At 39.6% G+C, this 121,896-nt stretch overlaps 2 protein-coding genes across 3 annotated transcripts; one reads left to right on the top strand and one right to left on the bottom strand.

The window, feature by feature from the left end:
• The first annotated feature begins 59,541 nt into the window (after positions 1–59,541).
• pfn2 (profilin 2) lies at positions 59,542–76,625 on the top strand. Its single transcript, NM_001016098.2, has 3 exons — positions 59,542–59,788; positions 74,822–75,014; positions 76,492–76,625. The coding sequence occupies exons 1-3, from the start codon at positions 59,657–59,659 to the stop codon at positions 76,587–76,589; spliced, it is 423 nt and encodes a 140-aa protein (NP_001016098.1). The 5' UTR covers positions 59,542–59,656; the 3' UTR covers positions 76,590–76,625.
• A 6,533-nt stretch (positions 76,626–83,158) lies between these two features.
• rnf13 (ring finger protein 13) lies at positions 83,159–121,466 on the bottom strand. 2 transcript variants are annotated; one of them, XM_012962915.3, is made up of 11 exons: positions 121,090–121,466; positions 114,359–114,463; positions 102,966–103,100; positions 102,151–102,231; positions 99,683–99,811; positions 91,944–92,031; positions 90,867–90,957; positions 89,340–89,445; positions 87,117–87,210; positions 85,227–85,307; positions 83,159–84,422 (listed from the first exon to the last, which is right to left on the bottom strand). In XM_012962915.3, exons 3-11 carry the CDS (start codon positions 103,077–103,079, stop codon positions 84,055–84,057), a joined length of 1,152 nt encoding a protein of 383 aa, XP_012818369.1. In that variant the 5' UTR covers positions 103,080–103,100; positions 114,359–114,463; positions 121,090–121,466; the 3' UTR covers positions 83,159–84,054.
• Between the last annotated feature and the right edge of the window lie 430 nt (positions 121,467–121,896).

Consider the following 121,896-nt stretch of genomic DNA (forward strand, 5'->3'; position numbering starts at 1 on the left):
CGATGTTATCAAACATTTACTGGTTTAGTTCTAAAGATATCCCAATATAGTCTTTATAATGGCATCTACCTATAGACAATTGAAATTCAGACCTATGAATCATTCTCCAGTACAAACATTTCTGATTCTTTATGGTTAATTCTATATTTTGCCAGATGTGCAGAACATGATCTTGGTGCTATTTACTCTGCACATTTCCCTTAGTTTACAAAGATCTCTCCATGGCACGGTTTATTTTCTTTATACAATCTGTGCTCCATACAATTCCCAGCATGCATTCTTCAAGGACAGCAAATCTGTTGATGGAAGTGGTAGCCCTGGCTGCATGCTTGTGCATGCATTATCTCTTTTGTTCGCATCTAAGAAACCAAGATTACAAACGTCTTCTTTTCTGCATTTTCTCCCTGAGGAAATTTTACATTGTTTCCTGTTACGAAAGCCCACAAAATACTTTTTAAAGCAATTACAGAATTTATCCTAGAGGTTGCTTAAAATGTAGTTTATAGTGGTTATGGCAAGTATAAACCTAAAGGGATAGCAATAGATCACATAACATGGATTAGCAGAACAAGAGGGAAAGTGAACCAAGCAGCTAATACAGTCTCTGGGGATGAGATATCGAGGGTCACTCACCAGCGCTGAATCAAAATCTTCATCAATATTATTTTCTGAGACCGATCCACATCCTTGCCACCGCTTAGAACAGTGATCGCCAACCAGGGGCTCAGGAGCAACATGTTGCTCACCATCCCCTTTGATGTTCCCAGTTTCCTCAAAGTAGGTGCCATTTTTAAATTTTTGGCTTGGACGCAAGTTTGAGAAGCACAGAGGCACAGTTTTACTCCAAGCAGAGCCTCCTGCAGGCCAGAAGTCCACATGGGGCTACCAAATAGCCATTCACAGCCCTTATTTAACATCCCCAAAGAACTTTTCTCATGCTTGCGTGGCTCTCCAAAACTTTTTACATCTGAGTGTGGCTCACAAGTAAAAAAGGTTGCGGACCCTTGGCTTAGAAGCATGAATAACTATGAAAGGGGGCCCAAGCATAATTTGTAGTCTCTGGGTCCCCCAGCAAAAAATATATCAATCCCCTCCAGCCCACGCACAATGAATTGTGACCTGCAATCTCCCCTCCCATGCACAACTACAGCTCATGCTGCTGGCATAAGCAGGGGTAATTAAAGATATATAATAAACCTGGGTTCTGAGTCTTTTTTGGGCCCCTCTCCCCAGGCCCTCTATAGGTACAGTACTGGCAAGGGTGTCATGCAAAAAACATTTTTTTTACATACACTGTGCAGAGTTACGTTGTGGAATTCTGTTCTTCTTAAGAAGTTGTAGTGGCACGTGCATAAAGAAACTGGTGTATATCATTTTAGAAATAGCAAAGTTTTGTTATTCAAAATATTTGAAGTTGTTCCCCATAGCTATTTTAAGGCATTACTCTCATATTTTCCTACGGCAAGTCCAGCCCCCTATATCTGCCAGCCTCTCTTCAAAACCTAACTCACAAAAGAAGAACATGATGTAGAAAAATATGCAAACCTGTTGGATCAGTTCATTCCTAATCCCTAAATTACTACTGAAACCTAGCATTTTTGGTATGGATAATAGTGCAACTAACCCCTAGGTAACTTATAAAGGGTGTATTATTTTCCACAATAGATACTGGCTAGTAGTTCTGATGTAGCATATTGCTAACATGTCAGTGCATGCAATGAAATAGGATGTAGTGAGGTTACTGGATTTTAAAAATATAGTACAGGCAGAAATATTCCGCAAACATATCTGTAATGAACTGTAAGACTTAAATATTAAAATCAAAGAAAGCAGCAATAAAATGCCATGAGCTTTGTGCATATAAGCCAGAAAAGGTAATCAGCTTGAAAAAGGAACTAAAATGTTCTGAAAGCTTGCTATGATTATCTTAGTTAGCCAATAAAGGTATCACCTTTATACCACTTTTGTTATTTTTTATTTCAAAAGGGTTACCCTGTATGCATATAAGCCCAGAGAGAGCGGATATTACAGTGCAAGTTCTAAGAACCTTAAGGAATTTGTTCCCAGAATCCCTTTGACTTATTTGCATACGTATGAGGCAGTCTCCTCAACCCATGTAACTTGTTCGTGAATCCCCACTCCTGGCTCTACCTAAGCTGATCAGAAAACCCTGCATTACACTGATGAGCCCCAAGAAGGGCGAAACTGGTCTGTAGTTGGGAATCTGATCAGCTGTTATCTGGGCTGTTGCTTTAAAAACCCAGTGGGTGAGCTTAAGCCTATATGATAAACCCATGTAAATGGGAATTTTCTAAGAGTCTTAAGGAATTTGTTCCCAATATTACAGAGCAGTGAGCTTTGTACTCATTACCTAAAAATGCCAGTAATAGGGAGAACAGGCTAGCTGCAAATTGTCACAGAAGGGACAATGACAGAATGCAATGCTATGTGTACCCTAGACAAATATTACCATCACATAAGTAATACAGGGACACCCAGTGACCTACCTCTGCAGGTTAGAAACCTGAACATGGTAATGCATCAATATTTGTAGGATTGACTTATCATTGAGTAACAGCAAAATGGCTGACTTTGCCTTCTAACCTCTGCAACTCTACTAGTAGGTTGTACATTGCCTTCCTTGTGACATGGCTTTTATGCAGATCACTGAATGCCGCCTGGATTTGTCAGTACAGGTATAAGATTTATTTTTCAGACTGCATGGTTTCCCGGATAATGTATCTTTTCACAATTTGGATCTCCATACCTCAAGTCTGCAAAAATCATTTAAACACAAAATAATTTGTGCAACTTCTATAATTTGTACAATTTTTACATTCTTTTGTGCCTCTACTACATACAAGACTGCTTGCATTTAGGTATCCTATACAAAGCAAAGGCATAAACCTGCAGTCATGTGTAAAGGTGGCCATACACGGGCCGATTGTAGCTGCCAATATTGGTCCCTTGGACCCATTCGGCAGCTTATCTGCCCGTGTAGGGGCAGGAACGAGGGGCATGCCTGACCGATATTTGGCCTCAAATTGGCCAGATATCAATTGGCCAGGTTAAAAGATTTAGTTGGATCAGGGACCGCATCGGCTCATTGATGTGGTCCCCGAACTAATTGCCCCATTGCCGCCTTTATAATTCGATCATTTGGCCCTGGGGCCGAATTAGCCTACCTGGAGGTGGGTATACCGGGAGAAGATCCAGTGACCTCGCCAATCAAGTGGATCTTCACGTGTACAGGCACCTTAACTCGCGAGTGCATTTAATGCATTAAATCTTCCATATCCCTATTAATATCTAAATCAAGTGTTTTCCTGCTACTGGACACTCCTCTGCCTCCATTTGCCTGTACCCTTATTTATCAGTTGTAACAATAATCTCTTAAATTGTCGGGCAAACTATGAAGGCAATATAGAAAGTGATCTAACCTTTGTACAAGACTAAAGGCAATATTGACTGGTTAGAGCAGCTGACTTTTTCCTCACTGCATAGGTATTTTGGATAGAAAGCACATTTAAATCAATATATCACTATATCAAATTATTTTAATTATCAAAAATATTAATCCCTGGTGCTCCTGGCTTTAGCTAACATTAGTCTATCTTCTGCTGCAACTGGTTCCATTGTGATACATTTGAATCTTTGAAAAATAACTTAAAATGGGCTAAAAAGGTATGATACGCCAGATATGCTTCATGTCATTGTTGCAGATGATGCACTTGCATTACGTTAGACCTAAATGAGGTCTGGCACTCCCCCGGGCACTCAGACTATACAATTGTTTAATATTAGTAATAATAATTCGGCAGGCATGGATTTGCAGCGAATTTCCATGTTTCGCCATTGGCGAATTTTTCCACGAAGCAGCCAAAAAAATTTGCAGGGTGTCAAAAAATTGTCGCCCGTGTCAAAAAAAGTCGCCTGTGGCAAAAATAGTTGACGAGCACGTAAAAAAAATTATGTGAGTCAAAAACAATTTTTTGACACATGACTTTTTCGCCATTTAGCAATGCGAAATGGGACAGATTCGCTCATCACTATTTAATATTGCTTACACAGAAGTAATGAGGGTGCCTTTGGCATATAGTCTAACAATAAGGCTGTTTATGAGGAAACATTTGTGACACTGGCAAGGGTGGATGATGTGTTCAAGGCATATTATGTTTTGCACATTTTCAGCAGAGTCTATGATTACTTTGATATGGTAATGTACTTGTCTAAGAAAATGTCACATCATTTTTAAAAATGCTTCTTCATATTTGTAATTGTCTTTTTGTTATATATTTAGACCAGCACATGTGGTTCTAATAACTGTGATGCAGTTTTGAAAAATGTTAAAATGATACAATCTTACAATGCACATTTATTGACTTCATACCCTTTTAGGAGGAAGCCACATACCACATTAATACAGTTTTAATGCAAATATTACACACTTCTTCATTCAGTCATTAGAAAACATTAAACTATCACAAAAAAAAATCAGCAGTGTATAAAAACTATGTATGTGGCATTTAATAAATGTAATATCTCTAAGTTGCTAATGGCTTCATAAGCATGTTGAAGAATTATAAGCGACAGATTCCTGAATGAATTAGTGAATAGGTTACAACATTTGTATACTCCTGCATTTACTTATTCCTAAGTAGAACATCAGAGACTGGAAGTGGCTCTTTTCTTGCTGCAACCAAAGGGACTGAAAACAGGCACAGCTTTTTGTTATAGCTCACAGGTCAGAGACACATGTATGCCATGTGCTGGGAAAGGCACTAGGTCCCAGGCAGTGAGATAGTGAGGCTACTGGTATCAGATATAGCAGGGAATGGAATTGTTGTATTCCATGGGACTTTCTGTGGCACTGTATGGCATGTAGATCTTACTTTGTTAGAGGGACACAAGGCCTGTAGGATGTATGAGGTTGCATAAAGCAGAATAATATGGTCTATATAGGTGTTCTCCAAGCATTTCCATGCAAAAGCCTATTGGGACTCACTTAGGTGGGTGCAATGTTTTACAGATACCAGAGCATCATCAGGTGCTTTGCTATCTGTAGTTGATGTATTTAGTAGTAGTAGCAGTCAGTCTGGCACCTCCCATATTATCCTGCTAGTAGTACAGACCTCTCAGCACTGTGTCTGGGCTGTCTCACTCACTTATGCCTAGAATTGGGTTCATTTATAAGCTGACATTTTCTATAATCATCTCATTTAAAAAAACTACCTCTTTGTGATTATTTCTGATATTTTTAAAATTGAAAGAAGCATTTGTTTCATTTGGACAAACCCATTAGTAAATGTACATATACTTTACATGCAGAGCTATATACCTAGAATGACTTGACCTCAGAAGAAAATAAACACCTTTGAAGTCTGCATGCTGGATACTGGCCATAATTGCCCACAGACATAATGTAAACATACCATATGCCTCACCAGTGAGAGGGCAAAATGAACTGATTCAAAGATGTTGCAATAAACAGAGAAATGCTTTGTCATTTGTATATAACAAGGTCACTGACTCACAATGCATGGCTTTTAATATTATTAATAAAGCAACTCATCAGAAGAAGAGAACTATTTTGTCCTGACTTATATTTTGCAGCTTATGTGTATATTTATGTATCACTATATTTATCTAGCGCTACTAGGATACACAGCCCTTGTACAAGGTAGAAAAGTACACACGGGGAGGGCAAGTATGATAGAAGATACTGAATAAATAAAGTGTCAGTATACAAACACTTGGGGGCCATTTACTAACCACTGGATTTTTTTTTTCTGATTTCGAAAAAAGTCACAGAATAAAAAAGTCGCAACTTTTCCAAAATTTACTATACCGTCAAAATTGCTAAAAATCCAAATCCAACAATTCGCCAGCTAAAAACTTCTGAGATCATGTAGAAGTCATTGGCAGATGTCCTTTCATTGGAGGAGCCTTCTTTTACTTCAAAACTTTAGAGGTTTTGGATTTTTATGCTGTTTTTTTGTGCGACAATTTGAAAAGGTTGCAGTCAAAAAATTATTTTCCTCACTTCATTCATGGCAACGAGTTTACTCACATTTTAAGATGAAAAAAGTGAGAAGTGTTACATTTTTAGTAAATGTGAACCAACTGTAACACTGTAATGATGATGGAGTACCAATGCACTCAAATGTTTACTGTCAGTACAATAATTGGCTGGAAGAGCATTTAGTATCAATATATGAGACAGCTTAGCTGCTATCCCATTATTCTACTAGAAAAGAAGAATATTATAATAAAATGTGCACAATGATTTTCATGTTTTGTAGTTATGAAGCTTTTGACAGAATGGGCTGGAGACTATTAAATATATTTTATATATATTAACAATATATATATTGTTCACAATTACTTTCATTGTGTTTGTTTCCCTTTTGAAATCATGAGTATTTATTTCCCAAAAGCTTGGTTTACCCATTCCTAAATAAGATCTTGTCTAGTGTATTGTGAATGCAGCAGTTTCCCATGGGCTTATTCTTGTCTTGAATCTATGTAATTGCCACATCTGCTTCCTACAAACAGTTAAATACTTTTGCCATATCTTATTTCCTTAGACAACAGTAACTTACAACCAGTCTACTCTATTGTAAGCTCTACGGGGCAGGGACCTCCTTCCTACTGTGTCTCATACCACATGGCACTTATATATATATATATATATACATATATGTATTTATTGTATTTATTTATTATATCACTCATCCTCCCTGTGTGTAATTTTGTATTCTGTAAGATTGTACAGCGCTGCGTACCCTTGTGGCGCTTTATAAATAAAGTTATACATACATACTGTCTTACAAATCACTGGGGCTCATTTACTAACAGAGGGCAAATATGCAATCAGCTACAGGCAGAAAAAAAAATCATTGGCAACCACTTGATTGGTTGCCATAAGTTAATACCCAGGTGAACATTTGCACAGTGGGGGTCATTTATAAAGTTTGCGCAGCACCTATTTTTTGTGGTTGTTTGCGCATGTTTTTCCTTTAAAGTTTAAATTTTGCTGCTGTGCCCATCTTTCATTTTTTTGGCGAATTGCAGTGAAATTTGCACACCAAAATCCGCAAATAAGATTGTGATTTGCATGAGCATATCCTCTGTGCGCGTTTATTATGCGCGAATATAGTGCTGATTTTCTCTTTGCGAATGTAAATTCGCAATTTGCAAAATCAGTTTAGAGAATATTTTTTGTGGAGTAATATTCCATATTTAAAAAGCTCTGCAAATAAAAATTTTGCAATTATGTTATTAAGTCTTGTCCAGATTTATAAATATAAACACAGGCAGGGCAAATATGTTCACTCTGCGAATAATTCTGTGCTGTGCAAATTGTATAAAAGATCCCCCGTGTGTTTCTAAATGACCTGCATTGTGTTCCAAATGCAGCTCGACTCCTCTGCTCATCTCATGATTCCATATTGCTGCCCCCCAAAACAAATCTTTTCACTGAATCTGATCTGAATTCAAACACCTTTAATTCAGACTTTTAACCAACCCTTCCCTATAGGCTCAGTTTCAGGACCCCCGAGGGATGGAATCTGACCACAAATTCTTGCAATTTAAAAAAAAGTATATAATCACTAGTAAATGTCCCAAGACTGAAAACAGGCAAGGCTTGCAGTACAAAGGAGCTACCAACCGCACACTACTTGCCTAAGTAAACACAGATTAAAGCTCCCAAATGACATACAAATAACTGAAATTATGTAGTCAGTTTAGAATGCCAGCAATTGCGAGGAAACTACACATTCTGCGCTATTGCACTGCTATTTACATTGCCCTTTGCTGTCCTCCGAATTATCCTATATTTGTGGTCATAGGAATGTAAATGGGTGCCTTGGTCATTCACAGTTGTTATTGTTACTTGGAATGGTGCAGCAATTTGCATTCCAGTAGAGCTTTTCCACCCTCCACTGATGTTTGTGTACTTGATTTAACATGACCAACTGCACAGAAAATATAGAAAACAATAGGCAGAGCAATTATATAGTGCATTAGTGCAGTGAAATGTAGCAAATTAACAAAGTTGATATTTTGAGTAAACAATTTGCACCAGGTCTATTAAATCACAGCAATCTACTAGCAACAGGGTTACTAATTATAACGTGCCCATACACGTGAAGGTCCACTCGCTTGGCGAGATTGCCAAGCGAGCGGATCTTCACCCGATATCCCCACCTACAGGTGGTGATATTGGGGAACATGTAGGCTAATTCCCCAGGACCAAACAATCAAATTATAATGGTGGCAATGGGGCAGTCGGTTCGGGGACCGTATCAACGAGCCGATGCAGTCCCCGATCCGACTAAATCTTTTAACCTGCCCAATCGATATATGGCCAATTTGAGGCATGCCCCTCGTTCCTGCCCCTACACTATCTGATAAGCTGTCAAATCGGTCCAAGGGACCAATATCGGCAACTACAATCGGCCCGTGTATGGCCACCTTTAGTAGGGCAATCCACACTCACCAGCACACCCTGGCCTTTCCACTCTGTTCCACCTGGTGCACAGTACTTTTAGAGACGTCGGCACTCTCCACCACGATCCAAAATAGCACAAAATACCGGCACAACAGGATTTGTTTTAGCGGGATAAACCCTGCTGATTTTAATAGTAGCAAACCATGTAACGTTTCGGGGGCACGCCCCTTCGTCAGACATGATGTCTGACGATGTCTGACGAAGGGGCGTGCCCCCGAAACGTTACATTTTGTGCTATTTTGCACCTTTAGTAGGGCTCATTTACAAACAGTGGGCAAGTTCTGCACCAGTGCAGAAACCCATAGCAAATAATAAAATGTTATCCTTCATTATTTTTCCCACCACTGGCAAATAAACCTATTCAACAGCTGGTCGCAAAGGTTCATGGTGTATGTGCAGATATGCCCATTGTTAGTAAATAAACTCAACTGATTTTCTTCCACCACTTTGCAGCAAATTTTTATGGAACTCTAGGGTAATGTGTGTCTTTTAGTCCTCCTGGCCTTGATACATTCAGGAGGCAGAGTGCTGTGGGGCTGAAAAAGGCTTGGCTGTTGCTAATTCTATTGCATATTTTCCCCCAGTATTGTCTGTCTTGTCTATCAGCTGACTTTATAATGATTTGGAATCCCCCAAATAACACACGCAGCTTATTATTATTTGGATATCTACTACAGGCTAGAAATAGGTGAATTACTAACTATTATTCAGTAATCCTCATTATGATATTGTGATGCTTTCCATGCTAGCATTGCTCATTCAGAGCAAGTTAAGTTAAACAGTAAAAGAAGACCGATCATCCCATCTGCATTTCATGTCAGTGACTCTATGGAGTATATTTATGCTGAACATCAATCTCTGCATATATCAGAGGATTTATCAGGCAGATGTCTTGAGACAAACATATGGAAAGCATATTTGTTTTACTTGCTCTCGTGCTACATGGTTCTACACTGTTGAATGTCATCACACAATAAACTGTGCACATAAACAGGGCAGAAGGCTTTCTGTTATCCTGTAAGTGCCTCTAATATTACTATCTGTTTTTGGTGGGAATGGGAAGCTTCATTGGTAATTTTATATCTTATAATCTTATATTTCCCTCTCAGACATGAACACAATATTTGCCTTTGTCACAAAGCTGTTTTTGCAGTCTATTCAGGACGGTTGGCTTACGATGGCTATTAAATAAATCTTTAACCCAGTATTAAATCATATACTTCCCATCAATCTCTTTTCATTTTTATATGGCAAGGGCTGCTTCTCTGGCTTAATCTCATCTCTGCCATTAGTGTGGCCTCTTTTGAACAAATAGACAGCAAAGTGGCCCATGTAGCAGACTAAAACACCTTCCTTTCCTTATTGAGACATTAAGATATTGGAAATCAGGCTGAGAGAGGTTCAAATAAGCAGCAAAGTGGCCCATGTAGCAGACCAAAACACCTTCCTTTCCTTATTGAGACATTAAGATATTGGAAATCAGGCTGAGAGAGGTTCAAATAAGCAGCAAAGTGGCCCATGTAGCAGACCAAAACACCTTCCTTTCCTTATTGAGACATTAAGATATTGGAAATCCGGCTGAGAGAGGTTCAAATAAGCAGCAAAGTGGCCCATGTAGCGGACCAAAACACATTCCTTTCCTTATTGAATAATTAAAAAATTGGAAATCAGGCTGAGAGAGGTTCATGTTCAGGTCCACTATTCCAACCATCTGCATGCCTGCCTGGATTAAGAGGACCAGATCACTTGAAAATTCAAGGACGCATCTAATAAATACATGTTTCAGGGCAGCACTGATTGCATTTAAATTCATCTGCAATCAGTTCAGTCCTGGAGTTTCTAGATGTGTCCCTGAATTTTCAAGTAATCTGGTCTCCCTGGTATGGATAGAAGATACCACTAATGTACGCACAGGGATTTGCAATACAAACACAAAGCTAACATCAAAACAAAAAGCATCATAGACTTTTGAAAGTCGCAAGTGTGGGTCTTTTGTCATATCATTGTGTTACTCACTGCGCACTACGGATTCCGCTGGATTACAGATGTGCACAAACTTCAACAATTTTTCTGTATACCTGTGTACAAACCAGTAGGGATGCCTTGGTAATATTGTGTAGTTCCGCCTGTGTTCCTGAACAGCTTCAGTACCTCAGGGCATGAACTCAAAAGGGCAGATTTATCAAAGTGTGAAATCAGAGTTTACCACAGTAAAATTACCCCTTTCTCTATTCATTCCTATGGGATTTTTAGAGGCGTATATAGTTCACCAATTGATAAAAATGCCTCTAAAAATCTTATACATATAAAATCTAACATTCCATAGGGATTTTGGCACAGTGCCTCCTAGACATACAGTATGTTGAGCTGGATAGAGAAACTAGTTGCATCTCGCACCCCTTATGTTCAATTGGATTGGTGACTGGTAACTGGAGAGTCTTCTGGACAACCTTAGCTTTGTGGCATGGAGCATTATTCTATCTGTAAGCTTCTGTGAGCAGGGCCCAAATCCTATTTTTATTCTAAAACACGTGGTTGTTTAATTTATTTTAAATTATACATGTATTTTAAATTTGTGTAAACTGCTCCATATCTTGCTGTTTCTGAATAAATAAATGATGATGTTTATAAACATTGCTCTACCTCACCTTTTTCATTCTACAGGAGAGTCGCCTGACAGTACCCCTACCAGCAGGACAAACCTACAGTATAACATCTGGTAGGGCTGACTTTTGATATCCCACCAGATAACCCTACCATACATTAGCTTGTCCCCTACACACTTGGGGCACACTCATTTTTAGTTGGCAGAGAAACACGTAACAATCAGTTCCCAAAACTGATAGCATATACAAGAGGAGTACTCAGCATTGCAGGCAACTGGATTTAAGGATAAACATATTTTGACCATATTTGTATGAATAATGGCTTTGGCTGTTTTATGAGGTGAACAAAACACTTCATCACAAACTGACTCATGTCAGTGACAAATCTTTGCAGTGCAGGAGATGCATATGGATAAAGGCGATATACCAGTTCTACAGTGCCACTGGCTGATTTATGAAGAGGAAAATGTAGATCAACAATGACAGACGAGTTTCTCACATATTTGGTGACGCTGTAGGTTGACCTCAGCATTTAGCAATGAAACATTTTCTCAAAACATAAGTATACTTATATCTTATCTATATGTACTTTTCCATTTCTTTGTCTCCTTATACTTTGTTTTATTATAGTTCTCTCTGTCTTTTAATATCTTAAATATTTTCTCTTTTTATCACTGCCCACTTGTTCTTGTATGAAAGCTCGTATGTTCTCCACCATCTCCTCACCTTGAACTTGCTCTTTCCTGCCACTGTTATTTGCACTTCCCAAGCCCGAGCTCTGGTCTGACCCTACTTAAGTCATGAGTGGTATCAGAGCCAGACTAGCACCAAGATCTCATGGCCACCTGAAACACAAAATGGAATGTATTTTTCTTTTATACCTGTCACATATATATATGTTTACTATGCTTCAATAAAAGTCTAGGAATGTAGTACTGAGGGTGTAGGCTGGGGAAACAATATGACTTGGATTCCTCAGTCCAGCTGTGATTTTCTATGTGTATTAAATTCGTCTAAGAAGTGATAGAAGAAAGCCAATGGTTAGCTACTTACAACTTGCTAAAAAAACAATATATATCATGCCTTCTTTTCAAACTGATCTAATTACACATATACCTGTCAATGCTATGCACATAAAAGGAATTTAAATTTTATTGTTGTTGGCTATTAAAAAGAACAGTGTGATTCCCCAGCAAGAATTTGCCCTGAGGGTTTTCTTCCTCCCTCCTTCATGAAATAATGATCATGTAATTGCTCTTTTTTTTATACACACTTTCATATTAGAAATCCATGAACCTTTACATTATGTGTGTGTGTGGGGACATGTTGTGTGAATAAATCTATGTGTGTGTGTGTAAATCTCTTTCATATTCTTTGTGCGTGTGCGTGTAACAGCCAAGTTTCCATCTTTCTTTCACTTCTCTCCTTGCTGCCTTCCTCAATCCTCTAGTTTTCTACTTTATTAACCATTTTGGTATAATTTTTTAGAATATTTTTAACAGTCTTTGAAGCCGAAGGGCAAGGTTGCCAAGCTTTATAAGTGCACTGAGCATGTTATGTAGTGAATAAAGCAATATAAAATATAAGAATATATACGAATAAATATTGTAAAATAAAGGGATGTTATAAGTCACAGAGTAGTTCCATGACTTCTAATATCCTCATATTATTTATTATAATATACAAGTCTTAGTGAGTTATCACTTAGCTCCGATTATAACGGATAACATTACTAAGCACCATTGATAAGGATATAATTTCCATAGGGAAATTACCAAACTGTATATTATATTATTATACACATATGGGACCTACAATTCAGAATACTTGGGTTTCCAGATAAGGAGTCTTTCGATAATGTGGATCTCAATTATATCTTAGTTGGGATGAACAAAATACTGTTTTATTGTTACAGAAAAAAAATAAATAATTTTTAAACATTTTAATTATTTTATAGAAATAGGGTCTATTACAGATGGGCCTCAGAGCTTTCTGGATAATGGTTTTCCCGATAATGGATCCCATACCCGTACTAGATATTTTGAGGGTTGGATTATACTAAAACAAATAAGTACTGTATTTGGAGAAATTTAACAGATTGGAGGTCAACAAATACCTTGGAGGACCACATCAGTCCTGGGGGGCCAGCAGAGGGACAGCTTTAGTGTAGGTAATGTATGGGTGGAAAATGTAGAGGGTGTAAAGTAGCATCTCTAGAGCCAAACACTGTAATGTCGTACCCATTGTAATTATAGATTATTTTCTAACATCGGTGCTAAACTGTGCAACAGCAGTAGCCAAAAGCAACCAATAAGTAATTCGCTTTCAACAGTCAACTACAAGTTAGAAAATGAAAACAAAGTTTTGGCTGGTTGTTATGGGTAACTGCACTGGTGCAATTTAGCACCTATGTTCATAATCACCCTCCAACATAAAAATTATACTATTATCAGTAGACATCATAACAATGGCTGGGCAAGGTGCTAAGTGCAAAGATAGCCACATATTGCTGGTTTTGTGCGCTCTTGCAGATATGCCTTTTAAATGACTGCACTACAACAAATGCAGAGTTGGTAAGAATGACAGTCGCTATCCACAACCAATCTGTAGCACAGTGGTACAGTGGCCATACAAGCATCATTCATTTTCACCTGGTGTCTGAAACATTTTTTATGTTTAGTGTCTTGGTATTGATTTTGATGCTTACTGCCTTGGGCCATCCTGTCACCTTGCACTTCAGTGGCTTTTGGTGAATTTGTGATAATTTTACCACATGGTGTTAAGACCTGCATCCACTGCAACTCCAATTAAGGACAATGTTGCCAGTTGCCACAATAATTCCTCTACGTATATATGCCTGTGTATATATAGATAGATGGACAAAGATAGACAGATGGACAGGGGCCTCCCAATGCTGAACATTTTTGCAGTACAGTTATAAAGATGCAGCAGGCCTGAGAGCAGCACTTTGTTTCTGCTCAGATGAATGGCTGTAGCTGTGACAAATGTAACGCCTGTTTAATGTGTAATATGTCTGCATAACAGATTATACAAGTGTTACTGCTGTCACGTAGTGAGTGGTAATAAGTAAATACATTGTAAGTGGGGGCATTTGTCACAGTTTAAGCACCAGGAACATGTAAGACTAGGAAGTCCCTGCTCCCAATATACATACTATATTAATAGATTATTATATACAGTATATGCAATTGCCTACATATACAAACAGGTGAGACAGGGAGTATCTGATTAAATACTACATTGCAGCAGTGCTATAATGGATTTTGGTTCAAAATCCATAGGTGACAGAGAAGCATTAAATTAAGATAAATAAGAAATGATTGTTAAATACCAAAAATCGAAATATACTTTAAAAATCAATCATGAACAGCTATTCCCAAGCCCTTGGATATTTGACTTTCTAGGATAAAATGCACTGTAAAATTCCTATGAATGCCTAACACAACACAAAGTCAGTAAACAATGGGAAAACCTCCAAACACTGTTGGCAAAATTAAATTGTTTGTTTTGATACTTGTCCTCTCCTCCTGAAGTCATAAAAATAGAAACACTTGTGTTTATAACTAGCATATTTGTGTTTAAGACCCATATCTACATAGCTGAATTCCCACCAGAAAGGAGAACATGAAGAATCACCAGTATGAACCCAAAATGGTACCTGTTCTGCCTCATTCAGCCCCAGCAAATGCCTTTGATCAATGAATATTAAACTGTAGATGAACTTAGTGGTTTAACTACAAACATGCAGCACAGTGATATCTAGAAAGCTCTAAATTATGGTAAATTATGGGAAGGAAAGCTTCCACAAAGTCCATTTTAATGAAAATAATTAACATTTTTAAAAACAATTTATGTTTCCCCTGTAATAAAACAGTACCTTGTACTTGATGGTAACTAAGCTTCATAAATCCACATTGATGGTAAAATAATCCTATATCTTAAATGATTTTAAACAGTATTTAGTTATGGTTATCCAAATTACAGAAAGATCCCATATCTGTATAACCCCTGTGACAAGCATTTTGGATAATAGATCCTATTGGGTCAGTTTGTATGATTTGAATTATTTTTTAAAGGAATGACAGATTTCTAAACTGCTAGAAGAACAAGGTTTAATCTGTATCATCTAAGACTGAGTAAAAAGTGAATTTAGTGAAGTATAGTCATCTTGCCTGGTAAGCATAACACAAGTAATGTGCAGGGATGCAGTCAAATCATTGCCTTTCTTTAAGATCAGGATATAGTAAGTTTACTATAACTTATACATCATATAATCATGTGCATTATATGCAGCATATAAATGGAGCTCACCACCTTTTTTCCTCGATTCAAATCAGTGCAGCCAATATAGGAAACTACCACTCCACAGTGGCACCTTGCAGTCACATGCTTCTCTACCCTATGGTGCTCCTGCTCTTCAATATCACATGTAAGAGTAATAAATATGTTTATGTGCAATTAGATCTGCATCTTAAATACACAGCAAAAATGCACATGTATAAGAGCCCTAAGTCTCCACTGGCCAGAGAGGATATCAGTCCCTTAAAGGAACAGTAACACCAAAAAATGAAAGTGTTTTAAAGTAATTGAAATATAATGTACTGTGGCCCTGCACTGGTAGAACTCGGGTGTTTGCTTCAGGAACACTACTATAGTTTATATAAATAAGCTGCTGTGTAGCCATGGGGGCAGCCATTCAAGCTGGAAAAAAGGAGAAAAGGCACAGGTTACATAGCAGATAACAGATAAGACACCATTGTATTCTACAGGGTTTATCTGTTAGCTGCTATATAACCTGTGCCTTTTCTTCTTTTGAATGGCTGCCCCCATGGCTACACACCAGGGTTTATATAAACTCTAGTAATGTTTCTGAAGCAAACACAAAACTTTTACCAGTGCAGGGCAGCAGTACATTATAGTTTAATTTCTTTAAAATATATACATTTTTTGGTGTTACTGTTCCTTTAAACCCAGTCACTTACTGCTCAGCTGCCAAAATACCATATGCAGTGTGCCCTGTGCATCAGTGCTGATTACTAAACAGTCCAGCTTTGTGAGATAATGGGGCAGGTAGAGGCTTTCCTGTATAATCTAGCTCTCAAAACAGATTTATAAAGTTATCAGTTGTAACAAAACTATCTGATTATAAAGCTATATTCCATTCATCCATAAGGCAACAGTCACACCTGGCGTACCATTCACTTCTTTCTGCCTGCATTTTGTAGGTGGAAAAAAGTGGATCCTCGCACATCCGCAGCTCTATGTAGCTTTACTGACAGGCACAGTGGCCTGAGTGCAGCTGCACGGAGCAGACTCTGCAGCCAAGAGATCTTGGTACCAGTAAGAGTTCTGCCCCTTAAAGGTTGTCCCTGTAAATAGGGTTTATTCAGAGTTAAGGACAAACATTTGTCATAGTACAGTATGTTCTAGGAACAAAAGATAGTTAGGCAAAGCTAGAAAGAGCAACAAGGATTGATAGTTGTAGGTATCTCTCCCTTAGGCACTACTGGCCTAAAGTCAAGGGACTATTTTGCTTCACACCTTAAACCATTTTTGCTGTAGTGGATCCACACCACTATTGCTGGTAACCTAAAGGTGGACTTTATAATCTACCAAGCCATTCCCACAGTGGTGTCACAGAATTATGCTCTACCTATTGTATCTGACATCAACTACAGTATTACCTTGTTTGCTTTGTATTAACCCTGTAAAGTGTCTTTGACAATAAACTCTTTGGTGTTTTGTTTGCAAGAACCTCTGGTGCCCTATTTTTAGTTCTCCACAGCAGCAAAGGGGTGCAAATGCACAACGCCTTCTCCTTTCCTTTTCCACTTAGTGAGGGCCCATCTGGGTCCAGTATGACGCATGTTCTACCATCCCCAGCTGGACAAGGCCTTTTTAGCCTATAGGGTTATACATGTATTAATTGTATGTACTGTGTATTATATAACTAATGTTTGGCTTTATAAAATTTGTAAAAACCCCTGCAGTTGTTCAAAAAATATAAATATAATATAGGGTTTAGATACAGTAGCAAGAGTAAACTGTATGTACACAATTCAGGGACAACATACAATGTATAATTTCTAGTAATGTTCTAATGTTGATAAAAATTTACCATTGTAGCTTACAATTCTCACTGTTGAACATAGCTTGCCCACAGTTGCCGAGGAATAAGCATTTGCCGAACAATCGTTTATCAATTACCGTTTGTCACATTATTAATTCTCTAATATTTATTGTTTATCATGTCCGTTTGAGAAAATATTTCTCAAGTTGTGGAAAGGTTCCCATGGGCTCCTACTGAACTGATTTAATAACCCAGCTCAAGAAAAAAGAGGCAGGATATTAATAAATCACAGAAATGTTTTGATCTGTGGGAGATATGACATCTCTACCTTTGATACACCTGCCCCTAGGGTCAAAAAAAAAAAAAAGAAAATGTGAAACGGGTAGTAAAGTTACATTCTTTTAAAGTAACGCATAGATCATTTTATTTGTAATAATGTACCATTTATGTTGTTGAATTGTTTTGAAATTAATGTTTGTTCATGAACTGTATATGACATAATATAGGGGTGACGGGTCTGTTATCTAGAATGCTTGGAACTTGGGGTTCTGCATAAGGAATCCTGTACTGTTTTGTTATTACAGAGAAAAAGGAAATTATTTTTCAAACTTAGATGACCTTCCTGTAAGGGCTGAAACTAGGGGCAAAAGCAGTAAGTGCCTAGGGTGCAATGGTGGGGGGTCCCGGGCACAAACCACTTATGCCTGCTTTCCCCTAGTCCCACGCCATCTGAATCTGTGGGTCCTGGAGCATGAGTCCCTGCATGAGGGCGGGGTGCACGCTTTGTGGTGAGGGGAGGAATATTGGGGCGGATGCTTGCCTTGGGCACCTTAAGCCTTAGGCTTAAAGAAGAAACAGATTTTCTTCTTTAAAACCCATGTGCATGCATTAAAAATGTGTTTCCCAATTAACAAAATAAGTATTCTTAGTATTGCTAAAGGTGAGACAGGATATGAGTGTAAGCAACGGTTACTCATTAAAGTGATTACCACTCACCTTCCGGTGAGATACAGGTAAAATGATTCACATGGAGGGACAGGCCAATGGTAATACATACACGGGCTGCTTCAATCCAGCTTCCACTGTCAGCATTATTCAGATTTTCAACACTATGCGTGATGCTCCCTATACTTACTGTACTTATATAGCATTACTAATTAGACAAACCCCTTGGGGCACGGCATTGAACAAATGAATACCTTATACAAGTAGGAGCAGCTGCGGCTACCCAAAGACAGGTATGACAAGCCTTTGTTTCTGTGTGCTTTATGGAACCATTTATTTACACAGCCCTCGTAGTTAAACACCACTTTTTTATTCAGTTGTTTCTTTATCTAAATAAACATTTCAAATGCATTATAACTTCAATTATAATCATTGCACAGAGAAGAAATAAACTAATACCACTTCATGTGAAATATACATAAAACAGCTGAATGGCTATGCATGCATCTTTATTACAAATACAAAGCAGTGGGCTTATTTACAAAGCAGATGCAAGCCTAGGGGGCATATTTATAAATGTGAGTATTTTATACCAAAAAAGTGTGAAATTCAGTGTCAAATCAAGCGGCAGCTGTTACACAATGATGGCATGTGAAAAAAATGGTGCTGGGGGATTATTCAACCAAATTAACTATGTAACTACTTGTCTAGAATTGTGTGTGACTAAGAATGTAACTGGAATGGAGTAAGTTAAATTTAATACTAAATTCTCAGCTATGTTGATATTAAGAAGTATAAAATAATTGGTTTTACGCACAGTGACCTATGCCCTGAAGAAGGAAGATATTCTTATTGGCCCAGTTGTATTATGGGATTTTCCTGGTTCCGTAGTCTACAAAAGGGAATGAAATCCAAAGTTCTTCCTCTTTGGACTCCACCAGGGACAGCAGGTAAATGCGTGGGGGACCTGAGGTAAATGGAGGCTTTAGTATCAGATAAAGTTCAGAGCTGTAAAGTGATCTTTTACCTTTGTGAATCTAGGAAACATGGATTATTTGTAATAGGCAAGGTCCTGTCATAGCACACTCTTGTAAATGTGCAACAGACAGGACTAATCAGCAAGAGCAGTTCAATACTCCATCAAGGAGAGGTAGTGTGGAGTTAGAATTCTCCAGATCAGGGATCCCCAACCTTTTTTACTCGTGAGCCACAGTCAAATGTAAAAAGGAGCAACACAAGCATCATGTAAAGCATCAAGTTCATGGAGGAGCCAAATAAGGGCTAAGATTGGCTATTAGGCAGCCTCTATGCACCCTATCAGCTTACAGGAGGCTTTATTTGGTAGTAAATCTTGTTTTTGTTCAACCAAAACTTGCCCCCAAGTCAGGAATTCAAAAATAACTACCTGGTTTGGGGGCACTGGGAGTAACATCCAAGGGGTTGGGGAGCAGCATGTTGCCCCTGAGTCACTGGTTTGGGGATCACTGCTCCAGATCAAAGCAGCCTAGTGCGGGGAATGTATTGGAAAAGGCACCCAAGCTGGTACTCACCTCTCTGGAAGGCATCCATTGTGGATTTCTAGTATATTGATACCTGTGGGGAGACTAAACCATCACTCCAATCTTCTTCTTTCTACAAGTGTTTTACCTCAAAGGAAAAACTGTGTGTGAGCACATTGATTCTACAATGTAGTTGTTACTCTTTGAGTTTTTTATACAATAACATGTACCTTTTATTTGGATGTTCAGCAAATTTACTGTTCATGGTGATAAACCACTAATGCCTGATTGCTTCTGTATTGCCTGATTGCTTCTGTATTGCTTCTGTTTCCTCAACCATTTTCTCTGAGAATAAAAAGCCTTAAAGTAACAGTTTAGTGTAAATAGGAAACTAGGTAAATAGATATCCTGTGCAAAATACAAAATCTTTTTAATGTAGTTAGCCTTAAATGTAATCTATAAAGGGCGAATGTCAAACGTAATAGCAAGAACTTAACTTCCTTCTTTGCAGGGGGGCCATATGGGACGTAACTGTTTGCTTTGGAATGTGACCTGTGTGGTAAGGATCATAAGCAAACTAAGGAAACAGTTATATCCCATGTGCCCCCCTCCCCCCAAACTAATTAAGAGGTTAGAGAGCTGTAGTCATGTTTGTTGAAGAGCTGTGTTTGTTGAAGAGCTGAAGTAGTGTTCTGGCTATTAGACATCTATAAAGGCTGACCCTTATTGATTACATTGTTGACTAACTATATTAGAAACATTTTTGATTTTTCACAGCCTATTTACCAAGTTTTACTTTTACACTGAACTGTTTCTTTAAGTAATGCTTTAATTATACTGGGAATGGTCACCAGGCCTGTGACAGGTGACAAACAGGAACAATCGTTTCCACTGTAAAAATAACATTACAAAAGGTTTAGCATTTCCAAAGTACATTCATAAGAAATTGCCCCATTCATCAGCAGCAACTCGTTAATGTTGCAATCCTGTGAATGAACTGGCGAAGGAGGGAACGTGAAACTGACAATGACATGAATTTTGTATTGACTCATACGTTTACTCATCCACGAGCACTGAAGGAAATGGTACAGAGCTAGGGTACAATACGCTTTCTAAGTATTTCTGCCAGAGCATAAAATTGCTATTGGGGCTTTACTTCACAGTTACAGCGCCGTGAAGATGTGCCCTTCACATCACAGACTGTCATTGTAGGCGTGACGTCAAGCAGCAATTGACTCCTGATTGCTTGCCGAGCTTGTTACAAACAGGTTCTGAGGCTTCTCAATAAAGTAACTAAAAAGGTGAGAACACCTGCATAGAATCTGTATGTCTCCCAGGTGTGTTCTCGCCTTTTGAAACAATTACCTTTTGCAGCTTTGTAAGCTGCCGAAGTGAAATCTGAAAAATGTGAAAGTGCTATCTTTGCTTCTGTTTCCTTTATATGTGTGTCTTATACATTGAGAATAGCTATTGCAAATACATTTTGAATAGTATTAAAGGCAAAGTAAAGACTGTTTGCAAAGGTTAAACTCGATAGACATACTGAGGGGTGTATTTATTAAAAAAAAAAATGGTTCCACAAAAACTGAAATGGTGCCATATCAACGGCAATGTTGCCCATAGCACCTTTAGGTTCAAATCTAATTGCTAATTGGTTGATATGGGCAACATCACTGGTGATGTTTGTCTTTAATGTTAATAAATACACCCCTGAGTATTATTTATTTATAAGTAAGCTTGAGTGGTTTTTTAATTTAAATTTTTTTATTGATTTTACAAAATCACGTTACTTTTTGCCACATAAACATGGAAGGTTAATATTTTATGCCCCTTTCATTCTCTTTCAATCTTCCTTATCCTAATTTAGTGGATCCAGTGCATCCCTAGAGTTTATTGCTGATGGATTCCATCACTCTGATCCAGTTTACCTTTGTCAGTGTTTGCAATCCTGGAATACTTGGTTGTTTCCATTTTGCCGCTAATAGAGATCTTGCTGCGGTTAGAATGTGAGTGGCTAGTTTGCGAGATTGTTTGGAGTGTATGGCTTTTCATGCCTAATAGAAAGGTGTGTATAGCGCAGAGTGAGCAGAGAGAGCAGAGTCGCTACCATTTTCTATAACTCTTGTGTCATTGTACAGGTCAACCAGGTATGTAGGTAGGATCTTTATTCTCATCTGCCTCTAAAGCAGATGGAGTGATCTGGGTTGCCACTGAGTCTACTGATACATATAGGGGTGTAATTCCAGTGAAAAATAATTTTGTAAGCTCCTTCACATATGGATGTGCCATTTCCCAGGTATTTGACCAGGTCTTTTCAGTTATCGTGAGGCCTAGATCTTCTTCCCAGTTAGTCATATAAGGTTGGTGTATGTCAAGTATCAAGTGTGTTAGGTATGAGCATTTATGGCTTATGTCAAAATAGGTGAGGGGAAAGTTTGACTGGTTTCTAATCTTGGATTCCACATACTATATAATTTGCAAGTATCGAAAAAATTGTGTGGGAAAGATACCGTGAGTCTCCTTGTATTGTTGGAATGCTATGACATTTTGGATGTAAACGCATGGAGGGTGAGCATGTTTGCTACTATCCATGGTTTGAATTCCAAAAAGCCTTTGTTATAAAAAATGGTTCTATATCTAGTGTTTAGAGTGCTTAGTTTGATTTTGATCTCTATTGTATCCCATAGATCCAAAGCTTGTTGTGATGTGGGTAGAAGCTTGAGTGAGGTATCCCTGGATGCTTTGGGTATCCAAAATAGACAGGCTAGCTGTAGCAGGGCTGAAAAATGATTCTCAATATCTTTCCAAAGTTCCTTTGTTGGGGCGTGCATGTGAACCATTACTTCTAGTCTGCTGGCTCAATAGTATCTAAATAAGTGCGGTACACCCAGTCCTCCCAGTGACTTGGGTTTGGCCATAACTGCTGCCTTGATTCTGGGTTTATTCCCTCTCCAGACAAAAATTAAATAGCATTTTGAAGAGAGGAGACTATTCTTTCTGGTATGTGTACTGGCAATGTCCTAAATAAATATAGAAGGCGTGGCGATAATGTCATTTTGATAGCTGCTATTCTGTCAAACCAGGTCAGATGGTATGTGTGCCAGGTATGCAGGTCATTTTTTAGTTTGTCTATCAGTTTGGGATAGTTGGCTTCATATAGGCTGTAATATGATGAGGTAAGATGAAGTCCTAAAGACACTAGTGAGTCTTCTCCCATCTATAATGAAGGTTAATTGATTTGTTGTTGTAACATTTGCAATGGTAGTGCGTGCAATTTCATAGGGCTTTTCAGAAAGCTCCACTGCATAATATAAAGGCCCCTATTCCCTATTCATCTTAAGGATCAGCAATTGTCTGTATTTAAATGGATGAACAGTGCTTTTAAGTTACTAATCGTTCAGAACTGTGTAAAATATGCAGTTAGTTTAGAGTGTGCTTACATAGGCCTACTATGTAGTTGCCATATATGTGAATTGCTTTAATAAATATCCATCTTTAATTTTATTAACCACTGCAAATTATTTTTGTTATTTATTTTTTGTGGGAGCACAGTGGGGGTATCCATTATATCCTTATACCCAATTTTGGTGAATGTACTAGGGTTTTCTAGTCCCTCTATGCTAGCATGGTGATTCCCTGGTTTTCTCGCCACCAGTATGGGACCCTGAATAGCTTGGAGTGTTTAGGTGAATAGCACCAGGAAGGGTCACCAAAGTATAAGGGCATAGCTCACGTTCTGTAAAATGTATTTCTTAACTGCATATTTAAACATATTCATATGGTTGGGGCACCCATATTTGTTATACCTCCTGACATCTGAGAATTTACATACCTAGGCCACACCCAGTTACACCCCAAAACACACCTAGTTACACCCCAAAACACCCCTAGTTTTGCACTTTGATTTTGGCTGATGTTATATTACTTATTCATCATTCTCATGATGTGTGTAGGTGTATTCATACCAAAATGCTAAACTGGCGGCTTCAGGCTCGGCCCAATCCACAGCTTGGAAGCCTCTGTTGTCTGGGCCTTTTGTTTACTCAACTTGCAGCTCTCAAATAGGAGTTCTGGGAGTGATGGAAGATGCCGATTGGGCGGCCATTACATACTCTAATTCAGTGGTCACAGTGGAGCTCCTTGTCTTCATGTACAACTGGTGATTAGAGGTATCTCTAGAGATATATTAGTTCTAACTTTCTGCTTTTTACCTTGTTCCTTTATGGAGAGTAAGTCCATACAGCAGGGCTGCCTATAAGAGCTCCAGTATATATGAACAGCTCTGTCTCTTGTAGGGGCAGCTGGGGAGGAGGAGAGTGTGAGGGCATACTTAATAAAAGCCATGTGTCAGGCAATCACACAGGCTAACTTCATATTTTGGTTGGGTATGAATGCAGCCCGTCTGCCAAAACCAGTTCTGGGAAAGCCTTGTGCAAATGTTTTGAAGTTATTCTAAACACGAAGTTAACCCTCGCTCATATGTACTTTGCTTAAGTCTCTGAGTCCCCCGGTATGTTTCTGTTACAAGACTTAGAGAAAGATTTAAACCCTTAAATACACATTGTAATGAAGCTCTCAATAATGCATGTAAGCAACTGTCAAAAGGCACTGCTTGCTGCATTCTCCCACATCCCCGGGCAGTGGTCACCCCCGCAATACAAACAGCAGTGAGACAGGAGGAACAGCAGTAACACGACCATGCTAACGGGGCAATTATGCCTATGGGAAGATTCCTTGGATGAAATGAATCTTAGTGGATTAAGGCGCCTTCTAGGCTTCACTGCACTTTTCTGTATTGTGCTAAAAGGTAACAAATAAACATTCAGTTTAGGATTTGTTATTCAGTAAAATGTGAGAATCAGTGAAAGGTTGGAATAAGTATGAAAACTAATTCCCACATTTTTCTAAACTGCAAATCCTAAACAGAGTTTGTTCTTTGTGATGTTTTCATTTCAGAGCACTGAATCCTTTAAATCAGCTGTTTTTATATGACGTTGCTTTTTGTTAGAAAATGATTGTTAGTAAATTTAAAAAAATGAAATATTCTGTTTGCATAAGCATTTAGTCTTGAATATTTTTTAGAGCCACTCTCTGCAGCAATCACAGCAGTAAAGGGGCAGTATACACCTAAAACACCTTAAATAAAGAGGAGTTTGCAAATATATTGCACCTATTCATTTAATTAGAAAAAAATCCATATTTTCCTATGACATTTTGCTATTCTATAGCACATGTGCCCTGGCTGGGCACTTACTGGTGGATGCTATGCCTGTCAGTGCATAATAAAGATGGGCCAGAAGGCAGCAGAACAGATTTTTCTCTGCCTGCATTAAATCGCCATGTGTGGTGCCGGCCTAATACAGGTTCTCCTTGAATCCTGCATGATCCATTCTTCCTTCTATTTTAACAAGATGCCTAAATAGTTAAAGTTTCCCAAAGATTTTTCTGGAAAATACACTTTAATGCCTAGGGATGTATTGATTTAAGAATTGTTTGAATCCCTTTTTTGCAAGATATATAGTTAGCTAAACCCTTTAGGGCTATCATATGGTTATTTCAGTAGGTTTTGTTTAGTGCACTGGCATTTTTCATGGCTTTGTTCCATGCATGGCTGTAAATAAAAGATTTAGAGCCAAAGAACAGGGTCAGAGTGTTATTTCCTCTTTCCTAAGAATTCGAGATTTTTCATGGCTAATCCATTTAATCCTTGCTATGTGGCCATACCCATATAATATTGATACTGGGGAAAATCAGTTGGCTATAGTGTACTCATTTCTCTTATCTCCCAGAATACCTGGCAGTATGGCATAAGGGCATGCTTGTTATACATTTAGTAACATACACTATTTTATCACTTTCAATACATTTATAATACAGACCTGAATAAAGGCAGTACGTATTGGCATTCTCTTGTCCAGGAAACACAAAACAACCACATATTGTGCAAAATACATCAGACCTCGTGATGCTACATATCTTGAGCGCTATCTTTAACATGATTTCATGCTACCACATTTTTCATTTGCACACAGAACGCAACAGAAGTGCTCAGTGTCCGTCCTCTCATCCAGAAGGAGGCCATCATCTTTTTGTTCACAAAACATTGTTTCCCCATCTACAAAGGCACTCTAATCTATAATGTGTACAGGTATAGGACCCATTATCCAGAATGCTCAGGACCAAGGGTATTCTGGATAAGGGGTCTTTTCATAATTTGGATCTCCATACCTTAATTCTACTAAAAAAAATAAACCATTAATCAAACCTAATAGGATTGTTTTGCCTCCAATAAGGATTAATTATATCATAGTTGGGATCAAGCACAAGGTACTGTTTTATTATTACAGGAAAAAAGGAAATCAATTTTAAAAATCTGAATTATGTGATTAAAATGGAGTCTATGGGAGACAGGCTTTCCATAATTTGGAGCTTTCTGGATAATGGGTTTCTGGATAAGGGATCCCATACCTGTACTAAGAAGTTTGGAAATGTGCTGAGTTTCAATATCTTTTTTCCCCAAATCACAGGCTGGCTGCTCTGATGAGATTGCACCACTCTATGGTGTTGGAGAGCTACTCAGTAGCACATAATGTCAAAGAAGAAACTGTATATAGAGGGATAGATTAAGGATGCAGAGCTTGGTTATGTGGTCTACTTAATTGCAAACCTGATTTTTGTTTCCCAAGCAACATTAGGTACCTCAGCTAAGAGCCTCTGGTGGGTTTTCAAATCATTTACATGCCAGGGCAGAAAGACTGCAGCCGTGGGAAAAGTAAGGCAATGGTAACTGCAGAAGCATTTGAATAAGTAAAGAACTCACACTACAAATTTCAATAGCAAAAACTAAACATGGTTCAAACTGAAAAAAGAAAACAAAGTGCCAAATTTGTGTACTTTACACTTAGCCTGAGGCATAACCCTTTAAAGACTAGAATAGGCAGCAATTAAGTCAATGAACACAACACACACCTAAGAGAATGACACCGCAGCACAACCAGTCCTACAGTAGGTCCTCTTAGTACTCCAAATGCATTAACATTCACTTCTCACAGATGAATTATTTTCACAATTCTTCAGTGGTCATTCTTGACCCCCCCCCCCCTTGTGCCTACATGCCCCCCAATCTGTCTCTATTGAATTGAGCACTGGCAATGTTTGATTCAAGGTGCATTCTGCAGTTTTTGTGCTCTAAAATGGAGTTCAGAGCCCTGTGGCCTTTTTTTGCACTTTGCACACTGCATTTGGGTTAGCAAATGAGGCCTCATCTGATAATCTGAAATCACTTTAAAGGGAAACCACACCTTTCTGACATGGGCTCATAAAGTTAGGCATATGCAAGAAGGTTCATAAACACTATCAGAACTTCCAGAAATAAATATAAATGTATTTAAATGTACACATATCATATTCTACAGGAAACTATGATAGTCTGCCTCTGCTCATTGGGACTAGTTTCCCACCCCTCTTAGCCTCACAGTGTAATACAACCCCTCCCTCACCTGGGACTCAGCTTTCCAGAGAATCAGTGCTCCATCCACTTAGGAAAGCAGAGAGATTTTGAGTACCAGAATTCATCACTTCTCAATGAAAAAAGGTGAGAGAGGGGTTGGATTAAACTGTCTAGTCTAGAGGAGTGGGAAACTGTTCCCAAAGAGCAAAGGTAGACTATCATGGTTTCCTTTCAATCTGTGGATACATGTGTGTCTGTGTATGTACAGGCTTTCTTATTGCACTACCACTGTCTATGTAAAAAAACATTTTCCGTGCAAAATTCAGGCTTTAAAAGCAGCAGCTGCATGAATACGGGTATGCTATTTAAAAACACTGATTATTCATAGGCAGTTTTATTTCTGCCATTTTTTACCACAAAACTTTACAAGCCGCCTACATTTTTCCCATTGTCTTGAATTGTTTACTCCATAAATAAAAAACTGTGCAAAATAAATACAGAGATTGGGCAGTGTAAAATAAAGCATACAGTCCAAAATTCTACACTGTTTTTTTATACAGTTTTTTTCCAGTGTAAATCATTTTTAACACAGCATGATAAATAGCGTAATGGTAGGAACATGTACATTGGTGCATATATCAGTACTGAACACTAGATGGCAGTATCTTGTCTTTCCTTCTTGCAGGATTATAATGTGGACATTGTCTCACCCTACTGCATGTTAATCAGATTACCAATATAAAGTAGTTACATCAGTATAAATGATATCTTCAGGAATTTACCCAGTAAATTACTAAGTTATTATTGGAAATTAGAAGATTTCTCTGCCGTTATCATGAATTCTTGAAACACTATCATACACTGCCTATAGTCATATACTGCTTCAACAGTATTTCCTGCAGTTAAAGAAAATTGTTTTTCTTTATGTAAAAGTTTAATTTCCTTAATATGGGCTACTTGTAGGTGGAAACGGCATCCATCACAATGTGCATGTGATTTGTCAAATAGATGTTTGTATTATGTACAAAGTGTACAAGTTGTGATGGACACAGCTTAGTAAGTGCCTGTAATTACCTTGGTATTATGGGGAAAACACTGCATTGTGGGTAAAAAAGTGACAATGTGTGTCCAAAAAATACAGTGTCACATATTAAATGAGGTTTGCTGTCTGTAGAGTGCGTGTCTGCTAATCTATGCACTTAATCTACAATAAATGTCTTACTCCACAAAGCCTGCTGGAACACAGTTTCACAATTTAAGTAAGAGTAAGAGGACGGAACCCTAACCTGTAACAAATGCAACATTATATATCACCTCAAGAGGCAGTTTTGCAGGCTATAAAGGACTGGAACTGCAGAGTTTCTGGAGTGTTCTCCTGAGGATGATCCTATACCAAATACTGACATCTACTGGCAGAAATGGCAAAAGAAAACAATTTACAAGCAAGAATAGGTTTATATGTTTGGAAAGCATGTTATAGCAGACAGATATAGAACTACTTTTAATGTTATCTTTAACATCATTAATGTTTATTAAGCATTACTTAATCAGGGAATTCATTTGAATAAATTATATTTATCTAATCATTGTTATCATAAAACTTACATAAACCTCCTATATTTCACTCTTTATCATAGTGGTACAGTCCCCTAAAATGTGTTCATCATATTTGATATATAAAGCTGGGCCTGTGCCATCTTGGTCAGAACATAAGGACTTGCTGTCAGACTAATTTAGTCGCCTTTTATGAGGAGGTGAGTAGGAACCTCGATGCTGGAATGGCAGTTGATGGCATCTACTTGGACTTTGCTAAAGCGTTTGATACAGTACCTCACAGAAGGTTAATGATCAAATTGAGGAATATTGGCCTAGAACATAATATTTGTAATTGGATAGAGAACTGGCTGAAGGATAGAGTACAAAGAGTGGTTGTAAATGGAACATTTTCTAATTGGACCATTGTGGTTAGTGGAGTACCGCAGGGGTCAGTCCTTGGGCCTTTGCTTTTTAACTTGTTTATTAATGACCTGGAGGTGGGCATAGACAGTACTGTTTCTATTTTTGCTGATGACACTAAATTGTGCAAAACTATAAGTTCCATGCAGGATGCTGCCGCTTTGCAGAGCGATTTGACAAAATTGGAAATCTGGGCAGCAAACTGGAAAATGAGGTTCAATGTTGATAAGTGCAAAGTTATGCATTTTTCTAGAAATAATATAAACGCGAACTATCTACTGAATGGTAGTGTGTTGGGGGCATCCTTAATGGAGAAGGATCTAGGGGTTTTTGTAGATAACAAGTTGTCTATTTCCTGGCAGTGTCATTCTGTGGCTACTAAAGCAAATAAAGTGCTGTCTTGTTTAAAAAACGGCATTAACTCAAGGAATGAAAACATAATTTTGCCTCTTTAAAGGTCCCTGGTAAGGCCTCACCTTGAGTATGCGGTGCAGTTTTGGGCTCCAGTCCTTAAGAAGGATATTAATGAGCTGGAGAGAGTGCAGAGACTGCAACTAAACTGGTAAAGGAGATGGAAGCTTTAAGCTATGAGGTTAGACTGTCGAGGTTGTGGTTGTTTTCTCTGGAAAAGAGGCGCTTGCGAGGGGACATGATTACTCTGTACATTAGAGGGGATTATAGGCAGATAGGGGGTGTTGTGTTTTCCCATAAAACGATCAACGCACCAGAGGTCACCCATTTAGATTAGAGGAACGGAGCTTCCATTTGAAGCAGCGTATGGGGTTTTTCACGGTGAGGGCAGTGAGGTTGGGGAATGCCCTTCCTAGAGATGTGGTTATGGCAGATTCTGTTAATGCCTTTAAGAGGGGCCTGAATGAGTTCTTGAACAAGCATAGTATTCAAGGCTATTATGATACTAATATCTACAGTTAGTATTAGTGGTTGTATATATAGTTTATGTATGTGATAGTATACAGTAGACTTGATGGACTCTGGTCTTTTTTCAGCCCTATTTAACTAAACCATGCATCCATATACCCTCTGTGTTCCAATGCATGATGATCTATATTTTAATTTGCTGTGTCTTGCAGGTTAGGGTTGGGTGCGAGTTTTTTTCCTGACCCGCACATCACTACTCCAGATTGTCCAGTTTTTTACCCCCAAGCCACTGTCCTGGGTTGCTGTTTAAATGTCCCATGCCGCATTGCTTGTCCGTGGTTCTTCCATCTTGGATTTTTCCTCTAGGAGCCAGGCAGAGGGAGGCAGAGAGAGACAAGCATTGTGGGAGCAGCAGTAAAGAAGAATTGGTATTGGTATTCTGCTTGTACAAGTGTAGGTGAGGTAATGCTTTCAATCTATCCATAAATGCATTCTGGCTATTGGCTATTGTTCAGTTCAGTGATCTTAGTGGTTTATTTGAAGTGCTCATTATTTCTATGATTTGGGAATATGGATTTAATTTCCCAAGTTACAGGGGCTGATTTATTATAGATCATCTGAGGAATCCAAAAGGATTTCTGGCCATTTGACCTAATTTTTGGTTGGGGATCAGTGATTTAGGTTTGTTCATGTAACCGTTAAGTAAAACTTAATTGATGTTTTTGTTTAAAATATATATACAGTAAATCATTCTTAATATTTATAAAATATATATATATATATATATTTTAGCCTCTTCATGTTCCCATGGTGACAAGCTACAACACATTGTTGTTGGGGATGCCCTGTAACAGAGCTGCTTTAATAGATGGGTACATGTGTTATTTACCAGAACTGGGACCACTCATTAGCCTTACTGGCTAAAGCACGAACTGCCAATAAACCACTTTTTTTAATATAAATAATGATTTATGTGTGTTCTGTATATAATAAGAGTAGATTTGCCTATGTGTCAGTGACAGTGCTTTAAGAGCAGGCAGTGTAGGAAATGAGCATCCTTGACATAGCACGTGAGCTTACACATGTTGTCATCACATAAACACAGTGCCCAAATTACTCTTAATCCACTTTCCTACCCAGGAAAATAGGAAATATGTGGTTTAAGCATAGCCATTAACTAATATTGCAGGATACCTACCTAAAGACAAAACCAATATATTTCAGTGATTTCATTGGTCATTGGCAACATTACTAAATAATAATATTTCCTAATGAACTCAGGTTTTAAACAAAGATGTCAGAAATCCCTTAATAATACACTCCGTGATACATACTTAGCCACATATCTTGTGCAAAATGTAGTAGTCTCATACTGAAGATTCACCAGAAATTTGAAAAGCAGACAGGTACACATGATAAATCAAAGGGATGGCCTAATAACTATTGCACCCTAGGCAAGGCAATTCATTCACCGCGCCCCACAGGAGACAAGTAGAGTCAGGGCATGACAGTTTTCCCGAACTCTCACAAACTCGCAATAGTTCGGGAAAGCTGTCTCATCCTGCTTCCGACTTTCTCTGGTAGGGCGCAAAAGTTTTCTCCAGAGCCTCTGAAGGTAAAGAAGGGACAGAACTAGGGGTAACTAAGCAGAAGAGGTTTGTGCCCTGCGCCCCCCAAGTATTGTGCCCTTGGCACGAGCCTCTCCTGCCTACCCCTAGTTCCGGCCCTGTGATAAATGAATATAGGAAATAAATTTTGAAATTACATCTGACATATAAACAACACTTTATAGAAACAATTCAAACAGTGGGAAGAAAGATCAGTAAACTTGCATGTTATTGGATAATTAATATACTTGCTTCTTATTGGTTCAGTAATTTGACTGACAGTGTTGTGTCACATAATGGATATTTTATCAGTTTTGTGGAACTGGGCATTCATTTTGTTGAATAAATTTTGTGCTATAGAATCTTCCTTTTTGTCACAAGCATTTTTTTTTTTGTCATGAAAATCTAGCTTGGAGTATGCTGGTCAGTTACACACATTATATATTTTGTTGTAAGTTTTGTTTTACATAATTCATTCTGTAAAAAACAGTTTCTGCTGTATGGATATTAAATATTTGTGAGACAGATGCTTGTTAAAATTTACAGAATGAAGTTTGTAATATAATAATATCCTTTAGTGCATAACATTTATTTTACTCTCAGAAATATGTCTTTTGTATATTTGTTACCAGTGTATATGGCCACACATTCCTTTGTTGTACTGGAGATTGTTTTTTGTATACAGAATGTATTTTTGTAGACAAAATGTACTTCGGACAAACGGCACCCCATAAAACCACGCCATCTAAAAGCTTGTGTGTTTCTATAGAAGTCAATGGGAGTTGTCTTAGGCAAAGGCAAGCCATAGTTTTAATTCAAGATATTTGAGTTTTTGTGGGTTTTTTTGAGTTTATAAACTCAAAAATTTGAGGTATTCAAGTTTTCCTTATTAATAAGGAACACCTAGGAATGAATAGAACCTATATATGATGTAAATCAATTTTATTTTATTTAAATTTTATTCCATGTTGCAATGACACCATTTTGCGGGCATGGGCGCCACCATCTTGTCTACAAAGTGGAGTACTCAGCAATGGAGCGGGACTGGCGATAAGTGGATTTCTTAACGCTTTCCTGACTGAAAAGTGTTGTTGAATTGTAAAATTAGGTCAAATGGCCAGAAATCCTTTTGGATTCCTCAGTTGATCTATAATAAATCAGCCCATGGGAAATTAAATCCATATTCCCAAATCATAGAAATCATGTGGTTTTTCCCTCCGATGCCCCACACACTTAGCTGTAAATGATACATTTGCTGTTCCCAGTAAGGCAGGCAGCTTAGCAATGTACAGAGGAATCTTGCCGCAGAGGTTCCATTTTGCCTATGGGCAGCTCAGCCTGCAATAGACTAATTGGAAACAGCTGAAACAGTTGTGCTGAAATTCAAGTATTCATATAAGATTTCAAGTCCTTTGAGGTAACTGCATCTTTTCTTCTTAGAAACAAATTTTAACAGGATTCGTGGGTCTACCCATCATTAACCCTAAACATGCTGGGAGCAGCCAAGTGCCTCCTCCTAATTCCAAGCATTGTTTTTAGTGAATATGCGCCACAGTTTTACTTACAGATCCAGGGAGGAATTCACGAAACTCTAGTACATTTTACCCTGGATTAGTAACCCATAGCAACCAATCAGAATTTAGCTGCCATTGGTTGACTGACCAGCAGATTCTTACTGACTCTTGTCAGTCAACTAATAAAAGCCAAATTCTGATTGGTTGCTCTGTTAAAGTGTAGAATTACTCCATTACCCCACACAGAGTGCCTTCATGATTTATTAATAGCTTGTGGGCATTAAATTAATTGCTGCTTTGCTTTAACATGCAGTAGGATTAGGAGAGAAATTGTTGCCCAATGTATGAACTATTGTTCTCAATGGTGTAGTTTTGGAAATCAATGTCATTAGACAGCTCATAAGGAAGACAGTGTCAAACTGGCCCAATGGGATGCTGGGAAAAAACAGGTGGGCCCGGCCTTCATAGGGTCACTGATCCAGCCGTAGTTCCCTGTCTGGGGCCGCCAACTCTTCTCCAATCATAGCTGCAAAGTAAAGAAGAAAAGAAAGGAAGTACATGGGATGCAAGTGGGGGTCAGCGGATGCCAGGAGAAGGCCCTTTGAGATCACAAGAAGGACCCTTGAAGTTGTAGTCCCAGTGGACCCTGGAATGCCCAAGTCTGAGACTGCACCCAGAGAAGCCCAAACATTCCTCATTCCGTCCAAACCGCTGTCCACATTTCAGTAAGCCACCACCCCCTTTGGGTCTGACATTTAGGACTGTTATGCAGAAATCAGGACTACTAGAAAGTTTGGGGACATCATTCAAAAACCCAAAATACTAATTCTTCTCAGGAATCTAAAATTATTTTAATGGTAATTGTATTAATATATCAGTGATTGTATTACACTGGGCAGAAGAGCCTTTGTCAGCTGAGAAACAGTTATGTGGATCCTTGTGTTTACATGCACGCCAAAGGACAGCCTTATGAATACAATACAGATACACCCCCTCTGTATAAATGAGCCCTTAAAGAATAAGTAAACTTTTTCTTTTCTATCAGTAAAATTACTCTAAACAGCCTTCATAATTACCTACCTTTGTCCCAGCATTCTCTCTGACCTGGTTCCTCAGTTAGAAGTTAATCGTTTTTCTTTGCTTCCTTGTGCAGAGTGAAGCCCCGCCTCCAGTTCCTGTTAAGTTCTCTCTTCAATTTAACTACCTGTAGTGGACCTGGAGAGCATTCTGTGCATGCGTGGAGGCAGCAGGAGCCAGTCTGTGCATTAGCAGGGTTTTTTTTTTATGAGAGACCTGAACAGGAAGTGGGGGCGGGGCTTCACTCTGCACAAGGAAGCAAAGAAAAACGATTAACTTCTAACTGAGGAACCAGGTCAGAGAGAATGCTGGGACAAAGGTAGGTAATTCTGGAGGCTGTTTAGAGTGATTTTACTGATAGACAAAAAAAGGTTTACTTATTCTTTAAAGGTGAACTAACCACTAATAATGAATATGGCTAGAAATTCCCTATTTTATGTACTAAACCTAATGCACCAGTCTAAAGTGTCAGCATTTTTATAGTATTAATGATTCAGGCCTTCAAAGTTGGGCACAGGAGCTCCCCATTTGGATTTTGTTACGAGTTAGCTGCACATGCTCAGTACGCTCTAGGGAGCTGTTAAGAAGCTAAGCAGGAAGCAGAAACTGAGGTTGGCTTGTCACAGAAGCTGATGCTACAGAGCTGATTATTAAATCCTGATGCTAACTGCGCAGCGCTGACATGTAATAATAATCTGAATGATTTACTAATCAGCTTTGTATTTAAGGCTAGGGCACTATGGAGGTAGCAATCTTCCCTGCTAAAGGGCTGCAGTATCTTTAGTTCTTCTTTAATATCTAGTCTATCTGTCTAATATCAGGGCTTTTCTAAGCCTTGCTTTTTATGCATTGTAAGCCTGTTACTGTAAGTAGAATTGTTCCTACCTCCGCTTGATAGCATAGCTCAGTGTGATCTCACTGCCTGCAAATAACTCAGGTTGTAGCTTTTCATTTTGTGGAACGGCCTGCAGAAGACATGAAAAAAAAAGACATTTAAGACTCGGAAGAATGTGACCTTGAGCACCATGCCTGGAAACTGGATTTAGTCCAGTCTTCCTTTCTAAAGCTTATATGTCCTACCTCAGAAATGAAATTCCTTCCAATGCGCACAGTTTGGTTACCTCCTGCTCCCTAAAAAAGCCTTTCAAGTGTACAGTAATAGGAAGCATGCATAGCTGCAAGACAGCAAAGATAAACATAACTTTAACCTTTAAAGTACATAATAGTTATATAGGACTATATTGTAACCAGAAAAATATCCCCTAAAATGTAACTAAGGCATCAGAGGTCTATCTATAAATATTTTTTAAAAAGAATTTTCCTTTTTCTCTGTAATAATCAAACAGTGCCTTGTACTAAGCTGTATATATCTAACAACATAAATTGGGCTCATGTTGAAAAAGGAATTTAGCTCTGTGCTAATTTCTACACTGGAAAATGTGAGAACTTTATCAGCTCCGTCAAATCTGGGCTAGTGTATGAGACATGTGGATGCAATTTGTTACTGAAATAAAACAGAAAGGAGCGCCTTTGCAAAAGAACCTCACCTCTAAATCTATAGCCTCCATCAATAAGAAGCAAGGTGATCCATCCACACATCCACTCCCATTACAAATGGCTCAATCACTTTTATTACTTTGATTTTATGCCAACAGCTGCGGCTGGGGTGATGGATGTTCCCCCAGAATGCTGTAAGCGTGGTTTGTTCTTTAGTGTCTGTGACATATATTTAGTGACAAAGGGGCTCATTTATAAAATAGCACATAGTACAAAGTTAAAAAAGCAGGGGATTATAATTGCACGTAGCATGTAAGATGTAGCATATTGGTGCCTTGTGTGCTTCATACAAAAGTGCTAGCAGCATTACCCATGGGTGCATCTGGAGCCCTGCACTTAAAAGGAAAGTTTACCTTTTAACGTTCACTTTTAGTATGTTATAGAATGTCCAATTGCTAGCAACTTTGCAATTGGTCTTTATTTTTTTTATAGTTTTCAAATTATTAGCCTACCACTTCTACATCTTTCTAGCTTTCAAATGGGGGTCACCGACCCAGACAGCCAAAAACTATTAATTTGCGAGCTTACAATTTTATTATCATTGTTACTTTTCCTATATTTAGTCCCTCTCCTATTCATATTCCAGGTTTTCATTCAAACCACTGCGAGGTTTCTAAGGTCAACACAACCCTAGCAACCAGCTGCTGAAATTCCAAACTGGAGAACTGCTGAAGAAAAAGCTTAATAACTGAAAAACCACAAAAAATAAAAAAATAAAATCAGTTGCAAATTGCTTTAATAAATACAGGTATACATCATACGAAAAAGATGAACAACTCCTTTAATGCTATGTGCATGTTCACTAATGGGCATACATTTACACCCCATTACATCCATAGTCTGTGCCATGCATTAGTAAATGAGCCCTAAATGATGTTGTACTACTGTTAGTTGCAGAGCAATGGAAATAGTAAATTGCTTGAAAAAACTACCATATATTAGAATATCCCCTTTACTCCACAGATAACTGAGCAATATGAAAACACAGCAAAGGGAAAGAAAATTACACTAAGAAGTATAAATCCACTTTTTATGGAAAAAAACATGTGTGGTTCATTTTTATCATTGTATCATGACATGTTAGGGAAATTATAACTCGCTCATGAATTTTTAAATGGATTCATAGTTTCTAACCTAGCAATCTAGCTTTAAGGCTGGTTACTACCCTAGCACTCTAGCTCTCATGTTGGTTACTACCCTAGAACTCTAGCTCTCATGTTTCTTACTACCCTAGCACTCTAGCTCTCACATTGGTTACTAACCTAGCACTCTAGCTCTCATGTTGCTTACTAACCCAGCACTCTAGCTCTCACGTTGGTTACTACCCTAGAACTCTAGCTCTCATGCTGGTTACTACCCTAGCACTCTAGCTCTCATGTTGGTTACTACCCTAGCACTCTAGCTCTCATGTTGGTTACTACCCTAGAACTCTAGCTCTCATGCTGGTTACTACCCTAGCACTCTAGCTCTCATGTTGGTTACTACCCTAGCACTCTAGCTCCCACGCTGGTTACTAACCTAGCACTCTAGCTCTCACGCTGGTTACTACCCTAGAACTCTAGCTCTCATGTTGCTTACTAACCTAGCACTCTAGCTCTCACGTTGGTTACTACCCTAGAACTCTAGCTCTCATGCTGGTTACTACCCTAGCACTCTAGCTCTCATGTTGGTTACTACCCTAGCACTCTAGCTCTCATGTTGGTTACTACCCTAGCACTCTAGCTCTCACGTTGGTTACTACCCTAGCACTCTAGCTCTCACGCTGGTTACTAACCTAGCACTCTAGCTCTCACGCTGATTACTACCCTAGAACTCTAGCTCTCATGCTGGTTACTACCCTAGAACTCTAGCTCTCACGTTGGTTACTAACCTAGCACTCTAGCTCTCACGCTGGTTACTACCCTAGCACTCTAGCTCTCATGTTGGTTACTACCCTAGCACTCTAGCTCTCATGTTGGTTACTAACCTAGCACTCTAGCTCTCACGCTGGTTACTAACCTAGCACTCTAGCTCTCACGCTGGTTACTACCCTAGCACTCTAGCTCTCACGCTGGTTACTAACCTAGCACTCTAGCTCTCACACTGATTACTACCCTAGAACTCTAGCTCTCATGCTGGTTACTACCCTAGCACTCTAGCTCTCATGTTGGTTATTACCCTAGCACTCTAGCTCTCATGTTGGTTACTACCCTGGCACTCTAGCTCTCACGCTGGTTACTACCCTAGCACTCTAGCTCTCACGCTGGTTACTAACCTAGCACTCTAGCTCTCACGCTGGTTACTACCCTAGCACTCTAGCTCTCATGCTGGTTACTACCCTAGCACTCTAGCTCTCATGCTGGTTACTACCTTACTTAAGGGGTTGCCTACTTTTAGAATATGCTAAGATGCTCCACAGGGCTCTAGTACCCCTGGTTTTGCACAGATATCCGCATATTTTACACTTTATTCTTCATTTACCATGCACAAATGTATATGCATTTGTCATATAAACGTATATAAATATAAAACCTCTTCTATTTGGAGAATCCTGTATTTGTCTTGTTGGAAGATAGTAGGTTTACCTAGGAAGGAAGTAAGTAAGGCAGCTAGTCTGTGGTGGCAAGTATTACAAGCTATATTGTGATGTCTAAAGCCACTGTAGCAACTCCAGTTTTCAGTTAAAAAAAATGTATAAATGGCCAGCATTCTGGTCCCCTACACCATATACTTATCCCATGAGCAGCTGTGGCCTCTGCTCCCCTGATTCTAACCTGATTGCTCTAAACAGCATTAAAAAAAAGCCAATAAAAAATCCAAAGTGATAGTGCCCCATTAACTTTGCACTTACTAGTAAGTATGTAATTCTGCTGACAAATAATTTAATCAGCTTTGTTCCCGAGTAAAAACCCAGTCCTTACTTTATACTGGTAGTTTATGAAATATCTCACCATTACCTCCCAGACTGAAGCAGCTAGGTCCAACAACACAATATTCTGTTTTTTTTAAGTGGTATAGACAGGAGGGGAGTTTAATACTGTTTACAGAGTGTTATTAAAGCCACATCTGGAATATGAAGTATGATTTTGATCTCCAGTAAATAATAATGTAAACAAAGTTAAAAGGGATGTAGTATCTCCATAAGATCTGGGGCCAATTGGGTATTTGAGCTTTCCAAACAAATACCAAAGGAAAGCATGGGTGCCTGCCATAAGCAGCTTGTTTCCCATCCATGTAAATAGGAAATGGCTGCAGGTGGGGAAGGATGTTTTTACTAAAGGCTCCTCCTGAGAGGGCGAATGGTTGTGCAAATAGAAAATGAGTTAGTAGATCACATCTAATAAATATGCTTTTTTACAAAACAATAAACAAACACAAGCACTCGAATAAAGCTAGACATGGATATTAAAAGGGATAATAGAGACTATGGGGCCGATTTACTAATCCACGAATGGATCGAAAGCTTCCGAATGCGTTTTTTTCGTAATGATCGGTATTTTGCAATTTTTTTCGTCGCCGACGCGACTTTTTCGTAAATTGTCTCGACTTTTTCGTAGCCGTTACGACTTGCACAAATTGTCGCAACTTTTTCGTAGCCGTCGCGGAAAAATTGGAAAGGTTTGCCCGCCGTTTACTAGCGCTCAATACGAAAAAGTCGCAACAATTCTCGTAACGGCTACGAAAAAGTTGCGATGGCGACGAAAAAAACGCAAAAAATACGAAAAAGTCGCAAAATGTTTGTTTCCAATTCGATTTTTTCCAATTCGGGATTCGGATTCGTGGATTAGTAAATTAGCCCCTATGTCTTGTTAAGGCTGTGAACGCAGACAGTAAAGAATCAAATTACAAAGTTGACCTTGAGTGGATTGTTGACCAAATACAACTCTTTTATTTTAACTTTTTATTGACTTCTGAGAAAGTTACAGTTGCACAGAGATGATAGATACAGTAAGCCAATAAAAAAGAGTGAAAACACAAATGATTATCTTGGGGGGGAGATACAGTTACCTTGTAAGCTTCCCTCTGAGGCTGACCTCACACCAGTACCCACATATCTTTTCACATACTTATCTGCATTTCAGGTGTTACCTCAGCCAACGAAACCTCCCGTAGCCTTCATAATAGTTCTGATTCCTCAGTTAAACTTGCCAAATGTAAATAAAATGTGGGAAATGTAATTAATTAAGTCCATATCTAATCAGCTGTATTTTTTGAATCAGTATTTGCTTATAGCATGATCACATTCATACCCCAGAGTTCTAAACCCCAGTGGCCAACATGCTAACAAAGGCATTAGGACGAGAGACTCTTGTTTTGCATTGATGCTGCCTCACTGTACTTCAGGAGCTTTAATGGAAATTCCTTGGATTGTCGAGGATTACTAAGGATAGACTAATTTTGTCCTGATTCCTATAATCCCAAAAGTCGTCACCTTAAAGTATCCCACCAAGCCAACTAAGCAATGCAGCTACACATCAGGGCTCTCATCCAAGTAGCCAAATGCAGCCTGTCTGTGTACACTGCACAAATGCATGTATAGGCCAATTTAAATATGCTTCTGTCAATATGAGCAGTGGCCATGCTGTATGGTGCAATATACACTAATATACCTAAAGCTGGAGGAACATATAGTGAAATTATGGAGTAACAGTATCCCTAAATATTGCAAAGAAAAGATATAAGAGCATTTCTCACCATTGCAGAGAACTTGTCTGTTCTGATGAATGCATTTTGTAACATGTGATATACATCACAAACCTTTGATAGCGCTTTAACTTTGTTTAAAGGAATAGTTCTTAGGTCATATGAAATGAGACTTTATGTGCCACATAATTCTATATACAGTATGAATTTGGCATATGGTTATAAACCTCAGCGCAAAAGTAAACAAGCACTGTTATATTTCTATATTTATCATTCTCACTCGTGGTAAGAAAAAGAGACCCTGTGCATACAGCCTTCATAACCTCCAAAGTTGGTCATCCAAGGGCAATTTCTTCCAAGGAATTACTAAGAATCACCATAAGATTTATCCTCTCTGAGACATTTTATCAACACTTGGCAAATCAAGGGCTATCACACTGGCCCGCAAACAAGAACCCTTATAAAAGTGCAATATATCACAGTTTCTCCCAGCAAGTGCAGCTGTTAAATAGTCACAGTCAATGGTTGAGTTGTATTTGGATTAGTCACAGAACAGAAAATCTCTGTGCGACGGCCAGCAGTATTCTCACACCTTTTCCATGTGCAAATCTTCTATATAAAGATATGAAGTCAGCGATATAGCAGCTTCCTCTTGGCTGCTCCTGTTCAAAATTCTGAGTGTTCCATGAAGATCTGAAAATATACAAATCGGTCCCTGTTTCTTAAAGCTAAACCAATGCCAGTAGGTTTCTCAGATTGCAAGGAATTTACTAGAGACTGCATTTTAAAGAAATGTATTACAGCAAATCCATTTCTGCATAGGATGTGATGTTTTTCCCTTTTCTGCAGACCTCACCTAATAGGATCTGGAGCTACAGTATTTTGGACTCCCTGGCATATGTCATATAGTAGATTAAATCACTTTACTGCTCACAGAGAAGATAATAGAAGATAATATAATGCCAAAATATAATTATTTAACATTATTTTTCTATCTGCCTTATTAATATTTTTTCAATGTATAGCAGCTATACAAATCATTCTACAGGACTGCATAGAAACAAGAGCAAACCTGTATTTTTTATTTTCAAAAGGCTGTATTAAAGGAGCACTTCCGAACACCACTTCAAAAGTATTCAAAAGTATGAATAAATACCATTTTTATATGCTGAAATCCAGCTGCAAAACAGTTCTTTCTGCATTATTTGAAATCCTGGCAGGGGAGGTTGGATTAAAACATTGATGTTACGGATTGTAACTTCTCCACAGCTTTGCTCTCTGTAGCTGAAGCTGTGCCTGACAGTGTAGCCGCACTTAGGCTGAAGCTGTGCCTGACAATGTAGCTGCACTTAGGCTGAAGCTGTGCCTGACAATGTAGCCGCACTTAGGCTGAAGCTGTGCCTGACAGTGTAGCCGCACTTAGGCTGAAGCTGTGCCTGACGGTGTAGCCGCACTTAGGCTGAAGCTGTGCCTGACGGTGTAGCCGCACTTAGGCTGAAGCTGTGCCTGATGGTGTAGCCGCACTTAGGCTGAAGCTGTGCCTGACGGTGTAGCCGCACTTAGGCTGAAGCTGTGCCTGACGGTGTAGCCGCACTTAGGCTGAAGCTGTGCCTGACAGTGTAGCCGCACTTAGGCTGAAGCTGTGCCTGACAGTGTAGCCGCACTTAGGCTGAAGCTGTGCCTTACAGTGTAGCTGCACTTAGGCTGAAGCTGTGCCTGACAGTGTAGCCGCACTTAGGCTGAAGCTGTGCCTGACGGTGTAGCCGCACTTAGGCTGAAGCTGTGCCTGACGGTGTAGCCGCACTTAGGCTGAAGCTGTGCCTGACGGTGTAGCCGCACTTAGGCTGAAGCTGTGCCTGACGGTGTAGCCGCACTTAGGCTGAAGCTGTGCCTGACGGTGTAGCCGCACTTGGGCTGAAGCTGTGCCTGACAGTGTAGCCGCACTTGGGCTGAAGCTGTGCCTGACAGTGTAGCCGCACTTGGGCTGAAGCTGTGCCTGACGGTGTAGCCGCACTTGGGCTGAAGCTGTGCCTGACGGTGTAGCCGCACTTGGGCTGAAGCTGTGCCTGACGGTGTAGCCGCACTTAGGCTGAAGCTGTGCCTGACGGGGTAGCCGCAGTTAGGCTGAAGCTGTGCCTGACAGTGTAGCCGCACTTAGGCTGAAGCTGTGCCTGACAGTGTAGCTGCAGGAGAGAGTGAATCCACAGAAGCAGACTGTATGCCAACGCAGGACTAGGGGTTGCAGAAGAGACACCTGCCTAGGGCCCAAGGATGGGGGGACGCCAGGCAGGAACCACTTCTGCCTACCCCTAGTCTGTGTTACCTTGCCTACTTGTTGCTACCACTAGTTGTTGTGCGAGTTGAGCTGTACCCCCTCCCCCGAGTGACATCTCGTCACATGTGTGCATGTATGTATGTATGTATGCCTGCACATGGATTGCTTAGGGCACCCGGCTGGCTTGGCCTGCCTCTGCACCAAAGTGTGACTTAGGCCTAAAGTAGATGAGATAAGGAGGATTAGCTAAGGCAATGTAGCCAGATGCATTGTAGTTATGAATTCTATTAAATCTGATTCTCTAAGTAACAACATATAACAAAACACTTCGGTCTTTAGTAACCCTGTGGGCAGAGGCACTTGCTGACACATTTTTCAACAATTATCACTTTTCAGTGACACTTACAGGTGATTTCCATTCAAAGGAAACGAGGAGTTTTGTTTCCCTAGTGTATGGGGCTACACAACACATTAAGATTGCCCATATGCAGGTACCCATTAAGCCAGTTATGTAAAAACAGTATGGATTTACGTTCTCCCCTCTAAGACCCATTCTGACAAATGGCTGCCAGTGTAGAAGCTTCATTCTCCTGCCAGTATGCCCCAAAGCCCTCTGTGTTTTACTTCTAAGCCTCATTTGATATCTCAGACTCCAAATGTTACAAACAGAACACAGAATACAAAGGTACATCACTAGATACCCAGGAAGTGAATTCATACCCCTAAACATTGCAGGTTTTTATAACTCTTTCATTTAAAGAATTTCCATGAAACTTTTTTTTTTTTAATATATATATTCCATTGATAAAACACTGACATTTTAGGTGCAAAATGTATCCCTTTGACTTGTAGGAAAGGTCACTTTCTGTATTAAGATATAAATTATCTGTTGGTTAAGCTTTCTTTCAGTATTCATAGTTTTCCTCAGATACTATGTAGCAATAGGAGTCATGGCTATAGGGTGGGCAATGGCATGCACAGTCACCACCACCCCCAACCCCTGGCTATTAGTTTTGGAGTTTAATTTAACAAAATTATCTGCAGCCAAGTACTATCTCTAATGCCAATTCCCTTTATAGGCTACCTTACTTAGATACCAGATTCTACCGTACTGGGGATGGGGTAAGTAAAAAGAGGATACAAATGAATTAGAAAAGCCTTTCCTACTTATGTCCATAACCAAAATCAAGTAGGATTTCCTCCATCAGTCAATGGAAAGGGGCAGATACTATTCCCGTATGAGCCAAGTCACAAACAAAACTGATAGGGGAACACTGCTCCTGTAGTTTATTCTTTTCTTGTAACAATCACTTCTCTCCAGCTGCAAAGACGTTATGGCTTTATTATTCTGGCTGGTCTCCCACTAATTATTATAAAGAATTAGCTGCTCTGAACAAATTCTTAAATCAGCTCATTCTGTTCTTGGAACCTTTTAGTATGTTCTGCTTGGAAATTGGGCCCACACCGCCAGTTAGTTTGCTCAGCAGTCCTAAGAATTATTCTTATTAAAGCTGTCAAGTAATGGTATATAATTTGCCTCTATGATACACACAAATGTACTTTTCCAGCAGGCATTCCAGTACACAAAAATGTTTAGTTTTAGTAAGACTGTTTGAGCTTACTGTATGAACACAGACATTTGTATGAAACCCTCTTAGTGTAAGTGGCTTGGTAGAGACTGGGTACCATTCCTTAATAATAAATCATTTTCTCCAGAAGGGATTTTATCGCTATACTTACAGCTACGTTGTATATAGTAGCACCCAAATTTAAATTTTCCACCTTCTTTAAATCCTAACTTGGTAGGGATATTCTTTGCTCGATATTCTGTTGTCTTTAATGATACCCTAAAAAATGTTAGGAAAATGTGGTCAGTGGTCTTAAAGCCCCTTTAATCCCATTTAGCATCATACATTAAGGGACACTATATCTTTACATTGTTTCCAGCAGAATTGTGCTAAGTAGTGTTTCTCCTTGCAGAATATGAGAATACCAAGAATGTTCTTATAAAAGGTCTGAACATAAATGACATTGTGACAGTGAACATGCTCCTCAGACTGTATTCAACTTCAGGCACATCTGCTATTTCAATGTTGATGGGGACTTTTCTTCAAAGTGCAATTTCAAACTCATACAAAAAATACGAAGCAAATATAGTGTAGTAGATTTATTTTGATTAAGTCCAAATTACTTACAAACATCCAGCAAATAAAAGCTCATCAATGCGTATATTCACAGCAATTCAACGCGTTTCGTGTGGTGAGTGCCACACTTCATTAGGAACAATGATGATCATAATTCCTAATGAAGTGTGGTGCTAACCACATGAAATGCGTTGTTTTGCTTTCTTTAGCTTGTCTATAGTTGCACAGGTTGGGTAACACTAGCAAAATCCTATACTGTTGCCATCTTGCCTTATGATACATGCCTATTCTTTCTGTCTGCAACTGCAGAATTGAAAGATGCCACAGTTTGCGAACCCCATGGCTTATGTCTTATGAAGCCCACTGGTAATTTCTGGACCGCTAATTAGTGTTGCAAAAATTACAGAAATTTTTAAAAAATATTTGTATATACAGTATATATGCATTATTTAAAAATAAATCTTAAATGTAAAAATAACATTAATTCCGATATGCGATATGTGATGCTGAATGAAGGAGGCTGGTTTAAGCCTTTTAACAGAAGGCAGCTTTTAAGTAATTCTTATATTTACTGGCATTGATTGAAGCAATTATTTATTCACCTGCCCATGTTGTGCCACCATCTGCTTTTGTTTTGAAGTTTTGCAGTATGACTGTTTGGATCTTTGACATATATGCTCTTATCAAATATTAAGGACTTTGGTTGTGTGCTGGGCAGAGCTAACAATAGGTGCATAGAAACCAATGCATTATAGATGAATTGGAAAGACAACAGAAGGGAACTATCTGGTCCCAGTTTGCCATGTTATTTTACCTGGTATATTTGTTTGATTTGATTTAATTTAGAACTCTGTGTATACTGGAGAGTCCTTCTACATAGGCTTTATACATATAAGCATCACAACTCCTGAAGTACTTACTGTATATAATGTAATATAATGTATAATGCAACGTAAAGGGAAACAGGCATTCTTTGGGTAAAGTGAGACCACACTAGTTGCTTGCAGCTTTAGTTTCATCCATTAAGGTGCATACATTTAAAGAAAGATGTGATTTATGTGGCTAGTGGAATGGAAAAGTCCTTCAACTCTTTCCTACACTCACAGTCAAGTTGTACAACATGTATTCACTGTGATTATTGTGACTGAAGGGGACCACCATGCATACAACAGTGGGGGGAAACTGTCTGGAAGTGAAATTCATTTCTTGTGATTGGTCTGAAAGTTTTAGTCTAGCGAGCTGCCTCTCTGATTGGTTGCAAGTCAAACTGATTGCAGCAAATGAGTGATGGAATTTATACTTCCCTCTATGGTCTGTCCTATTCTTACAGGTACCTGGAACACCATTGGGTTGATTTGCAAACATAGCTGCTCCAGTTAGTAATTGTTTTGGACAGTCTCCTACAAGTTGGAAAATAAAGACCTCATTGGTTGCTAGTGCCAACTGAACCTATACGGTTTCACATTGATCAAATGGAGTGGAATCCTGGCATGAGACAGCACCACAAAAATGTTACAATTTTTTATATAATAAAGCAATACATACAAAATATGTAATTCCAAGAACTGTATAAAAGCTTGTCTTGGCAGGAATTAGAATGTGACTTAGCAATGCAGTTATGATCCATGAATCACATGACTGTAAAGTAACTGGTGCTTATTTTAGGATTTATATTTTTAAATGAGTGAATTTTATTGTCTCTGGTCAATGCTTAACTCATAACGGTCATTACAGCCACTTGAAAACTAAAGGCATTTTGGCCATAGCCCCAGTTAGTCCATGTCATGCCCTAATTCAAAATATCCCCTGTGTTTTCACCACGAGATGCAAAACTATCCTAGAAAAACTGGAAACTTGAATGTTAAAAAAAATAGGTTACATGTTCATTCTAAACATATAGTTTTCCACAAATATCTGACGTACTAAAAACTCAAAAAGTACTCAGAGAAAAAGTCTCAGAAAAGTCGTACATTTTTTGTTCCACAAAATACAGGATCAAAAATATAAAAACCTCTAAAAATATGATAAATGTCAGACATGGAAATGAGTTTATTCAAATTTAAAAAAATAAAAAAAAGAGAAATGTTTGAGTTTTAGTAAACCTGCCTTTTAGCGCTAAAAAATCTCAATTGAAAAAAAAAAAATCCAACTGTTAGTAAATGGACCCCTTAGTGTTTGCTCATCACTAAGTTTCCCTGGATAACATTGGCTTAAGGAGCATCTAAACCCAAACAATGAATTGATGTAGACTTACTCTGGGCCCTGTCATTTACATTATAGCAGTTTCTGAGATATTAGCAGGTTTAGACTACTGATATCTGGCTTTTCCTAACCTTACATGACCTCCTGAGAAAGCTGTTAATACAAAAGCATGTTACTACTTAGTTGAAAACCACTAAAATCTAAAAATTTATGAAAATTGCTCAATGAAGCACCTTAAGTAAGTGTTAGGTTTAGATCTCTTTTAATAAGAGGAGAGTTTCTGTCCAATTCACTTAGCTGCAGTCATTGTTTTGATTGGCCAGTTCTCTGAATTTTGAGGGAAATGATATTCTGCCAGGTACAGGTGACTGACAAACACCTGTGCAAGGCTTTACTGGAGCCTATTCTATTCTAGGATCTTGATCAATTCCCATCATTAGGATAATGGAGGGGCTAAAAGAAATAACTACGCCACGCAAAGCAAAAAAAAAAACTGTACAAAAGCTGGAAACCAACCAAAGTGGGACGGCGCAATCAAGGTTTGGCTGCAGCACAAAATACTATAAGGAAAAATAATCAGTAAAATAAAAAAAAAATAGAGTCCCTTTCCATGTACTCTGCTTCTAGCTAGAATAAAAGAGTCAAATAACCCATGCAAATATTAGCTCCCAGAGGCATAACACAACAATGTAACATATACTCCACAGTGTGCATTGTCCTCATTTACCCTCTTAGTAATGTTAAAGCTTAAAACAGACATTGGGCTCATACCACTGTTAAGAGAAAACAATGTACTTTTTAAAATTGAGTTCTATGCATAAAGTGCCACTCACGTCTCATGTTTCTGACACTTCCCCCATGGGCTCTACTTTCTCCACAGAAACCATGCTGTATGAATAAAACTGTGTATTAATTTTCCATCAGTATCTGCCACATGAAATGCAGCTTGCAAGGAAATTCTTTCTGCAATTGCAACCAAAATTAGCTGGCAAAATATGAATAATACTATGCTATATAATAATACTATACTATACTAACTTCACGTTGTTACTTTCACCATAGTAAAAGTAATTGAGGACAAAATGCAATATGATACATATGTAGAGCATGTAAGGAATGGCTTACCAATGCCAGGTGCAAGGATTATGTGCAGCAGAATTGCATGCAGAATCAGCATGAAAGCCACAAAGGGCCTGATCCTTAAACCTGCACAGTGCAGCTGCGCCCTTGTGTCAGTAGCGTTTTTAATTCTTTATGAACATGGAAGTGCTGTAACTAATGTCTGTCCTGAGCAGGACTCCAGAGGATCTTGCCCTTCTGTAACTTTTCCAGTCCTTCAAGTCAATGGTCTGTATCCTGTACTTACTATGCAGTCAAACCAAGGATTTCTACAAAGACAGAATTCCATGTTGCCATGTGATTCCTATCACTAAACCTGGAATTCTTGGAATGCACCAAATACACAAAAGTTTTGGCTGAATACCAAACGGAATCCGAACCCTAATTTTGCAGATTCAAAATTGTATTAGCGGTGAACAAAAAGAGTATTGTGTTCAGCTAAGCAGGGCTTTAAAATCACAACTCTAAAAGGTTTGGATTTGGTTCAGTTGATCATTTAGCATTCAGTTGAATCTAAATCCCCCAAAAAGTGTTGGAATTTGGCTGAATTTTAAATTGAATTCAGGATTAATTGCATCCCTAATAAAATTGAAATCAATTCAGAGGATACTCAAGGAAACAAAGCATACTGTGCATATTCCCAGTATGTACAGGTATGGGATCCTTTATCCGGAAACAGTGTCAGACTGGGACCTCAGGGGCCCCGCAGAAAACCTTAGGCAATATGCCCACTCTCCAAATATTTTTTTCTCTTTTCCTCACCCAACCTCTTTATTCTCCTAGTCTCTTTTATTTCCATGCTAGCATCAATTCTTCCATCTATTTCTCCTCTTTCTTCCCATTCAGAAATAGGGAAAGACCATGCAGTAGGCCAAATGGTTAGGAGCAGGAGGGCCCACCGGGAGTTTTCCTGGTATCCTGGGGGGCCAGTCCGACACTGTCCAGAAACCCCATATCTAGAGAGTTCCGAATTATGGAAAGGCCATCTCCCATAGACTCCATTATAAGCAATTAATTCTAATTTTTAAAGATGATTTCCTTTTTCTCTGTAATCATAAAAAAGTGCCTTGTACTTGGTGCTAACTAAGATAGAATTAATCCTTATTGGAGGCAAAACAAGCCTATTGGGTTTATTCAATATTTAAAAGATTTTTAGCAGACTTAAGTTATGGAGATCCAAATTACAGAAAGATCCCTTCTCCAGAAAACACCCAGGGCCCGAGCATTCTGGATAACAGGTCCCATACCTGTACTTTATTTTTTTCTCTTTATTTACTTATGGGGCATTCCACTATTGTGAATAACTGCAGTTATGGCCCTTAGTTTGTGAATATATGTACCTGCTTAGGCTGTAAGTTCTGCAGGGCAGTGACTTTCTTTTTACTGTGTATCTTTCAGCATTTTACATTTATTTATTTATTATTAACACCAGCCCCTGTTCCAGAAGACCCTAAGTTGGTTATCAGTAGATTATGGAAGTTCAACACTGTCCACAAAAAGATCTATTAGGTCCTCTAATGGTTACTCCCACTATACAGCTTTACATATGGTTGTTATTGATTAAACACAACTACAGTTTGTGATTTCTTTCAGTGTAATTCAATATGGTAGCAGCTTCTGTGGTAGATTAATGCTTGAGGTGGCACTAGAGAATAATTGAATAACTTCACTACAGGTAAAGTCCAGACACCCCTGCTGCATAGGGAAACAGGGGAATATAAAGTTTGCCATACACTGGTTGACCAGTGCAGATTTCTCAACATCGAGCGCCACAGAATATTGTTCAGTGAAAGGCTGAACATGACTGAAAGAGCAGAGTGAAGAAAATTGGTAAATGGGTGATGGGTTTATTGCATATTTGCTATTTCAATTTTTCTGTCTGAACTACTGATACTTTGCAAGAAAGGTGCAGTGCTATGCACACAAGCAGTGCTACATAAATACAAAATATACATACATTTCTAAGGCAGTCTGAAGTACAACTTCCAGCATCTCTTGGCAGGATTTATGTGAAAAACTGATGTAAAAGTTCAAGAATAGCTGGGTCATCCCAGCCATATTGTTCAGCTTTTATTCTGAATTGATTACACCCATAGTGCAAATACCTGCCACGCAATTGTTTGTGAGGAATTACGCCCTATAAATGTTAAGGAGAATGACTGCTTTGTTTGGCAAACCCCACAAAAGATCTCTGCCAGACCTCTCTATTCCTAGGCCATGATTAAACAGCTGATCCTGTTTCCTTTGTTCAACACAGCTTATTTATGCTGCTATTTTTATATTTGCCTGTGCACACAGCCGATGGAAGCCTAACTGTGGAGCTGCAGGAATCTGTTTTAGACACAATGACGCTAACAAAAAGAAACACAAAACCTAAAATATCACCTTAAAATGACTTATTTATGTTAGAAAAAGGGCTTATTGTGTTTATAAAGCAATATTTACATTTGCTCTAAATGTATTTGATGTTTTTGAATAAGAAGTACAATGTTAAAGTGTGGGGCTGGACCCCAAAGGGCATGGAGCAGTGCCTGGAGGGCACCTATCTATCCTAACCTACCTATTTGCTCCTATAATAACCCCTAGAAGCCCATTGTTAAAGGTTAGTTGAATAGCCAATACAACAATATTTCAGAGATTTCTAACCATGTTACAGGCTAAGGAAGGCCTTTACCAAATGTTTGATCTGAAAGGGGGCATAAATGGAAAAAAATCAACTGCTTAAAAGTAGGCATGCTTGGATAAACAAAATGGATAAAGTATCACACAAAAGGATATAAAAATACAAAAATGGCCTGGACCTGTATGTGCATTCATGAGAATGTGTGACTTACTCATTTTTAGGTTTGTGTTTCTATTTGAATTTAAATGTACATTAGGCAGGCACATACCCAAAGCATGTTGGACATAGTAAAAGAGATTGATAATCTCCAATGATCCCAATGCCATCTAGAGGCAAATAAATAGAACAAGAACAATTGGTTTCAACCACAAGCTTCTAAATTGTGGGACTGGTTCCCGAAGCAATATGTTATATGTTTTGGTCACAAACACCCTTTTTCAAGGATGCTTGAGAAAGGGCATTTGCGCATAAAATATGTCATAGCACTAATAAAACAAGAAGAAATAAAGGCCTGCGTTATGTGTGGTTGGTACTGACAGATTCTTGACAGCAGAGACGGAGGTTCCTGTTGAAGCTCACAGCGTTGCACTAGGACTAGGGTGAAGTTAACAGATCACAAAACAAAAATGTGGGGTGGTAACTGGTTCTCCTGTGCTTTGTGTTGTGATATTTCTAACAATCTGTCCAGGCTGCAGGCAAGCAATCTTAACACTTAAATGCTTGGATTGGCTACAAAATAATCTAGCAATCTAAAGATGCTCTTTCTCTGATTGGCTATAAATTTGGTCACATACTCAAATTTGACAGTATCTAAGAATAAGGCACCAGACTGGGGTAAGCAAACTAAACTGAAATGGAATGACTATTATGCTGCCATAAACCATAGAGTCATTTAGAACTACAAGTACACTGGGCTAAGGGCAATTTTGAACACAATTGCCATTTTTTAACCCACAATGCAGTGTTTTTTCCCCTATGATTCCAGCATGATTGCAGTGACCAGGGTAAGAAGCGCCTGATGCAATTGTGCTGCCAGTTTTCTGGGTCTGGTTGGCATCATTTCTTGCAATCTGGTTGTACTGAGACTGGTTGTTTCTGAGGGGCAGGAGTCTCCCACATTTCAATTGATTTTAGACACTGCAAGGAACTGTCTGGAAACTCTGTTGGATTAACTGTCAATTTAGCTGATGTTCCCTATTTAAAGGGGAGCTCCACTCAAATGCAACTTGAGCTTTTTGAAAAGTAAACATAATCTCAAGCAATTTTGCAATATATGTCAATTAAATAATATGCAGCGCTTTCATGATCGTTCATGTAATAATATGGTTTGGAACAGTTAAACCTGGCCTAAGGCCTGAGGATCTGTCTGACTAAGAAACTCAAAAAAAATGTAACAGTAGTTGACTGTCCTTAGCCTGCATCCTCCTAATCCCACAATTCCCTGCACATGTGATGTCAATAAGAAAAGAAACATCACAGTGCAAATGCATTGTGGGGTTTGTAGTTCCTGCATACTGTCTGTAAGTTGTGAAGATGTTGTTAAAATTTGTAACATCAATATTTTAGTCCCTCCTCCCCTACCAGGCTTTCAAATGATGCAGAAAGAGAAGAACTGTTTTGTATCTGGATTTTAGCATATAAAAATTGGATTTATTTGTACTTTTAAAAGGAACATATTACACTGATAGGTATATTAGGGATTTCTGTGCTGGGTGGGGTACGTTTTGAATTTGATTTGGAAGTCTGAGTTCCCCTTTTAAGGACAGTCACTTTTCAGTAAAAACTGTAACTCTCAGATGCCAGAACAATTTGTTATAGGATACTTTACAGTCAGAGTTTATATTAACATCAAAATATGTAACTATTATATTATATATACACATGTCTATATACAATATATGATGGGAAACAGAAAGCCCTGTTCCACATATTTTTTCTTCATTGTTCCTAACGCAGGTTTCTAGTCTAGGGTTTATTTTCAGCTGACCTAATGCTGATATTTAATACTTTGCTTTACAAGGAAATTGCTGGAATTCCAGACTTGAGGCAGCATAAAGTTCACCTAGCCTGATTCAGTTGCACTATTCACAGCTTACTGCCAGCATAAATAATGATTTCTATTGTTTTAGAGTGAAGGCAGCATTTTCATTTAGCAGGGTGCACTAAACATGCACACTCCAGCTGAATAGGTGCTTATTTTTAAATCCAATCTAAATGTGTTTAATGTTATAGCAAACAGAAGCACTTTTTATGCCTCCCCCCTCGTGATACCCTGTCCCTGTGGACATCAGTCTAGGTTGTTATCTCAACACACAGCTCCAGAAAGTGCATGTGCTGATCATTTGAGCAAATGTGTATGTGTTAGATGCACAAACACGTCACAATATTCAGAAAGTGGCGCAGTGTTAGTGCAGCCTAAACTGATGCTTATTTGGGGTAACAGACCAATCTTTGTGTGTGATCCAATGCCAGTCATTCACTGAGAATTGTGTCTTTTTCATTTCCCTCTGTTACAGCATTGTCACAGTGAAAACTGTACTGCAATTACACAAAATTACTTTTCTGGGAACTTGGCGCCCTGTTTGTACTATTAGTGGGGGGCCATGTAAAATGTACAATTATATGACATACTGAAACTGACATAGAAGCAAAAAATTCCATTATGGAAAGGAGAAGGAAAGTCATTTTGGCATTTTACTGCCTAAAGATTCGCCACATTAGTGCCATCTAGAACACTATATTTATTCTGCAGAATGCATTACCATACCTGAGTAAAGAGCCCTAGAAGCTCCCTCTGTTTGTTCAAGATTGCAGCTGCCATTTTATCTTGGTATTCATAGCTTTCTGCTGTAGGTCTAGAGGCTGGTAGCTCAGATTACACATTCCTAAGAGAGGGGGGAGTGGGTTTTATGAATTCTTATGGGAGGGGGGAGCAGGAGAGAGGAAAGAGCTGTGTAGACTCTGGTCCATGGAATGAAGGATTTTTCTGAGAGAGGATGTCAAATACTGAAGAACATGTTTACAAAAAAAGGAGACAAGAAATCCTGTGTTTCTTTTGAAAGAGGACCCTGTAAGTGCTTATGGCTGTATTTACATAGACCTTTCTGATAAAGCTTACTTAGTTTTTACCTCTACTTCTAATTTAAATCTCTGTCCATGGGGGCAGAGATACCTGGATTTGGTCATCAGCACTAAACCTGCTATAGTTACACCCTGTGTGTCTGGGCACAGCAGTACTTTACTATATACTATTTTAAACACTGAAAAAAGAAATAAATAAAATAAAAACCAAATTGCGAGTTGTCTTAAAATACTGATGATGACATCAAACTGAAAGTTAATTTTCATCAATTAATGAATAAATGAATTAAAAATGTAGGGATCTAGAGGGAACTGTGTATTAACTATCAAATGTTAGGTGAATGATGATTCACCTGTTTGTCAGCGAAACAGTATATTACATTATTCATTACTCCCCGCCACTGTGTTTATACAACCTATAGTACTCTCTCGCAAATATTAAATGGTATATAACAGTGCTGTCTAACTGGCAGCACACGGCTCTGCCTGCCCTACCCTGTCTGTGTGTGTGCCGTACTCTGCCTGCCCTATCCTGCTGGGATGCTTCATACTCTGTTTGCCCTATGCTGCCTGTGTGTGCCATACTCAGCCTGCCCTATGCTGCCTGTGTGTGCCATACTCAGCCTGCCCTATGCTGCCTGTATGTGCCATACTCAGCCTGCCCTATGCTGCCTGTGTGTGCCATACTCTGTCTGCCCTATGCGCCATACTCTGCCTGCCCTTCCCTGCCTGAGTGTGCCATACTGTAAGGGTCTGCTGGGGTTTGATCCCAGGACCTCCTGGTTGTTGGCTGCTCTCCCTAACCATTGAGCCAGGAGAGCAGCTGGTAAGAGCGTCTTGTGTTTCCTTTCACCTGTGTCCTGGGCTTGGTTACATCACCCCAGCAGCCTTATTGGCTCATTGGTTAACATTAAGCACTGTGGCCTGTCTCTAGCTTGTGTTCCCTTGTGGCCTGTCTCTAGCTTGTTTATTCCTTGTTTCCCCTGTCCTGTCCGGTCTACGCCTGCTCTGTCCTGTCCTTTCAGGTCTATGCCCGCTCCATCCTGTCTAGTCCCGTCAGGTCTAAGCCTGCTCCGTCCTGTCTTGACTGATCCCGTCTGGGCTACACCCGCTCCATCCTGTCCTGTCTGGTCTACGCCTGCTCTGTCCTGTCAAGTCTGGTCCCATCTGGTCTACGCCCACTCTGTCCTGTCTGGTCTATGCCTGCTCCGTCCTGTCCTGTCTGGTCCCGTCTGGTCCCATCTGGTCTACGCCTGCTCCATACTGTAACAGCCCCTGCCTAAAGGACTCACCTTCCCATCTCCCACATACTCTGCCTGCCCTATGCTGCCTGTGTGTGCCATACTCTGCCTGCCATTCCCTGCCTGTGTGTGCCATACTCTGCCTGCCCTATGCTGCCTGTGTGTGCCAAACTCTGCCTGCACTACTCTGCCTACTCAGCAACAGAGCATCACAAAGGAATGCTGAATTTAACTTACCCAAGATGCGTATACAGTTTTACTCTCCTTTTCGGGAAATGTGTGTATCTCAAATCCAGTATACCATCTCTACCCGCTCATGAAAATCAGAAGTGGAGAGCAAATATAATTTAATAATGTATTCTGTTGATTGGTTGCTTTGGGTTACTGCTCCTGGGCAAACTTAGTGCCTTTTATTACATAACACCCCTTATTTCTTCATTTGTTCTTAAATAACACTTATATACCACATACAGATATATATATAGACACCCTTTCACCAACCACTGATGTTCAGACCTGAATCACTAACTGCCTCCTGGCTATCCTGAATAAACCAATGGTACCTTGAACTGAACCCAGCTGAAACAGAGCCATGAAATACCTGCCTTTCACCATTCCCATTAAAGGGCTTGTTCGCCTATAAGTTACATTTTAGTATGAGAGTAATATTCTGACAATTTGCACTTGATCTTCATTTTTTATTTGTAGTTTTTTTAGTAATTTTATTTTCAGTAACACTGCAAAGAGTTGGAAAAGGAAGGGAAATCATTTAAACACTATAACAAAGAAATAATGTAGACCAGTTACTTAGAACAGGTCATTCTATAACATACTATAAGCTAGCTTAAAGGTGAACCACTCAATTAATAATACTGCCAAAACCTGCCCCTTTTCCCTCTGCAACATTGCCAAGATATGCTCCTTTCTTACTACTTTCACAAGTAAATGCTAAAACAAAAATCCTTATCCTATACTATTTAGATAGCCACCTCTCTCCCCTGCAATCAGCCTTAAATGCTGCTGTTAGAATCCTCCTGCTCTCTCCTAGGAGGGAACCTGTTCAGACTCAGGTAAAATCTCTACCATTACTGCCAGAGCAACTGCCTGTTCTATCCACCATGCTCATGCACTGCTACCTCTTGTGTTAACCCTTTTCATCTTGCCGCTCCTTATCTCTGAAATTCCATCCCTGAATTCCTATGTAAGGAGCGCTCTCAGTTCCTTCAAGGAGCGCTCTATGAGGGGACTGCCATATTGGTGCAGCAGGAGTCCATTAGACAGGCTGAGAAGAGACAGTCAGGTTGGCAAAACAGTCGGGTTTAGGAACTTCAAGTAACAATTATGTACAAAAGTAGCCCTATCATCAAAAAATGATCCACATGACCTATAGGTAACTTTAACATACATTAATATTTGAAGAGTAGTTTTTTAGTGTCAGTATCACTTTAAAAGCAGAAGGGAAGTCATTTTGGCATTTTACTGCCAATAGATTAACCACATTAGTGCCACCTAGAATACTATATTTATTCTGCAGAAAGCATTACCATACCTGAATAGAGAGCCCTAGGCGCTTTCTCTGTTTATTTAAAATTGCAACTGCCATTTTAGCTTGGTCTTCATAGCTTCCTGCTTGCAGTTCTAGCCGTTTTAGCTCAGATTACACATTCCTATGGGAGGGGGAAGTTAATGAATTCTTATGGGAGGGGGGAGCAGGAGAAAGGAGAGAGATGCGCAGACCATGGCCTCAGGAATGAAGGATTTTTCTGAGAGGAAGTCAGATACCCTAAGAACATGTTTACAAAAAAGAAGACAAGAAATCCTGTGTTTCTTTTGATAGAGGAGCAGCTTTTCTGTGAGTGCTTATGGCTGTATTTACATAGACCTTTCTGATAAAGCTTACTTAGTTTTTACCTTTCCTTCTCCTTTAAGGGCTAATGCCCAAAACTTGTGCGCTTTTGCCCAACAATTTGTGCCTTTATGTTATCCACCCATTTAGACTGTAAGCTCCATGGGGCAGGGACTTCCTTTCTACTGTGTCTCATACCACATAATTTCTGTGTATTTATACATATTTATTATAATACTTGTCCTTCCTGTTTGTACTTCCATACATTGTAAGATTGTGTATCCCTGTAGCACTTTGTAAATAAACTCATACATACAAGATGGTGGTGCAGTGCTGTTAGCGATTTTCCCAGGTCAGTGTTTCCTAAAAGGAGAACCAACCAGCTTAAAGTGTTAAACTTTGTTCTTCTTTGTACAGATGTTAGAATTTAAACAAACCCTGGCATTAAACACATTTTTCTAATTAATCTTAATTCAAGTTAAGCTTTTTAAATTATTCATGGACACATTTTTCCAGCTTTAAAGAGAAACTACACCCCTAAACATTGCAGGTCTCTTGAAAACTGTATCACATAAAACAGTCCATAGCTAGAACCCAGTTTCATACAAATGAAACTTTTTCAAGAACAATAGACTTTTCTAGTAATATGTGCCATTGAACAATCCCATATAGAACAGTTGCCATACCAAGGACTTAAATACAAAGGGGAAACTATCATGATAAATGTAACAAAAGTTGTTGAAAGGAGTTGTTGTAGGAGTTGACATTTTTGACAATTTGTAGTGTTGATCTCCACTTGCTGCTGTGACAGAAAGCCTTGTAAGCAAAAAGCCATGAGGCTAATTTACAAAAAAAAGTGTTAAATTAATGAAAAATGCTGTGATTGGCTGACAGTGGTCATTAAGGATTTATTACAATAAACTTATAAAATATTAATAATCCTATTCTTGCATATAGAGCCCTGGTTAGAATAAAACCAAGACCCCAGCACCGCACAGTACTATCAGTACTGTAATCATCCAGCAACTTGCATAAAGAGTTAAAGATCTATATTATTACCTTCCAATATTAAACAGAAAACAACAAAGGAAAAATATTTCAGGTCATTAATATGCAATAAATTAACAATTATTGCTAAAAATGACAACACTGGATTTTTTTCTATTGCAGTATAAGAGGTATTTTCCATTCTTTTACTTTGTTTTCTTAAAAACAAAAAAAAAAAACAAAAACCCATAACCCTTGCCAAATATGGCACAGAATGTCTAGGTTTTTTCTGGAACCAGCTCATGAAAATCTGTAAGCAAAGCATTTAAAACTCCATGCTTATTATATTTCAGCACACAATGGTGCAGAGAGATCCTGACTCATATCAGGGAGGGCAAGGACCAGTGCGCTACTTGCCTCTGTTGCCATAGCAACAGGATGCAGCTATAGCATCAGCATCTTCAACCTGTGGCATTCCGGCTGATCATGTACATCATCAATGCTGTTGTTGGCATTATGGGAATTGTAGTTCCAACAGCTTTGGAAACTGACGTGCATGATCCTTAACTAGCTCTTAAATTCTCCAACATCTTTTCCTATGGTTTTTTTTTGCTTCCACCCACTCAGTTTCTATGCAGTATATAAAAACCCATCCTTTATATTCTTCTGCAATGCTCACACTGCGACCTTTCTCCCCCCTCCCCGCGCATTTGTGTGTCTCTGCATGTGTCCTGCCTTCTCCCTGCTCCTCCCCCTCTTTCCCTCCTCCTACCCTTGGCAGAGCAGATATAAATCATATCCATCACCTCCTCCCCTCCCCAAATAAGAGTATTAAAAAAGGTTCTGAAACAAAGGAGCCCTGCAGTGTCCCGCGACTCAAAGAAAAAAAAAGAATTCTGTGTGCCCAAAGCACAGCCAAGCAAAAGGGACTAGGGGTCCTGTCTGCATTAGCCTCACAGGGGGGGGGCAGCAAAGCCAGTGCTATTCACTCAGGCAAGGGGAGCCCATGCAGTGGCCCTCCAGCTGTTACTTCTCCATACCTGACAGTGATCAGCAACAACTGATTCACCTATTATTTTAGAGGATTTATCATAGCAAATGTGATAGACTACTGCGGGTAACTTTTTCAGCTGTATCAGTTAGCTAGCCCCTCAATATTCTGCATTACATCTATTTGAATAGAACCTTTGGTGCAATGTAGCCCACACACCATATACCTGTGTAAAAGCATATCCACATATTGAAGGTTGTCTTTTATCATTATTCTTTATTTATATAGTGCCACCACATTTCTGCAGTGCTTTAGTAATGATTCATCTTTCACATAAATGATTGGCCAAGTGGAGCTTACAATCTAATGTCCTTCTTCACACAGGATCTGATACACTATAGAGATCCTAATAGAACCTCTTGTTAGTGGAGGTTGTAGTCTCATGATGGAGGGGATGCAGGCTGTGAGGACACAAAGTGATCCCTGCATGGAGCTGCAATGGCCAATGCAATGCTGCTCCCTCACGCAGCCCCAGCTACTGCCCGTTAGAACAACGTGGTGGAGGTGTGCCAGTGTCCTTCCGCTGCTGGCGGAGGGATCTGCAAGTGGAGGCATTAGAAGGAGATAGGGGGAGGGGGACTACACCCGGGCGCTGCCCTATTTCCTTGGCTTCTGCTGGCTGTCTGAGCTCAGATTATCTCCGGCCGTGACGGAGCCGCTTCACCCCCCTTCCCCGTTACCGGCTACCCACACCCTATTCCCCCCGCAAGCTCTAGTGAGGAACCGTTATTTTGCAGCGTGACGACCCCCTTTCTACCCGCACTGAAGATGTCCGGCTGGCAGGATTACGTGGATATGCTGATGGCCGATGGCAGCTGCCAGGAGGCCGCCATTGTCGGTTACGTGGACGCCAAGTACGTCTGGGCAACGACTCCGGGGGGCATCTTTCAGATTATAACGGTAAGCGGAATGAGGATGCAGGAGACTGATTGCCGCTATGTGCTGCACCTGCCGCCTGGGGGCGGGACTTGCGTCTAACGGGCTCCGGCTGCACAAAGGGGCCACACGGGACGCGGCTTGTCTGTATCTGTGCCGGTAATTCTGCGCTCCCCTGGGGGGCAATGTGTGTGTATGGTGCTGCCCTACTGCATAGAGTGTGCAGAGCTTTCACTGGAGGCCATTAGTGACCCAGTGCAAGTGGCACCAGGCCCAGTGCTTTACCGCGACACGTCGCATGCGACTTTAGTATGTCAGCAGTATAGCCGTATATATGCATATTGTAATGCACTTATTATTCAGCCAATGTCCCCCGGGGGCACTGGCCTCGCATTGTCTTATTGGATTCACAGGGTTTTTGAGAGGAGGGCAAAAAGGGCATTTGAAGAAGGAACTCTGTATCAGGGTGGCCCTCTGGGGGAAGGAATGGAAATAAAAGTACAATAGACCTGTACTGAGTAATTGTGTTCTCTATATTTGTCTGTGATGTTCAGTCTCGGGTTGTAGTTCAGCAACAACAGAGGCTGGAGATCCCTGATCCATTTACCCACTGCTAACATTGGGGCCTCCTGTATGTTACTATGTATTCCTCTATGGCCAAGGGCCCTCTGTTCTCTAAATGGCAGTGGAAACTTCTATCCTTGTTCAAGGGCTATGGGCACAATCAGTGCAGCTATTTCCTATGGCCATTTTGCCTTTAGGGAAGGTGTGTGCTAAGTGCAGCCCTGTGCTGCTTCTCACTACACCACTGGCTCTTGCTTGATGCTGGGAGTTGTAGGAAAGGTCCATGTGATCTTCCCACTGTTAATCTGCTGCCTCTGGAATGCTAGTCTGTATCTGGGGGAACTCTGAATGAATGTATGTAGTACAGGGAGGAACAGCCTCTGTGCCCCTGGAAGCCTGAAGGTAGTAGCAGGAGGGCCGCAGCATGCCCATCTTTGGTGTAGGGTGAAATGTGTAGGATCAGGCCGGCGTGCCATTGACTCACCACAAGTCGTTTGCATAGCACCCAGCCGCTGTCGTGGATGAGATTTAAAGCACCTGACGTAAGCAGCTTTCGTGAATCCCAGCCCCCGCTTCTCTCTCCATATTCTTCTGCAAGATGGCGTGGTCCCATTGATTTTTTTTTTCTCCTCTGTCTCCCTAACATTTACATTTTTTAGTCTCCCTGCCCGACATCATTGCTGGGTACCTCTACCTTTTTTTCCCCCCTCTCGTAAGCATCGCTGTGTCGTTAAGATTTGTGCTTTAGGGGTGCTGAGATCTAATTGGGTAGCGCAATTAAAAATTCTGCTGCATTCACAATGGCATCCTGCTGAATGGGGGCTACATAATGCCGTCCTTAACTCTCTCATGGCTAGTGTAGAAGCCCAAGAAAGAGCCATTTGTTTTGTGATTTATACATTACAGCCAAATTCAGTCGGTCCTTGTTTAAGGCTTCACATTGCAGTTGCATTTTTATGTCACATATATTTCAAACCCAAGCTGAAGTATTTTGGCACGAAGCCCAAAAACTTTAAAAATCACGCTGGTTGGTGCTGAATGAATCTGCCAGTGTCTGTCATACCATTCCAGTTGTGGCATAGCCGATGAACAATCTGCTGGGCCTTAGAAAGCTCATATTGCACATTGGTGTCTGTATCGGGTTTTAATTGAGAGATTTTTCAAGTCATCAATATAAAGCAGTTATTCCACTTCCTCCTCTGAGAACTTGTGCAGAATAAGTTCTTCTATAGAGCCAACTTTAAATGAGTCAAATACTCAGAAATAATTAACTGTAGTTCGAAGCATTCTTCCAATACACAGTAAATCTTTTATTCATGTAGTTAGTTGGGACTTGTGATTTCTATTGAAAGAATCATTTTTCAGTGCGTTGCTATTTCTTGTCCTTGCTACTTTTACCATTGGAACAATGTAGCAAGTCAGCTCTTCCTTAGCCAAGATTATTATTCCCACTGGGAAATGGAGTCTTGGCTGGAGAAGAGCTGACTCTTGCTACATTGTTTCAGTGGTCCAAGGAGTCAGGACCAGCAGTGCAATAAATAGCAAGTGACAGGCTGTTTTTAATAGCCATTGCAATTCCATTTAACTGAAGATTTGAATTATTTTAATGTAAATTTGAGAGTTGGTGAACTTTTTCACTTTGCAATTTGTTAGTATTTGGCTGACATTTCCTTTTAATATCAGACTGCAAGATTGTGACATTAATTTGAGTGACAAATTTAGAGCAATAGTCTGATTAATACATCATCAGTCTGGTTAATAATACACTGATGTCTCATTTGGGTAAGAGTGTCTCAACTGGGGCTGAGCAGCAGCTATTGAACTGTAGCTCCTTGCATTGCTAATAGCAGAGATTTCAGGATCAGCAATACCCAGGGGCTGTGGGTGATACGCTACCTTTATTGATCACTTATGATTTATCTCTATGTAAGTACATCTGGAGAAGGGTTAATCACTGGCACGGCCACTGGTAATTTAGGATGATATCACAGAACAGAGTAGAATGTTAGCCCTTGGGGATCCTACGAGTAATATTTGAACAGTTGTTCAGTATGTTCAGTTAATTTATGGAATAACTTGGCTTGCTTTCAGCAGCAACTGCACATTTTATGATTCATACTTTTTATTTTTGTATTACCCTGGTCAGAATGATTGACAGGGCTGCTAGTGCCTATCATATGACACATTGGTGGCGGGCGTGCAAGTTGGATGGGTTGAATATAGAATATTTAGGCCTGGTGTGACTCTGCAGTTATTAAGCATTGGCAAAGTGCTGGGAGCTGCTGCTTTTTACTGCTGTGTAGCACAGCTTAACCCCTCTAGCTATTTTATTATGTTCCTTTATTTAGAATTGACTCATTTACAGAGATGACTCTTTTCTCTGAGTAAATGATGAGCAATCTATTTCTTCTTGTTTATACAGTGTATTGGGGGAAAAAACTTTTATTTCAGTTTACAAAAAAATATTTAGTATATCAACTTTAGCAGGCAAAAAACTGCAGTACAGCAGTAATGCTATCACTTCAAATAAAGGACTGTGGTGTCTGCTCTAGTAGTTGAAATGTCCTTTATCCTTTAAAGGACAAGGAACCCCCCATGTGGGCCTGGCTTCCAGCATGCATGCATTTGGTCTTGCTCTATGGGATGCCGAAATACAATGATCAAGAACGAGTAGTTGGTAAGAGCTATGTTAAACTGGCCCTGAAATATCTGCTTTTTCGGCTCAGGCCAAACAATTGGATCACAGTGATTTGAATGTAGGCTTCCAGGGCTGCATCAACAAGCCCAACAGAATGCTGCTGACTGTTAGTGCTAGTGTTAGTGACTGTTAGAACTAAACCCTAGAAATTAATATTGCTAGAAATGGCATGTTTTATGTACTGAACTTATGTCACCAACCTAGTCTCAGCATCTCTATCGTAGTAATGATCCTTGTCTTTACAGTTGTAACAAATTCCAAGATGGAGAACTCCTGTGACAAGTGTCTGCAACGCTCACATGCTCAGTGGGGGGGGGGGGGCTCTGGGCAGCTGTTGGGATGCTAAGCTTAGGGGTCATTGCAAATTAACAAGCAGAAAATGAGGTTTGCCTGTAATAGAAGCTGATACTAAAGGGCTGATTATTACATTTAGATGCCTAGTTGCACTGGTTACTGAGCTGCCATGTAATGAGAATCTGAAAAAAAATTACCAATCAGCCTTATCTTGTGATATATCTGTGTTTTTATATATATATATATATATATAATACTGTAAGCTCAGTAACACATAGATAAGATTTTTCCACAAAAAAAAATAAACTCAGGTTTTTCTCTGAAACCTGCTCTGTTTGAGGGGCTACATCAGCTAGTGTGCAGCCAAAGGAGCAAGTCTAGGTGAACAGATTGGCTGTGTTTCTATGCAGGCTGAGAAACGGCCATGTCTAGCATTAGCCTTACGGCTTTCTGGATGTTAGGTTTCCAGATAAGTGATTCATACCTGGGATGCCAACAGCAGTGAAGACATTCTCTACCTATATTTGTTTTTTGTTGTTTGTATGAAACCGTATATGTATAATTTCACACACTTTTTAAATTAAATTCAGTTGGGTGGAAAATTCTAGCCATTGATAAATACATAACTGAAAGCAACCAGCAACTACAGCTGGCCATTCAATGGCAGATATTGCCTGCAGACTCCACAGCTGAATATTTGCCTGTAGACTCCACAGCTGAACAGATTCCTGTAAATCAAAAGATAGCCTCTCTGACCAGTATGGGAATGGTGCTATGTCATTTATCAATAGGGAAAGCTGGTTGGCACAATTGGCTTCCAAACCAGTGGTGGCAAAAAAGGGAGCTACAGGTATGGGACCTGTTGTCCAGAATGCTCGAGACCTGGGGTTTTCTGAATAAGGGATGTTTATGTAATTTGGATCTCCATACTTTACGTCTTCTAAACATTATCTAAACATTAAATAAACCCAATAGGATTGCTTTGCCTCCAATAATGATTAATTATATCTTAGTTTGGCTAAAGTACAAGGCATTGCTTTATTATTACAGAGAAAAAGGAAATATATTTTTTAAGCATGAATTATTTCCTTGAAATGGAGTCTGTGGGAGATTGCCTTACCATAATTTGGAACTTTCTGGATAACTTGTTTCCAGATAACTGGTCTATGCTTGTTTGATGACATTTATACACAGGCATGTTCAGTATGTTCTGTAAAACAGATGTTTATTCATCAAGCATATTGATTACGTACAATATTATTGGATACAGGATGTGAAGACCCTGTTCAATAGATCTTATAAAATCTTGCTGTGTATGACATGCCATATGTGACCATATCTCATCAAAACTGTTGCAGTGTGCTGTAAAGCAGAGTTGGTGGTTTAGTTAGGCTCAGGTTCTAGTGCTAGGCAGGCTTGTCTCAGCCTGGCCAATGCTGGTCTGTGGCTTTCAGAGGTATAAATTTCCATTTTCTTTTTGTGGCATGGGGAATATGTCCTTATTGACAAATGTGTCTCTGGTGATGCTTCTATGGCTGCCCTAGCAGCTTGCAGTGTGAGAGCGACGCAAGGAAGTTGCCCATCCTACACTGGGACTGGGTTACGGCCAAGTTTTCTTTTTAGTGAACTTTTATTGGCATCTTAAATTATTGCGTAATCTGTAATAACATTCAGTAAATTGCACATCATCAAATTGAGCATAATCCAATCGACTGAATAGCTCATTTAAACCACTGGCTTACTATTGTCACTGAATATATTGCTGTATCTAAAAAAAAAAAATACAAAAGTAATTAAAAATACAAGAATTTACAGCAGTCTCATGGCTTGTGTGCAAGGCTTGGTAGCTTTTGAGTATTTAGGGACATCGGCAGTGAAGCCATGTTTGTCCTTACCCAACATCTGTCTCTCACCTAATAAGGGTGTCTTATGACTGCTTTTGGAATTTTGAGTTTTGTAAAATGTTTGATATACAAGTGTTTTCCTATTACAAGACCCATCTCTGTGACTGAAGGAGACTTGAAGGAGCTCTGCAGCACATCTATGGATATTTTTGTTGCCATTGCCTGTTTCAATATGTGCTCCGTGTACATTAATTTTGCTAACCATAGGTCAGAAATGAGGTTATTTGTAAGCTCAAGGTTACGGCTTTGTTTTGCAGTTCTCTTGGTACTCCAGGGAGCTGCAGTGTTGTACGGATTTGTTTTGTAGATGTTTTGGGCCCTAAAGAGGCCAAGCGGGATCCCTGCTTGGGAATCACTTCACTTGAATTATTTTGGGACAGCTACCTCTTAGTTCCTGGCAGCAATAACAGTAAGCAGTTCTGTTTTAGGATCTTTTGTCAGAGAGACTGCTGCTATTGTTTTGTGTATTACGTTAAAGAATTTTGTTGCAAAACATCTGGCGCCTGTTCATTTGTATCCAAATCATCCCCCACATACCACAGAGTCCCATTCCCGAAAGTGAAAAAAAGCCTGTGTAACCCATACATTACTTGTTAGGGAAAAGCTAGACCTCACATTCATAAAAAATGGTTCTGCTATGTGTTCCCAACTTAGTACTGAAAAATAAAAACTGCTATATCACTAGAATACTTAACTAGAATACCTTTTAAAGAGTAAAAAAAAAAAAAGTTATGAAATAAGTAGCTAGTTAGTCAGGGAATGTCTATTCGGAACTGTTTGGTTTGTTTAATAGAATAGAGTGCTTTTGCACCCAGCTCTGATAATGCCCATCCATTGACATATATAAAAATTGACCCTTTTATAAGCTTCTCTATCCAGTGGTGATGCAATATCATCTCTTTCGCTTTACGAAGGACATTTCATTCCATTTTAAATAAATATTTTTTTCCATGTACTGTGTAGCCAGTAGCCGTAGTTTTCAGGCTGTAAAACGGTTGGAGTATATATGTCTGTACATATGACACTTAAAGTGGTTGTTCACCTTTAACTGAAAGCTATTCTGAGACAATTTGCAATTGGTTTTCTTATTTTTATTATTTGCAGGTTATTTAGCGTTTTGTTCAGCAGATCTCCAGTTTGGAATTTCAGCAACAAGCTGGTTGCTACGGTCCAATTTAACCTAGCACCCAGGCAGTGGTTTGAAAGAGAGACAGGAAAATAAATCCAAGGAGGGCCTAAATAGAAATATAAGTAATACAAAGTAACAATACCAACACAATTGTAGCCTCACAGAATAATATTTTTGTTGGCTGCTGGGGTCAGTGACCCCATTTGAATGCTGAAAAAAGTCAGAAAATGAAGGCAAATAATTCCAAAATTATAACAAATAAAAAATGAAGACCACTTGATAAGTTGCTAAGAATAGACCATTCTATAACATACTAAAAGTTAACCTGATGGTGAACAACCCCTTTAACCAAATCTAGATTACAAAGTAGCTCAGACTTTATATTATTATTTATTGTTAGACTTTATAGTTATAGATTTCATAGGATCCCACTTTCAGTGTGAAGCCACTTTTCAGTATAATCAAGTTTGTATTGGTTTGGCTGCATAAGATCACCTGAAATCCTATTTGGAAATCTGAGGGACATTATAGTGCAATCCATGTTGCATAAATACTCAAAAGTCTATCTTCTGACAAACCTTGATATCTGTAAAGCAATTGGAACTAAGCTCTGACTAAAGGTGGCCATACACGCACCGATATTATCGTACAAAACCTCGTTTCGGCGAGTCGACCGATATTGCAGGAAGCTGCTGATATCGTCGACTCGCCGATCGGACCAGTTTGAAAATTTTGATCGGGCACCATAGAAGGCGCCTGACCAAAATTCTCCCTTCAGCGCTGAATCGGCAGAAGGAGGTAGAAATCCTATTGTTTCTACCTCCTTACCTGCCGATTCAGCCCTGAATGGTGTGTGGCGGATCTTACGATGTTTCGTGCGACCGATGGTCGTACGAAACATCGTCAGATCGCCACGTGTATGGCCACCTTAAGCTCCCATGGAAAAGATCAATGCACCAGAGGCCTCTCTTAAAGGAACAGTTCTGTGTAAAAATGAAACTGGGTAAAATGGATAGACTGTGCAAAATAAATAAATGTTATATAGTTAGGCAAAAATGTAATCTATAAAGGCTAGAGTGAGCAGATGTCTAACATAATAGCCAGAACACTACTTCCTGCTTTCAGCTCTCTAACCTCTTAGTCAGTCAGTGACTTTAGGTGGGCCACATGGGACATAACTATTCAGTTAGTTTGTGAGCACACAGGGCAGATTCAAAAGAAAACTAAACAATTATGCCCTCCCCCCCCTTCAAGTCACTGATTGGCTACTGACTGCTAACAGCTTAGAGAGCTGTAAAGGAGGAAGTAGTGATCTGGCTATTATGTTAGACATCTGCTCACTCCAGCCTTTATAGATTACATTTTTGCCTAACTATTGAAAACATTTTTGTTTTGCGCAGTCCATCTATTTTGCCCATTTTAATTTTTACACTGAACTGCTCATTTAAAGATAGGTCTGTATAAGTATGTGTATATGTGCAAATGGGTTTGTTTGGAGGGGTTGAACTTGATGGACTTTTCTCTTTTTTTCAAAGCAACATAAAGGAGAAGGGAAAGGAATCACTGGGGGGTGCCAAAATGTTAGACAGCCCCCCCAGTGATTGTATTCACTTACCTAATCCCCCTGGCTCGTGCTCCTGTTAACAAAAAAAAATGCACCAGTCTGTGGTACATGCAGGCCAGCGATCCCCTTCCATCTTCTTTCTTCGTGCAAGCTGCGCAGTAATGTGTGGAGCCGCGCCTTAACAAAAAAGTCCGCTTTTGACTGTACTGCACGTGCTCGGGCCCCAGGATCACAGCAAGAGAAGAAAGGAAGATCGCTCGTCTGCATATAACCCGGGCTGTTGCCATTTTCTGTTATAGGAGCAATAAGCCCTCCTCTGCCTGTTTGCATCCTCTCGCCCATTCCTTTTCTTGCTGCCCCACCCATTCCTTTCCTCCCTGCCCTACCTGGTCTCTCTGATGTTTGTCCTGCATGTTTCTTGTGCATGCAAACCCAAAGGGGTTGCGGCAGGGAACCCTCCATAGGTATGCACTGTGTGTGTGGGAAATGTAATGTGCAGTGCAATATATGGATAAGGATGCAGCAGTCTTTCTTTTCTTGGGCCCCACTGAATTTAGTTTTAAAGATAATAAACCAATGCATATACCTGTAAAACAGTTTAGATAAGGACAAGTGGTAGTTGTGGATTATCCTAAAAATGTTGAAGTATTCCTCTATATAAAATTTAAAAAAAAAAAAAAAATGTGGGTCTTATTACATCGAAAAAAGTTGTATAGTTTTGTTTAAGAGGATTGTTTTGGGCTCAACAATATTTTACAAAAAAAAAAAAAAACAGGGAAAAAAAGGGATGAAACCAACAGCAGAGAGATGACTTAACTTAAAAATGTAACAGAGAAGAAACAATGGAGCATGGATCTGGCTTGGTTGGATCTAAGTTGGTCAGGACTAGGGAAGGAAAAACCTGTGGGGGGGGTAGATGATTGAGGAAAGGTGGGTGTGTAAAGGGAATGAGGGTGAGAATTGCAGAAAGAAGATATATATTGAAGAAAAGAGCCGGCACAACAGGTCTTCATCATCAGAAAGAAAATATATCCAGCTGCTTTTAAGAGTCTTTACCTAGAAGTCAAGTTACCCATACTTCACAATATTTGGATACACCATGCATGAAGCAGAGAAAGTAGTCCCGAAATCTCTCTACTTGGCTAATAAAAGGTATTAGCTACTCCAGTATTTTCTGGTTTTAATCTATGGCTAATACAGTACACCACTCTGATACTAATCACAATATTTAATAGACATCTACTCAGATATGAGTTTCTGACCTAATTTTTGGCATCCGGTGGTGCAGGCGATATCCAATGTAGGGGGATCAGCTGTCTGGCTGCAAAGAAAAGAAGTATCGCGTTTTTATGCGGATAATCGGCTACATGTGGCTGTACCCGAGCGTATTCAATTCATTCGGATGCAGACACAGGTAGGGGGAGTTTTAAGCATATGGAGCATATATATTCTCGGCAATTGTTTTTTGGCTTGCCAAAAATATGTGCTATATGCTTTGTGTGGCATTAGCCTTAGAGATGAAGAGACTCAGTACTTTTCTGGGTAGGGAGCAGGGTCCGGAGGCAGGGGCTGCACAGTGAGAAAGGAAGAAACTGAGCATAGGCAAACAGGACTATTCTGTTTTTATTGGGCTACTCTCTTCTGAGTGACATGGGCTCTCAACCAATAGCGGGAGGGAGGATTTCGTTATAGAATTCAACACTGATGCAGAGTAGGAGGAGAGGAAAAATGTGTTTAGAGAGGGTTAGGACATATTTAATACAGTATATTAAAAAATGATAGAAAAGTAATATTTATATTTAGAAAGTGATTTTAATTAACAAATGGAATTTAAATAGTGAAAAAATAAATTCACAATAGTTCCCCTTTATGTCTGCACCCATCCCAAACCAGGCTTTAAGGTGATACTAGTTGTATTGAATCATGGTATGTAGAGGAAATAACCGAATTGTGGTGTGTAGTGTGTGGACTGCACGTTGTGGGACCGGTCCCAGATTCTTTAAAATATGAAACTATCACCTATGATTCACTGGTGTAGCTGTTATTCCATATGGTTCTACCTCCTGTATATGTATGTGTGTATAGTTATCTATTGGGTTACTACCTTTTAAGTCGTACCTGTTTCCTCCTAGGGACAATTGCTTTATGGGATTGTGGGTGTACTCCATGGTTTATTACATATTTGTAAACTATAATCATAGCGCCATTGAATTGGCCAGGTCACTTGCACTTCTGCTATAGTTCATTTGTATGCAAATAGCCTTGCATTGCACCCACAACCCCTTCTGATATTAATATTCTTGGATACAGTATGTGGTTGATCAAGTAAAAAGAAATGTGATTGGTGGCTTTAGCTTTGTTCCTTTGCTCTGGACCCTGCTTTTATATTTAAACAGTGTCTCATCTGTTACCCTTTTTGGGGTAGGCTAAACCAACCCCCCCCCCCCCCCCGCTCCCATTAGGATGAATGCCCCTTGCATATAATACAGGCACAATAGATCATAGAAGCCTTCATATTTGGTTTTGAGGTTAATTTAAGATTTGTAGGCTGGTTCTGAAAGGTTTTCATTCTCCTTTGCTAATGGGGACTCGTTTAATTTCCAGGTCCACCTAGGCCGATCCTCAAACTGCTTTTTAAGAGTCATGGAGGCATGATCGGACCAGGTAATGAGGCCTATGCTTGTCTGGGTTACTGTTTGCAAAGTCTTATTTGTCAGTTTGCAAATAATCCCCTATAGAGTATATGGTAAGAAATGACTGCACTGCCTTCAATAAGTATTATTCCCAAAGGTTCAGTTAGGGTTTGTATGTCATATTCTAAGTTTGCTTAGTTGCTTCATTTAGTTTGCTTGTGTAGCGCAGTAGCATGAAGGTTACATGGATTCTAATTTTCTTTCAAACTGGTAAATGTACTGGCCCATTTCATCAATTCCTTTTGAAATTACTTTTTTTTTTTTTAATTTTCTATTACACACAGATTTTTCTTTTCTGGTCTCTTGTTGTGATTAAACAGTGGGGATACATTTCAGCACATTATGGAATATATGTATCTAAGCCTACTGGTACCTAGCTATTCCAGGGCAGGTTACCCTGTTCCCAGACCCTCATTAGTAGGCTTTTTAATTGCATAGATAATTTATATAATTATGTTTACCAGCTTGAAATGTTTATCAATAGGCCATGTTTTGTGTTCGATGGTCATTTCAAAATCCTTTCTAAATTCTAAAATTGGGTCTTTTTTTTTTTTTTTTTTTTTTAAAGCCTTAAAGGGGTATAATTAAAAGTTGCAAATGTGTAACATTTTTTTACCAGTCTCTATTGATTTGCAGGGGTGTTAAACTCAATCAAATAAGGGGCCAAAATCTAAAATACAGGCTAAGTCGCAGGCCAAATTTTTTATTAAGATACTTATCAGTAGAAGGATAGATCCTTCCTCACGCTGAAACACCATATCGCACACCATCCACGTGCATTAATCATGTTCTGAAAATAAAAACAAGCGCAAAGCAAACTGTAAGCAAAGCAGTTAAATTATAATCCGTGGGACAGAACTCGCCCACCAGGTGCAAACTTGCGGCGCAGGGTTGCAGTTCTGTGGAAGCGAATGCTTTTGCCTGTTTGATGTAGCCCGTAGTGACTGTACCTGACCGTGCAGCACCAATTGCCTGACTGCGTCTCTCCAAGTGGCCACTTACATTCTGCCCTGCAGGGTGCGTGGTGCATATTAAGTCATTCCGCACCATGCACCCTGCAGGGCAGAACGAAAGCGGCTGCTCGAAGGGCCACTGGGACTGGAGCGGCGCAGTCAGGCTATTACACAGTCAGGCGATTGGTGCTGCAAAGTCACCACGGGCTACATAAATCAGCCAGGCGGGCCAAATTTGACCCGTGGGCCTTGTGTTTGACACATGTGATTTACAGTATTAAATAGTCTAGTCATTATGTGAAATCCAGGCTTTGTCTGTCTGTAACATCAGGGGATGGCCAGACTCTTCTTAAAAAAAAAAAAAAAATAGCTAGCTACAAAGACAGATGTTTGACCAATTTAACATTATTTAGTAATACAGTGTGAAGTCCAAAAAAAAATCTGCCTAATCCGCCCCTCTTTTCTGTCTTTTCTACACCTAATGCAACATTTCTTAGATATTATTCAACAGTAATACACTGTTACCTACTGTATTACTGCTAAATGTACAAATATTAACATTGCACATTATGGCACAAATGGGCACTGATTGCCCCAACATAGACAAGGTGGCGTGCAGGTGAATTAGATTTAATTAGTGAGTGCATCACTGGGTGGGTACTAATGCATAGTATATAATATTTAATGCCTATGCCAAGCCATTTTCATGTTCTGCACAATTGTATCTTAAAGGATAAACATTTTTAATTTTCTTTGTAGCTCATGGTTAATTCTTTGCTTGTATTGTGTGGAGCCAACTTGATTAAGTTCTAACACAGGATAAAGGCATAATCATTTTGTTTTGGTTTTTTTGTGATCCTACTTGAGCTCTGTATTGTAATATTGCCATTTTCTGTACAAGTTTTCTCATGTTTAATGGCCTTTGTATGGAGTATATAAACCATTAGAGCAATTGAAAGGTAAAGACATATATTTGTTGCTAATGTTTTCACCTCACACATGAGACTATAATTGTAAGTAGAAATAAGCCCCATGCATTATTATACGTTGGGGAAGGGTGCGACTGAATCGTTGGTAATGGCTTATACTGGGGTGAATGTTGTATTTTTTGCATTTGTGATAGGCAGTCTTAATTATACAGTGCTTTGTAGATGGGTAGGTTTTTAACAGTACATATGGTTTTGGTATCTGGTTGTGGCTCAAATAGATATTTGAGTGAAAAACCCACTGAACTGGGGACCAAGTTTGGTTGTGGCTGTATCTGGGTATATGGCCTGGGGTGGGGTCATATGGCCTGGGGTGGGGTCATATGGCCTCCCCCTCACTTGTTGGACTTGGTGAGCTTGGTAAGTGGATCTCCGCACCTATGTTGCCAGCTTTTAGCACAGAAATAACAGAAGTATGCATTTTGCACCAGAATCTGCTCTGTGTGCCTGCACCCGGCCTGATGCAATGGCTCTGGAAGCAGGCACAGGGAAAGGCTGATGCCAGTGTAGGGGCCGATCCTCTGCCTGCTTTATCCACAGGCCCGAGTCAGCTCCGTCTGTCATTAGCCTTACATAGTGTGCCAATGGATAGGATGTTGTAGAGAGTGGCAGTTTGTTATAACGTTGCTAGGGTCACTGATTCTGGTATCCACTTGTTTCTCTGCCTGCACCCAAAATCATCGCATCAGCTGAGTTGCAGGGGCACGGAGTGGATTTTGGCTCAGAATTGCATACTCGCATGTTCTGACTGAAATCCACTCAGTGTGCCTGCACCCCAGCTGATGTAGTGGCTCAGAGTGCAGGCACAGGGAAAGGCTGATGCCAGCGTAGGGGCTGATTCTTGGCCTGAGTTTATCTGCAGCACCGTCTGGCATTGGCCTAAATAGAAGTAATACAGATGTATAAATCATAACAATACAAATGAAGTTTAACAATCTGTCTCAGTCTGCAACTTAACCAGGCAGTATTTTACAGTGTGGGGAAAAGCAGTACAAGAATCTATGAAGAAAAACATTTTTTTTTCTCCTTGTATATATATTTACCCCATCTTCAGTTAATTTTAAAGTAAACGTTTCCACTGAACAAAGAGCAGAGTGTAACATCCTGGCTCAGATTGCAATGAAAGAGAACCACACACGTGGCGATTTTCGATCTTTCGTGCGACCATCGGTCGCATTAAAGATTGTTCCAACCCTCCACTGACATTCAGGGCTGAATCGTCTGATATGGAGGTAAAAACAATAGGATTTCTACCTCCTTCTGCCGATTAAGCCCTGAAGGCAAATTTTGCTCAGGCGCCTTCAATGGCGCCCGATCGGCGAGTCACAGCCTTCTGTGATATCGGTCGCCTCGTCGAGTTGCCATACACGCACCAAATATCGTACAAACGAGGTTTCACACAATATTATCGGTGCGTGTATGGCCAGCTTAAGTTCCACTTGCAGCCCAGTTACGGCCCAGTAATGGGTCCTTTGGCTGTGGGAGCTATAACACACGAGCAATGTTGTATAAATTACAAATGGCTTCTGGCAGCTCCAAGGTTATATTTTTTGTTTTTTTTCTTCAGTGTTATGGGGAGAACAGTGTAACCTTTATTATGCATTTGCTGATGTTAAATTTGTTGGTATTTTTTAGCAAGAGGGTGCTTTGTTCAAGCTTAGGGTTATATTTGAATGTTTTTCATCCTGCACATGTGGAAATGTGCAGTGAGCAAAGTAAAACTTTGAGTGCAATCGCCATGTTTTTTCCCACAGTGCAGTGCTTCCCCCCCCCCCCCCAGAATTCCTGCCTTTGCCTGGGTGAAATGCATGATTGCCCTTTTGCCAAGGATTGTTAGGACATATCCACTACTCATTTGAAACGCACGGACCAAAGAGAATCTATGGGCAGCTTCAATAATGTGGTTGTTTTTAAAGATAATTTTTAGTGTAGAAACTGAAACTGGGACCATATATTATTCATTCAAGTCTAAAGGGGTTTTGAGTTATGCTTTATGCTCCCTTTATGTTTAGCCCAAGTGCCCCCTTCTGCTTTAGACACTAAAGGCCTCTCTGCTCAGTTCTGTTGGTCATTGTGGCCATGCCCTGACAGTACAGCAGGGGGTGCTTGGGTTACACATTCCCAATATTTTTATGGTTGTGTCAAGGAAGTATATGTCCCATTGACAGAATCTAAACAATTACGTGTATTTATTATAGTAACTTATAGAATTTGTAGAAAATTGATGCAATCGTCAATAACAAACAAATGGCTTTGTACTTTGTTCCGGCAGCCTGCAGAAATTGATGTGCTCATAGGGAAGGACAGAGAAGGATTCTTTACTGGTGGCCTAACTGTGGGAGGAAAGAAATGCTCTGTTATAAGAGACAGCCTCTATATTGATAACGATTTCACAATGGACATCAGAACAAAGAGTCAAGGAGGAGAACCAACATACAATATTGCTGTAGGAAAAGCCGTAAGAGGTAAGGTCTTGTGGTGCCTTAGTGTGTGTGTATATTTGATTCTGTGTTGCTAAGCCTGGGTTTGCAGAAAGGATTTTGTTGGAGGTTGGACTGGACCTCTTTGAGTATAAAGGCCTCAATGTTATTTTATATTTTTCAAACAACAAGAAGTTACTGCACTTCTCATCCTGTGCATCAGGTTCCCTATTATGGTGCATAAACAAGATTGCCTTGATAATAGTGTACACAAAATGGCACAGCCTGCTTGCTGTTATTTTGAATTCCATGACTAAAGGGAACAACATTTAATAAATAATTTATATAACGTAAGTAAACTTTATTTTGCTCGACTAACATGATAAAAAAGGATTTGGAATTATTTCTTATGGGGACAGGTCCCCTATAACAAGAAGACCTGCTATCCCATCTGTAATTATAGCCAAGAGGAATACCTGCATCCAGGCAATATCTAAATATCCTTATTTCTATAAATATGTACATGTATTACACCAGATGGCTGTTTGTGGCTGGGAGACTTGCCCAGCATGGTTAAGGCTACAGCACAGCCAACATGAGGAGCAGTTTTTAGTATTTGCTAGATTTATGTAACTGGGAAAAGGCTCTGTGGGGTTGCATGCTAAAATATTTGTGTTGTGGCTTTACATGCTGCCTAAGTTTTGGGGGGCATATTTAAGTAGAGGGGTAAACCACCTCTTCATCAGAAAGGATCTCCATAGTTCTCTGTTCCCATTTATTCTGCAGGGATTGTCTGTGACAATGCACAAAGTAGGTTTGGCACAACCCCTATTGATTGAACGCATGTTGTACAAGGGGATATACAGTCCCTTAAAACTGCAAGTTGGTGCAAAATATCTCCTGCAGTGAGTTTAGGATGTGGCCTACAAAGTTCAGTTGCCCTTTATTTCCAATCAAGATGGAGCAGTTTGATCATCAAAACAAATTCCTGTTCAGTATAATGAGCAATTCAATGTACAAGGGAATGGGCACACTGAGCGCTAGTACCCATATGAGGCAGGTGGTTTTGGCGGGGGACTGTAAATGTGCAGACTATTTTCATACATGACAGTTTTTTAGTTTAGCTGGAATCTTAAACACAAAGCACCATGGGATGTTTACATGTGTAACTATGTTGTTTCACTTGTAAAGAAAAGGGCAAATTGTACGTTATTTTCCTTTCCTGGACATTATCCAAATCAGCACACACTGGGATATCCCATGCCCTGAAGGACCCTCACCAAAGCTTTAAAAGCCAGCTACTCTGTATGGCACGTTGGCCAGGCATGTGGATTCAGCCCCATCCACCTAAAAAACAAAACAAAACAAAAAAAAAAACAAATCTTGACCGAATCACAGGACAAATATATATGTATATATATATATATATATAATTAAATATAATATATTTATGTGTATAATATACAACATTCTGATTGCTGAGCACAATCTCATTGTATCTTTTTCTTTTTTTCTTTTTCAGTCTTGGTTTTTGCAATGGGCAAGGAAGGCGTCCACGGAGGCGGCTTGAATAAAAAGACATTCGCAATGGCAAAATACTTGAGAGATATGGGATTCTAATTCTAGGCTGACTTACATTCTAGGGGTTTAAAAAAACAAACAAACATTATTGCTACTAAACTTTCCTGTCTCAATAAGGCATTCCTTTGTCTGGAAACTTTATTAGCAATGCCATGGTGATGGGGGATGAAGCTGTGTCTCCTTTGTATCCCTATTTAGTGGGGAAAGTTGTTCTTTTATTATTTTTTCTCTTCATTTTGGTTCTTTGTGTAAACAAGCATCTGGTTTGTGTCATGACAAAATGTCAATCCCCAGCATATACTTTCACCAGCTTCATTACTGAGCAGCATCTCCCTTTCAACCTGGCACCTCATTTACTTTCATTGCCACTTAGTCTCTCTGTAAAGCTGGCAGCCTGTAGATGTCTGTACAGCTCTTCATTTGCCCCAATAGTAGAATCCCTGTCTCTCATCGGCATAAAACCATGCAGTACCACCCCTTGTAGCTTATCCATAGAAATTGTCTGTACAAGAATTAATGGTACCAGGATCTCTAGCTTTCTGTGCATCAGAACTGACACCAAATATGTTGGAGATGGGTGACCTAAACGTGGCTGAACCGAGAGCTTGCTCTGATTCAGCCAGAGCAGAAGGCAGGATAGGCCACACACTTGCTGTTCATTGGCATCCTCTTATGAAGCGCTGCTCTGATATATGTAGCTCTTGGGGTAGGAGGTGAATAATGAACTCCGCCTCCGGCACTGAATGCACGGCAGGTCTGGTGGCACCATTTGGATCAAGCAAGTTCAGCAGATACAAAACTGCAGGGAGCCTCAGTGCAGAATATTTGGGGTTAACTGCTCTATGAACAAAGACACTAAGATATCCATTCTGACAGCAACACTGCTCATTGTAGTCTTCCTTTGCTGAGATGTAGGCAAAAACAATACAATCCCTCCTTACACTAACTAGAGCCTTTTCCTTCCCATTTCTAATGTTTGTGGCCCCTTTAAGTTTCCCCCGTGGGCAGCGATCCCCGGAATCCGTTGTGTAGGTGTTCATCTGCAATACTCTGCTTGCAAGAGCACACACGTGCAATATCACAACTCACCGCTTCCACACTAGATTTTATGCCAAACTTTTTTTTTTAAAAGCCATTTAAAGCCATTATTTATGTTTTAAGCAGAATAATGATCTGCCATATATTAAATCTCTATGGATAGTATGCCCTGCATTGCAGCACCATATTTTTAAAGAAATAAGATTAAAAAAGGAAAGTGCAGCAAACTCTAATTAAGGACCAGCTCTGCCCAGCGAGCACTTGTGCTAAGTATTCCTGGCTGTGTGAGAAGCCTGACTCCATGTGGGTGCTGGGGTATCGCTGGCTCTGCATTTTAGTACATCACATGAGGTACTGGAATGTCTACCACATATGAGAGCAATAAAATGTCCTGTATGTTTTAGTACATTTTTGTTATGGAGCTAACCTGTGGTGGTTAGCTGCTGCAGGACTTCCATTCAGTTCTACAAGCCACAATGTAAACATGGGGAATCGAGAAATAAAGGGTTAATGCTGAAGCTTAGAGCTGGAGGCAAGCTATGTAATAGGCCACACATAATGACACTACAATCCTAATAATTATCTGTAGGCCCTTCATTATGGAAGGAGTTACTGTATGAGACAGGCACCTAAGCAGCACCTTTGCCATTGCTACTTATGCAGATACCGAATAATAATGCGTAATGTTGAGTATTCTTTATAGGACCAATTACAACTTGACATTTCCCAAGCATTCAAATGCTTGTTTATACTGGTGTCTGCCATCTTGTATCCTCCTATAGTCATATCCTGGCAATATCACTGCTGCTGAAATGCCATTGGTTAAACTGGGTGGTAAATTTTCATTATGGCTGCTGAACACACTTATCCGTTGCATTTTAATTTGTGGAACCCTTGCTGCAAAAAATAGTTTGGTACATATTTTGTTGTATTATTGGAAATATAATTAACCGGAATGTCAGTTAACGTGTTCCTGGCGTTCTATTTTAATACAAGTCAAATTAACTGGGAATAATAGCTCTTTTTAGAATGACCATGGCTGTTGTGCGATAGTTGCATATTTTATTTCTGTGCCATATGACAGACATACAAAACATTAAGAATTTTAACTGACATCATGGTTTCTTTTGAATGGCACTTCTGTAATGACATGTAGTATTTGCTTCTGTTTGGGTCTTGTGTATTACGTACAATGTAAACATTCTCGTTCATTTGTCCATTCTTTCCCTGCACTTTTGTTACATCTGGGATACAGTCTAACTCGTCTGATTTAATATGCATTTAAAGAAATGCCATAAACTATTAAAACACCTTGTTTACAGACAGATGAAATTAAATTTATTCCAACCAAATATTTGGTGTGCGTCTCATTATTCCTTCCCTCCTCCATTTACTGAATATAGTCATGGATGCAGTGCAAACTGGAATTTAGACAGGTTTCAAGTATATCAACACTCAGTACACTAGTATGGAAACCCATTATCTAGAAAGCTCCAAATTACATGAAAGGCCATCTACCATAGAATCCATTTTAAGTAAATTCTTCCTTTTTCTCTGTAATAATACAGTATCTTGTACCTGATGGTAACTAAGCTGCATGAATTCATACTGGAGGCAAAACAATCCTATTGGGGCTATTCAAATGTTTAAATAATAAAAGATTCTTAAATCCAAGTTAAGGAAAGGACCCTTATCTGGAAAACCCCAGCTCCCCAGTCATAACTGGTTCTGTACCTGTATATCAAAGCTTAGTACTTCATGTAGGGAAACCCCCATCCCTACATAGGAATGCACCTTTATTTTTGAGTACCACAGACTCCATGGTTGGAATGAAGGGAGGAGAGCTGGGCAACTGAGAGGCTGATGAAGGGCAGTTGTACTGTAAGTGGTTCAGGCAGAGGATAAGTTGATCATATGAGCACACAAACAAAATGATAGACTGATGAGTAGGGGAATATCTGATATTTAACAGCATAAACTGGAGTAAAAAAATCTATTTTCCTGACCGTTCTACTGTGTGACATTTTAGGGGAGTGAACCAGTTCCTTTTTCTCTGTAATAATAAAACAGGACCATGTACTTGCCCCTAACTAAGATTAAAAAAAAAAAAAAAAAAGTTCAACGGGATTGTTTTGCAACCAATAAGGATTAATTATACCTATAAAGGATTTTTTAGTAGACAAAGTATGGTGATTCAAATTACAGAAAGACCCCTTATACAGAAATCCCCAGGTTGTGGGAACATGGGGCCTATACCTTTTATTTGGAAAAATCTGTCCCTAAATGAAAAATGATTAGATTCAATATAGTTTAGGTTCTGCCTGGGTCCTTAAATGGAAATGATCAGGAACACGAAATAGTAAATCTTCACTCCTCCCACTCTTATTTATGTGACATGAAGCCTATATTAATTTATTTGCATGATAGTTCCCCTTTAACAACATGACATGAATGTAATGTAGGTGGCCACTGAGTTTCACATTTCGGATGCAGTTGGTGCCAGCACGTTACGTGCAAGGCTTCCTGTAACAAGACCGGGCTCTATATAAATATGAAGTTTTTTATTTGTAGGTAAAGTGACATAAAAGCTTCTACTTTACCGAAACTCCCAGCACCAATTAAGAAACCAGCAGGTTTTAAGGCCAATAATTTCACAGTGGGATTACCCAAGGAAACCATATGTACAGTACAACCCCCCATATTACATCTTTTAGGGGACCATGAGATAAAAAAAAATGTCAAATCCAGGAAAATGTGTAAAGAATGCTTAAATGTCTAAGGTAAAACATCCTTACGATGAACACCAGGGGGCTTCTCAATGGTTTAATGCCTTTTGCAAAAGTACCACAAAAGGGAAGGTTCTTAAGGACTGGGATGGCTATTTGTCCGAGCAAATATACAGTTTGCTTCCTGAGGTGGTAGTTTGGTCAAGTTATGTCGGGAGCAAACATAAATGAGATATTGCTACCAATAAAGGCAGCCCTATAGAAAGGCTCACGCTGTAATACCCTAAAGCAGTGCTGTCCAACTGGCGGCCCGCGGGCCGCATGCGGCCCGCGGCCCCCCTCTGTGTGGCCCCCCACCTGTCTGGCTGCTTTGATGGCTTACCTTTGTGTAAGCTTTAAATGGTATCAGAACTGTAATTAACTGCCCCCCCCCCCCCCCTGCATGGTTCTCACCTCAGATTCAGGCTGTAATCAGGCTGTATTGTTTAAATATGTAATCCCCTGTACTGTTCACACCTTTTAATCTCTGCATTGTTCACCCCCTGCAGTGTTCACACCTCAGGCTCAGGCTGTAATCACACCCATTGTTCACTTCTTCACACCTCAGGAGCAGTAGAAACCCACAAATAATCCCTGCATACTACAAAAAGAACATATACTGAGGTGGTACTGCAATTAAAAAGTTTTTTAATATATAGTTATTGTGCAGACTGTAGGAGCAGTGCCAGCATTGTGTCACTGTAGGCTGCCTGTGTGTGAGCATAGGGCAAGCAGAGTATGGCACACACAGGCAGGGTAGGGAAGGCAGAGTATGGCACGCACAGGCAGAGTAGGGCAGGCAGAGTATGGCACACACAGGAAGAGTAGGGCAGGCAGAGTATGGCACACACAGGCAGAGTAGGGCAGGCAGAGTATGGCACACACAGGCAGGGTAGGGAAGGCAGAGTATGGCAGGCAGAGTATGGCACACACAGGCCAAGTTTGGCACAAACCAGCCAAGAATGGCACACACAGTGAAAGTATGGCACACGCAGGCAGGGTAGGGAAGGCAGAGTATGGCACACACAAAGGCAGGGTAGGGCAGGCAGAGTATGGCAGGTTTTTGCTGTACTACAACCATTAATATGGGTATGGTCATGTGATAACATGGGTGTGGTTTCAAGTGGGTGCGGTTTCAAAAAGGGGAGTGGTCAAAACTGGCTTCCATTATCGGCCCTCCACCACGTAGGTCGGAAAAATTCCGGCCCTCGGTACAACAGAAGTTGGACAGCACTGCCCTAAAGTATGGGCTTCTCTGGGCACTGCGGCTATATTATCCTCACTATCCCCGTCTGTCACGGCCCTAAATCGCTGGTGGCATGGCATATGCGGCGCCGAAATCCTCTCAAGGCAACTTCGGCAAATCGCCGCACTGCGTATGCCATACACTGGCGATTTACATTCTAGTCATTCTAGCCGGTGGGATGGCATCTCCCCGTCTGTCACAGCCCTTACTCAGTAATAGTAATTGAGTTGTGTGCTGTATATATTATAATCTCTAAAATCCTTTGCAAATGTAATGCTGGGAGTGTGATTATTTTATTGCAGAATTTTCATTGTCCTTAAGCACATGGGTGATTACACAGAATTCCACCAATAAGAATTGCAGGTCAATGATATGGCAAGCTTAGTTTCATCCTGTGCCGACCAATCAACTAGCAGCACTGATGTCATCCACATGAGACGCTTGATGTGTATTGGCCACTGCTGTGGGTGCAATGGTGTTTAAGAGAAGAGAACTCATATTAACATGGTCTGTGTAGAAATGCTGGTTGCACCCTGAGGGAGGGTAAAGGGGAAGGCCTTGGTTTGCACATGAATAGGGGTGAGTGGTATTTGCTTAAAACTACTCAAAAAACTACTAAAAAAATTGTGAATTAATATGTTGTTAATTGTCCACAATGCGACATGTAGAACCCCAAAATATGAATGGAGTAGCACAATGCAATGCAAAACTACTCAGCAACTATCATCTGCTTGTCACAGTGGAATTACAAATCAATATTTTTATGTTCATAATTCCCTCTCCTACTCATCTTCAAGTATCTGATTTAAACCACTGTCTGGTTGCTAGGGGTAAATTGGACCTTAGCAACCATAGATATGTTGATATTCTGAACTAAATGCTGCTGAACAAAAACCTACATAATTCATAAACCATCAAAAATGAAGATCAGTTCATAGCACACACCCTACTAAAGAACAACACCCTTAACATGGATTATATTGTGCCTGTGTATAGTACCAGAGTTTTGAGGGTTCAGGGCATGCCATGTCAAGAATATTTGTTGACCCAGCAACTCTTGCTGCATACAAGAAGGCTCAAGGCATGAACAACCTAGAGTAATATGAGATAATATACTGTATAATATAAGGCTGAAGTTCATTTTGTCTATTCAAAATAAAAAGGAAAAGCTGAATATTATTATTTTAGAACAGATGAAACATCCCATTTTGTGTGCATAGTAGTCATATTAACATAGGATATATATAGGGCGTGTATCTAATTCTGTCCCATTATCTTCTCACAGTCTTCAGACCTTCTCTATCCTCCTGTATCCCTTTTATCTTTCCACTATCCACCCTCAAAATGGCAAAAGGACAGTCTCCCCCTGGCTGGTCCTGATGGAGAAGGGCAAGTGAAGCAGTGCTGAGAAATGATGGAGACGGGAGGCAGATAGGGGCAGACAAGGGAGGAAGGCTGAAGCGAGCAAGGGTACATGAATGAATATTCCCAGGCAGGGGATGTGCTAATATGTAAACAGCAGTACAATGGGAAAACTCCCTAAATAAAACACTCACCACTTCAAGTGTGAAACCACATTTTATTTTTAGATTTCACTCTCAGTGATATAAAACAGGTGAACTGTACATACATTGTGCCTTTCTACATCGGTAAAGTAAGCTTGCGCTTGAATAACAGGATAAGTGTATAAGCTTTATTCCTATAGTGCATGAATGCAGAGAAACTGTACAAATGAGAAAACAGAAAAAAAAAATCCCATATATATTCTCTACCAGAGAGGTTTTTATATAGTATGAACATAACACTTCCGTTTGTTCACGTCTTAGATTTTCTCCAGTTCATTCCGTACGGATAACTATACTGAATCATAAATAATCAACAATGTCAAGTAAGGTTTTTTTTTTTCTATGAAAAAGATGTTTGTATTGTTATTATATCATCTATTTGCGTGTGGCCTCTTCTTGCCCGTATCACTCACCATTGGGGCTCTTGTGGCTTCTATGTCACCAGGACATGTCCTCAATCTCATTTACACAACCTATAGTAAAAGTCATACAAGGCCTTCGTTATTGTTCCAGCCATGTCAGCCCCAAGGCCAATGTGCAAGTCCTGACTGCACCAGGAGTTTGGGATCTCAGAGTACCATGCAGGTGTTGCTGGTTCTTATTGCCCTGGGTTAGTGTAGTGTCTAAAAAAATACAGGGCTGATTGACTTGCTATTCAGCAGCTCCATTCAAACAATCGATATACTAATTGTATAAGAAGCAGTGTCGCATCAGAGATAAAAGGGAATATTATGGAGCAGACAGCCATTATAAGAAAGTTGAGGATTTTTCTGAAAATAAATGTGTTATTTCTCTAAAGTCATAAATGGCTTCTAACTGAGATAAGCAAATGGCAACGGCTTTTGTTTACTGACATATTCATGTAGTAATGCTGCCAGTGCGTGGCTTGATCACACAGTATTCCTTTCCCTGGACTCCCTCTCCATGTTGTGCTGCAACTGAACTACAACACTTTCTGTGTTGTGCTCCTCATCGCTGCTGTCAGAGTCATCTTCATCATCGTCATCATCCTCATCTTCGCCGGAAGACTCCATCATGTTTTGTTGTGAGTGAGATTCAGAGATAGCCCCAAAAGACTGGGTGCTGGCAGATGCCATGGGGCGGAGCAGTGGGGTGTTTTCTGAGACTTCATTGTCTTCTTGGCTGCTGTCTGAATCTGACTCTGAATCTCCTTGAGAGGGGACAACCTTCTGCTTGCACACAGGGCATGTCTTCTTTGTCTTGGTTAGCCATGGGTCAACACACTTACAGTGATAGGCTGTCAGAGACACAAAATCACATAGGGATATGGCAGAAAAGGAATAGCAGTGCAATAAAAATGTCTGTGCAGTAGATAATGACAGGTAATAACTACATATACCATAAATAGGATTATACCACTGACTAATAAGTGGTACATACTAAAAAGTCATTACCTGTAGCAGTTAACTGAGCTGCATTCTCTGGCTTAGCTGATGACAAGAACTTGCTCAGTCAAGGTTGAGGCTGCTGGGGCTGAGCAATGTATAAACTAGTGTATCACATTATAGCAATTTAGAAAGCCAGCCATATTGCAAACTGAGCTGCAACTGGAAAACCATTTGGGAAACTGAGAGTAAGAGGGTAAAAATAAATGAATGCTTTATTTACACTAAAACTAAAAAAAAGAAAAAGTAATTGGGGTCATTTATGAACACTGGGCAAATTTGCATCCAGACAGTAACCAATGGCAGCCAGATGCCTGCTTTCATTGTTCTACCTGCAGTTGTTTGATAAGGTTGCTATGGGTTACTGCCTAAGTGCAAATTTGCCCAGTGCCCTAAATGAGTCCCAATATTATTTGAAAACAATTTGTGAAGTGAACTGCCCCTTTAAATCTAAATGTATATTACATGTGGATTCCCATACATGCCTATGGTGCTGTAAAGAACTCAGGGATCATCTGGCTGCTTCTAGAGCAGCAGAATTGGGGCAGGGAGTAAACACTAAATAAATCAGAGCAGTGACATGTGTTTGCTAACAATGCTGGCGTGACCTTGCCCTTATGAGCGGCCTCTGCCAGGGCCTGCGCTTCTGTACTTACCATGTGAGCAGGGGAGGATTCTCAGCTTATCCCCTTCCTCGTATTCATCCAGGCACACCGCACACACATCATACTCATCTCCTGTAATACAAGACACTACTCAGCAAAGCCTGGGGATTATTAGAAGCCTTTTGCATATTACTTTCCAAGCAAACCTATCCTACTTTATACATTATTTTTTTTTACATATTTTTCGGTTTGAGGCAGCTGTTGTCCCTGCTAGGCATAAGCTTATAGGCCAAGAAAAGGCTTAATCACTAAGAGTGACCCCCAGTATAATTGCTTGCCTCAGAACCCCTTTCCTTCACCTCAAAGTGAACTTTTAGTATTTTATAGAATATAGGCCAATTCTTAGCAACTTATCAACTTGTCTTTATTATATATTTGCTGTAGTTTGAGATATTTGCCTTCTGACTTTTTCCAGCTTTCAAAGGAGGGGGGGGGGGGGTCACTGACCCCAGCAGCCAAAAAACTATTGCTTTGTGAGGCTATAATTGTATTGTTATTACTTTTTAATTCATTAACTTTCTATTCAGGGTTCCTCTATTCATCTACCAGACTCTAAATCATAACACTGCATGGTTACTAGGGTATTTTGGACCAAAATAGCAAGATGATTGCTGCTGAAATTCCAAACTGAAGAGCTGCCGAACAAAAAGCTAAATAATTTAGAAATCACAAATAAAAAAATGAAGACCAATTGCAAATTGTCTTAGAATAGCACTCTCTACAAACTAAAGAGGTTGTTAACCTTAAAATGAACTTTTAAAGTCCTTCTTTTGAAGAAGGAAAGACATCTATATTTGCTAACAGACACCCAATCATCCCCAATGGTTGATGAATATAAGGGCTAAACTTCAGTTTTGAAGGATGTTGATGGATCGACAAAACAAACCCTATGAGCTGGATGTAGTTGCGTGGGTTAAAATATAACGGATAGACAAATCTGATGTGTAAACTACATAGAGCATTTGCCATCTGACACAACAGCACTTGGAAGACCAAAGGCCACAATGTATAGCCACATCTTTTTAACTGGCTTTACAAGCTCCTCCCATTTAGCTACTGGAGGGGGGGTCATCGGTTGTAGTTAGCTGGGAATTTTCATACTGGGAACAGCATTAAAAGCAGTAAAATCCAGCAGAAAATAACACCTTAAGCAAGTGTTATATGGCTAAATATAGGGACAGGGGCTGGGGAACAGACCGGCTGCATGGAATATTTTCCTTCTTATTCATTACAGGCAAGGAAGTAGAATTAGTAAGGCATGTAAATATTTACATGTATGGAATCTGCTCGTGCGGTTGCATGGGGTGTTACCATACATGGAGACAACAAGTGTGTGTTCTGCATGCACATACTGCCATTACCTGATGGAGAGACTATATACCTATACATTTTATTGCCCAAGTGGACTAGATTCTATCTAAAGACTGAATTGCATTGATATGGTTCCCCCGAGCTCGGTCAGGGTTAATGAAGTAGCATCACAGTTTTACACTGTTTACAAGTTTTCAGAGAGGAAAAAAAAAAACAAACAAACAGAAGCAGATGAGAAATCCTGACGACCAGCCAACAGGCAGATAAGGCTGCCATTTCTAAATTGCTCCTTTAAGGAGAAGCCGACGTCAAAAATATGTACAGCAATTAGCAGATTAGCACTATTCTTTCCAAACGAAGCATCTCTAACAGTGCCAGGAAATAATCTGAGGAGATGTTATGGCACCACAACATTCTGAATGTAGCAGATAAATTATTATTGAAGGTAAATCGTCATTTGTACAAGAAGGCACCCAAATATTGGCAAATGTTAAATTATTATTTTTCACAAACAGGTTTTCGAGCTCTAAATGGCTATTTAAACGTAACTAGAACAAGTTATCAGCTTACCTTTCTTAAACTTATGTATGGGAAGCTTTTTCAGTTGGTCTTTACGAAGTCTGTTTCTCCTTGCCCTGTGCCGATCTTGCACAAACTTAGTGATCTACATGGAGTGAGCAAATACAAGCCAAAGAAAGAGACTGGGTCAGTAACCATATGGATTCTAAACATTATCTTTCCCTGCTACAACAACACTTTAATGTTCTGTAAGACTTAAGGAAGAAGCCTGAGCTTAAACAATGTCATGATTCTCATGGTGTAGTTTTATACTATATAACACTGTGTACTGTGCAAATACATTTTTCTATCACTTAAAATGTTATTTTTTATGCATGGTCCTGTGCTTGCAGAGGCAGCCACTTGAGCATCATGCAAGTACTTTCAGGCAAATATTGCCTTAGCTGTTACATTCCTATCTTCCTGTTGTCCATAACAGCTCTTTCTCGTGCTGGGTGCTATTCTGACATTTGCCATTAGGTGGCGCATGTATGTTTATTCTGCAGTGCAGAAGACCGAGTTAATTCTAAAGCTGGCCATACACGTGGCGATCTGACGATGATCCGCCACACACAGTCAGGGCTGAAACAGCAGATAAGGAGGTAGAAACAATAGGATTTCTACCTCCTTCTGCCGATTCAGCCCTGACGGCAGATTTTGGTCAGGCGCCTTCTATGGCGCCCGATCAAAATTTTCTAACCTGGCCGATCGGCAAGTCGTCCGATATCAGCAGGCTCCTGCGATATCGGTTGACTCGCCGACATGCCATACACGCACCGAATATCATACGAAACGAGGTGCGTGTATGGCCAGCTTAAGACGCAGAATGCTGAAACCAGTGCTTTTTGCAAGGGTGCCAAAAATAACAGCTTATTTCCTCCAGAAATTTTTTTTTTACTAGGGCAGAAAACAGACATTGCCCTCCTAGTGTTCAAGTCTGTAGGAGCAGATTTTTTTATTTCAGACACTTGAACAACGTTAGCGCTGCGTACTGCTGGTAACAACATCAATGACATTTGCCCAATACCCTCAACTATATTCAGTATTTTTTTTATTTTATTGTCCCTCAAATGACAACCCCAAAATTGTTTGGCCTATTAATGAAAATAGAATTATATGCAACTTTCTAATATGAATATTTAAGAATCTTTTTAGTGCTTTAAAAGTTATTTGTAAATGTACCTGCTGTTAAAAACAGTATTTGCTCAACTCATGGTTATAACTTCCAGTAGTGTGCGCTTTTATTATGTATCATACATGTTATTTCCTCCATTTGTCTAATGTCATTGGTTATAACTTTTTAAACAATATTGCAAAATTAGGCAAAAAATTATTTTGTGGGTTGACTTGTCCTTTAAGGATAAGAATAAATCCACCTACTAAATTGTATTGCTTTTATTTGCATTCAGACCCTATCCTATCCACCATCCATTCCTACTTTTCAAATGCTGCTCGAGTAATTAAACTATGAGATGTGATGCCGGCATAACATAACATGTCAAAAAATATATTAAAAAAAAGTTGTAAAATGAGAACCACTTGCAAATTGCCTTACAATATCACTGCCTACATTATGCTAAAAAGTACATTTTAAAGGAACAGTAATACCAAAAAATGAAAGTGTTCTAAAGTAATTGAAATATAATGTACGTTGCCCTGCAATGGTAAAACTGGGTTTGCTTCAGGAACACTACTATAGTTTATATAAATAAGCTGCTGTGTAGCCACGGGGGCAGCCATTCAAGCTGGAAAAAAGAAGAAAAGGCACAGGTTACACAGCAGATAACAGATAAGACAACATTGTATTCTTCAGGGTTTATCTGTTAGCTGCTATATAACATGTGCCTTTTCTTATTTTAAATGGCTGCCCCGATGGCTACACAGCAGGGTTTATATAAACTCTAGTAATGTTTCTGAAGCAAACACACAACTTTTACCAGTGCAGGGCACCAGTACATTATAGTTTAATTTCTTTAAAATATATAAATTTTTTGGTGTTACTGTTCCTTTAAGACCAAAGTATCCTTTTAACATAATGAATTTGAAACATGCTTTATAAATGTGGATAAAATATATCAGTTATATTTTGAATCACTGTAAAATTTTCTTGGCCAGAACAGGAAAAAGTAGTGCCAGCGCTTACAAGGTCAAATGACAGAGAAGTCATGCAAACAGAACATATAGTACATGCTAACATACGGTACATGCTAACAGAGTGCAAGTCACTATACTTACCATAAAGATGACAATTAGCACAAGGCAGATTCCCACTATGATGAGGAATGGTATCAAGTAGTATTCCAATGGCAGGGTGAGATCAGGGACTAGCACAATATAGCCACTATACAGAAACAAGAAAACATGTTAAGGCTAATGTCCCACGCAGAACTTAAGGCCCCCATACACGGGCCTACTATAGCTGCTGATATGGGTCCCTTGGACCGATTCGGCAGCTAATTGGCCCGTGTATGGGCAGAACAGAGCAGCCTGGCAGACCGATATCTGGCCTGAAATTGGCCAGATCTCGATCGGCCAGGTTAGAAAATCCAGTCGGATCGGGGACCGCATCGGCTCGTTGATGCGGTCCCCAAACCGACTGTCCCATAACCACAAATGTAATCCGATCGTTTGGCCCCAGGGGTGGGTGGGGCGACATTGCCAAGCGAGCGATAGATCTCTGCTACCGCAGGTGACTAATCTTTCCTAAATGCCTTTCCACCAGCAACAAAGGGAATCGCCAGTGGAAAGGCCGTGGGTGACTAACCTTCTGCATGGGCCTTAATGGAAAGTGCAATTTTTACCTGAAATTTCAGGCAAAAATCATTATTGGATTTTTTAACACAATTCTTCCTGCCAACAATGGGGATGGTAAGCAAAATGCTATGTATTTTTAGAATGTACAGCCCAACAGACACCTATTATCATTGCTTTGTCTAGAAGCATAAGATTGTACACACTAAGGAGCCTATTTATTATGCTGTGTAAAAAACAGCAATAAAATTTGCCACACACAGCCACGCTTCACTAAGTACATTTTTTTACATGTTTTTTCTTCCACCAAAACTCATGTAAAATAATGGAGTAAAATCTGGAGTTTGGACTGTGAAATTAGCCATTTATTTTGCATAGCAACATTGTTTTTTCTGTGAATTTAATTTTACCCAGCATAATAAGTAACCCCTTACATAATAGTCAAAGCAAACATACAGCTCACATTCATCATCCAGTTCATCCTTTTGCTGAAGAGTACTCGGACTAATTCGGCTATGGTCAGACCAGGATAACACAGGCTGAAAAACAACCTGACCACTCACCTCTGCTCTGTTGTTTCTGCACCTACAGGCACAGCGGTGGCCTGGGTACAGACACAAGGAGTGGATTTCAGGATGAAAATGCATTCTCTGTAGGATTTCTGCACAGAAATCAGCTGACCATAGCCTAAATGTATGTATATGTACAGTCACTAAGAGCCTTTCCTCTGGTGCAAATAATAGATTGTCTCTACAGCAGGAGATTTTTACTTTACAGGTCATTGCAGGACTTCCTTGTGTGCCTGCTTTCCTATGCTTTTTTTAATAGGAACAATCAGTGCATTGGCACCAGACACCAGCACCCAAGGCCCTAAATATGTTGTTTATATATATATATATATATATATATATATATATACACACACACATATATATATATTACTTTTCATTATACAGAAACTTTCTGGATTGATGAGCTTTGCTGAATATTAAGAATAACGGAATACTTTACCCCTTTTCCCAAGAAAACTCTTCCTTTAAAAACCGTGCTGAAGACTCCCCAATAAAAACAGATGGAATGTCTATCTGCTTCAAAATATCAACTGCAATTAAGAAAAAAAAATCTTGGATTTAAATACTTGCATGTTGATCTTTGCAGATTACTGACAACATACATTTTACAATAGTTTCCATGAAGGCAGATAATGGAGGCTGTAGGCTTAAGCTTCTACACATGATTTATCCATCAGCAAAAATTTGGTGCTATATAAATAGTGTGTAATGAACAAATGAATAAATAAAGAATTTAGAAATACAGCATGTGAATGGTATCAGAGCTTACAAATCCCAGGTAAGGTGATAAAACTATTACAATTTGAGCCTATGGCCTGTGTCTGTAAAAAAAAAACAAGGTATAACACCTCTCCTAAACAAGGTCAAGATGTCCACTATAACACAATGCTACTTCCAACTGAGCCATAGGCTGCCATGTTTTATTGCCTTTGGGGCTGTGTGTCATCTGCGTTGTGGTAGAGAAATATCCATGTCAACATCCCTCCTTATTTTGGGTACTCGCAGTGAATAATAACACCCTTTGTGCTTTATTAATCATAGTAAGACAGTAAATCTAATGCTCAAATTGTGCATAAGTGTTTTTTCTGGCCCTGGCATTAAATTTGCTTTCTTTTTAGCAGGCACAAAAAACTTGTGGAATAAGCAATGATATCCACAATAAAAAAACCACAATTAGCTTGTCTGGGATGTTGCCTTCAAATCTAGAAGTAGATTTTCTGCTATGTTTGCTTGGTTTTATCAACCAATGTCTGGTAAATAATGTGAAAAACTGAAATATAAAGTAAGCTGTTCTTTAAAACTGTAAATAAATAAAAATAAAATCAATGTGTGCTCTCTTACCAGGGGTGGAAAACCCACAGCCTCCATCAATAAAGCCAAATAAAATAACAAAATCAGGCAGAAGAAGACAGCCACTTCCTTAATGACATGGGCTATGCAATTTTGCTCTGACCTTGGTATATAATTTTCTTTCCCAATACAGTTGTATCTGCAAGTGTAAACAGTGTGCACGTACCATCATTAGATCCCATGCTGATAAGGTCATCTGAGTCCACATTGTAAACAACTGCAGCCTTGAAGCCGGCTTTTTGGGCATTCAGCACCTGCAACGTTACATTTTTTTCGTTACATATTTATCTTCTAGCTTCCGAGACTTACAACAAGTAGTATTGGATCTATATTGTCATTAAATCCAGCCTAAGTGTTTTGTTAAAAATCATAAACATAAAAAAGATAAGTTCATTATACTTAAACCCACACGGGAGGACATACTCCTCGGTATATAACAAATATGACCACAAGCTCAAGTCAGAATTGTTAAAGCTGAACATATACTTTGTGACCATGATATCAATCACCTGTGATAGACTGTTTTAAGGTCTTGGGTCCAGGGCTGCTTGAGAGCAGTCTTTGTTTTGTTTACTTGTATAACATTCAAGACTATTCTGTTATAATAAATGGGTTTTAGAGCACCCATGAAAAGAATAAGGGGCAGATTTATCAAATGTGAATTTTGGGCTCACCGTAGTAAAATTCCCCTACTTTGTATTCATTCCTATGAGGTTTTTAGAAGCTTTTTTTATTTTTATTTTTTATAGGAATACAGTGTGGGGAATTTTTCAGTGGCGAGCTATTATTTCATACTTATAAATCTGCTATTAAATGCCAAGAAGTGTGGTTGGGTCTACTGAACTGCCTTAAGTACAGCGCAATTGCATAGGTTTATACTTTATAATGGAAGCCTACTGGTAAATTGGAGTGCTGGGATATAGCAATTCCCCACATAACACATTACATGCAACTCAAGCAGTGTTAGAGGAAGAGTGCTGTAATACTATCATTCTTTATTGGCAAGGATGTGACATCAGTCTCTTGGGGAATAGGCACAGATAATACAGTGCAGTTGTTCAGCACGTACTCAAAGTGTTTGACCAATGACCAGTCTGCAGATAGTCAACTTGAAAATGTCTGACCCTAAGTTTCAGGCTCTCCAAGTAGAGGGTCATACACCTAGGATTATAATCCTTTGCCTTTCCTTGTAGAAGAATGAGGCTGCTCATTAAATACTCGGAACCTAGCTCTCACTCCTAGAGCAAGCTAACATTGCCTACTGGGCCAATCTCTGCCCAGGCTCTAACTTTCTTTTAACTTCTAGTCCAGGAGGAACCGTTTAATTTAGAGAGCGAGCTCAGTCCACTTCCCCCTTTTATACAAAAGAACAATGATCCCCTCCTGGTCAAATATGGAACTGCCAGGAGAATACACTTACACATCAGGAAACAGTTTCCGCCTCCTAACTACAAACTAGGGCCCAGCTTAGCGGTCTACAAACTTGGGTACTGACTGAAACATAAAGGGTAACTAAATTATTAGTCCCCTACACTAAAAACATAACTATTCACCCCATTCAAGCACAAAACTAGCCATTACCATTTCAGTTACTGAGCAAGAGAGAAAAGAAGAAATGCTCTAAGTATCAATGCACACTGAAGATTTAAGAATATCAAAATATACCAAGTAAAAGTAATTTAGGATTTGTGTCTAGTTAGTGGTTAGTTTTCACTTGAATACTTTATCTTTTATACACTTGCTCAGACTATAATCCAATAAAATATTAACTAAGGGGTCAGTTATAAACACATAATTTAGATGTAAACACTATAATTTTCCACAATCAGTGCTTATTGGAGAAGCAGCATTGTGCACTGTGATTCAAAACCATTTCAATGACACAAGTATGACACAGTATAACAAAAATGTATAATAATTACATTTATAATTTTAACTTATTATTGAAGTGTAACTGGGTGGCTCTGTTTTTGTTAAGATGTACAAATAGATAAATTCAATTTATAAATGGATAGCTTTGAGAGCCCACAAGTATTTTTATTCCAGCAAACAAACAAAAGCCATTGCTTTTGTATTAATGTTAGAAAGTTGGGTGAGGATAAAGGGCAAACCTTGAAACTAGGCGTACATACTGTGTGAATGTGTTAAAGCCTTTGAGATTCAGGGACAACCTATTTGTTTCTTTATGGCACATTCCTATCCAAGTACAAAAAGTATCCAGATGCTCTGTATTGTGCATTTTGTATATGTAAATGGTGTATAGCACATCCTTGGCTTTTGTGAAATCTTAATTTGTGGATATTCAATTCAGCAGTGATTTTAATGTCTGCCTTAGAAATGTGTTCTGAGGAAAAAAAAAAAAAAAAAAAAAAGAACTCCCACTTTATGGTCAAAAGTATTCATGCAACCTCTCATTCAAGAACCATGGGTTGCTCAGTCACAAGGGCAATAGTGAGGTTGGGCACTGATGTTGGGCACTCAGGTCAGTTGGCATTTCACTTCATCCCAGTGGTGGTCAGCTAAGTTGTGGTAAGGGTTCTGTGTCATTTTGCTTAGAACCATAAAGCTTCATTACTAAGCTGAAGGTCCCTGAATACAAGTAATAGAATTAAGGATCTATAGTAGTTAAAGAGTTAATAAATACAAAATTTTGCAAGATACTAAAAGAAACACCAAATGCAGAATTTGGGGAACACTTCTGGTGGCATATCATAGAATCTATACATCTATACAAATGGATGCTCTTCTGGAAAAATACTACTTTTAACCTCTTGTTATGCTTTGGGCCAGGGCCGCCGCTCCCTATAAGCAGAGTACTCAGTCTGCATAGGGCACCAACTCCCAGGGGGGCACCATCCCAGCTGCTCCAAAAAAAAAAAATATTTTTTTTTATATTATAACATACCCCCCAACACTGTCCCGCCGGTTTTTATAGCGCATCCCGCTGTCCCGGATAGTTCAATCAATCTATGGGGGCTATTGGGGGCACTGTGTGTGGGGCCCCTATAGTAGGTGTTTTTTTTTTACTATTTTATTTTTTACTTCTGTAATATTTGGGGGAGGGGGCACAAAAGTAAATTTCTGCTTAGGGCACCCATTTGGCCAGCAGCGGCCCTGCTTTTGGGTTATGATACTATTTTCCTGGCTTGGGCTAAATAACCAGTTATGCCTCTGCATTGATACAATTTATACAAACACTTTGCAGAGTGGGGTCTTGTAACTTTTATTTATGCCACTGGGTATAATGCACATTCCATGGTAGCAGTTACGCAGCACAGTTGCTGTGCAAAGGCCGCCTGGTCTAACTGAAGGCCTATGTCTGTTCCCTGTAGACTGCATAGACTGCAAAGCAACACACGGACAGTTTCAAAAACATGTACCGTATATACTCGAGTATAAGCCGAGTTTTTCAGCACTAAAAATGTGCTGAAAAAGTAACCCTCGGCTTATACTCTAGTATATGTGTCCGTGCATACCTGCCGTTGCGCGCACCCTGGCTGACTCTGGCTCGTTGAACGCGCTCGTTGTACTAAGTCCAGCATCAAGAATTATTTTGCCCTTGTAACTATTGTAGTACTGTGGTGGGACTTGTACACTGGGGTCCAAGTACTTGATAATTAGTATGGCAGCTTCCTTAGCCTTCCCAAACTTGCTTTTGTCTGCTGCTGTAGCATTTTTCTTTCCCTAAAGTTATCTATTTATTTATCTGTTATTTGTTTGATTATTGAAACTTAGCGGTAGCTGCTGCATTTCCCACCCTAGGCTTATACTCGAGTCAATAAGTTTTTCCAGTTTTCTTAGGTAAAATTAGGCTTATATCCGGATCGGCTTTTACTCGAGTATATACGGTAATGCAGCAATTTTGCCACAAAACAATCAAGGATTTTAGCTTGTCTCACAAAGAACTGTGTGTTCAAGAAGTGCAGGGCATTTGGTTTAATTATAAGTGCCTTCTCTTAGGATAGTTCTGCGTTTCTAGTGACGTGAAAAAATAAGAGAAAGCTTTGCAATGGGGAGATTATAATACACCTTATGCCTTCACACGGTTCTGGGAAGTAAGCTGCTGAACTCACAGAGGTTATAGGTATAATTTAGCATCTCAAGAGGCAAGAAAGAGTTCCAAAACATTTCAGATAAAAAAAGAGCTAGGTAAATATACAGTATCTAGGCTGCTGTCAGATGTACAATACATACCACTCTGTATTTGTTCCTTAGAAACTGCATTTGCCTCACACCATCAGCAAACAGATAGTGAGTGGTGTTTTAATTAGGCTGATGCCACACAGGGCTGATTCTTGGCCTGTGCATAAACACAGAGAGAATTAGCCTCTACACTGGCATCAGCCTTTCCCTGTGCCTGCACCCGAAGCCATTATACCTGCTGACTGCAGGCTCTGAAATGCATACTTGTGTGTTTTGGTACTGAAATCCACTCTGCGTGCCTGCACCCAGGCCAATGCAATGGCTCCATCTGCAGGCACGGAGAAAGGCTGATGTCAGTGTAGTGACCGATTATCCACAGGCCCAGAATCAGGCCCATGTGACATTAGCCTTAAATGTCGTTATCCAAATCATCTGCCAATTTTGCTGAATAAAATAATAAAAACTACCTAGAATGTGGAAAATAAAATGTAAAAATGTGTTTGTAAGTCATATTGCCCCATTAATTTTGGCTCTTACATCTAGTATGCATTAACTACAAATTGCAGTATCTGCAGTATCTGTCTGGCTGTTTACATTCTGCAGGGGGTGAGGATTGGGGTGAAAGATATATTAGCATTAGCGTTAATGGGAATTGCTGCTGGTAAAACTGTTTACTCACATAATTGAGCAAAAATGCCTCCTCAGGCAATTATGTGCAGAAACAATCTCTGGAGAACTCAGAATGATGTAACTTTGCTGTGACCATTGCATGTAGAGAAGATACAGCTGCCTTCATCAGGTAGAAAACCTGTAAGTCCTTGTTACAACTAGGGATGCACCAAACCTAATATATAGTTTTCATGGAAATGGTTTCAACCCTGGCTTTCAGGAGATAAATTCTTCTAACACTTTAAAGGGCCTTATCTTCTAGGTTGCTGCACCCATGCAAACTATGCAAAACTTAGGGCCTTTCATTACACATGGGGGAAAGAATCTTTGTTATCTATACATCATCATCCAAAAGCTGCTTTTCTTGAGCTTACATTGGGAATGAGCATGCTTAAATAAATCCTTTTTTCCCCCCTATCTCTAAAATGACTAAATAGCACACAGAATAACAAACCTTTCTCCCTGCTCTCGGTTTCATGTAGATTCTGTATTACAAGCAGCTCAACTTCTCTGCTACTTCCCAGTCTAGCGTGAGGTCCCACCCTCTTTTCTTTGCTGAGATTTCCTCCTCTCTCTGATTGTGCAGATGGTCAAAAAGGTGTATAGTGGGCATGCCTGCTGCCTCTGCTTCAATGGGAATCAATAAGCCATGTACAGTAGACACCTCTTCAATCATCTTCATAGTCAGAGAGAAGTAGGGCTCAGCAAAGAAAAAGGGTTGGAGATTCACGCTAGACTAGGAAGTAGCAGAGAGAGCTGAAGTGGACCTGCTTGCTTATCCTTTAAGTAATTCATAATGGGTCAAGATAAGTTATGACGGAGCTATAGTTTTCTTATAGCTTCAGCTATATTAAGAAGTAATGGGGGCATTGGCTGGCAATGAATGCTAAGTTTCCTTATCTTCTAGCTGTCACCATCTAATACAGCTGCCAGTTCAATGTTAACCTCTAACACAAGCTGCCATATACAAGGCTGCTGTCTCTCTGACAGAATTAACCAGTACTGTGCCTATCTGGAACACTCTGAAAGTGGGTTCATATTTTTTATAGGGTTGTACAGATCAGCTTACAGAAAGCAAATGCAGATCACAATTTGTTTGTGCCCTCATATTTAGGCTGTGTAATAAATGAGTATTACCAGACAAAGTCTGAAGAGCACAAACATTCCAACCCTTATAAAGTATCACAGATGAGGCTGACATAATGCTATCTCTTGTTTTACTGTAGGGGTTGCAACTCCTACCTCTCTACAACTCCAAGAGAGGTTTAGCAGACATTTAGAACTAAGAAACAAAATAATGGGCACAGTGTTCTGCTGATATAAAACTATATGTGTAATTCTGGTTTGGGCTCTGGTCTGGTTTAATGATTACATGACCATCACATAAGTGTAAGGTGTGTATGAGTGTAAATATATGTTAGTTTCTGTTATTACAGATTTTGTGAATGTCTTAATAGCAGTATTTCTATGCTGATATGGTCAAGTTACTGCTACACATACCCTTTAATATACAAGTAGTTTGAAAGTGTAGTTGTTTCCCCCATGAGCAGCCAAATTGCCCTGCATTATATGCATATGAACTAGAATCTTTTGATTTGTATTTTTGGGTCACTTTTATAGCAGGTGGCAGCGACTGAAAGCAAAATGTAGCTGCATGCATATATGTAGGGAGTCCTCCTTTGCTAGCAGAACAAATAAAACAGCCACACTAATTAAAAAACAAGACTGTTCAACCTTAGGGAATCAATACATTGCGTAGGAGTCAGTGTTCTAAGACAGAAATCTTATTCCTTTCACTGAAGCATTGTTTCACTTGCCTCCTGTTATTTGACTTTAAATCTAAAAGAGAAAGAGGCACATGGGATCAGTGGTATTCGAGATGTATGCGAGTACAGTGTGTGGGCGCAAGTATAAATGCGTGAGTGGTCAGGGGGTGTTTGATCACACTTTAAGAGCCATATTTAAGAGCTTTGGCTTCTACAGCGCCTAACAAGGCATTTTAAATGGCCACTAACAACTGAAACAGTTGATCTTATGTGGGAGTAATATAATATATTATATATATATATATATATATATATATATATACACACACACACACACACAAACATAAATGTACACATATATCCTGCTGTATTAAGTAGGAGAAGGCAATTAGATGCACACATTCTTTGCCTGCAATTAAAAAATGAATAATAAAGCTAACCACAGCTTGGATTATATTACTGTGCTAGCTAAATGACTGTTTCTGCTCAAACTCCTCTTTTCAGAGCTGGTAATATAAAGCACTCCTTGTCTTATTCAAGGCTCTCTGCAGAATCACGCCCCTGCAATTTACTATTTATGTACTGTTGCCTGGGGTACAGGCCACTAAGTAACTAACCAATCTGTCATAAACCAGGGTCTTGGCAAACAGAGCCAGAGCTTCCAGCCTAAGAGCCTGTTCCATCAAGTCTTGAATCTTAAGAAGTTTGTCTTGAGGTCTTGGTAGGTCTATTCTTATATAATCACAAGTTCACTGATTAGAATGGAAATCAATTGCAAAATATGTCCTTAGATATGTCACACTGGTGAACTACACATTTACAGCCTATCTACTTCAATATACTTAACACATATTATACTGCTGGACAGCAAATCACCCCCAGCTTTATACTCAAGAAAAACACAGGGGTAACACTTATGCAAAGGCTGTACTACCACAGGAAATATACATAAAAGTATCTTGCACACTTGTAATATTTAACATGGTTTCTTTTCATGGAGGCTTTATTTCCCTGCAGCATGTGTGGTCTTCTAATGTTCAATATTATCCTACGAAACCTCATTTTGTACGACATTTGGCGAGTGTATGGCGGCTCGAAGATCTCACCGATTGGCCAGGTTAAAAGATTTTGATCAGGCACCATTGAAGGCGCCCGAGCAAAACCTACATTCAGGGTTGAATTGTCAGGTGGAAGTAGAATTTCTATTGTTTCTACCGCTATATCTGACAATTTAGCCCTGAAAGTCGGTGGAGGGTGGGAATGATCTTTTATACAACATGAAAGAATTGCTACGTGTATGGCTACCTTTGGTTTAGTAATCGCTCACCTTCAGGTCAAAGTTACATTCCAATCTCTTGATGAGTACAATAAAGACACTAGAGGTGTTGTCCCGCAAGAGTGGTGGTGGGGATATTGGCTGACAAGCATTTTCTGGCTTGGCGGTCACTATGTATCCCTGAAAAACAAAAAGCAATATGGTGTTGGACAGACAATACAAAATAAGATATTTTGTGCAAATCAGTCTTTCTTCTAACATCCAATGTTTAGGAATTAGCAACGGTCCTTGGTGTTGTCTGTGTTGGTCCGTGGTACACATTGTGGTTATATAAGGCAAGTTCTTGTAAATGTCCAAACCTGATGGTGCGCACTAGGGCCTGGGGGTCCTATCTACAAAATCAGTTTGTACCTCAACAATCTCTAGCTTGCTTTCCTATAATATTCCCTTTTAAAGGGGGTTTTCTATACAATCCTATTTCCCCTTCTTATTAAAGGAACCATTTTTCCTCTCATTCTCCCAGTCCATTTTTTCACACCACTGCAGGTCTTGCTCATTCGTTCCTTCCTATACTCTCAGCGACCACCCAAATATTTTCCTTTTAATTACATTCACATCTTCTCTCATCTTCCCGATTTATTTCACCTACTGTATGGTACTTGGCTTGCTTCCTTTTTCATTGCATGCTTTCTTTTACTGTCCCCCTTTATGCCTTAAATGCTTTTCCCCTCTTTGTGCCACTTGCTATTTTCTAGCTATGGAGGTCACCATGCAATTCTGATTTTATTTAAAGAAAAATAAAGTTTGCTTACACTTGTTATCAGCAGTTTTCATTAGATTCCTTTACATATACACTGCCAATTAATTGTTGCAATATCTGTACAATACAGATATTTAAGACAGGATAAGCAGATAAGAAATATGTTGTTCTTTTGCTTATTCAGTTAAGCTATTAAATGAAAGGAAAAATATATTTACGTAACAGAATATTTCCCTAACTTTTTTCCCCCATTGTGTTTGGTGCAATGAAGCCTGTATATTGCCATCTAGTGGAAACTAAGCTAATTTTATTAAAATACACTGCAGTGCAGCCAGTATGTTAATTCTTCCACCACTGCAGTTGCTGCTTGGTAAAAACACAAGTACAGAAAATAAAAGACATTTATAGGTTTTTACAATCATTAAACTGCAAGTGCCAACATGGCATACCAGAAGTATTATCATAAGGCGGAGAAGACAGAGAAAAACCCAAAAAATGTTGAGACTGCGACCTGATCTGCGGACCCCTACCCCCCAACCCAGACCCGTATGCGTATCTGTAGGTCCTATGTGCAACCTGAAAAATACTGGATTGTGATACAGGACTCTACTAGATGTGATGCGGCAAAGATGGTGGATGTCAGCAGCACAACTAAGAGTTGATACTCTTACATGGACTTTTACATTCTACCGACAATGCACTGGAGAAGGGGACAAGTAATGCCCAGTCACAGATCTCTTTTTACACACTGATACACTTGATTTTAGTGAAGAACTACGTATGTTCTATGAATCAAGTGTGTAAGTTGTTTAACCTAGGAGATACAGGGCTATGGATAAGGACTAATTAAATAAGTGCAAATATTTTGCATGGGCTTTAATTGCTATTATCCAGCTTTATAAAATGGGAAATTATCAGCTCAACATGAGTGAATGCCTAGATTAGCAATTTCCCTTGTAGAACTCCCAACAATGTCCAGTCACTGACTACCATTCATACCCTTTCTGAAGACACATTTGCAGAATACCATAAAATATATACATAAACAATAATAAATTACGTAGCAATGCCATTCTTGGAAATGCTAATGTACCATCACATCATTTACCATGTGATAAACAAGAGATCACCGCACTCAAATTCCACATCTGTTTTTGCTTCTGCCACTAGCAGAACTGAAACCACAAAGTCTGTGATGGAAGGAAAAGTCAAAGCTGATTTGCTATCTGTCCTTCAGGAAATGCTTTGTCAGGCTTTTGTTTCTGCAAGCCAGGAAAGGCTGCTCAGCTAAAGTCACACATTTTTTTTTTATGTATTACAAATTAAATCTGTGTAATGTGTAAACAAATATCAATCATAAGCAAGCTAAATTAAAACAGACCCTGACATGGCTCCTTGAATGTAAGCAACACTTGCCAGCATAAAATACATGCCGTATACACACAAGAAACATCATTTTACATGTTAAATTTGGTTCAGAACCATAAGAAATATTTTCAGCTGGACTTTTATGGCTAGTAGATGCTGGTGCCAATCTTTGACATCACTTAAGTCTATGAACCTCACAAATGCCCACAATGCACTTTCAGTTGTTGGGGGTATTATTTTGCTACAGTTTAATATGTATATTATATATATAACTTTATGTTCAGATTGAACCAGCATGCTAGGACCCTCTGGGTTAAAAGACACAGAGCAGTGCCTACTTTTTTTTTACCCATTGCCATAATTTGATTATAAAAAGACAATTTTATTGTACCTTTAATCCATCACTAGGGAGTCTATATCCAAAACGAGCTGGTAGGTCATCAAATGTCCGAGACACATTATCAGCTGTATACTACAACAGACAGGAAAAAAATTATGTATTGAGTTGCATATAACATTTGTGATTTACATATGCTTACATTGCATAATATTAAAGCATATAAATGGGTCAGATTTGCCCATGAAAGGGGGAGTATCCCTTGAAACGTGTGTGGAGATCTCAATAAAATGTATGATTTACAAGAACATTTGCTTACTATGTGTACTATTTGTTACGCATTACATTTATTATTTGGAGCTCCTGAGCAACGGAGTATACGGATTGTGCACCAGACTGTTTCGTTGGTAAATTATAGCACAAGATTTTGAATTATATTCAGATTTGCCCATCTATCTACTGTGGTGACTGTAAGGCCAGAGGCCAGGATTGAGATCCTATGATCAGAACACCCTGCAAAATAAGCATGTTGCATGTAGGTGCCCATTTAAATATCTGACTTGAAGGCAAGTTTGGGAAGCACAGAGACACAGTTTAACTCCAAGCAGAGCCTCCTGCAGGCCAGCAGTCTACATGGGGCTACCAAATAGCCAATCACAGCATTTATTTTGCATCCTCAAACACTTACATCTGAGTGTGGCCAACAAGTAAAAAAGGTTGGAGATCTAGGATGTCTAACTGGAGGCTCGAGGGCGGATTATGACCCTCAAACTGCTCAAGTGCATATTATCTTCAAGCAAATATTTAATATTAGAAACTCAATTGCAAGATATGAATTACAAATCAATAAAAATGGATGATGTACTTACTGCTGCGACGTCTGCTTGTACAGGCACCAGATGAATAACAGCTAAACAGCTACAGAATGCCAGTAGGTTGCAAAATGGTTTCATCAAGGCAACGCACATCCTGAATGTCACCATTATGCCAGTAGCACTAAACACCTGAAATCATAAGAAAAAAAAGGTTGACATTTTTTATTGAAATATGGAGCCTTTTCCTCATTAATGATTACCTAGTCATGATTACACTACAGGCTCTCTAGAGCAGTAATCCCAGTGGCCCAGGGGCAACATGTTGCTCACCACCCCCTTTGATGTTGCTCCCAGGGGCCTCAAAGTAGGTGCCCATTTTTATATTTCTTGTTTGTCAGATATCTGTCAGTAAGGCCACTGGAAAGGGCCTATTCATGGGCAGAATTGGCAGCTTGCATCTGCCTATGTATGGCCAACTCATTTTTTAGATGAGAAAGGATTGTTGCAGTAATTACATGGTTTATAATCCAAAAGAACACAGATCCCCCTTTCTACATCAGCTACTTGTTGTGGCTACTAAAATAGACTCCCATAGACTCCATTTTAATCAAATAATTTAGAATTTTAAATCTGATTTCCTTTTTCTCTGTAGTAATAAAACAGAAACTTGTAACTGATCCAAACTAAGATATAAATAATCCTTATTGGATGCAAAACAATCCTATTGGGTTTAGTTAGTTTTATTGATTTTTTAGTAGACTTAAGGTATGGAGATCCAAATTATGGAAAGACCCCTTATCCGGAATACCCTTGGTCCCGAGCATCCTAGATAATGGGTCCTATACCTGTACTTACCAGCCTCCCACCTCTCCCCCTCTTGAACCTGCCTTAAACTCTGCTGCTAGAATCCTGCTTCTCTCAATCAAGAAAAAATATGCTCTTCCTCTTAGGGCTATGTAACACATGGAGATTAGTCGCCCCTCCTTAATCTACTCTACTGCGGCCAATCTAAAAAATGCTTATGGAAAACATACATGTTGCTTTGTTTTTTTATTGCGAAGCAACTTCAGGTGACTTCAGAAAAACAAAGCAACGTGTATGTTTTCCCACCAGTGGTTTACATTACTGCGGGTGGGAAAGCATGTTCAGGAGATTAGTTGCCCACAGTAGAGCAGATTTATTGTAGGAAATTAATCTCCCTGTGTGCCTTAGTCCGTAAAATCCTAATCAATATTTGTTAAGAAAAGGATAACCTACAAAAATCCTGGCAAAAGCCTTCACTCCTCTGCACCTTACATATCTTTTTACTTGAGTTCACTGTCTTTTCACACCAAAAACATCCATCTCCTAATTTAAACATTTAACTTTTGCTGCTCCTGTAGTTCCATTGCTGATTCGAGTCCTTTAGAATGGTTCAGCAGCTTATCTGCTTATGTGTGGGGTCCCTCAGCAGGCCTTCCCGATTGATATCTGCCCGACAATTAACTAGGTGTCAATCCGGCAGATTTCATTTTCCCTGTCAGATTGAGGACTGCATTAAATTGTTCATGTGGTCTTCAGTCTGACGGCCCCTACACCCGCCTTTTTAATTTGATTGTTTGGCCCTAGGGCCAGATGATCAAATTAGCCCAATATCGCTCACCTTGGGAACCTGTACGGCCACCTTAGTCTTACAAGATTAACACAATATTTGGCCCAATCCTGGCGCTTACAGGCTGATTTCCCAATAACTGTGTGACCAGCAGCACTTACTAGCCTCAAAATTATTCCAGCCAATTTCCCCCCACTAAGATTCAATGTAATATTCTTGCACTGTAAGTACAGAATGGAGTATAGAGTAGCATTAAAGATATACACACATTGGTATATTTAATGCATTGCTCATTGCCTGTCAGTACTACTGCCGTATTGTAAAAATCTAAAGTGCTGTATATGCAAATAGTGCTATTTAAAGATATACATTCGTACATACAGGAAAATCAGCAACACCACCAAACTGCACATGCTACTATTTGCAGCTATAACAAAGACACAGACTCTTCTATAATCATATCTGTTTTTTGCTTTATTTTGCACAAAAGGTTCCATTCCATAGCAGAATTCATACAGTGTTGCTGGTGCGCTGAAATTAGCACAATAGAGTCTAAAGATGGCCATACACAGTAAGATTTGCTTGTTTGGCGACCTCACGAAATAAGCAAATCCTCCAACATGCTCACCCTGGGTGGAAACGAAGTGGATAGGAAAAGAAGGAGCATAGGTCGCATCAATAAACCAATATGATCCCCAATCCGATGAAAAATCAAACCTGTTGAATCAAAATCTAGCAAATATTTGGGAGGCCTGTCAGAGGGCCCCATACAGGGGTAGATAAGCTGCCAGGTCAGTCTTAGGGCTCTGGCACATGGGGAGTTTAGTCACCCGCGACAAATCTCCCATTTCTCGGGCGACTAATCTCCCCGAAATGCCATCCCATCGGCAAAAATGTAAATCGCCGGTGGGATGGTATACGCGGCGGCGCAATTTCACTGAAATCGTGCCGCCGTGTATGCCATCCCACCGGCAATTTACATTTTCGCCGGTGGGATGGCATTTCGGGGAGATTAGTCGCCAGCGAACAGGGAGTTTTGTCGTGGGCGACTAATCTCCCCATGTGCCAGAGCCCTTAAGGATCCGAACTGGCAGCTGAAATCAGCCTGTGTATAGCCACCTTAACTCCATATCTAATCTGCAGGGATTATTGTGCCACATGGCAGATATGCTTTGACTCTGCATAACTGTTTACTAAGGGTATTTAAAGGGACATGAATCCATTGAGACACTGGTTCCATTAAGTCTCTGTTTCACTGCTTTTCAAGCACAGGCCCTGGGATGTATATGTGTGCCCTATGCTCATGCCAAAATAAAATGCAGCCTCTCTGAAATGTGACCATCATAGATAGAATATGAGAACCATCTTGTAATAAACAAATATGCTTAGATAGAAGTACAATATAAAGCTTCAAATATCCAGTATGTTACAATAGAAATGATCACCCTGAAATGAAAAGCTTATGAGGATTTCTGAGAATTTCATCATGATTTCACTTTAACAGCAGCTGGAGAGCAGCAGAATGGATACCGGAGGATTACAGTTTTTAATAACGAAGCAAACATATTCTGGATTTCTCACAGCTTGATTTTGCTCATAAGCAGTGCCAACCAGAGGAATGGCCAGTTTATGGCAACCTTTAGGTTAATCTCAGACACCATGGTTTCTCTGACCTGGCCACGGCTGATTCACTTGAGTCACTGTGCACATTGGGCAGATTTTGGCAGAAATCCTCCCTATGTGCAGTCAGGACAGGCAGATTTCATTAGCCTTAGTGACTGAATAACGCTTCACAAGGTCAATGTCACTAAAAGTGAAAGCAAAGGATTTCTAGTTTATTTATACCATGAAAGCCTCTTGGAATTAGTCAATGCTCATTCATTTACTAAATCAGCTTTTACATTTATGCAATGCATTAAAGGTCTTGAATTGTAAGTGGCGTTTATGGGCTAGATCAATGCTCTTCCGACTAATTAGTCAGATTACACTGATAATGTGCTACCTAGGCAATATGTGGCATACATGAAAAATGAAAAGCTACACAGTTAGTTATAGTGGTACTAAAACTTGTAAATGAGCAATACTCACAACATTGGTATATACAATTAAGGGAAAACTAGTGGCACCTTTCAAGCTGACAAAACCAGGAATCCATGGTTCCTTTTTTTTACTACAGGTATGGGATCCCTTATCCGTAAACCCGTTATACAGAAAGCTCAGAATTATGGAAAGCCAGTCTCCCATAGACTCCATCTTAATCAAATAATTCAGAATTTTGAAACGGATTTCCTTTTTCTCTGTAGTAATAAAATAGAACCTTGTAATTGATCCCAACTAAGATATAATTAATCCTTGGATGCAAAACAATTATATTGGGTTTAATTAATGTTTTATTAATTTTCTAGTATACTTAAGGTATGGAGATCCAAATTGCGGACAGACCCCTTATCCAGAATACCCTTGGTCCCGAGCATTCTGGATAACGGGTCCTATACCTGTATTAAGATCATGGAATTTACTTACTCTATTTGAGGAAGTTGCCTTCTACCAACTGTGGATTTTCACATTTCTCTACAGTGTTCAGTGGGATGTAAGCCTGGACCCTTTGCAGGCTGGTCCAGAGTTTTAACATTAAGTGCAATAGCAGATGTAGCACTTTGTCTACAAAAAACAGCACTGACCCAGAGAACTTTCTGAAAAAGAGCTATGTAGCCATTTTACTTCTCTCAGTCTCAAGTGTCCCTTGCTTTGGAACTCCAAGTTGACTAATAAATACCAGCCAGGGGTTCCTTTCAACCCGAGGACCTCTGTCCATGGCAGCTGCACTATATTAAAATCAGGAATTGGCACATTAACAGTATACTAAAATCAAACATGTACTGGCACAGCCTCAAGAAACTCCTGGGAAAGCAGACAAGATGGTAGCACAGCACCCAGGGGGAAGTACCCTGGGCCACTGGTATTCACTGGCATTCCTAAATAATTGGCACCCCAAGTGATTCGTACTTTATTTGTCCTTTAATGATCAGTATACTAATTTTTGAAAATAGGCCATATTTTTATGCAAATTATTTAACGGAAATCACAAGTCTGTGGCCTTGGCGAATGCATTCTTCATAAAAACAAAAGTTCAATATTTATGTCTATTAGGGTTGCTGCTGTAACTGGGAGAAAGTCTCACCTGAGTAAATTAACCAGCTCCTAAAACTATGTAAATAAATTCCACAAACTTACCATCTGTATATGAGAACATCAGTGGAAGAGAAGACCTAGGGGCCCATTTACAAAACCTTGATGAAGTATTTATGAGATAAAATCGTAATTTTTCCAACATATCAAACGTTTTGGAATGTCCATCAAAATTTTATTAATATTCCACAACTTTTTTTGTGGTTGTGGTTAAGTTTTGGGATTCATTCAAGCTTTGGTATCGTGACTATCTTTTCGCCAGTTTGGATCTGTCTAGGGCCATTGAGTACTATGGAAGGCTTCCAAAATCACACATTGAAGGTTTTAAAGCCAGGAAGGCTTTGGTGCTGTTTCTGAACGTTTAGGTCCAAAAATTTTGTGACTTTCGGAAGGCAATTACGATACTTTTGTACAACCAATAAAAGCATTTTCGTGACATTTTAGAACATCAGAAATTATCGTGGTTACTCAGAATTTTTTCCCAAAAATTCGGACATTAGTGAATGGGCCCCCTAGCATTCACATATCTACAAACACCTTGTAATCAAGAAGAGATCATATGGATGATCCACGTATTTAAAATATAACAACCTAGCTTTCATGGGATCAAACATGGATTACACTAAGCAAAATTAGTTAAAGGGGACCTGTTAGCCTAAGAAATAATTCCAAATTGTTTTCTGTTTTGTTTCTCAAGCAAAATAAACTTTACTTACAATAGATTAATTATTTAAATGCGGTGTCTTTTAAACTTGGAACTGACAATCACAGCAAGCAGGTAGGTGCCACTGTTATTAAGACAAGCTTTGTATCATGCCAAAATTTTGTTTATGTGCCAGAATGGGGGTACCTAATACATATACGCATGCACTGGCTACACAATAAGATGGTGAGGATGGAGGGGAAATGTGAGGCGTGCAGAGACATCTAGGAAGTACTGATTTAAAAGTGAAAGTAATTACCAAAGGCATAGAGGCGGGGCAGGCAATATATGACTGACAGCTGTGATTTTTAAATGCCTTTATAATGGATTTGGATGTGTTAATAAAGAAAGAATTTGAGTTTCATGTTTAATTTGAAAAGGACTTTTATCATACAGCTTTTAATGTCTGCATGACAGCCCCCCTTTAAAGCAATGCACACTAGACAAAACTTTCATTATTTACTACAAACAAGAAGTCTAAAATTACACTATTTCTAAAGCTTCAAAAGAAGATTATTATAATCTAAAATGTTGTAATGGGTGTTGCTTTAGGCTATTATGTTTGCTGAACAGTGGAACGAGAAGAATGTTTTACACAGTAATGCCACATGAGTTTCTGGAGATTTCAAGCATATATATATATATATACATATCATGTGCTTCAAATATTTTCACAAATTTCATGCAGCAATGCAGCATTTCCATTCTCAGGAGAAATGGATCCTTTTTAAAACAAAGGCAGTCTTTAAGGGCTTCACCAATATCAAGCAATTATTTATGGATTCATTTGCCTTTTGATTGTGAATCACACAGCGATACTGAATACTGAGTGGTAAGTTCTGTCCAAACGCAGTGCTAGCAGGAAAATTCCCCATAATTCCCCATACACACATTAGCCAATTTCTTTAGGCTAATGCCAGATGGGGCTGATTTACAGCCTACAGATAAATGCAGACCAAGAATCTACTCTGGGATGAGCATGCCTGTACCCTAAGCCACTGTGCTGGCCAGGTGCAGTCACAAGGAGTGGATTTTGGTGCCGAAATGCATACTTGTGTGTTTCGGAGCCAAAATCTGCTCCATGTGCCTGTACCTAGGCCAATGCAATGGCTCCAGGTGCCTGATTTATGTCTTGTGCCCACAAAAGGTATTTCGGCTAGTGCAGATTTCCCATGATCAACAAATCTGCCCACGTACTTCCATCTAAATCTACATGGCTTTGCACTGCTAAAAGTAATAGTAGAACTGCTTCAGGAAGGGAAAAAGTTGGCTTCAGCTATGTCTGGGGATATAGGAAGTAGAGGGTGGGGTCACTGCTGGAGAGGCTACAATACGCTCTAGGGGTCTCAGATGATGTTTGTCTACCTAAACTTACTGGGAGGGTTTTATTCAAAGCTTGGCAGATTAAATGTCAAATTGGATAGCATATAATAGAATTGGGAAACATTATCAGTATAGCTATTATATAAAACACATGATCTCAGTAATGTGCCATTTTAACAGTTCAGACAGTACAGACGATGGCTACCATATGCTGAAGCTCATTCTTGTGTGGCAAACCTCACTGGTGAATTATAGTCTATGCAACAAGCATCACATGATAGCATCTGATACTTTACTGCTACATTCCAACAGCGTAGCCATCAGAAACAGTTTATCTAAGCCATCATAAGAAACGAACAAGCTCATCAGCTATGGGTCTGATGCTTTATACTAGTAAAGGTACAATAAGCATATAAAACCATACCTTTACCAGGACTGATAAAAGAGCAAACTGTATTCACTTGTCTTGCCCCCATGTCTTATGGTGTCAGAATGAGAAACTGTGCTATCCCCATGTAAACAAGACAAACAAAGTTACCCAATCAGGGTATCACTGATCTTAAAGGGGCGTTCAACTTGAAGTTAACTTTTATCTTGGTACAGGCAAGCAGTAATACATATTACAATACTCAGGATTGGAATTTAACAGTTATATTATTGATAGTTACCCTAGCAATCTGATAGCTGCTGGGAAGTCATAATGAACGATTCATATGATAGAAGTGAACCTGCACTGCAGATTTGTTTTTCGTTTTCTGTGTTCAGTGACCCTAGCAACCAGGTAACATTTTCAGTTACAGGCAGAATAGAAATGCTTAAATTTAACAAAAAACACACCAAATAAATGATGAAAACCAAAAGGAAAACTTTTTAAAAACAGGTCTATCACATATTAAAGTTAAAATAAAGGTGAATATCCCCTTAAAGGACAATGAAAGGTTAATATAAATTAAAAGTAAGTCTAAAGGCATTCTTTTTAAAGGAGAAGGAAAAGCTAAGTCACTTGGGGGTGCCAAAATGTTAGGCACCCCCAAGTGACTTGAATCGCTTACCCCGTACCCAGGGCTGGTGCCCCTGTACGGAGAGAACAGCACCAGCCCGGGGTAGCTGCAGCGCTTCTTCCTTCCTGCCTACAGCAGTGTGAAGACTACAGTGACATCACTGAAATCTCTCTGTCCTTCCTGTAGGTGCCAGCGGCAGCCTTCCTATTCTCTGAGCATGTGTGTAACTTGATCCTGTCTGCTGTTCTGAGCTACACATGCCCACCAGCCAATCAGAAGCGGATCTGGCAGGGGGGGGGGAGGGAATGAAACACATGTAGCGTATGAAGCAAGGAGGGAAAGGAAGGGAGAATACCTTTTTAGAGATGGCTGCCTGTTCTAGAAAATGTGAAGTGTGACTGAGTAAATATTTGATTATTAGGTGAGCCAAAAGTGTGGCGTTTTTACTAAACAATAGGAGGACTGTTGGGCAGAATGCTTTTTAAATTTTGACTTGCATTCTCCTTTAAGGGAATGTTGTGATTTAGGACAGTGCTGTCAACTTGTGTGGTGCCGAGGGCCGGAATTTCTCTAGTACACATAGTGGAGGGCCGCTAATGGGAGCCAGTTTTGACCACTCCCCTTTTTAAACCACACCCACTTAAAACCACACCGATGTTATCCCAAGACCATACCCACACTAATGGTGGTAGCACAGCAAAAACCCAAATGGTTGGTGCTCACTGCAGGGATATCAACCATCATTCATATGTGAAAGAATTACATTATGTCATATTAAGACACACCCTTAAATCTATATGCCGCCTCCTCCCCTGTGGATAGCACAGCAACCCCCAGCATATAATTACACACCTTAGGGACCATATAGGGACCACCTTAGGGTCCAACTGCTAACAAACTCCCAGAACAAACCCCTGCCATGTGCACCTCCCACAGGCAGCATAGGGCAGGCAGAGTATGGCACACACAGGGATCATAGGGCAGACAGAGTATGGCACATACAGGCATCATAGGGCAGACAGAGCATGGCTCACACAGGCAGCATAGGGCAGGCAGAGTATGGCACACACAGGCAGCATAGGGCAGGCAGAGTATGCAACACACAGGCAGAGTATGGCACACATAGGCAGCATAAGGCAGGCAGAGTATGGCACACACAGGGAGGGTAGGGCAGGTAGATTATGGTTGGTTGAGGAAGTGGGATAAAAAAGTCATTGTCTCCTTGATAGCGAGGGGGCAGTTAAAGGTGCTCTAAAAAATATACTGGTTTTATAGACCATCAGTTCCCATCTTAAGACTGACATAATTGGTAAATTTTCCAAAGAATGCCACACCCATACTGTAACAATAACCACCCTACTGGGATATGTATGTGAAGAAATGTTCTAACCAGCACAGCTTTCTGAAGTTCCCCATCCTCACTAAGCAGTGGTAGGGACTTTCAGCTACAGTGAGAGAAGCCAGAATATTACTAATTATTTTCAGCAAGACTGTCCGAGATATTGTCTCTCATTGGATCAAGTGTTTTTTTCTCTTTTTTTTCTCCACTTAAAAATGTTTATTAAAAAAACTTACTAAGATGTTTAATGAAGAAACACATTTATAACCCTCTGTGTAACACTAAATACAGGCACATGACATACAGACTTATGACTTGAAAAGTCTTGTGAAAGCCAGTTCCTGTTTTGAGCAACTAAAATTTGGAAGTTACACTGTGTCAGTAAGCACCACATGGTCACAAAGCAACTATGAGCCTCTTTAATACATAGTCATTTTCAGATTTTTAAGTTTAATAGTATAGTTAACGATTGTGCAGCATACCACTGGCAAAGGTAACTACTAAAAAAATGCACTTGCCTTTATATGGCTGACAGGACACACTCCTAGAGCTAGTGGGTAAAGCATTCTCTATACACAGCCCAACCGAAGAGGTTCAGCTTTATTTAACTGCCACTGTTACAGAAATACTAGTATATAAAACTCATGTATATCTAAAAGCAACAGTCAGTGTTTAGCAGCAATACTTGCACTTTTTCTTTAAATTCTGAAACAAAGAAAACTACAAAGGTATTTGTGGGCTAATGGTTAAGTATATCTTTATTTCTATAATAAAATCCTAAAGAAAAAAAACAAAAAACATATAGCATTGGAAAGAAGCAATTGCCCCAGCAATATTAGGCTCCATACAGAAGGACTGTTTTTGCTCTTACAGAATGAACTCTAGATGCGTTATTTGACTGCACTTTTACCATATGGCCATTATACAGATATGGAACCTGTTATCCAAAATAATCGGGACCTGGGGTTCTTCCATAATTTAACATACATAACTCCATATCCCTTAAGTCTACTATAAAAAAAAAAAAACTAAATATTAAATAAACCCAATAAGATTGTGTTGCTTGAAATAAGGATTAATTATATCTTTATATTTGATTAAAATTGAGTCTATGGTAGATGGCCTTCCCGTAATTTGTAAATTTCTGGATAACAGGTTTGCATATAATGGATCCTATACCTATAATTAGAACGAAAACAAAATTATAGAGAAGTTGTAAAAATATCTCAATTGTGTCAAACACATTTGGATGTAACATTGGTGCACTATATTTCCTGCATTTACAGGATTTTGGGCCTTTAGCAGGACTAATTACCAAAGTGATTGAGTTAGGAATGATTATACAAGATTTTCTGTCAGCAGTGCATTGTTTCCCAATTCTGGCCTCCTGAAATAGCACAGAATGTGTTAACACCAGAGATTACATACGGATGAAACACCCGGACCGTGGTCACGGAAAAAAATATGACACTTGTGAAATAGGAGTTTCTGCCTTTAATTCTTTCAGATATTTAGCAGTTGGCTGTGTCAAACATCTGTGTAAACCCTGGTTATGAGATATACAGGAGTAGTTGGCATATGTTTATGCCATTAATCCACTGGTCCAAAAGAGCAATGAGGATGAAGAAGGGAACTGTACATATAACTTGAGAAAGTCACCTAAAATGTCATACTTTTTTTTTTATCAAGCTCTAGGATGCAGTGAAAATAAATACAAAGTCTTTCAAATACATACACTTACATAATATAGCATAATGTTGTAATTCTGTATTTCTATGTGATAAATTATACTATTTATAACTGTTAAACATTTAGGTATGATATTTTAGGGAAATGTGTTAATGTTTATAGAATTTCAGTTTAATGGTATGTATGTGAATGACCCATAGGGTTTACTCCCCTACTAGTAAGATAAATCCCCTATTATAATTCCTGGTACGGGCATCCTTGACACCTGGGCAGGATGTGTTCCCTATTGGCCCAGGCGGGTGGTGATAATTTCCTTTGACGTTTGATTTAGCATCTGGGCTCTTTCTCCTTGGACTTCTGCTCCAGGAGGGAGTGGATGCTGCTGGTGAGCCTGGAACCAAAGCCCAAGTAAAGGAAAGCCCTAAGGGAATAAGCCTTAGTCAAGATGGGAACAGGGACCCAGTGAATGAGGTATGTAGATAGTGGTAGGCAGACATGTTGAGCTAGAAAGAGAAGCACAGAGCTCCAACACAGGAGTGACAGATTGGAGGTATCACCCCAGCTGATAATAGGGGATCATAGTGGAAAGGGAATTAGTTTAGGAAGTTTTACCTGCAGTTCTGCTGCAGGTGATCCAGGTCCACTGAAGGGTGTCACAGAGGTGTAGTAGGATCCTGCCAAGTCTGTCCTCAGATGAGCATTAGTGTGAGATTTGATCTGCAATTGAATATTACTGTGACCACTTTACCTTAATTCCACCAGTGGTACAGGTATGGGTTCCATTATCCAGAAAGCTCAGAATTACTGCTATTAAGGCCATCTTCCATTATACCAATTTTAAGTATATAAATCTAATTTTTTGAAATTATTTTCTTCTTATCTGTAATAATAAAACAGTACTTGGCACTTGATGGTATTTAAGCTGTATGAATCCAGTTTGATGGCAAAACAATTCTATTCGGTTTAATATTAAAATGATTTTTAGCAGACTTAAGGTATGGTGTTTTAAAATACAGAAAGATAGACAGATAATAGATCCTATCCCTGTATTATGTGCGTACTTTGTATTGCGTTTTAAGTAATTATTTTGTTATTTGCTTAAGAGATCCTGGTGTACAGACATCCTGCTTTGAGCAGCCAACAGGTATAGTTCTGTAACACCTCTCCCTTGCTTCACACTGTATTGAGAGGGCCCAGCTGAGACTGAGGGTCTATTGTAACTGGTGCTCTCCAGCAGTTAAGTGGGAACTAGTCTTGAGTTAAAAAAGGGAGTCCTAGAGAGTGTATTATACTGTAGGCAGAAAGTGGTAGCCTAATGTGTTATGTAACTGGGCCTTTTTTTTAATTCTTTCTGATTTTTGAATTATTTCACTTTACATTTCTAGAGCTCCAGAATTAAAAGCTAATAATATTTGATATTCTGATCATATTTGCCCTTTCAGACAGGTAATGATGTACAGTTTTGCCATCTGGCATATTCTGAGACTTTATTTTTTATTTTGTGCCCCTTTTCTTTCTACTCACAACCAATCCTAGTGGCACTTAAAGGACAGGTCAATCCCAAAAATAATCTTTGGCCCAATTAAAGAAAACATAATTCTAGGCAACTTCTAAGCAATTCATTAAAAATTATTAGTGCTTTAAAAGTTATTTGTAAATGTGCTTGCTATAGAAAGCAGCATTTGCTGAACTCCTGGTTGTTACTTTTGAAAAAATGTTGCAAGTGCCAGGCTCCTCCAGCAAGGCAGGTCTGTCAGTCTGCTGCCTGTGTTCCATTGTTTCAAACACCAGAGCCACAAATATGTAAGGAATGTATACTGCAGAGTTGCTTAGAATTATGTTTTCTTTTATAACGCAAAAAATTATTTTTGTGGTTGACATGTACTTTAATGCAGTGCTGCATTTGAATTACTATGTCAATATCTATACTATACTAAAAGGTCATTCTGTGATTGACTCTCACTCCCTACGTACAAAGTGGCTTAAAATTCCTTATCTTTGCCATGAATATAAAATGTGTAGTTATATAATTTAAATCAGAGTGGCATACCCACCGCCATTTACATTACAATTTCAACAAGGTACTACTCATACTTTGTCACCCTGCGTGCCATTGCAAAAAACAAAAAAAAAAGTTTCTCAAACTTTCAGGTCTTAAAGTAAGAACAAATGAAAGACTGCAAGATACAATTGTTGCCAAGAAAACAAAAAAAACAGGTTGTTTCAGATCTCCTTTTAAGGACAAAAGAATGAAAGGTATTCCCCATGCCTTTATCACTTTTGCAATTTTTTTTTTTTTCTAAAATGGGCAATTTAATTTGCTCTTGTTTCCCAGTAGTTCAGTGAATCAGCACCTTTCCTCAGCCTGTGTTTCGTACGCAGACTGAGGAAAACAGATCCATAGTCAATAGCAATAGTCAGTGGCAATAATGGCAACCTTTGGTGACTATGGCAAAACAAAGAGCTGCGTATGTTTCGCCACCGGAAATTCACTTTAGCGCCAGTGGGAACGCATTCAGGGGAGATTTGTCGCCCACAGCAGCTTTGTTCCATCACCCTTAAAGTGGCTATACACAGGGAGGTTTAACTGCTGATTCAGGCCATTCAGACTGAGCTGGCATGCTTATTTTACAGCGTATGGGGGCTCCCTCACAGGCCTGCCTGCCTGACCGATATCTGGATGAAAATCAGGGAAGGTTTAAAAATTCTGTTGGGGCGAGGATCACATTGGCTCGTTTATAAAGAAATACACCTAGATGGCCTGTATTCCTGTCACTTGTTTGGCCCTCAATATAGCCCACCACAAGGTAGGGAAAGATCTGCTAATTTTGGCAACCATTCCAAACCAGCAAATCTTTCAGCGTATGGCCAGTTTTAGATAGATGCGAGCTGAACTCCAACTGGATTACTCTGTCAACTTTTTCAGTCACGGATCACCTGGAAATGCGATATCCAGAAAGCTCCAAATTATGGCAAGGCCATCTCCCATAGACTCCATTTTAAGCAAATAATTTAATTTTTTTTTTTTAAATGATTTCCTTTTTCACTATAAATCTAAAAACAGTACATTGTACTTGAGATCATTAATCCATATTGATGACAAAACAATCCTACTGGGTTTATTTAACGTTTAAATGATTTTTTGGTAGACTCAAGGTATATTGATCCAAATTATGAAAAGAAAACTTTATCAAGATCCTATCCTAATACCTGAACTATTATCTTCATATATTGTTCAGGAACAAACAATTTTTCTGTCCTGAAAATTGGCATAAAACATGTCCATTATAAATACACTTTTCCTTTGATTAAATATATAGTCCAATTTAAAAATGTTTTTTTACCACACTGATGGAGAATGCATGCTCCATATTTAATGAATCCCTTTTCCTGCATAATCATTGCTCCAATACCACTGGATATCCAATATATTGCTTTCTTATGCTAGAAGCCTATTCAATTTTACAGCAGGATTTGTAGGCTTGCTGCTCTGTTTTAATCCCTTGCATGCCATACATAGCAGAATCTAGAGAGCTGGCAAGTATCATGGCCATGGATTTTACTTTCCCAGGTAAAGGTGGCCATACACAGGCCGATTCTAGCTGACGCTATTGGTCCCTTAGACAACAGCTTATCAGCCTGTATATGGGCACTAACGACGGGCCTGCACGACAGGCAGGTTTAAAAATTAGTCAGATCGGGGATCACATCAGCTCGTTTTTGCGGTTCCAGAACCAATGCCCCAGGGCCAAACGACCGAATTAGCATGGTATTGCCCACCTGTAGGTGAGGATATCAGGAGAAGATCTTAGTGCATATGACCACCTTAACACGTGTATGTATGCAAGATGCGTATTGTGCTGCAACATGCAAGCCTGTTTTTGTGGCTCAGCACACAAAGGATTAGTGAAATATTAAATAAATTTAAGGGAATAAATAAAATGCTGTTGTTTGTTATGCGATGCAAGAGATTGGCATATGGCTAAATCTATAGAACTGTAGTGTGCAACAAATATCTGCTGTGTCCCCTGCAGCAGCCAATAGCTGTGCCACCAGAGAAAGGGGCGGCACTGTATACTTGAAGCATTCTACATTCTATTACAGTATGCACAGCAGTATAAAAGGATCAATGCTGAAATATGCAAAACATCCAATGTAAAAGAACAGGAATATATAAACTGCAACCCTCCATTAACATTTGTAGCACAACTCTCCAGCAGCCAGGTGAGAACTATAGCTCAATAACAGCTGTGGGGTTAAAGGCTGGACATGTTTGACACAGAAGACAATCACATTTACAAAGTAGTCATTATAACCCAGAATGCTCCTAAAGCATTGTACGTGCATGTGTTGTTGCAGCTGTTTAGAAAGACATTACCCTACTGTGCTATGATGCCAACACACCATGATAAGAGAAACATGAGGAAAATCTTTATCTTTATACAACAGCATGTGGCACAGGGACTAAATCCATGCTCAGTTAAAGGAAAACTATACCTCCAAAAATGAATATATAATCCACAGATAATATAAACTATGTTAAGTGACCTGTTAAAGAATCTCGCCAAACTGGAATATATTTATCAGTAAATATTGCCCTTTTACTTCCTTTCCCTTGATCCACCATTTAGTGTTGGGCTCAGAGATCTCATGACCAGGAATAATGCAGCTCTAACTGTAACAGGAAGTAGTGTTGAAGCAAAAGACAGAACTCTGTCCATTAATTGGCTGATGGGGCCTAGCATGTATGTGTGCCTTGGCTTGTTTGTGTGCACTGTGAATCCTATGATCCCAGGAGACGGCCATTAAAGGAGAAGGAAAGGCTAAGTCACGTGGGGTGCCAAAATGTTAGGCACCCCCAGGTCATTTTAATTGCTTACCTTTAACCCCGGGCTGGTGCCCCTGTTAGGAAAAAACAGCACCAGCCCGGGGTAGCTGCGAGCGTCTCCTCTTCCTGCTATGCGTGCTTGCTCATGCACAGTAGAGTAAAAAGCCGAACTTTAACAAAAAAGTCAGCTTTTTCATCTACTGTGCAAGCGCCTGCCCAGGGATTTTTCCAGCAGGAGGAAGAGAAAGCGCTTGCTGCAGGAAACATTTTGGCACCCCCAAGTGACTTAGCCTTTCCTTCTCCTTTAAATTTTTAAAATGGCAATTTTCTATTTAGGAGTACCCAATGGCACATACTACTAAAAAAGTTTACTTATGTGAAAATCATTTATTTACATAAAAGCAGGGTTTTACCTATGAGCTGGTTTATGCAATATATTTTTATAGAGATCTACATTGTTTGGAGATATAGTTTTCCTTTAAGAATATTCACCTGCTAGTGCTCCAGCAGCAATATGGCTGCACGCTGCTGTCATCTTTAATGTCAGCAGGCAGGTCAAGAGCGTGATTGGCCACGGTCAGTGCCAAGGAAGCTGTCCTGTCAGTGCCAGAATTTCTGTCAGCTGGTGGGTGGGTGTGTGTGGTGCAGATTTAAATTTGCATTTACAGGAGCAATGAGATGCTGAAAGTTAGCATGCAGGGGGGAGTGGATGAATAAATACAAAGGAAAAATCAGCACAGAAGTACAGAAAAGTGAGAAAAGGAATAGATGATAATAAAGAGACATATAAGCAGCTGAAGAACAAATAAAGGGAATAAGGCCCCTCTTGCTATACATGTCCAGAGGGTAGGGCAGTGTGGTCAAAACCAGCCAAACTGCCTGACCAAATTGGGCCAAGCTTAGCCAACTCTATATCACAGCATCTGTGAGCAGCGAGTATAAATAAAGTGTCAGCTCATAAACACTCCTTCAGAGAAGAGTTGCTTAGCAAAACTGTATTAGAAATACTGCCACCCATCTGGGGGAAATTGTTTTATATCCACAGCAGGAGATAATATGACTGTCTGCAGCATCCTCTGTTTTCACATGTACTCTGTGTTAATCCTTTTGTTTACTTTGTTGAACAATAAAATAATATTCAGCTGCAACAACATTTTGCTGGCAAAAAAACACACAATTGAATTCCAGACTTTCATGTTGCAGTTTGGCTTCCAGTGAATAAGGGCTCTGGCACACAGGGAGATTAGTCGCCCGCAACAAATCTCCTGTGTCTCGGGCGACTAATCTCCTCTCGAGGCAACTTGTGCAATTTCACTGAAATCGTGCCGCCGCGTATGCCATCCCACCAGCGATTTACATTTTTGCTGGTGGGATGGCAATCCGGGGAGATTAGTAAACCGCGAACAGGGAGTTTTGTCACGGGCGACTAATCTCCCCGTGTGCCAGAGCCCTAAGAAGACACAGAATTAAAGGACATGTCAACCCTAAAGAAATTGTTTTGCCTAATAAAAGAAAACTTAACTCTAAGCAACTTTGCAATATACATTCATTACATAGTTGTAATGCTTTTTTAGTTATTTGTATATATATGCTATTAATAGCAGTGTTTGACTTTTCTTTTCTATTCCCTGCCCTGGTGGCTCTGACTCTTGAAACATTGTAACACAAGCAGCAGACTGACAGACCTGACTTGCTGAAGGAGCCTGGCACTTGCAACACTATTTAAAGAGTAACAACCAGGAGTTCAGCAAATGCTGCTTTCTATAGCAATTACATTTACTTATAACTTTTAAAGCACTAATAATTTTTAATAAATTGATATTGGAAAGTTGCTAAGAATTGTGTTTTCTTTTATTAAGCAGAAAATTATTTTTGGGGTTGATATGCCCTTTAAACAATGTTGCAAAGGTCAGTCTCCTCCAACAAGTCAGGTCTGTCAGTCTGCTGCCTGTGTTACAATGTTTAAATGCCAGAGCCACCAGGGCAGGGAATAGAAAATGAAACTACTTCTAATAGCAGTTATATATACAAATAAGTAAAAGACCATTGCAAATTTGTAATAAATGTATATTTCAAAGTTATGGAAGAAATTATATTTTGGGTTGACTTGTCTTTTAAGGGTAATGGCATTTTGTCATTTGGCATACGTAGCTTGCCAGCAGCCTGCAAGATACCCGGGCACTGCCACTGATGGGAACGGTCTCTGCTGGTGCCCCACGTTTCAGGGGATTACTGCAAATGTTCAAGGACAAGCGTAAGTGCCTTACCCGCTGCTGCGCTGGCAGGGCTGGCATCATTACCATTACTGAATTAAATCCTATAAATGGGAATATATAGGGAATATATGGGGAGAACACCCCCCCCCCCCCCCCTCCAAAGTGGTAGCCCTAGGGAGGGCTCTTGAGTGCCTATATAGAAATACCCCCTGCCTGTAATACCCCCTCCCTGGAAACTGTTATTCCAATAATAACTAATTGAATAAAGAGGTTTATAGAAGGTTAGTATGAGTACTCACGTGTGCCAGCCGGGAGAGCCTCACTCGGAATGGGTCCCGCTTGCTATGTGCTGGGAAATCCCCACTTAAGTTGCAGTATGTTCAGAGTACAAGAAAGAACTCCCTTTGGTTTCCCATTCCCGGAAAGAGCTTGCTTGGATAGTCAGAGCCCTGAGAAGCTCCCTCTTTCCTTCCGAACCCTGAAAAGAGCTCTAGTTGCTGCTACAGCAGTTTCCTATTCACTTGCCACAGCCGCAGATTCAGGCCTCTTCATCTCTCCCCTCACTCCGCTCCTGCCTGCCCCTCTCCTTCTCTCTCCCTCAGTCTCTGGCTGCTAGGCCTTCCTTCCTTCCTGCACGGCTCACAGAGGCGGGGCTTCTCCCCCCTCCCCACACAGAAATTCCCACTACAGCAACAACACACGGCAGCAATTCTGCTCCACAAAGAGTAAATAGCGCAGGGAAATGATCTCCAGTCCCCACTACAGAGACATAATCAACACAGCTGGGGAGATGCAGGCTTTGCACCACTCCATTATTTTGTAAATACTACTAAGTGCACCAATGTGTGGGGCAGCTGCCTACAGACAGCATAGGAAGAGGATGCAAATGACACATTACCTAATTACTAAGCTATACAGGTCTGTGCCAGCTGCCTGCTTATAGTGTGAGCAGCTCATCCTAAGGAGTCCCACCCAGCTATATTATTATTGTTGTCTTTTATTTATTTACTGTATGGGTTGTGTGTGGCACTCTGGGGAGATTAGTCCCCCGCAACAAATCTCCCTTGTCACGGGTGACTAATCTCCCCAAAATGCCATCCCACCGG

Source organism: Xenopus tropicalis, chromosome 5 (genome assembly GCF_000004195.4).
Source record: "Xenopus tropicalis strain Nigerian chromosome 5, UCB_Xtro_10.0, whole genome shotgun sequence".
In the NCBI taxonomy this organism is placed as follows: domain Eukaryota; kingdom Metazoa; phylum Chordata; class Amphibia; order Anura; family Pipidae; genus Xenopus; species Xenopus tropicalis.

Coding starts and splice junctions, on each gene's coding strand:
- pfn2 (NM_001016098.2), top strand. CDS start 59,657: ATGTCCGGCTGGCAGGATTACGTGGATATGCTGATGGCCGATGGCAGC. Junction 59,789..74,821: donor GCATCTTTCAGATTATAACG/GTAAGCGGAATG, acceptor TTGTTCCGGCAG/CCTGCAGAAATTGATGTGCT. Junction 75,015..76,491: donor TGTAGGAAAAGCCGTAAGAG/GTAAGGTCTTGT, acceptor TTTCTTTTTCAG/TCTTGGTTTTTGCAATGGGC.
- rnf13 (XM_012962915.3), bottom strand. CDS start 103,079: ATGGTGACATTCAGGATGTGCGTTGCCTTGATGAAACCATTTTGCAAC. Junction 89,446..90,866: donor GAGTTTTCTTGGGAAAAGGG/GTAAAGTATTCC, acceptor GTTTCTGTATAG/TGGCTATATTGTGCTAGTCC. Junction 85,308..87,116: donor CATACATAAGTTTAAGAAAG/GTAAGCTGATAA, acceptor CTTGTATTACAG/GAGATGAGTATGATGTGTGT.